The sequence below is a fragment of the Idiotropiscis lumnitzeri genome, chromosome 3 (assembly GCF_059441095.1).
Source record: "Idiotropiscis lumnitzeri isolate Australia: NSW breed Sydney's pygmy pipehorse chromosome 3, RoL_Ilum_1.0, whole genome shotgun sequence".
NCBI classification, from domain to species: Eukaryota; Metazoa; Chordata; class Actinopteri; order Syngnathiformes; family Syngnathidae; genus Idiotropiscis; species Idiotropiscis lumnitzeri.
Genome location: NC_142393.1, coordinates 31503438 through 31647616, shown reverse-complemented (window position 1 = coordinate 31647616; position 144179 = coordinate 31503438). Strand labels below are relative to the sequence as shown.

The 144179-nt window shown below is 43.6% G+C and overlaps 3 protein-coding genes across 10 annotated transcripts; 2 read left to right on the top strand and 1 right to left on the bottom strand.

The window, feature by feature from the left end:
• The first annotated feature begins 2502 nt into the window (after positions 1–2502).
• Positions 2503–25552, top strand: LOC148340919 (putative ribonuclease ZC3H12C). Its single transcript, XM_088291791.1, has 7 exons — positions 2503–2675; positions 2980–3066; positions 19083–19924; positions 20009–20148; positions 20216–20450; positions 22627–22733; positions 22810–25552. The coding sequence occupies exons 3-7, from the start codon at positions 19143–19145 to the stop codon at positions 24315–24317; spliced, it is 2772 nt and encodes a 923-aa protein (XP_088147917.1). The 5' UTR covers positions 2503–2675; positions 2980–3066; positions 19083–19142; the 3' UTR covers positions 24318–25552.
• Positions 25553–32460: 6908 nt separating this feature from the next.
• Positions 32461–56339, bottom strand: LOC148340918 (radixin). Of its 2 annotated transcripts, none has more exons than XM_088289268.1 (15): positions 56134–56339; positions 54869–54963; positions 40847–40930; positions 40679–40774; positions 40475–40597; positions 40183–40334; positions 36503–36595; positions 36273–36419; positions 36036–36132; positions 35784–35947; positions 35444–35574; positions 35065–35225; positions 34380–34472; positions 34047–34283; positions 32461–33963 (listed from the first exon to the last, which is right to left on the bottom strand). In XM_088289268.1, the coding sequence occupies exons 2-15, from the start codon at positions 54878–54880 to the stop codon at positions 33799–33801; spliced, it is 1755 nt and encodes a 584-aa protein (XP_088145394.1). In that variant the 5' UTR covers positions 54881–54963; positions 56134–56339; the 3' UTR covers positions 32461–33798. The 2 variants fall into 2 exon arrangements, with proteins under 2 accessions (XP_088145394.1, XP_088145395.1); XM_088289269.1 differs by having other exon boundaries at positions 36512–36595.
• A 3859-nt stretch (positions 56340–60198) lies between these two features.
• On the top strand, positions 60199–135164 carry sox1b (SRY-box transcription factor 1b). 7 transcript variants are annotated; one of them, XM_088289273.1, is made up of 7 exons: positions 60199–60289; positions 60394–60544; positions 60614–60734; positions 125784–125864; positions 127325–127469; positions 130944–131093; positions 132304–135164. In XM_088289273.1, the coding sequence occupies exon 7, from the start codon at positions 133125–133127 to the stop codon at positions 134163–134165; it is 1041 nt and encodes a 346-aa protein (XP_088145399.1). In that variant the 5' UTR covers positions 60199–60289; positions 60394–60544; positions 60614–60734; positions 125784–125864; positions 127325–127469; positions 130944–131093; positions 132304–133124; the 3' UTR covers positions 134166–135164. The 7 variants fall into 7 exon arrangements, with proteins under 7 accessions (XP_088145399.1, XP_088145397.1, XP_088145401.1 ...); XM_088289271.1 differs by lacking the exons at positions 60199–60289; positions 60394–60544; positions 60614–60734 and adding exons at positions 118571–118824; positions 126943–127046; XM_088289275.1 differs by lacking the exons at positions 60199–60289; positions 60394–60544; positions 60614–60734; positions 125784–125864 and adding exons at positions 118571–118824; positions 126943–127046.
• The last annotated feature ends 9015 nt before the right edge of the window (positions 135165–144179 follow it).

Genomic DNA, 144179 nt, shown 5'->3' with positions numbered 1-144179 from the left:
GGTCAAATAAAGACTCAACAACTGATTAGAGTTCCGATATTTAGTATCTAGATTTCTGGAGTTCCAGAAATAGTACAAAGACAGATATCTGGGCGGCTTTTTCTTAATCTCACGAGAAACTGTACTCGGGCAAGCACAATCGAAAAATGGTGCGCATCTTTCAGCCCAGTTTCAGATTATATAGGAGTTTTTTTATGTCAATGGTAATGTAGGTTGAATCGGTCGTCCTCGCTCCCTTCCATATGGCAACGGGTCCACGTCCAAGGGACGATCCTCTCCAGGTTAGTCATCGTCTGGAATGTTGATTCCCGTCTGGTTCCCAAGACTGGCACGCAGTCTCTCCGTCTCTCGTGCTGGCATTTCCCTGTAATCTTGTCAGTGTGCATGTGTGCACGTGTGCATGTGCATGTGTGTATGTGTGCATGTGTAAGTGCGCGTGTATGTGTGTGTGCTCCGATCTCAAATTGTTATGTCTTTCGGAATGTGTTTTTGCGATAGCATCTATGTGACACCTCCAGTGCCCAATTTGGTATGTTTGCATCTCTACAGCCAATGTGGAGAATGTGCTTTGTCATATTTATCTATGAAGTGCTGTGAACGTGAGTGCAGCTCATGGAAATTATATGTGTGCAAGTTTGTCTCACTACTGAAAATTTCAACAAAGTTCACACATTTAAACTAAGTAGAATAAATTTAGCGTATGAGAATAATATAATAAATCAGTAAACATCAGAACTACAATCCCAGTCATTATTGCGACCGGTGCTTCTAGTTTTATTTGATAAATGCTTCTTGTTTCATCAATGTTTAACATATTCAGTAAACATGAACCTGCTAAATTAAATAATCGACATTCTGTCCTGTAAGTGTTTAAAATAATGCCAGTAATCGTAATACAATCCTTCAACTGATATATATATATATATATATATATATATATATATATTTAATCCCAAAAAAATTAACTCAGTTAAATATTTAACTCAGTTTGATTTACTTAAAATATAATTTGCATACTTTGCAAATATTGTGCCATATTAGCTGTCTTTAGCACGCCTCAGAACAAAACACTGTGTTTAAGTTACCACTTGGCCTTGCAAACCAACACTACTGGAGTGTGGCGCTTGTGGGCAGTTTTGAGAATTGTCTCAAAAATAAATGTCTGCAAAGATGTCTCCATTTAGATCGTATTCAAGAATCCAAGAAAGCTATTAGAACAGTCTTTGAATTAAATATACTTCATATTTGGTGATTTTGCATCAATTCCAAGATATTATTCAAGTAAATATCTGTTATAAGCGTCGCAAAAAATAATAGTTGAAAAATGTGATTAATCACAATTAATCATGGATTTTTTTTAATGAATAATTAGTTAAAAAATTAATCACTTGGCAGCACTAATATATATATATATATATATATATATATATATATATATATATATATATATATATATTATATTATATATACCTTATGTATATATATGTATACTATTCCGGTTCGCACTAAGGAAAGTCACGATACACATTAAAGGTATGTGCAAAAAAGTATGCAAAACTCGCTCGTATATATTTTAATGTCTATTAAAGGTGCCAGTCCAATGCAACCTTAAATGCGCATTGCCATCCAGCAGGACAACATTAATATCTAGGCGGACTACTAACACTGAAGAACTTAATTAGATTGATATTTTCCATCAAGAAATATTTCCTTCATTCGATAATGTCATGTGTCATATCATTATCCACACCGCTTATCCTGTACAGGGTCGCGGGAGGGTCCTGGAGCCTATCCCAGCTGACTACGTGCGAAAGGCGCTCATCTGATAACAATGATGCAATTTGTTAAATGGCGCAATCACATTGATATTGCAGCATGCAAAACCCGTATTGCATGCTTTTACAATTCGTGCAGCTCTACTTTACTATTATTATTATTATTATTATTATTATTATTATTATTATTATTATAGTTAGATTGGCCTTGTTGTGTATCATTTGGTCACCCTAATCAGTATCACATACACGCAGACGTAGGACTTGGATACAATGCCATAGCACATTTGGAATTTCCACATTAATTGGATTAGCTAGTGATATGATTTTTTTTAACTTTTATTTTGAGTGTGATTCTGAATCCAGACCTTCGCGGTCATGATTTAAATTTCCCATAGAACTAATGCTTTTCTGTTCTCATCGCATTCCACGGTGTAAATATTAAAGATTTGGATATTTCACCCATTTAGATTAGAATGGGCTGTGAAGTTTACGTGTACGCTCTTTTTTTGGGCAAAGTGGCGCGGTGTACGTTTCAAACCGCTTATTGGGTTTCCAGGCGCTCAACCTCTCTAGTCAAGCGTCCTTTCCGGTTTCGGAAAAATAATAGTTCAAATTGTGTTAACATTTGAAAAAGGACACTGACCTACAGTGCTAATTGTGTTATGAAAACACGATTCACAATTATTTGAATATTGGGAGGAAGAATCAGGCTTTATTTTGAAAGAATCCTTCGATTTTAGTGGTGTCGTGTCGTTCCTGCTGTCAACTTGATTCACAAGGTTGGGTCACGCTCCAAAACCAGCCCTACGTTTTGTGCGTCGCCACAATGTGACAGCGACATTTGTTGCTTTTATATGGAGACCCTTGGCCAAGGACTCAACAGCGGTCACCTACCGTGTAAGTAGGCGTTTGTAGCTTTACTAGCATGCTAAAGCGTCGTCAATCCGTCTTGTGGGAAAGCTGCAGCGAGGTCGTGACGGTTTGATTTGGTGCTGTCGTGCACGGAAACTGCGCGTTGCCAACAAGCAGCACCTTTGCTCCTCAACAGGCAGATCTTGCATCGGTTTTGGAAAGCATTAAAATGTGTTTCAACTCTGTCTGTTTATTTTTCTTGTTTTGTGTGTTTGTTTCTTTGTTTGTTTCCCACTTTTTGTTTGTTGTTATTGGTGATCGTGAGCCTGCACTGTCTCATGCTTTGCAGCATCTGCGAGCCTGCCGGTGCCCCGGAAGATCTGATCAATTTGGGAGTATAGAGGGAGTGTCTGCAGCTGTCTCACCATCCCCCGTGGTGTGTATTCCAATCCCACCACTTCTTATAGAGATATCCACCAAAAACAATTGCAAAAATAATCCTCAAACATTTATCAACTGTGAGTTTGAAAAATAATCATAGGGGACATATAGCCTTATGGACAAACGGTGCAAAGTATAAAAATAATAACTGAGAAACACATGAGTTTGGTCACACATTCCATCCATCCTGCCATCCATCCAGTCGTCCATAAACTAAAAAGGCTCTGTTTTGTCAGTTGATTGGAATTGGTTCGGGTTTGCAGCGTCACACAATGAGCAAAAACAGTCCACTTCAATGTACGTTCAAAGGCTGTTGAAACCAAAACAAGTTGCACGATAATTTCTTTTATTACACGTTTTTTCCAAAGACTTGACGGTTGCTCAGGGCTCAGGTAAGGACCAATCACCGCTCAATCTTCAGAAAACGTGAGCCGTGATTTGTGGTTATCTTAGCCTTGAGCAACTTTGATGTCATTTTCAGATGTTATAATATTAATTAGAAGGCTGTGTTTAGACTAGTAGGCGCACATGTAACATATTATTGTGAAGAAACAAATTGGGTTGATTTCCCCTTTAAATAAAGATCAAATATAATGAAATGCAAAACAAGAAATAATAAATATGTTTTCTACGATTAGAAATTAGATCCCCAAAACATGCTCTGTGCTCTTTGGTCTACTCTTTTTTCATTGTGCACTGTTAGACTTGCACGTTGCATGAAAATAGGGCAATTCTTTTTAAAATACAGTGGAACCTCAAATTAACAAAATAATTGGTGAAAGGGTTCATCAGTTTGAGTCCATTGTCCATTCAATTGAAGTACATTGTTTTGTGGCCAACACCCAACAGAGTACAAAATTGTTTAATACATTTATCATGGCCCAATATAGTGCAAAATTATTTTAAAGAATGTAATGGAAAAAAAAAAACTTGAAAATGTTTGAAAAGTTTTAAAGTTTATTCAAACTTGCCTCGCTAGTGCTTGGTGGGGGTTGATGGCGTGCAACTGGTCGGTTGAGCCTCGATGTTAGTGTGCTTTCTTTTTTTTCTCCGCCGTGCCAATTGGATGCCATAGCTAAGGGCTTTACAAAAAAAAAACAACTGTATGTTGAACAAAAAACTGCATGTTCGAAAGACTTGTACAGTACACAGACTACATGATCAGGACTCACTTCAGTAAACGACAGCCAGAGATACAAATGGGTAAATACGACATGCTCTTTATAAGTTGCCTGTGGACGGCGATCTTAACAAATGTCAAAGTTTTCCATTAACTTTGATGGGAAATATGCCCCTGCCAGCATGGCCACCATGGAGGTCTGTCTGTTGATTCTGCCACAGTGCTGCTTACTGGCACTGTGGCCAATTCTGGAACTAATAGACTATTGCCACATTTACATTTGCCCCAAACAGCACCACACTCCACCACTCCTCTTGCCCTGCACAACACCACGCAGCCTTTCCTGCTTTTCCATTACAACAGGCGCTCGGCCGGCTGGAGGCGGAATCAAATGAACTGAACTGCAAGCCTGTCCTGCACGGTGCACACTCCGTGTAGGATTCTGCTATAACATTTCAATATTGAGCCATGTTTGCAGTTTCTTATGTACCACAGATGAAGAAGTCTGATAGTGATTATACGAGCGGCACATAAAACTCGCTGCCAGCGCTCAATTATACTGAATAGAGAGCTCGGTCTCGTTCAATGGGCCGCCTCTTCGATTGAACGGGTTGTGGTCTTCACTCTTTGGTGTCCACAGCCCACTGGCAGCCACCAAAAGCTGCCATCCCTGAGGCGGGGGACACGACTGTCAGTCATGGGGAACAGTGAGTCTCTGCTCTGCGGCTGGAGACCGCGCATTCAAGTGAATGTGGTGCATTCGTTTGCAAAAACGTTTACCACAAGCGTCAATATTTAATCCATTAGTACATATGAAATGGGAATTATGGTTCATTGTTGTTGTGAAACAACATTAGGTTTGTGTATCTTGCTCATGTCAAATCAGGACATGGGCATGTGCAGTGGAGTGTCTTGCTGCACCGCTGTCTGTCAATCATTTCCGCGATGGTTCAGAAAAGCTGTTTGATTGTAACCACTCGGGCCCGAATAGGTCTAATGTAAAAGTGGTCACTTGGGGTCAAGCAAAGCCGTCTCGATGTAAAACTGGGCTAATGGAAAAGCAAATGGGTGTTTTGTGTGGACTGGACACTAATTTCTGTCCGTTAAATCCGGAGTCTGTTGTTTGTGGGTCTGTTAAATCGAGGTTCCAATGTAGCTTCATGTGGAAGCCACTTGAATTGGCGATGTGTATACTTGGATATTGGTGGATGGATGTGTATTTGACTTTGAAAATGCTATTCTCCTACGACTAACCTGGTTCCCATGAACAACCCAACCAGCAGTGAACAATTTAAGCCTGCATGCTTTTCTTTACTGGTTTATGGGTTCTTTACTCATAATCTCCTGTGCCAAAAAAATAAAAAGCGGCCCAGTCTTTTCTGGTTTTGAAAAGTCATGTTCTTAAATATGAAGTGTTAACAGGACTTGCCAAAACTATCCTTCACAGACGTGCATTTTGTAGAACGTCTTCCGGAGTAGAATTCTAGAGAAAAGCTTTCACATGTATGCCTCGTAAATGATATGGAGGTGCAGAGTCATTATTCTTTCCAACATTGTCGTTATATGTTCACTGTAGTTCATCAATATGCTCATAAACAATCCATGTTATGGAGGTGAGGGATAACATATGCGTGTAGTAGTATATGTTGAACATTTCCAGTTGTATAAGCAGAAAATGATCTAAAATAGTGTAGGATGTGGATTTGAGTTCTTTTGAAATCTGTTTGGCTTTTTAATGTGTTTCAAATTAGGGCTGGGCTGAAAAGTATATCACAAAATAAGTATTTAATATTGGTTGATTTCAATATATATTGAATTATTTTTTTTTCCTGTTCTACCCATGGGGGGAAATTGTTGAAATTAGGTAATTTTTATTAACAATGTTTTCACTGTCCATTTTTTAAAATTGTTTTTATATTAATGAGGTTTCCAAAGTTACATGCATCACATTAACATGGAAAAAAAAGGCAAAATATGACATGTTTTTCACAGGGCACCAATGATATAAAACTTAATATTAAGACTTGAAGTTAACACAACTATGAAATTGTTGAACAACTGTTCAGTATAAATATTAATTAAAACTCCTTTTCAACATAATGTGCTTTGTAGGGCTTGGCAATATAGCTGAAAAACATTTCATTATTTACTTCTTTTTTTTATTTTTATTTTTTTTAACCTTTAACAATTTTGTGTACATTGTAGTGTAGTTTAGTGTAATGTGCAATGTCCACCGTTGCATAAATGTCCATTTGCATAAGCTGCTACTCCACAACAGTATTGTTAATACATTAGCCTTCATTCAATATGTCCATAGTGTGTAGTGAACGAATACTCTCCTACGCCGCATGCGTTAGCGTTGACCAACCACCTTTGGACTACTTTATCTTTTTAGCGGGCTCATTATTGCCATAATCCATTCGTATTTTACTACCTTGTTTTGATTTATGAGTGGAATGCCGAGTGTCAGACATGGCTAATACTCACTCTAGCACATTCGAGGCAGGGAACTCCTTTACTATCCGGAGGTGTTTAATTGGGTCAATGGGCATGATATCATCCATCGTATTGTACAGAGTCGACTGGTCATTTATTTGAACGGAGTTACGCAACTCTCGTTCTTTATATGACGCACGCCCGCGCCGTTAGTTTCACTGCGTTGTCTTCGTTGGTTGGAAAAGTTTTTTCTTCGTTTGTTTAGCTGCTTCTTCTTTGTTGGTTTAAATTACTCTTCTTCACGTTTGTTTGCCGACAACACACTCAATACCTCGTTGTGGAATGTGTTTTCATTTTTTTTTCTATCGACCATTTTACCGTAGGCATTTTCTATCATCGACTATCGCAATACATATTAATATTGAATTATCGTCCCAGCCCTATGTCAAATAAAGTACAACAGACGTGAATTGTACAGGTCACTGGTGGGCTGTCAAGGCCTTCAAGGCCTTTCTCTGCTGGCCTGACATAATGAAGAAATCATGATATTTTCCACATTGATGTCATATTATATCCTAGTGTTGTATTTTGAATTTTTAGCGAGAGTTTTTATCCAATCAGAATACAGCGAGCTCGTGTTGCCAGGCAGGTTTCACAATTGAAGTAGTACGCACTATTCGTCCGAGGCCTTCAGATACAATTGTGTGGGCATCTGTTCTGTCAAAATCAATGAGCTTTCAGAGTTGCAATAGCCAATCAGATCATGAATCGGTTACAGTGAACCTTCTCGCTGGCCTTAAGCTGAATGTGATGAACGCGTTTTGTGATTGGATACGCACTCGTGAGGGGGCTGCACTATGCGGAATCAACATACCCGTAAATCGTAACTGGCGACCGTTAAAAAATGTAAAATATATTCTTACATTTTTAAACCACAATGGCCGAAGGGAGGGGGGGGTTGTGGATTTAATTGCAGATACACTTGCGAGGACATGTGTAAAAGGGTCTTGCCCAGCTTTGTAAACCATTTGTAAACCACCAATTGGTCAACCGATTCTTATTGATGGTGGTGTTGCATCCCTTTGGATTTCCGCACAGATTTTGAATAGAAGATAAAGATTAGACTGTAAATCTCATCTTGTAACATCAATTGTGAGAAAGAGAAATACCATCATGGAGAAATTTAGGCACCTCACAGTCAAAGTGAATATGCGTATGTATGGTACAAACCGTGTATGTGTCGTGGTATAGAGTAGAAAGTGTGGACACAATTGTGAGAACAGGTACGCAGTTTGTGTAGTGAATCACCTACGCTGTGTGACCCACCCCCCCAAAAAAAAACAAAAACACTGACAGCACATCATCAATAGAACAAAACAAAGCTTTTTCACAACGGTCTAATCCCAACTCACGTTTTCTGAATCCTGCTTCAGATGACACAAACTATGATGTGCTGAGTCAGCGTCGCTCACAGTACATTTCACACTAAAGCAAAAAATGTCATCAGTCATTGTTCTACTTGACATGTTTCTTTTCACAGAAAGCTCGTGATGCGTCACTATTTCGTTAGAAACCAAGCTTGTCATTCTTTGTGAATCCAATGCATCTTGTCCTGCTGATTACTAAAGAACAGAAAAAGCTAGAACATACGTTTTTTTCTGATGAAAGAAGAGAATGTCTTTTATTTCAAGGTTTGGTGCCAATATTCTCCCAGAACCCAATATTATTTGGGTCTTGAAAGATCAGGCTGAGTCAGTGTCCTGGAATGTGAGTATGAGGCCTTGTGTGCCAACTGTCTTTATTGCAACTGTTGTAACAAGTGTACATGTTCACCTGACATACATTTTGCGTAAAATTGCAACACTGCTGTATGTAACATTGTGTGGCAGAAAGCCTTATGGCCATATGCTACATTCACCCACGAGCACGGGCAAAAATCTTAAAATAAAAATAATGCTTCAAAAAGGTAAGGTTGGTCCTGCTCAAACGTGTCTGGGTCGGCCTTTCTTCACCCTGGTTCCTTTGGCACAGCTGGTTCAGTTTATTTTTGTAGATGCCTTCCCGGTATTCCCGGATATGCAAAATCATAGGCGTTATCTAAGTGGTCCAGATCTGCTAGAGCCCCTCGACTCCAGGGTGACGGCAATGACACTCTCTTGAGGTGCCTGGCATGCCAACGTGATCCATCGGCCAGAAGAAAGGTGGCCAGTCCTAGTTGGGCAGTAGTCTATCCTGGAGCTGTTCAGAATGAGGTTAATTTGTGTGAGCAGCTGGGCCAGCGAATACGGACTCAATCTGACTCAGTAAGGGTGGGTTGCTTCACCTGGTGCTTCTCATCAAACCGCTGTTTTATACGCTGCTGCTTATCTGCCACCCTGCTGGCCAGGGAGGGTGCCTATGCTGGCACAAGGGGAAGCTGCAATCCACGTCCCAGCATGAGGAGAGCTGGCGAAGCTCCAGTTGTGGCATTGATCTGTCGTGCAACAAAGTCCTTCAGAAGAGAAGGGAAGGCCATCAGCCAGGTATGCTCTGTCCATTTTTGAGAGTTTGGTTAAACCTCTCCACTTTGTTGTTGCCCTACGGGTGATACAAGGTGGTTCTGTTTAGGGGTCCACGATATATGGAAACAAATATTGATATTGCGATAATGGCAATCATTTTCTTATGGAATTGTATGTATTTATCTGAATTGTACTCGTCAAATGTTAACTACTGGGCTCATTGCCATCCAAAAGTTGGACATTATCTTGAGGAATTACAATTAATTAGCTGTAGAACACATTGAGCTTGATTATTTTGCCACATAAAAATATACTTCTTTTATTAGATAATGACAATTTTATTTACATTTTCCTTAGGGGATGTTAAATATTGCAATATTGATATCACTATAGTCAACATCACATCTCACTTGTATTCCAAATATTGTGCAACCCTAGTTCTGATGTTTTATTACCTTCTCTTCCGTGAAAGCTGCAAAGTCTGCTGAGATGAACTGAGGCCTGTTATCTGTCATGATAACATCAGGCGCACCTCAACGTGCAAAAAGGGAGGGCAGGAAGTCCGTCCCGACTTTGGTTGTGACCGACACAGCAGGCAGCACTTCAGGCCACTTGGAGTGGAGGTTGTACGCCACCAGGAGGAATCGCTGGCGTTGAGTGGGGCGGTGTGGTTCTGGCAGTTTTGCCACTCGTGAGGCATGGTGTACAGTGTTTGACCATGGCTTCCACATCACTAGTAATACCTGGCCACCAGACCAGGCCCCTGCAACATTGCTTCACCCTCACAATGCACCCGTCAAGTGTCCCTCCTGAATCATAGTCAGGATGCAGGGCATCAAAGTGTATGGGACCACAGTACTAGCTATGCAAACATCATTTAAACATATAAGCTCACCATTAACCTGCTGAAAGGGTGTAAGTTCCTCCGACACCTTTGCGGGTCAGCTTTCATGAATGAAGGTGTGGAGCTCAGTAAGAGTAGTGTCTTTTGCGGACACTGCCTGAAGTTCTTGTAGTTGTAGTAGTAGTTTCGTGTGGTTTTCACACCTCCTGTCTTATCCCTGAAAGCCAATTCCATTTTTGAGGTGTGTAGTCGAGAGCAAGTTTTTTAACGCTTGGTTCGACCTCCAGGGTAAGATTCCTCTTAGTCAGGCCCCCAGAGTGCTGGCTGCACTCCAGGGAGCCGCTCAAGCCTCCACACGACGGCAACGTGGGAATCTCGGTCGTGGAGGGAAGTTCTTGTAGTGAGCTGACAGCTTGCAGGGGTCTGAGCAGCATGAGCATCAGACCCTGTTCCAAGGTGTCATGATTGGTGTCCGATGCAGAACTGGGGTTGACATGGGAGTGCAAGTCCGTCACCACATTGTCCCTCCCTTCTGTGAACTGAGTATTGAAATTATATGCTTGTAGTCTATCAGTCCACATATACAACGGTCCTGGGCCCCGTCCCAGTCAACGCTAACAAGGCTGTGAGAGCATATATGTATACGTGCTTGCTGGCGTTCAGCACCAAGGGGTGTCCTGCTTCACCAGGGCATGTAGTAGTATCGAAGTAGTTTGGGAGAGAGCGCAAGTAGAAGGCTGTCATCCCCAGGAAGAAGGACAGCTGCGCAGGACATGAGCGCCCTGGTAGACACAATACATCGTCAACAATTGAGTGGAGTGGACTCGCAGTCAGGCGAGATTCCACAAACTCAAAATCAGGCATCGCAAAGATACACTTTGTTCCATTGTGAGGTTGTGACTGGCCAGCACATCAAGCAACCTGAAGAGACAGTCATCGAATAGGTCGCCCGTTGCCCAGTGCAAAAAAAAAAATGTAAAAAATCGCAGGGGCATAGCCAGAATTTTTTGTGGGGTGGCCACAGTGACACACCTCAGTGAGGCCTGGGTTGGCCGTGCTTGCATTCATTCATCCTTCATCATGCCATCCACAGACTTTCTCACAATATATTGTTTTTCTATTCTAAGAACCTTCTCGTTTCATCATCCCATCATACTCAATCAAGCAGGAATAAAGCGAAGTAAAAAACATCTTATTGCTGATCTTAATTTACTAGCTAATGCCATTTTCTTCGCAATAGCTTTGCTTTTTTTGTCTACTACTCTCATAGTCTTTGATCTCATGCACGGATTCACCGGCGAACAGTCAATCTGTGATCACATTGTTTACAGATGGCTGACACCATTTTGCATACTATGAATGTTTGATTCATTCAAATCATATGTAAAAAAGTCTCTTAATTCTTCACAATGCAGAAAGTTGCTTTTCATTTGCAGCTTGTGTTTTAATGAGTGTGTGTGCAAGATTGGTATATGTGTGCATTTTAGTTCATGAAATCCTAACTGTGGTTAGTAAGCAAATTTCTTCTCAACAATAATGTTTGCTTCCTATGCCATTAAAGCAATGATTTTGATTAATGATTGATTTGATTCATGATTGCATTCATTCATGCAATAACGGAAAGTTCATTACTTATGTTTGCATTCAGATCAATTCTAGATTTCTTCTTTAAATATGGGGGCAATGGTAAACCGTTAAGGGATACTAATACTTAATCCATGTGAAAAAAGGTAATCCACCGTATTATAATACTCTATGGAGCAGTGAAGTGGCCGGCCAACAATACGACACAGTCTCATCACTCGGCAGATATGTGGTAAAAAAAAAAAAATCATAGCAGTGGGACTACGGCACTGGCGGCTCACCGGGAAGTGCGAGAAACGAGGGGAGGGGAGCAAAACGAAGGTACATCTTCGTCGCCAAAGTGTTGTCCTGGAATGAGATGAACTTAGAATTTACGACACTGTGTAGCAGTACATTTTTTGTCCTCTCAGTGACGTGGGACTTGCTTGAGAGGTGAAGTTTACAACTTGATACTTACTTATGACTTGCACATACAGGAATGCAACTTATTCACACCTCTCGTGTACTCCTCCCCATAAAGCGATATGGCGATTAGTGTGGTCAATGACATTCCTCAACACAAATACCTCTGGCACCACCTGGACAACTTAGGCCAACATTTGAGGATGTGCCAATGCTGGTAACTAATTTTGGCGTCTGCTCATCTGCAGTGCTGCTTACTGTTTGGTTTTGACATGATAATACACTTGTTCGACAATGGCAGATTTCAAAGTCTAGTAACTGTGGGGGCAGGTCATTTTTAAATTAGTAATTGTGGCCTCTTCTTCCTTGTCATCTGCCTGAAGTGTGCCGACACAATAAGGAGAAGGCTGGCGCCTCACATAAAACTTTGTGAAGTCCGCAACCCATGCAGCCCCCCCCCCCCTTCCACACTTGCTCACACACGCTCGCCTTTTATCCCTTTGAGCTGGGCCACACTTCGTTTTACTCTTGCGTTCTCTTAAAGGCCACGTCTCCTCTGTTTCTACTTGATCCGCACCACACACCCCCACCCTTGTTCCAGGCTGAAACAAAGAGGACAGAGACGGTGGCGGTCTTTAGCCAGGTGTTCACCACTGCTGCCCCGGGCCGTAATAGCACCATCCCTCACCCTACAGCTGCCCTCGCCGGCCTCCCATTGTGTGCTTCTATTGTGCAGTCGCCTGCCCACCCTTCGTTGATTCATTGGCCACACAGGGGACACTCATTCAGATGTTTGTGTGTGCGGGTGTGCGCGTGTGCGTGTGTGTGTGTGTTTGTGCATGCATTGACTACGCGTGCCATAGGGAAACCGGGTGTCGCAGTTCTCCGACTCCTCCCGCCGTTGTCTCCGCGCCTCATTGTGACAGCCTCTCTGTGATTGGTGGAAATGCAGGCGCTTGCAACAAGGGAATGGCCGACATTGTTCCTCCATCTGTCCTGCTTCTCACTGTCCAACGTGCATTTGTAGGGGGAACACAGATCTGCAACAGTTTCATTCTGAGTTTTTCTTCACTTTCACCTGCAGATTTCTATTTAAGAATCCAAACATGTGGAAACTCGATGAGCGTTTTTTTCCAACATTGTTTGTTGATGCACTGATGACCATGTGAGTATGAGCAAATATTACGGCAATACATGTAGGTCTACAAGGTGATTTTAATGCACAGACATGCTTCCTTTCTGTGTGAGGGTTTGTGTTTCAGAGAGTGATAGTGGCACTGATGTGATGTTCTTCATGCTACTTGGAGATGTAAAGTAATGAATCTTGGACTAGATAAAGCAAAGTTGACCAAAGTAAAACACTCATACCTATGTCAGATTATTATCGTTATTATTTTTTACATTGTTCTCATATACATTTCAAGTGATCCACAGAATATCAGATTACTTTCTTTGCTTTCACAGTAAACATGCAACACTTTGCTTGTGCGAAAGCCCAAATTGTATGTAAATAACTCCGCTAACAATAAAACTCTAATTAAACGTTACATAGCGTTTAGTTGGCCTCAGTTGACTCTTCCAGCATTGTTTCAAATGAAGATGACTACAGAGTAGTACACATCTTCACTCACATGCCACTAATGTTAAAACTATAAAGTTGTGCTTTCTCTTTATTTGTGTTGTTTAGTCAGACGCAGGTGTGATATAAATGTCGCGAATCTGTGCATTGCGATGATGTTGAGATAGCATTGTTGGGGTATTTCCGATCTGTACGTTTATACTACACTCAGATGTCAGACATGCGTCTGATTTCTGTCCACAATTAGAAGAGGCCTGATACGATTCCATGTCTGTTTTTTCTCTGTTGTCATGACACAAATTCCAATTGTTTCTCTGAAGAGCAGAAAATACGAATTAAATGCAGTGCAAATATAGCCTGTATGAAAAAGGCTTTGTTTGTGTGCGTGTGTGTGTGTGCACATTGCGTGTCTGTATGTGTGTCTGTGCGCGCACTCATTCATTTGGCTGTGGAGAGTTCGTGTCAGTTGGCAAAGCCTAGTGTCCTGTAGTAGCGCCATAGCTGGGCTACCTCACTGTGATGGACTGTGCCAGATGTCCCTGTCTGTCCCGATGACACCCCTAGAGCACCACCAGCCCCTCCCCAACCCTCACAGTCTCAACCGCCAACCCCAGAGCTCCTAAGCACCAATGGTATGTTGCTTACTGTATTAATTGTGCTGGAAGGGAGGGGGCCGGCTCAAGTTTGAAAGATGCAACAGCGCTGCATTGCACAATGCTAGTCAGTTCTGTTGACACAAGTTGATGTTGGCGGTTATTGGAGTGGAACTTCAGCAGCTCAGACAGCAGGATTACATTTATTTAGGATTTACTTGAATTTACATGAAAAAATATTTAATTGTGCTATGCTTAATCCTCCTCTTGGATTTGTTTCTTTACTGCTCCAAAAGTGTACATGGGTCAATTTAACTGCAAAAACGAAAACAACAAAAGCTTTTTTATTTATTTATTTATTTATTTATTTTTTATGTCTAGTGTTTTGTACGTCAAACCTTTAAATAATAATAGCATGAGAAAATTATCCCCCCTTCTTTGTGTTGGGTACCTATCAGGTCAGTATTTGGAATACTGTACTGTACATGAGGTACACATGCACAGTGAGTTTGATGTAGAGAGGATTCAGAATAAAGTTGCTCATCATCATAAGACAAGTTTACAATATTTGGAGTTTTTCGTGAGAACGCAAAATGGAAAGTGTTGAGAGCAATATTGATGGTGATTCTCAGGCCATCCACTGTGATATTGTATAACTCTCAGAGTTTAATTTAAAACTGCGCATTGTTATTTTTTGGCTCTCATGAGCTTGTGCTGGTGTAATTAATGAACTGTTGTTGTCTTCTGTGTAGTGATGGTGGTTGACTATAAGATGCCCTGCAAGCCCCTCCCTTCACCCCCTACACACAGTCTGAACACATGCCCCTGTCTGGGCGGTTTGAGCGGGCTTTGTGTAAATGGGGGAGGGGGCGGGGGCTTCTCAACAGCTGTAACTTAGCAACAGTGGCTTGGTCATGTTGCAAGTAGCCCCATTTAAAAAAATTTTTTTTTTTATGAAATGCACGCTGTCGCCCTTCCCCTAATCCCCTCTCAGCTTGTTCCTCTGTTTTATCCTCATGGCCTTTTCAGGGACATGCTTTCTCTTTTTTTGTCTCTTATTTGTCTCCGGTGAATGAATATTTTTTTTTTTAATATTTAATATTTTTTTGCCTGTAACTTTCTGTTTTATGAACGTTTAAGTTTCAGCAGTGTAGCAGCCAGTGGGCCCACATTCACGCAGACCATGCTAGTGAAAATAGGCAATCAGGACATCAAAGGGACACTTGATCCAGTTAAACATTGGCACTTATATAGAATCAGAACCCGAAAGCCCTTTATTGCATTGTATTGTATTGTAATTCATACTGAAATGCCCCCCCCTCAAAAAAAAACTCTAGTGATTTAAGGGCTTTTTTTTTCAATGAGATTTACTACAAATTGGCACGCCCCTCTTGAAACTTGGCATGTTGTTTTTCTGTCTCAGCTGGATATGTCACAGCATGCAGCATTGGAATATTGCTTGGTTTGTCAGTTCTGTTGTCTAAAATGGTGACCAAACACCACCAAAATTCAAATATACATTACTACTCTTGTCCACTTCAACCTGTGAAAGTATAATAGTGTATAATATATATATAATATTATCAATTTACTGACATCAAACATGAGCTCTTGTGATCACCGCCACTTAATCAAAAATACTGTGCCGATCACTTCTCCACTCACACAGGATGGAGCGCACACGAAACCCGACTGGCTGTAATTTGGACATTCAACTACGCTAAAGTTTTGTTAAGTCTCTGGAGGCGGCCGGCAGCTGCCTGAAAGCATGCAATCATGGAAACTTTCCCCCATGGCTAACAAAAAGTAAAAGCACGCGAAAGGTAACAATGAACTTCCGGTTGCTAGACAGATGAGGTTAGCAGAACAGCTTCTTACCATCCACACATGAGGCTCTGCGCTGTCGTGTATGTTTCCAACCACCACCGCTTGGAGCCGTCTGCATCACTGTGCGAGTGGGCGTCGATTTCAGATAAACACCACATCGACTAATGAACTATTAGAACGTTCCGCGTCAGAGTGGCATGTGCATTTAGCCTGAGCTGCTTTGGCAGCATCAATGTCGGATAGTGAGCTTCACGACTACACTGATTGTCATGCCTTGATGAAAAGTAGGACTTTTTAAACAGCATGACCATGCACGACACTGCTGTGGATATGCAGAAAATTTAATTATGGATGAACAGATTGAACAATCCACAACACCAAAGTAGCGAGGAGGCCGACTCCACAGTCGAGCGTGGCCCCATTGGACTCGTCATTTTTGATTGAGTGGTGTTGGTGTATATTTGCGTTCCCTCGCAAAGTTTCCGTCCCCTCGCAAAGATTTGCGAGGAAACGCAAAGTTGTTTTTTTTCGAGTCAATGTTTATTTATTGGTTTATTTTTTAATGCGCGTTCTTGTACTACCGGGTCATCTTCCGTGTAAACAAACGCAGCAAAGATGGATCGTGTTCACCCGTGGGCGAGTTTAATTAAATTTGACTTTGAAATTGGCTTAAAATACAGAGACATACAAGCGGTTCTTTATATTAAGCATGGTTTTCAAATAAGTGAAAGACATCTGAAGCGAGTGCTAAACAAAAAGGACTATTTCTTCGTAAAATGTTCTCTGAAATGGCAGTCCTGGTTGACTTTACTAGCGGTCAATTGCAGCACTCCGGACAGATACCGATGGGTGCACAGTAAATGCAGAAAACATGAGTCAGGAAAGAGGATGTTCGCCTGGTGCTGAAAAAGTTGGACGCGAGAGGAGTGTCCTGAAGGCAGACGACGAAGTTACTTCTCTCAAGGGTGAACTTTATTTGGCACCTGGACTCATATGATAAACTGAGGCCCTTTTTGTATCAATGGTGCTATTGATGTTTTTTGTAGGAAAATAATCTGACTCAATGCTTACACACCAAGTAGTGACCCGTAGTTGATTGGCGGTTACTACATGGAAGTTGTGCAGCGTTTAGGGGGTTGTCCTCGAATCCTGGATGTGAAATATGATTTCTGCAGACAGCTGTTGTGAAATGCGCTGTATAAATAAATAAAGTTGTATTGTATCGTACAGCTACTCGATCACCGTAGGAAGTGATATATTTGCCCAATTGCTCGTCAGTCAAAAGGGAAATGACTGCCATGTCAACCTGCAAATATAAAATATGAGAATAAATACTTGCAATGTTTACTTACTTAATAACTTATTTTGTATACATTCACATGAGTAATGGCACACAGCAGTCACAATTACATGTATTCAATATTAAACATCTGGAAGTGGCAGCACATTTACTATTTTTGTAACGTAGTTTTTTATTTGTGTTAAATATCTTCTCTACTATAAGAGCATTAACAGTGCAGCTAGATAGAAATGCCAGCTTCACCCCTCCCCCAGTTCATTTCTCGCTGCATTTTTACCTCTGTTACTCTTACCAGTAGCAGTAATACTACAAAATAATAATTAAGCACATTTATGAAATGCTTTTCTTGCCACTCAAAAGGTAAACAGTTTGCACGCTAGTATTACGCAAAACAGAAAATTAACAGTAGGGACCAATACTGGTATTATTAAGTTAGAGTGAATTGTATGTACCTTGTCGCTTTTCATGCCTATAATGTCACCGTGAGGGACATGTCTTGACCGCAAGAAACGTTCCAAGCCATCCTCCATGATTATTGCCGCCTTCAACGTACAGTCGTCTCTCGAACACCCACGCATCTGAGGCAAGGGTAGCCAACCTGACCCGGAAGTACATAAACGGGCATTAAAAATAAATAAATAAATAAACATTCCCTTGAAATAAAAACTTTGCGAGGGAACGAAGTTTTTTTTTTCTTCCATACCCCCTAAGGGGCTGCGTACTCGTGGGCCTTGGTGAAAAAAAAAGTATAACAGGCTAATGCTTCTGAGTGAAATTGTAATATATATAACAATGAAGAATTAACCTTAAATATGGCTCTCAGAACTCATTGTGTTTATGTATCCTGGTGGCTTACGTTTACATTTTGGGGCCGGTCGGTCCCCGTTATTTTTTACTTTATTAGCGATGTACTTACAATGACATTGAATGAACAAATTGTGAGTGATTCCTCATGTGACTCCCAACAAGAAATGGAGGGAGAAGAGGAAGCATGGCCATATCCCTTATTTTTAGGGAGCTGTTTTCAATGATTTATTTCTTAATGAATTATTTATTCACTTGTTTCTCCAAAATAATGAGATCAAATAGAAAATGCAAGCTAATACAATTTTCCTGATAAAAGAATACATAAACTGAGCTTGTTCCTGGCTGAATGTTCCCTTTTATTATCAAGGGCTGAATTTGCGAGTGGGAGGCGAGTTCTTCTCTTATCTTATCGATTATCAAGCCAAATTTCGGATTTGGCTATTATGTGGAATTTATATGTTTATTTTACTGAAAATTCTTTAATTTCAGTGATCAAATGTTTTGTGTTCAACATTTGGAAATTTGGTTAACTTTATTTCATTATTGTGCAGTTTTGCCATCTTTTATATGCAAACATTTCACAACTTTACTAAATTTTGCGGGAAAATGTGTGGCACTCTGAGTACTCCCCATATGCAGTTTTTGGCCGTCGATTTGGCTTGCAGACAGTCTTGCTGCAGCTCTAGTTCACCCGCACTGTAATGAGGACATTCGCTGTAGTGTTTTTGACGGCTTTTAGCTCTACTTCTACTACAGTATTATGATTTCATCATTTCATCAGAACATCACTGATAACTCATAAACACCCCAGCCCAAACACCTTACTCTGTTTTGATGGTGTACAAACATAAAGTGGTAAGATGACATGAATCACGTTATTGCCAGGTATCAAGTGAAGTTCTGTTTGTGTCAAGCACATTCTTTTTTTCCTGAACAAATGAAACCGTAGCTTCAAAGTTAATTATACTCTGAAAGTGTAGTTCTTAGCCTGTCAACATCACCAGTTCTTCTTCTTCAGGCATAGATGACTCCAGGATTGTGAGGTGATTGCAATCGACCGGATGTCTGAGAAAGCTCCATGGGCCAGAAGAATCATGCGGAGGCAGGAGCTAGCCGCATCTTTGAGCTGGAGCTTGAGTATCTCCACGTAGCAGGGGCCGAGCGGCAGGCTGGCAGCACCGACGGACCTCCTGCCATGGAGGAGCAGGGGGAGAGTGACCCCAGTACCAATGCTACCCCCCTTGCAGCCGTGGCAGAAGAAGGTACCTGTTCCGACAAAGAGGGCGAGTCACAGGCATCTCTCACTCCTGCGCTTACTGGTGACCTCAACCCAAGTAGAGGAGAAGGCGGCTCAACTCACTGCAAAAGCAGCCATCAGCCGCTCTGTCGGACCCAGTGTGTGGACTTGGGGACCGAAGGACCACCAGAGCCGCCAGCCCAACTTTCATCAGAGGGCCGACGAGACATCCCTGCCCTGCTCCAGCACCCACCCGTGTCTCAGGAACCCCCCCTCAAATCTGAGCAGGCATCGACTTTTGTCGACGAGCAGTATCAGGCCAAACTGGATTTTGCGCTCAAATTGGGCTACTCCGAGGAGACGGTGCGGCTGGTACTCTCCAAGCTGGGGCCATGCACTTTGATCAACGACATACTGGGAGAGCTGGTCAAACGGGGCACTTCAGATGGCGAGCAACCAGTCGGGTCGTCTGCTTCCACTTCGTCGTCATCCTCTTGTTCCTCTTACAGTTCCTCCGATTTTCCGGCAGCTCCGGCATTGGACTCACCATGCCCGCCAGACTACGTGTGTGACCAGGAAAACCTGCGGCCTGTCGTGGTGGACGGCAGTAATGTAGCTATGAGGTGAGAAGGCTTTGTGGCCTAAGTGATTAGTCTGGACTTTTTGGGGCAGACTCTTCAAATTCATATGATGCCTCTGTCCTGTAGCCACGGCAACAAGGAGGTGTTCTCTTGCCAGGGCATCCAGCTAGCTGTTGACTGGTTTTTAGAACGCGGCCACCATGATGTCACAGTTTTTGTTCCAGCATGGCGGAAGGAGCAGTCTCGGCCAGACGCCCCAATAACAGGTCTGTTTTCAAGTCTGGACAGAAGATTCAATGGAGCTGATGTCTCACTGTCTCTCTTTCTCTGTAGACCAAGAGATCCTGCGGCGTCTGGAGAAGGAGAAGATCCTTGTGTTCACTCCTTCACGCCGTGTCCAAGGTCGGCGTGTGGTCTGCTACGATGACCGCTTTATTGTCAAGCTAGCTTACGAGTCGGACGGCATCATCGTGTCAAATGACAACTACAGAGACCTCGCTAATGAGAAACCTGAATGGAAAAAGTTCATCGACGAGCGACTACTCATGTACTCCTTTGTCAATGACAAGTAGGTGTGCGGGCTCAGGGGTTGGAATCATACACAATTAAATCCAACAATTTTGTGGACAAGGAATATTCTATGCAATCTTATGTACTTTTCAATTTGAAATTGCAAACAGTAACAATCAAAGTGAATATTCACACATGCAAGATCCCACAAATCAACTTTTTCTGGGGGGGGGCTGATAAACTGTATTACCGGGTGTCTAGTAATACTGTTCTGATCATTATTTTGACATTTTAGTGCATGTTTGTTGAAATCCTGAATTTGGGGCGAAAACCTTTTCTGTGAAGCCATCTTTTGGATAAACACTGCACTGTATGTGAATTTGACTTTTTGTCTTCTGATTGCACAATCAGAGAACGTGTCTTGTACAATCCTCTGTAGTAAGTTAGATTTTGATTACGGGAGGTCCTCGAGTTATGCTATTTCAATTTAATGGTTGAGTTTCATCCATGATTTTAGGAGATTGAATCGACAATGTTGTTTTGCATAACAGTACTGACTTTAATTTAATCCCACTTGAAACATGAAGCATAAAGTGGACATTTATGGTGAAAGTGACATTCAACCACGTAGATCGGTTCACTTTTTTTATGGACAGCAATGACGGCATCTTTAGTGATGTTGCCATAAAATGAGATTGAAAATCCTAGCCTCATCATTAGCACTCCCTAAATATTGAATTTCTACCTCCTACCAAATCGATGTAGAAATGCCCCAGCACGGGAGACCACATTTACTTCCGTACTACGTCGCAAGTGACATTGTCTCTTCATCTGCGCATCCGGGTCACTTTGGGGATGCATATGTTCACACACAAGACAGCCCGAGGTCACATTTACAATGTAATGTGAACGCTTACACAAAAAGCTTTTTCACATCATCGCTCCACCTCTCAGCAGTACTGGTAAAGCCTGTATCTTATTTTTTATTTGAATTGATCTTTTTCTTACACATGAGGAATTTGGACCCAGATGCAGACAGCGGACGAAAGTGGCGATGTAAAAGTCTTTCTATACAAAAATTACAAGGATAAACAAGCAGGGCTGGACTAAAGACATGAAAGAAAGATGACATTCTCATTCGAAGAAAGCTTGACGTACTGACAATATGTCACTGAGTAGGTCGGTATTAGATACTCTAAAGCATCAAGCCTTTATGACATAATAAAAGAACGGCGCAGAAAAGGACCGCAGCAACTGCGTAGAAACTGATACGTTGAGATACGTCACTACAATACTCCCCAAGGGGCACCACCTGGTGCCCAGAGACTAAAGGGAAAAAAAAAGGCAAAGCACGTCAAAATCTAAAAACACTAAATGAACAAGTCCAATACAAGAAGAATTAAAGTAGCTCAACAAACTCTAGGAAACCATCTTGACTTTCATCACTCAATCACTAAAGCGGCAAAATACGACAGTTAGATTTGACAATGAGCCGAAAAAAACTAAGAAAACAAACTAAATACAAATGGACTAGACAACAAGGAACAGGTGAACAAGACACAAACTAATACGGGGGACAGTGTGTTAAATGCAAGGACAGAGGCGCTAAAAGGACGAAGACAGATGGCGACACAGGGCGATTATTTTTAAGAATAATTATGAAAGTGTAAGGAAAGAAGGGTGCCCAGGTCGCGGACGGAGGACGGACCAGCATATTTGGGTAAAGTGCCCATCTATGTTTAGCAGTGCAGCATTGACATAATTTGTGAGGTTATCAATCAAACCACTATAAAGGAAGCAGCTGCCAGAGGCAGTAGCTCAGAGAGCGCTGTAGTGGTTGAAGAACTAACATTCTGCCTGCTATAGCTTTGATTGTGGTCAGAAAGATGGCCAAGATACAAAACTCCAAATTTAATAAAGTAATAGGCAGACCATTTACATCTGTGACATCTCGGATTCTAATTTCATAATGCAGCAAATGTAGTTGCCGATGGTCAGCCATTCATGAAAAATAATTGCCGAACCCAGCACACTGTGTGACAGTTCAATCATATTTGGCCGTGTTGCTCTGTGTGCTGCTGGAACTTAGAGTGAGTGAACATGTGTTGTCTTGTGGCCGCTATTTGGCATGTTAGTAAATTAGGCACTTTGTGCTTCACAACACAGCCTTGCCCACAACCAACTCAGAAATAGTATGCTATTGTTTCTTCTAATCTTCCCTGTCCGTCTGTCAGATTCATGCCACCAGACGATCCACTCGGCCGACACGGTCCCAGCTTGGACAACTTCTTAAGGAAAAGACCTGTAATGCCCGAGCAGAAAAAACAACCTTGTCCGTATGGTGAGAACACAGAGGGATAATGTCCACATCATTTAAGAACCCGATTTATTGACCTCACGTATGCCTCCATATTTAGGAAAGAAGTGCACTTATGGCCACAAGTGTAAGTACTACCACCCAGAGAGAGGCGCTCAGCCGCAACGCGCTGTGGCCGATGAGCTGCGGGCCAGTGCCAAGACTTGTGTTGCCAGCAAGAACCAGGGTGACGCCGGGCTGGTGAAGAGCCACAGCGTTCCGGCGGGCTGCATCGAGGCAAAGAAAGGTGTGACAAAACGCCAGTCCGACCCTGGTGTCCGAGCTCTTTCATACAGCGATGCAGAGGAGAAACTGGCAGCAAAAGAGAGGCCAGAAAGCCAGAGGACCACCGTATCTGGCACCCTTGGTAATTGCAGCGGGAGTGCCAGCATGTCCGCAGCTCCTGCGGGCCAGCCCCCCACCACTCACCTGGACCAACGATCGCGATCAGGCACCCCTCATTGTGTCCCTCCAGCCCCCTGTCACGACCTCTACCCACACTGTGAGTCCCCAGACTTGAGCTACTACTCAGTGGCGCACGCCTACAGCAACCTGCGCATCTCATCGAGACAGAGTTCAGACAGTCGCTTTCTCCATGACGGCGACCTAAGGCTCGGTTCCATGGGATCTGCCGGCTCTGAATGTGGCAGTGAAAGCAGTGCGAGTTGTGGTAGTAGCTGCGACTCGTACAGCGAGCGGCCATGTCACGTTTGCCAGGAAAGCTTCGTTGACGACGCCAGCCATTACGCCACCCCCCACAGTCGGCCACATTTCCGGCAAGCTGCCGGAAGCCACGAACTGTGCAGCCTTCATATGGCCGAATATGGGAATGTCCCACACAGTAAAATGACGAACTCAGGAGCACACGGCTATGGTACAAGCACAGCATCGGGCCAAAGCTGGGATCACAGTCAGCTTCCTGAAAGTGGCCCAAAGCGGCCTCTCTACGCACTACCCCTTCATTTCCAGCACCAGCCACTCGCTACACGCTCTAGCTGCCCAGCCGACTACCACACACTGGCCGCGTCTAATACCCCTGGCTCTCCTGTTGGCCGCCACGTGGCTCCTACCAGAGCAGAGAGCGCATCAGAATCTCATCTTTATGAGCATCTTTGTATATCCCAACATCACCACCGAATGAAAGCGTTGCCTCCTTGGGATACGTACTACAGGGAGCCGCCTCGGTACGGGCCCAGTGCCTATCAGAGCCTGTCAGACACATGCCAAGCATCATGGCACTCGCCTCAGTGGGCACAAGATGGCTACACGGCACGCCACTTGTCTCATCTCTCGCACCACTCTGCTCCATCACACTATTTAAGTCACCCACTACCTTCTGCCCAATCTCCTCTCCCACCCCACCTTGCCTCAACCTCTTATAACTCGCAGCTTCCAGAGTCCCCTGGGCATAGCCAGTATGGGGACGCGAGGGAGAAAGCATACGTCAACCTGTGCAACATCTTCCCCTCTGAGTTGGTGAGTAGGGTGATGGCCAGGAGCCCCCATGTCACCGACCCCCAGCAGCTCGCAGCCGCCATACTGGCGGAGAAAGCTCAGATGGGCTACTGATGCAAGTGAATCAGCACTTAGGTATTTTCCACAATGCGTGACCAACAGCAAAATAATGCGGATAACCTACTTTGAAGACTAAATCAGTGAACATTGCTGATTTTGTGCCATAAATTACATCAACTTTGCACACCATAATTCATCTGTACGTGTTGTTGGGGCTTTTTTGTGTGCTGATGACAGTTCGTCATCTTATTGGAGATGACACTCGTGTTTTGGGCCACATGGAGATGGGCGATCCTGTGGTGTGTACCTTAGTTTTAGTAAGGGACATCTTTTTCTCATATCGCGCTCTCTCTTTGTATATCCACGCGTATATATGTATACAACTAAATATAGAAAACACCACACAAACACACTTATTTATATACTGTAGATCTGTGTGGCCCTTTCTGTTGGGTTGACTGGAACCTGCTACAGACAGACTCTCGCATGTAGAAATGTGTTATGTAAATATATTTAATTAGTCATCTGTAGCAGATTCCAGCGCAATCCCCAATGAGCCATGTTTGATACAAATTGTATCAGGAACTGAGTCACCGATGTAATTCAGTATTTTAACTTAGCTCACTTTTAATGTAGTAAATATGTTCCAGCTCATGTACTACTGTGGAAATATCCTGTGGACAAAGGCAGTTTGGGGCCTACTTTGTGTAGGTGTGTTAGCTGCTTTTGGGGTTTTTGGTTCAAGACTGCTTTTTTTCTCCAGCATCTCTGTTGAAAGAAATGTGGAAGTTCAGCTTTGTGGAGTGGGCACACACAGTGTTTCTTGACCAGTGGGTAGTGTTGAGAACAAAAGCTGCTTTCTTTGCAGCCTGTGTACATGACCCGGGATGCTGTTAAAAAGAAGCACATCCCAAAATGTGTGTAACAAAGAAGCGCCTTCACTCGGGCCTACTGGCACCGTGTGTCAGTGTGGCACCCGGGCGTGGGCCCAAAGTAATGCCTCTTCATGGCATCGTGCTTACGACACATCCGATACTCTGAACTATGTTCAGCTAACTGTTGTGCATGTTTCCGCGCCTTTTGATTTATGCATGTGTATTTGAGACGACTCAGCAGAATTGAAAGTTCACTCCAACAACTCTGTAATGATTTTACTGTTGTAACTGTAGCTGTGATTGTTCATTAAATGGTACAACTATGAAATAAAATTATTTTTTAAAATTCTTAGTTTTAAATCTGTATATCTTTGTAGTGTAAATTTCAGTAAAATATCATTGTCCAGGCTTTCATCACAGTGTCTTTAAGTTTGTTTTAGTGTTGCTCCCTTCAGTAAACAGGTAAAATGCATGCTCTGTGGAGTTCAAGTTTGGGGATTGCAATTTTACATACAAGACCGAAGCAGTCACATTTTTAGCTAAATGCATATTTCAGTTTGTTACAGTATGATGTGTGAAATGGTTTCCGTCGTGCGTGAGAGAGCATTTCAGTAGTTTGCCGAATAGGCTTTCAGGAGTGATGGGTAGATGAGTCCTCATGAAGCATTGTAGCACATTGGGAAAACTGTATTGATAGTCTGTTGGTACTGTGTCATTCTGTAGCTCAATAAGACACCTGCTGGATATTACAAAATTGCACTGCAGGCAACCGATTTGCAATTTTGTTTAGTTATGTTTGTATTGCATGTTATTTTGCATTAGCCTATTTATATTTCAATCTAAGTTTAAAATATGCAGTCAATAATTATGAACATGCGTCAATGTTGAAATTAGAGTGGAAGTGTCGTGATTGTGAACTGATGTTGCGTATTTAGTACGTCTACTTTGAGGCAGAGAGTTCTTAAGATTATTTTTCTATGTACATTTTTATTAAAATGATTTCCTCAGTGTTTTGGTGATACAATGATTCTTTTTTTCAGCAATTAAGCTTTGGAAAACATTCTCACTTGGTAGTGATGTGGCTGGTGTGCCTAAAAACAGTGGAGATAGTCAAAAGAGATTAATCGATAGATTGATACTAAAGTAATTGCAGTGGTGGGGGTCAAGGCCTTATCTGCTGGCCTAACATAATCAAGAAAAACACGATCATATTCTTCACATTGATGTCATATATCCTAATGTTGTATTTTTAGGTGAGAGTTTTTACCCAATCAGAATTCAGCTAGCTTGTGTTGCCAGGCAGATTTCACAATACCAGTAGCATGCACTATTCGTCCGAGGCCTTCAGATACAATCGTGCAGGCATCTGTTCTGTCAAATTCAAAGAGCTTTCAGAGTTGATAGACAGTTGCGATAGCCAATCAGATCACGAGTTGGTTACAGTGAGCCTTTTCGCTGGCCTTACACTGAAGGTGATGAATGCGTTTTATTATTGCATCCTCACTCGTGAGGGGGCAGCACTCTGCGGAATCAACACACCCGGAAGTCATAACTGGCGAACATTCGAAAATGTAAAATATATTTTAGCTTTTTTTTTTTTTTTTAAACCATAGTGACCAAAGGAGGGAAAAGTGTGGATTTAATTGTAGATACACTTGCGAGGCCATTTTCACGACGGACCTTTCAAGAGAAGCTAGGTTGTCCAACACTCACTCAGTACTGTATATGTGTGTTTCTGTATATTATTTGTCTAGCCGTGGTGTCATAAATTATGGTAATATGAGGGGGGGTTATTTCAAGTTGGCCTAAGTAGGACTTCACTGAAGGTATGAAATGCACGGCCCGCCAGTGAATGATTGAATATCTCAAATATTTTCTATACAGATTTTTCTGTTAGGCGAGATTTGATGGCTCATAATGTGTTTCAGAAATATTTGTGGAAGTTTCAAATTTGATTTTAAAAATGAAAAAAAAACAACAATGCAAACCGCAAAACTAATTGTTAAGATCAGGTTCAGTGGTGACTTAATTCCGTTGAATTCGTCTCTGCGTGGTGGGGAATAAGTGGGACAAAGTTCTCTCCTATGCAGCTTCCAAACTGGCTTGTTTATTTTTGCATTTTCATCAACTCACTCGACAAATAAACTTGCGCTCCCCGCTCTGCTTGCATCTCGCAACAGAGCGTCAACTTGACAGTACTACAGTACTGTAACAAGGGCGCACCCATAGATCAATGCTTAACACTATTTAACACCGTAATTAATACTCATTTACTTTCATACACCTCATCTGCGATTGAATTTGTTGTTTTTCATTGAAATTGTGCAGCCGTTGACCATTGAGCTAAACGTCCCGCACCTGAAGTCAAGCCGCTTGCACCCTACGGAAAGTGATACTAACATCTTCAATAACTAGCTCAATTTATGTTGTTTTTTTCAGGAAAATTATATTAGCTTGTATTTTCTATTTTATCAATTTGTTTTGGAGAAATTAATACAAAACTAAGGTGTTTAAAAACACCTCTTGGGAATGAGTCATGGTGGTAGTCTTAGGAGGGACCGATCAAAATTTGTCCATTCACGGTCATTGTAAATATGTTGCTGATAACGGCAAAATAATGGGACCAGCCAGCCCTAAATGTATGTGGACATCTCTACTTAGGCCCACTTCAACGTCTGAAAGCATCAAATAACGATCACTACAGAGTCTTTTGGGGGCGGATTTTGGTACGGATGTGATTTTTACATGCAAACCTATTATTTAAGTGCCAATGTTAAGGTCAATCAAATGTCCCTTTAAAGAAAACAAATATCTTATTTGTTGAGATCAAATTTGTCCAACAAGGTACACTCCTTTATTCTTCTTTTGGGATCCCTATCACACTGACTTGAAGGGAGAAACCGAGCTTCAAAAGATGAGTAATTCATCAGGCAGAGACGCAACACTTTGACAGATGCTGTAAGGAGAAAAGGTTATCGAGTCGGGAGTTGTATTGTAACTGACTTCATTTTATCAGCTGTCATTCCGAGTGGACGTTTGATGACGCCCGGCCCTGCTACAACAAGTACTGCCCTGTTAAAGTGTCATCGGTTGATAAAAATCGTGAAAATTAATTTTTAATTTTTTTTTGTTGTTGTTGGCGTAATGGTGCACAGGTATATACGGACAGTGCTGATGTCGCAGAGTAACCTTGGGCGCCGAATTGCACATCTTCCTTGTGGAGGCCAGGGATAGGGGTATGGTATGCAGGCATGACTGCGTTGTTTGCCTGGGCATCTACAGCAGCGCGGTAGTCAATTACTAAGTGGATGCCGTTGATTTCGTAGCGCGAGAGTGCGTCAGCGACTGGATTTTTCTCGAAAGGTAGGTCTTCAACCTCACAACCAGATTCCACTGTGGGCGACAGTTGTCGCTGTTGTCGTGAGACCAGGCATCAGAAGCCTTGTAAAATGTGTGGATGAGTGGACGATTGCGCGAATTGTGAAGGGTGCATCGTCGAGAAGGTGGCAAAAGTGTCGAACTGCAAGGTGAACAGCTAGTAACTCTCGGTCAAAAGTACTGTGTTTCTTCTTCGTTGGGCATAACTTGCGGCTGAATAAACCAAGAGGCTTTTTTCTACGACTACTACGACAACTCTGACAGGGACGTGACAGGCATCCCTTGAAAGCGTGAGAGTGGTGCCGGGTCGGGAAACAACAACATGGTGGCGTTGGCCAGCGCCAGCTTTGCGGCATCAAAAGCACATTGTTGTGTGTCGCCCCACTGCAGTGTCCTTGGCTTGCCAGTCTGGACCTTAAACAGCAGAGCCATTACTGTCGCAATGTCGGGCAGGAAACCGTGGAAGTAATTCACCATGCCGATGAATTCCTGTGGGCCCTTCACAGCTGTCGGTGTCGGGAGCTCACTGACGGCGGCTACTTTGTTATGGAGGGTTGCGTACACCGGACGCCAAGATCTCGTGGCCCAGGTATTCCACCTTGGACATAATGTGCACTTATCTGGGTGCAGAACCAGACCGTTGTCTTACAGGAGCTGCAGGACAGTGATACGTGGCCTTGGTGTTCCTCTTCGCTTTTGGAGTAGATCAAAATGTCATCAATGTAGATGGCGCAGAAGGGAAGGGTGCCAAATATTTGATACATCAACAGTTGGAAAGTGGCACCTCTGTTCCTCAAGTCGAAGGTCGAGTAGTTGAATATGAACATGCCGAATGGAGTGTCGATGGTAGTCTTGGCGATGTCTTCTGGCTGTACGGGCTCCTGGAAGTACCCCTTCACCAGGTCCACTTTAGAGAACACTGGCATCATCCAACTGAGAGTTCAGGTCAGCCATCTTGGGCAATGGGTACTGGTCAGGCACAGTTTGGAGATTTAGATGGCGATAATCTTCATGTCCTCCAGGACCCATCAGGATGTAGAGCCCGCGGACTGGACGCCTTCTGCTACAGGCCCATCTGCCCAATCTCTAGGAAGGCCTGTTTACTGGCTTTTAGCTTTTCGGTAGACCAGCGTCGGAATTTGAACCGCTGGTCCGGAAGTCTGAATGTGGTGGTAAAAGCCTTTGCTGCTTGGCTGGGATTTTGACAAAGTTCCGGTTTGAACACTGCTGGAAAGTTTTTGTAGATGTGGTCGTAGTGGCCACCCGTCGTGGCGATGCAACTGCAAACCAAGCCTGTACTGTCATGACAGGCTTTGAGTGGCGTGGTTCGGTATGTGTCAACATTAAGTAGTTGGCGGTTGGTGAGAAAATCCGCACACAGAAGTAGCGTCTGCACGTCGGCGATGGTGAATTGCCGGTGTATTGTGTCCAGCCAATTTGAGTGGGATTGTGTGTGAACTGTACGTGGCAATGTCAGTCCCATTGGCAGCGAGGAGTTTCATCCGATTTAGGCCTATGGCATTGTGTTGGTCATCCGGTTCAACGGGGTAGATAGATTAGTTCACGCCTGTGTCGACCAAAAACTTTCATCGGGATAGGGCGTCAGTAAGGAAGAACAACCCATCGTGTCCTGGAACAGCATTCAATTGCGTCGTCCTGACACCGGCCGTCGGCGTGCTCACTGGCGACTGGCTCACTAGTTTTTTGCCCACTTGCAGCCAGGCAAACAGTTGTGAGCGGAGGTGCCACATTTATCATGGTAAAAGCATGTACCACACGGCAGAAACTGTCCACTTGATCAGTGACTACGCAGAACCGGGTTGGTCTCTGTCAGGCCTTAGATCTCATGGGTGTCAGCAACAGGTAGCGTTTGGATCCAGAGCTCGCGCATCAGGTCGACTTGTCTGTGCTTATTAGTTGATAGGTCAGTGATCGAGAGGCGAGAAAGTGCTTGCATTTCATTCCATACGTAGTGGGCAGTCCTGTCACCTAGCAGCTGAGGTGGGAAACGGAGCAGGTGCTGAGCTTGAGTACTCGGCAAAAGGGTGAATTCTCCGAGTAAGTATGCTTTTAAGTCACCATATTTGATCTCGTCTGGTTGGTCATCGAACGACGGCTTCCTTTTGTTCCTCTTCTAGTCGTAGCCATGTCGAAACCAGAGGGAATACTGACTCGGAATTCCAGCACGTATTCGGCTTTTGTCCATTTGTCTGTCACCTTACGTCGAAGAAATTGTACCTCCGCGCGGCGGAACCGGGCTCTTGTGTAGATAATGGCGAAATTTTCACTGCGATAGTATGAATGGTTGACGCCAAAGGCTGATAGGCTATGAAGTAGTAAGAAGTAAGTGTCTTCCAGATAAATATTCTAGCAGTGATACATTTGAGTGCCCTGCAACTGGCTGGCAACCAGTTCAGGGTGTAGTACGCCTTTCGCCCATAGTCAGCTGGGATAGGTTCCAGCACCCCCGCAATCCTGTACAGTGTACAGGATAAGCGGGGTGGATGATGACATGATACATCTGGAGTTGTTAGAGGACAGATTCCGACATCTTTTCATACTTTAGTCATTGTTATGTTTTAAACTAACTTTAATCTAATGCTAGTATTAGCCAACATTGTAGTTTGGGGACGGCAAATCTTAAGTCATTGTGGGGTTAGTTGTCACATCTGCGAATAATGGGTCAATGAAAAATGCACTCCTGGCAAATCTATTTACGTACACCAGGATTGCTATTTGGATGAGTCTCACAAATGAGGAAGCTTGTTTGTCAGATTTTGTTCGAATATTTATGAATGGATCTTCCATTTGTTGTTGGAATTACTACGTATGTACCGGTATGTCCACAGTTTCAGAAATGGTTTAAGTTTCATGATGAACCAATACTTACTGTTTTGTGATTCAATTTAATCTAGAACTTTTGTTCAAGCAAGGTAAATCTGGCATTTGAGGTATTTTCTATTAAAGTTAGGTCAATAGCTATGTTCAACGATCAAGTTGATTTATAAACATTTTCAAGCTGCATTTAAATTTTTTTCGATATTAAAATTGAAATCAAATGTCATTTTTCTATTTTTAAACATTAAATATGTTTTCAAACGTAATGATTAAAAAAGATGGACCGTTCTCTTTGGGCAAATTAAATATTCACTTTCAAAAAATAAAAAGAGGGCAGCAATTATTGTCCTTTTTATTAGTTGCAAAATCCAGCGTGACATCTTACTGATACATTGAGAAAATTTACCCGCTTTTGGGGCAACATGTCACGTTTCTACTCTCTATTTGATTGCTCTTCATTCCGTACTGAAAAATAATGTGAAAATGAATACAAATGATCATTAATACAAATTATGAATCTGAGACTTTCATTTGTTTCACATTTTGTTTTTATATGATTATTTATCCAAAGCAATATCTCAAAGTGTAAAAAGTGTGACATTGAGTCTCGGATTGATTTCCTTTTTTTTTTCTAATGTATTGAGCAATTTTGATTACTTAAATTTAGAAACATAACAGCACAGCAAGTCATCTTATTGGCTAGAAACATTTTTGGTGGACCAATTCCAATACAAATATGAATTTGGGTTTAAACCTTAGCATTTCTTGGATTTAAAAACAAGGCATTCAATTAAAAAAGGCTTTAACAACCTTTATTTAATGCCATTTCAGTAGTGAGCATTTCAACCTGTAACATAATACAGTAGGCTCAGGGTTGTGTATTTATTAGCTTAGAGAAACCAACTAGGAGTTAGAAGAATATTTTTATATTACTAGAAGTTTTGGGAAGAAAGTAAAAAGAATTAAGACACCTTCAGGGAACAAACGCTATTTCCTTGGCAAAAACCTTTCTCTGTTTAGGTACAGGACCCATTTTACTCTTAAGCCCTCTCTGGCCACTTTGCCACTTCTATTGCTCAAAACAGAATAATTGCAAGTAAAGGGCACACATTTAAAATATTTTATTGGTGATCTGACGCAAAGTTTTGCAAACCATTCATCAATCAATCCTAACTTACTGACTCAGAAACGAGTAACAAAAATAACGGCACACTGTGACAGCTGGTGCCCGAACATCATATACAAGCTGGCTTCACTGGGCAGGCCAAGAACAAGTAACTCAAGTCAACTTAAAAAGTGCCCCTTTTCCCATGGAAACAACTGGCAGGTTTAGGCTTTGTGAATGCAACTTAAAATGGTCTGGAAGCACATGCTATTATTTTTTTCCTGCTATGGCAAACACTTTAAACACAAAGGGCAGGGCAAGTGCTTTCAATATACCTCAATTATTGAAAAAACAAAACAAAACTCAACTTGCACCAGCTGTCAAGTATAGCATAAACTGTGTGTTTGCAAAATACAGTACCACAACGTTGTACTGTTAAAACAAAACAGTTTTAACATCATGTTGATTTCAAACATGTCCACAGTATGTTGTCTCTGCACATAGGATGTTTACCTTGAATGAACTCACACAAAGTATGTTTAACACTTCTTATTGTAACAGGTACCCACTAAGCTTACGCATGGTACAAATACAAATATCAACCCCCGCTGTAAATGTTGCAAATTACAGTACTTGGGGCTTCTTTCAAGCTGAGTTGGAGGTCCCCCTCCATGTTTTTGGGAGAAGACTGATTTCTTTCAGGTCTCACGTTCTTCATTTTCACTTGCTGAGACCACCGCTTGGGACACCTTTGGGAGCTGCACACGAAACACTGAGATGCAACGACCGACTAGCTTTGAAGCTTGCTGTGTAAGTTTCCCTTTGACACCTTTGCTACATTCATCCATCAACACCTGAAATGGACAGGCCTGGTGTCTGTTTTCCCAACAAAATCTGAAAATAACCGACTCTACTCTAGAAATCCAGTTAGAAATGTTAACAAATAAAATACTTCACAACAATTTTAAATTCAACATGATACAATCTTGTGGTGTTTGCCCTTTGAAGTGTGGACAGTGTGCTAAAAACAAGACGTTAGCGATAAAACGAAACAAAAGCAGAGCGAACAACAGAAATAACATATTGAATTGAAGACATCCGATCAAAGATGCGTAACATTATAAGGATTGGTCTGAAAAGAACCCAGTGTGTTCCTCAGTGGTGCGACGGTGTCCTTTCCCACACATGGTAGGCATCACACAAGGAGCACAACTTTGGCAGACTGACAAGATCAAAGGTCCACATTTGTTGAGGGGGATGAGAGGGGATGTAAAGGGTTGCTGCATCAGTTGTCCATGAGAAAGCCCGCGGCCATTTTGGAGAACGTCGGGTCTTCCTTTCACATGGACTCAAACTCATCGATGCGCTGCTTGGTGTTGCCCTGCCGGATCTGACGCAGCGTTTTGTACTTGTCTCGGCCCGCCTTCACGTTTTCAGCATGCAGGACGTCATTCTGAGTCTTCTTGGTTTCGTCTCTGGCTTCGGCCAACTCGGAACTTAAAGTCTGATGACCCATGAGAGGATCGGACACATAAGTTCAAATTCTTCAACTCATTTTGGATTAAGAGAAAGGTGAGCAAAACACACCTGGAGCTGTTTCTTGACCCGCTCGTTCTTCTGGGCTTCCGTGATACGAGCTTCCTCACTACGCAGATCCAGCTGGCAGACACCCTCGTTGGAGAGCTCGGCGCTGGCCTCGGCGTGGTTCTCGTCCTGCTCATCGTGCTCGCTCTCCGCATGGCCGCTCATGGGTGTTGGCAATGTGGTTATGGCCGTCTTGAGCTCCTCTTTGGTCTTCTCTAGGTCCTCCTGAGCTGAGAGCGCCTGAAGAAGGAGAAGCAGAGCGAGCGAGTAAGGTCACAGAGTGTGCAGTCAACAGCAACATTCGTGCGTACTGAGGTGATGTGAGGTGAGCAGCACCTTATGTTGCCATTCGGTGGCTTCATCCTCTTTCTTCTTCTTGGCGTCTTCCAGCAGGGCAATCTTGGCTGTGAACTCGGCCAACTCTGCTGCCTGAAATCAAACAACAGAAAACGCTTTCATGGTGACTATCAAGTTAGAATAGTTTTCGATTTTTCATCATCGTGCCTTTTTTTTAAATTTTTTTTTTTAATTCAGTTATTTGTAACAATTTAAGCATCCCTAAAAATTACAAGGTTTCTCGTCGTTTCTTGTCACTTTCAGGGCTCAATAATCAGATTTGTTTGTTTTATTTTTCAGAAAAGGTTTATTTTAGTCTAGTTTTTATCAGCTTCATTATTCGTTTTAGTTTCGTTTGACATAAAGTATGGAGAATTTGTCGAGATAGAGATAAAAAAAAAATAGTTTATACAAATATACAGCAATACCAAAATAAATATATCTAAATGAACACCAAAAGCTCTTGAGTGATATTAATTGACAAAGATGAAAACGGAGGACATTTTTGCAATAATTAGTAAGATAAAGTATTGGTTCTTTTTTTTAAGCAATTATTATTTATTTTGGGTTTTGTTAACCATTTTTTAAAATGTATTATTTATTTTTTACTTTTCCCCCCCGTTAACGACAATAATCTTGGCGTCTATTTGCCAGCCAAAACATTTCAAATTAATAAAACACACACCAGTTGCTCCTGGTTCTTCTGCTGGTCTGCAGCCTGTTTGGCCAGCTCGCCTTTGGCCTCCTCCGCTGCTCGTCTCTCCTTGTCCAACCTTTCAGCTTCCTCTCGCGCCTTTTTGCGCTCTAGCTCCAGCTCCATGGCCCGGCGCGTCTGCTCCTCAAGCTCTGACAACACACACAAAGATAGGATTTCACTTTGCAAAACCTCCCAATTTCATAACGTACCCAAACATCAGTTTGACACAGACAACCAAGTTCAAAACAGTTGTAAAATGTCACTTCCAATATTTCATAGCTTCTGCGATTAAACTTTCAGTACATTGCACACAGAGTGCCAGTTTTGGGAAATTTGGTCTTGCTCAGGAAATTCCATGCTGTAATACCTTTTTGGGCTTTTGTGGTTTGCTCTTCAATCTGTCTTAGTCTCTCCATGAGTTCGTCTTTCTCTCGCTCAATCCTTTCCTTCTCCTTCTCTGCAGCCTCTCGTTTCTTCTTCTCGTTCTCCAGCTGGGCCCTAACACATTTCAATTTGGAGTGCATGAATGCATCGACACATATTAAGCACCAGGTGTTCTTTTATTGTAATTACAATCGAGTCTAGCGACTAATGTCAGTAGGACGAAGGTACGTCCCCCAAACGGTGAACAGCGTGTTAACATCAGCTACTCAACTTGAGAGTATTTGCTCTGCACACGAGCCTTTTTGAGGGAAACTGTGAAGTACCTCTCCATCTGCTTGTGATGCTTCTCCTCCCGAGCCTGAGCCTTCATCTGCTGCACCTCGATGGTGTCAGGCTTCCTCCTCCTCATGTACAGCTCATGGTTACCCATACACAATGCCAAGATGCGCTTATTGATACGCAGTCGCGGAGCGTAAAACACAAAATCCTGCAGACGACAGTGAAGAGTAGCACATTGACAAGACCTGCTTCTGTGTGCTTGAAGCTGAAATTGTGTTCACCGCGTTGACACTCACAGGTGCTTTCTTGTCAATGGGTTTGATAACAAACTTCTTGTCGTTAAAGGAGATGTTTCGAATCTCACTCCAGGGGAAGCCTATCTTTGGTGTCAACCTGGAAGGGCAACACATTAAGGACAGGAAGATGTAATATTGTTGACAATGCGACTTCTTGATTCACCAATGGTCACATTGGCTTAGATACATTTTCTCCCCACAATCATAAAGTTAACACAACAAGGATTGATCACATACTTGTCTTCATGCTCATAAATGTTAAGGCCGAGTGCATCTACGCCCAGCCAGAGCTGTGTGCCCTTCTTGTTTTTGATTTCAAAGTAGTTTACTCCGTACATCTCCAGGTCCTGGGCTATTTTTAAATACTCCATCATAGAATCCTCTCTGGTGAGAAAAAACACCATCATAAACTCCACACTCTGAATGTAGATTCTTATTTTACATGACACAACTTGTCCAAAGCACACCTCACAGACCTGAGAATTCCTCTGTGTTCCTCATGCCAAGTCTGGATCCGATCCTCCCACTGCTCCTTGGTCAGCTTGTGTTGCTCCAGCACTCTGCATGTATACACATAATTAAAAATAAAAAATAAACACAATAGTTGTTTTTGGGAGTTGGGAGACATACTCAGAAATTATATAGAGATGCCAATCCGTATCGTCACCTCACAGGAACATTCAGAATATTTTGTCATTCGCGTCCCAGCCAAAACAAACAGATGCCATCAAAAAAACTTTGAACAACACTCATTTTCTTTGACCATTTATTATATTAGCCTTTTTTAATGGTTTTGAGTGACAAAATATACACAGATTTTAATTTTTATTTCAGTTTTGATTTATTCAGTATGATATCATGGCACTATATTTCTAGTCTGACATATAATATTGTAGTTCTTAACGCAAAGCTAAATTGATAAAAAAAAAAAAAAGACCATATATTTTTGGAAAACATTCATTGGGCATAATATACTTTACATGAATACAATTTTAACCTCCTCTTGGCTGACGTACGTGATAACGGATTAATTCTGCAGAGTTCGACATCAATGGTGGCCCAGTACCGTTGTGTCAGGCCGCCACATACCTACAGACGGTGGCCCACCGGGACCAGTTCACTTTTCTTAGTGAGTAAGAAAAAGACCCAAAACGGCATTTTCAAGTGCAGACTGAGAAACTTTCATTATGGAAACAACCCAGTCGAAACAAGATGTGATGACGAAAAAGCGTGATCAGTGCACACTTAAAGAAAGGGGTTCGCCTCATGCGGAGAGCTTTGGATCAGTGTCGTTTTCGTCAATGACGACGATGTTAAAAATATTTCGTTAACGCCGCTTTTTTTTCACCATGATAACGAGACGATGATGAGCTAAACATGACTCTTTGATGAAGAAAACGTGACGTGCATGAAATTTCACTTCACTGACGAGACATCACGAAATTGTTAGCGTGTGGTTCGTCAGACGATCCAAATTTATGATATCCCTCCCTATTGTACATGTCATCTGTCCTTAAAAAAATGACAATGCTGGTGCAACCTTTCTAACCTAACCTATATTTGGGGACGCCCACCACCACAGACAGAATGTTGGGCACACACCGTCGCACACACCAGCACAACAAAACATGAACATGTCTGTGGCCTTTCGTCTCTGCTCACACACACTGACACGCTTTCCTTAGACGGACCATGGTGACAGTGACACTTGGTAGGCTACTTGGTTCTGATAACCGCAAGCTGTTACAAGTAAATAAGACACACGTTAGATGGAGTTTGTACTTGTGCTACTGTATTTGAACAAGTCAACTACAAGTCTATGTTGTTAAAGTGTTTTTATTTTGTTTATTTATGTTGCTTTAAGTGAAATAATGCCAAATAAAATGTTTTGGTTCTCGCCTTATTTTGGCGCAATGAGCATGGATTCCACTGTTACCACTTTATCTATTTGTAATGTATAATCTTTAGCTGTCGATCAGAAAGTCCATGCTATTAGGTGAAAACCTTGTATGCCTATTTTTAACTAAAACAGACTTAAACCTTTTTGAGTTTTCATCAACTAAAAGTCAAAAGTTAAGGTTACAAAGTAGGAATGTCTGTATGCATTATAATGCCACAATTTTCTTTGCGGACAGTTTCGCGTGTGATTGGTTACAGTATTAACAGGGCTGGGCGATATGACTGAAAAGTATATTTAAGCATTTCAAATGGGAGGATATCTGCAAATATTTTTTTCTTTTTCTTTTTTTTTTTTTAAACATAATATTTAAGCTTTAATAGGAGGTGAACGCAACTATGAAAAAAGTAAATATAGTAACTATTAAGATTAGTGATAGTGATTAGTGATCGCATGGGATGATTATCGGGGCCGATATTTGTTTTTTTGCAGATTATCGGCATCTGCCTTTATTTTAAATTTCAAGGCCGATAAATTAAAAGCTGGTTTATTTTGGCTCACTGCAGCGCACTTCTCTCTCTCCCTTTGCTGTGCTCGTGGCCCTGTCTGCAGAGGCAGACTGCCCACCCAGAGATTGGTCACTTGTGCAGCCAATCAGCAGTAAAATGCCTGTTTGCTTTTTACCTCAAGTCACAGGGACTACGTGGGAGGTCCCGTGAGCAGAGGAAGGTATAGCGACAGGCTTCGCCTACATTTTAATGTCTGTGTGTCTACTACAACAAATTTATCTAGATCTAAAAAAACAAGATGATCAACTAAATAATTAGTTGTTTACTGCATGTACAGAACAAATTTGTACTGTGAATGCACATAAAGGTACATAAACAGATTCTTAAAACAGTGGCTTTTAACACGGCAACAACTTTGGTAATTAAAACAGAACAGACCCAAAAGAGAGGAGGAAGAGAAAAAAATAAAATAATTTTTTTTTTTTTAAAAAATCGAGATTTAGTGAGCATATTTTTGGAACCATAGAGCTCCAGTAACGGCGAAAGAAAAATAAACAGAAAAGACGCACCGTTTTATTAGCAGCACGGTTCAAAAGCTAGGAAAAAAGTAATAGCATATAGTCCGGAAAATACGGTAAATTTGTACTAATCTCATTCTCTACCAGCCTTGGTAAAAGGAATGTACTTTTTGGCTTCCATATCCGCCAATGGCAGTGAATGAGTTAAAGGCATTTAAACTATGTTGAGTTTTGGAGTTTTTATTATTCAAAATGTTGACACCATTTTAGCCCTTTTTCTCCCTAGAAATGAATATCGGCTTCAAATATCGGTTATCGTCCTCCATGACTACTAATAATCGTGATCGCCCCCCCCCCCAAAAAAAAAAATAAAAAAATAAAAATAAAATTAAAATAATTGGTCTATCGCTAATTAAGATTTAAAAAAAAAACACACCCCTATTTTTTTAAGCCATGTGCTTAGTCGGGCTGGGCAATATGGATGAAAAATGTTTCTCAAAGTAGTTCATATCAGTCAATATTGATAATTATTTACTTTTTTTTTTAAAAAAGAACTGCAAAGTAGCAGTGCAGTATAAATGCTTATTTGCCCAAAGCGGTACCGTTGATAGACCGATACATTAAGTTTCATGCAATATTCAGACAATGCAAGTGTAACTAATACTGTCTAGGAGTGGATGCATTACCATTGACCAGCCGTCTTAGGAACACTTTATCTTTGCCAAACGGTTGTCAGATGTTCGCCAGTACTTTCTTGACGCAAGGGAATTTTAAACATGTTCAAAATTTCCTCGAAACAAGAAAAATCATTAAAGTTGTTGCCGTAATTCGGGTGAACGTTGAATTACGTGCACATTTTGTCACAAATGTTTGCTGCTCAGTGGGATAGGGGCTTCAGTGACTTTTATAGAATCAGCTGTGCCCAGTGTTTATCCCTGCAAGCTAGCCAGCCGCAGTTTTCTTTTCTTTTTTTTTTTTTTTTTTTTTTAAACACAGGGTAAGGGGCGGTAACATCATTAAAAACATTATTGTGACTAGTTGGCAGAAACCAAATCTTGTCAGCCAATCACAAACCAGAGTACTTAAATGTCAAGTGTGGCTACCTACTTGCACACTCCTCTCTGGAACATTTTTAACGTATCCGTAAAAGCGGAACAAATGGAAACTGCTTGTAAGAAAATACACACAAATCAGAACACTTTGCATCTGTGAGTATAGTGAACCTCTGAGGCAGAAGTCGGTCGTGTGTGAGGTATCCAGGCTTGTGGACATCCTTGCTGTAGTCTCCATATTTGGCCTGTACAGCGTACGAGGCGAGTAACACTGCCGTTTCAGGGGGACAGTAGTTCTCATCGTTCAGGATGGCCTCCTTCACCTGGCATAGACAACAAATACAACTTACCACATCTTTTATGACAGTTTTTCAACTCAGATGAGTCAGACTCTGTCACCCTCATTGTAATATTGAGTGGACCAAGCGAAGTAAAGGCACAGTGTGTAGAAGCTGAGGCTTACCTGAAGGAAGAAGAGCCTTTGAGTGATCTCCTGGATGAGCTCCTCCGAAACGTCCTCGGGGAAAAACTTTGCTCGGAACTTAAATTGCAGTGGGTTCTCTTTCTTTACATCTTGCTGAGTCACCTGAACAACAACGATGTAAAGAATGTGGGTTGGAAACGAAAAAAAAAAGAAATAGAATATTGACACCAGGGAGGGACTGACCTTTTTATTAAGTTTGAGCCAAGTGATGTAACCTTTACTGTCCACATACTGGAGGCCAAAAAACCAGACCTCCCGTAACCCCACTGTCTTCACCACCTTCACAACAGAAAGAATAATATCAAACCAACTCTTGCAATCACGTGTGAGAAAACAGAAGATTCTTCAGACCTGATCAAAAAGCTGTTTTCCAGTGGTGTTTGGCTGAATGGCAAACTCCAGCTCTGCATCCATAGTGGTCACACGAACGTTAATCTGAAAAGACGCATTTCACAGAGATTTTAAATTGTCTTTTTGAGTGGTAAAAAGGAAAAAAAGCTGCTGCTTTTGCTTTCATTTGACTGCAGTCTAAAATTACAATTAGGATCGTAAAACAAATCGTTCAGCCCTATTGCACAAAGAGTTAATGGTGTATTGCTCCCCCTCCTCCTGAGATGCAGGATGGTGAACCAGAGTTTTGTCAAAGCCATCGTAAAGTTGTTCTCTATGGCCTCACTCAACTCTTTTCACATCCGAGTTTTGTCTCGGTGACCAAAGCCACGCATTCTTCTTGGCCTGCCGGTACCCATCAGCTGACCAATAGGACTCGTACTTCAGCTTGATGACATCCCTCTTGCAGTTACAAGGAATAGCACAGACCACCTTATGGCCACAGTTTCAGTTGGCTGCCTCAACAATGTAGGCATGGAAAATGTCACCCGCCTCCTCCAGATGCGAGAGTTGAAACTGCATCTGACAGAGGACCCTGACAATGCATTTACGGTCTACTACATCAGGCTGGCACCTTCCCCTAATATTTGAGGCAACACAGATCTGTCCATCTCTTTACCATAGTGTCCAAAACCTGTGGCCTCAAGACCGATAGCACAACGGCAAATACACTTATGGACCCATTGATGTTCCCCAGCAGAACGATGGAGTCCTCAGCGGGACCACTCTCCCGCAGCCTATATAATTTCTTGTTGTACTGCTGTTGCTAAAAGTTTAACAAATATTAACAAAAACAGATGTGGAAAGGGTGGTGCTTGGCTGCATACTTGTCAGGTCCCTTGGTGCAGTAAAAACCTTGGTGAGCTCATCGCATTTGTAATAAATCATGCGTTCGGTGAGGTGTATATTCTTTCATCAAGAATATTAACAATTTAGCTGACTCTCAATTCAAAGAAACTGGAACCAACGGACGCCCGATGCACTGAAAAATCTAAAGTCTATGTATAATACCGTACCAGGCCGAATCCCATTACTTCTCCTTAAACCTTTATCTTCCCCCTCCCTCTTTACCTTGTTTGGGAAGGGGCAAGATAAAGGCTCAAATAAATATATTTGGGTGCGAAAATACGGTATATATATATATATATATATATATGAGAACAATGCTAGAAACCAGGGAGTACAATACCATTGCTTGTGAATGCCGTGACAAATTGATTTCCATACCAATAACACTTGAGAATTGATTAGATAGTTGTAGGTACAGTCAACCAGCCCTACTGCAATGCTAAGTGAACGTTCGTGTTGAGCAATCTGCAGTAGGCTGTTAGAGCCAAAACAAAGTTACACGACAGAGTGAAGCTGGGTGGAATCCCGTGTGGACCAGACGGTCAGTTAATCCTCTTCTGCCCTGTACATTGGGCTGGGGGAGGACAATAACATGGCACAGCTAATCAAACAGTCTTCAAGGAATCTTTCCGACATCTCACTGTCTGCTATCCCCACAAACATTTGACATCTATCATGGCTGCACTAAAATTGGTGCATCACAGATCTGTGGTTTCACGCAGTTTCACGCTAAAACAAGCAATTAGACGTGCAATAGCTTCTTGTGTGATGCATACTTATAATACTATGAATATCATATAATACTCTTCAAACACCAACAATTGCTTTCAACACAGGGCAAGAGTGGGGACTGGAATAGGCCAAAAAAGGCAGACGAATGTACCCCATGTGGTGTACTAGCCAATACCAGGCGAAGCAGCACCCTCAGAATTGGAGTGAAACTGCAACCCATTTTCAACACAATGTGAGAGTATAAAGGCTAACTGCATGCCACATTGCCACAGTGACGTTCAAGAAGCCTTTAGACACAGACACACTTCAATCAGTAGAGCTACTAAACTAATCTGCTGGGTTTACAGCAGCTGTCTTCCTACCTGATTAACCCCACGGCTGTGTGAGGCGGGCCACAGAGCAAGGAAGAGGGAGTTGTACATGTATGATGGAAGAGAATATGAATGTCGTAAGTACGTCTACATGCAGTCAATATTAAATAAATGAAGGGGGGCGGAGAGAAGTTAAAAAATACTTGTAATATGAACCCCTTATCAACACAAAATGAAGGAATGACAATTACATTCAAGACACACAGACAAACTATAATACATAATCGATTCACTCCCCTGATTTCAAAATTATTAGTGATGAATTGTACTGCTGAATAGCAGTATCAAATATATTTTTTTCAGCAATTGCACTGCAATATATATTCTGATTTTTAGTTGCAGGAATGTAGATGTTGAGATAACATTCTACAAGGAATGGAGATCGAAAGGCATTATATTAAATGACTAAATTTCAAGGTGTCATGATTATTGAATATTTAACATGGAAAACTCAGATAGAACACGTTTAAATCAAAGCTACCCGAAACCACGAGGTTAAACAATCACTTAAGAATGCTTTGCTTTTGTTGTATAAATCATTGATTGTTCCATATTTGACCTACTGCATGGAAGTGCGTGTGTGCGCTTGTAAAACCCACACCGAACTACTCTTTCATTTATAGTAACGTGCTGTTCGTGTTGTTAAGAGTGGTGGATATAGGAACTACTACTAATCCAATATTTAACTCATTCACTGCCAATATATTATCTGGGCAATGGCGATATAAATCACCAACAACGATAGATATTTTATCATGTCACATTTTCTACAATCACGTTATTGTCATTTGTCACCTATAGAAAACTACATGTAATTAATACTTCAAATTAGGGCTGGGGGATATGACCTCAAATCAATACCACGATAAATTGAGAAATGTTACCTCGCCAACAATAAACGCACGATCAATTCCCCCCGTGGACTAAAATCAAAATAAATGCAGGAAATGCATATTAACTGCTTTTTTTATTGACCAACTGGTACACATTACTTTCAATCAAAAAGTACAAAAGTACAAAAATCATTTGTATAAACATTCCAAATAGCTTGATTTGCATGACTTGAACAATGTCACAAAGAACAGGAGAAAAAGGGTACCTCTCGCAAAATCGTTTTCTGCAAATAGAGTGCGCCAAGATGCTGAAAGGATATGTGCAGAGCCCTAGATTTGTGTGAAGGTCTCTTGTAAACAAGATAAATAATGCCAAATAAAAAAATGCTAAATAAAATGAAAAAAAAAATGTCAATGCAAGTCAAATAAACAAGTGTGCATCATCGGGAAAATGTGCCGTCTCGAGTACTCTGGTGCGCAGTTGCCACTTGTTGTCAGGCTCAAACGGGGATCCATGTTGTGACTCGACCACAAGTCGGATGTAGATGCAAAATGCTCGACATGTTTAAGCTCGCGACCCAATGTCTATATTGGGAAGTACGGTTTGCGACAAATATTTTCGTACCTCTTGTCGGCTACTTTCATGAGGCGTTTAAATCCTGTGCGCTCCACTGTAACTAGAGGAGCTAAATCTTTCGCTATGTGCTAGGCTATCGCGTCCACCTCTGAGACGTTCTCTCGTATGGTGTTGCCTCCGTTAATGGGCTGTTGTCATTTGTCGAACCTTGCTTCTCACTTTGAACTTTCAGCACAGCATGGTTGTTGTACAAAAGACTCATATTTCCTTATTTTTTATGCAGGCAGTGTTCGGGCAGCTAGGCGGGGTCCTTCATCGCTTTGGCGCCGCGGTCGAGCGAGAGAGAGAGAGAGAGAGAGAGGGAGAGAGAGAGAGAGAGAAAAGTGCGACCCGTCCGAGCAGTTACGACGAAGTTAAAGTGTGCCGCCGATAGACGTTCGTGAATTGACCCGTGTGTTTTCCTCTGAGCTGTATATGTGCCAATCTCGAGTGTGCGTCCATGAGAGGTGAGTCGCGTTGCCTTTCAGTGTTTATCTTTCCTCTGATTGCGAAGCTTAAGTCTTCCTCCTGCTACCAACGAGTGGACGCGGTTAGCATTAGCTGGCGCTACGTTGTATGCTCGCGTATGTTTTTTCGGCTTGTTCACCTGCTTGATGTCAAATGGATAAGCATATATAACTTTCTAAGTGTAGTTGCTGATTTTGGTTTATTTCTCCCTGTTTTAGAGACCACACATACACATCTCCAGGCCATAGATATTCCTTATTGCCAGCCCTGTTTTGACATATATCCATAACCACGGACACCCAAACACACAGGACTCATCCAACCACTCGACGTTTCACCTAGTGGCCTCCACGGCAGGAAACCAAACCAAAGGGACACATTGTAATGGACTTTAATTGACACTGTTGTGAATTTGGATGTTAATTGCCAAACTGTTGGATAAATTGCTTAAAGCAGCCACCTGCCTCCTCCTTATTCCGCCATCCTGCACCATTTGCCCTTCCAAACATCCTGGCCACGAAGTGGCGCTCTGGCCGGCGCCCCCAGCTCCGGTAAGATAAAAAATCTGAATCACCCGATTAACAGTCAAGACTGACACACACTGCTATCGACATAGCCTCCACAACATTGATGGTCCTTTGAGCCGGATAGTATATCAAACTCGAGCCTGATAGGATGGATGTTCCACAGTATGAAGCATATGGTGCACGACCCCGCCGCCACAGGCACCCCCCCCTCCGCTACGAAGACTATGAGACCAATCTAGATGGCCTTGGATCTCAACGGTATGGACAGACGACCCCCAAGGGAGTGGCCAAGATGACACCCCTTTTCTCCCAGTGTTCCACCCCCTTCCGTACGCAGCCGAGGCGGGATGCCGTTCTCCAGCATAACAGTGCATCCTACACGCCTGAGGAACAGCTAGCCCAACCGATGCGTACATACAGGGAACCTGGGGGGGTTTGTGATCCCTTTAACTCTATCCATACCTCGAGCCCTGCTACCCACGAAGTCTTGGTCTCCGGAATGGAGTTACAGAAAATCCAACGGGAATGACACCTGCTCCAACAGTTCCAAGCAGCGCATGATGGCAGACCTCCATGAGTTAAAGGCAGTCAGTGCAAATATCCAGCAATTGGTTCAGGCCACATGTGTCCCCCAACCATCCAGCAGAGTCCCTAGACATCATCTTAATCCACCAGAAGAGGCGGATGAGGATTGGCCAATACCGCCACCACCGTGTGTCTGGGAGGACATGAATCAACCTACAGGTGAATGCCTCAGCCGATTAATGGGAGAACTTCAAGTGCCGAAGCACGAGACTTCGTCGGCTCCTACCCATAATCAACCCAGAGTAGATCACTCAACTCATGCCCAGCAGGCTAACCTGAGTCAGCCTCCTGCATGGCCCGGTGGGGCTACATCAACACCGAGGTTGACCTCCACACCTCATGAAGTGCCTCTTCACCTTCCACCAAGCCACTCTATGCAAACTCCTTGCCCACCACCGTTGCAATCTTCTGTCTATATGCCCAAGCAGTCCTCAACTTATGCCTCGCCCTCGAATCAGAGCACAAGCATTCCTGATCTCAATTACAGAGACCCTGGTGAGTTTGCTCACCTTAAGATTGCCTTGGAGAACTTGTTACCAGCCGACAGTTCTGAACTGTTAAGGTATCAAGTGCTGATAAACCACCTCAAGTTGGAGGAAGCTAAACTAATCGCTGATGCTTACCTCCACTCCCAGACTCCCTTTACAGACACCATGGCGGCTCTAAATGAAAAGTTGGGCCAGCCCCACCAGTTAGCCTTGAAGAAGATTGCCTCAGTGATGGACTCACCCGATGTCCGAAGAGGAGACTACGCTGCCTTTGAAAGATTCTCCCTCCAAATCCAGGCATTGGTAGGGATGCTGAAGACGCTTGGCCCAGATGGAGAAGTGGAGCTGCAGTGCGGATCTCACGTTGCCCGCTTAATTAGTAAGCTACCACCAGAGCAGCGAGCTGAGTTTCGGCGTGGCAATAGCTACACTCTTGACGACCTCGCCCAATGGCTCAAGTATGAGTCTTGGTGTCAAGACCTAGATGGCCAGCTAAACCCAACCAAGAACAAAGACAAGGAGAAAATCTGCAAGTATGACAAACGGCCACCCCAGCGCCCAGTAACACTGCTCCATGGCTCCGATAACACACCAAAGGAGGCGCTGCCACCAAGTACTTCCCCTGCCGAAGCCAAACCTTCACCACGTTGCGCATTCTGTGACAGCCTCGAACACCACCTCCGCCAGTGTGGAGCCGTCAGCCAACTCAACAAATACCAGCTCACTGAGTGGATTAAGTTCAACAAGCGGTGTTGGCGCTGTGCTCGTTCCCATCGAGCCGCGCAATGCAACCTAAAGAAGTCTTGTCCGCTGTGCCAAGGTCGTCACCTACGTATCTTGCATGACATCAACACAGGGGAAAGAAAAGGAGCAACTCCAGCCGTTTCATCACAAGATGGTGGTGAGAGTCCTACCAGAGTGTTATACCTTGGCAGGCCCACAGAGGGCGGAAGGACCCTGCTTAAAGTTGTTCCTGTGTCCCTACACCATGCTAATCGCACCCTCGAGACCTACGCTGTGCTAGATGATGGGTTAGAAAGAACCATGTTACTGCCGATTGCCGCCCAGAAGTTAGGCCTGCAAGGCCCCCCTGAAAGCCTGCCACTACGTACGATCAGACCGGATATTCAAAACGTTCAGGGCAGTCGCGCGTCCTTCATGATTTCACCCAGGGCTAGGCCAAGGACTCAATATCGTGTCAGCAACGCCTTCACTGCAGGTCCGATCGATTTAGCAGACCAGACTTATCCCATAGAATTGCTCCAGAGAAAATACCGTCACCTGTCAGGCGTCCCCCTTCAGGCTTTCCAGGATGTCAAACCGCTGCTGCTCATCGGCAGCGACCATCCACACCTTGTCACTCCCACTGCGCCGGTGCGCATGGGACCTCCTGGCAGTCCTGCTGCTGTCCACACCCGGCTGGGCTGGACCCTCCAAGGCCCCTCAAGTGTCATCTGCCTGTCGACCGACCCTCAACAGTGCCTATTTGGCTCTGTGTCACCTCAAGTGAGCGACTTGATAAAGCATGTAGAGCGACTGCGGCGGACAGACATCATACCCCTTCAAAGAGACAAAGCAGGATAACATGGCCATCAGCCAGTAGGAGGATAAAACCACATGTGTGGAAGTCGATGGTGTACTACGCTATGCTACCCCATTACTGCGTTGCAGAGATATGCCACGACTTCACGCAACTATCAATGCCGTCATGCCCACCTTGAGAGGAGTAGAAAGGAGACTCCACAAGGACCCAGAGAAGACTAAGGTGTACCGGGCAGAGATGGAGAAGTTGATCCAAACTGGATCGGTTGTCAAGATCAACCAGCCAGATGTGAACCAAGGAGGCGAGTCATGGTACATTCCCCACCAACTCGTTAGCCACAATGGAAAACATCGACTTGTGTTCAACTGCTCATTCCAGCATAAAGGCCAGAACTTGAATGATTACCTCCTACCTGGGCCCACCTTAGGGGCATCGCTGTTAGGGGTCCTCCTCAGATTCCGTGAGCACCCTGTGGCTGTTAGTGGAGACATCAAGTCTATGTTCCACCAAGTTCGTCTCCTGCTGGAGGACCGCCCCCTCCTGCGCTTTGTGTGGCGTGACCTGCGGCCAGAGGACCCGGTGTCGGTATACGAGTTGCAAGTACTCCCGTTTGGCAGCACATGCAGCCGCTGCTGTGCTGCATTTGCCCTGCAACGCCACGCAAGGGATCACAGCCAGCCTGGTGATGAGGTAAGGACCTCCATAGAACGATGCTTTTACGTTGACAACTGCCTCCAAAGCCTTGCCTCCACCACAGCAGCAAGAGACCTGGTGGACAAGCTCAGATCCCTGCTGTCGTCTGCGGGATTTGTTCTGCGTCAGTGGGCCAGTAACGAACCGAGAGTCATTAACCACCTTCCAGAAGATGCTAGGTCTCACAGCACAGAGCTCTGGCTCACACATGACAAAACCGACAGTCCTGAGTCAATTCTTGGCCTCAGTTGGCACTTTTCCAGTGACTTGATGGGCTACAAACACCGGCCAGTGCAATATGGTGAGCTCACCATGCGCAACATCTACAAGGTACTCGCCAGCCAGTACGATCCTTTAGGCTTCATCCTGCCATTCACCACCCGAGCCAAGATGCTGGTGAGGAACCTATGGGACAAGCCCAGAGAATGGGATGACCCTCGGCTTCCTCCCGACCTCCTTCAACAGTGGAAGGATTGGGAAGAAGAGCTGCGTTTCCTGCCAGAAGTGCACTTCCCCCGTCCATACCTACCAAAGAGAGTTCATGCGCCAGTAAAGAAAAGAGAGCTAGACATCTTCTGCGATGCATCTGAGCAAGCTTATGGGGCAGTGGCTTACCTCAGGACAGTGCTAGATGATGGCTCAGCCCACTTAGCCTTTGTGATGGCTCGATCCAGGGTTTCCCCAAGACGCTTGCACTCAATGCCAAGACTGGAGCTGTGCGGCGCACTAACAGGAGCTCAAATTGCCAAGCTCCTGGATGAAGAACTCACTCTGGAGATCAGTGAGACTGTCATGTGGACTGACTCGACCACTGTGCTGACTTGGTTGCAATCAGAATCATGCCGCTTCAAAGTCTTCGTCGGCACTCGTGTGGCCGAGATCCACGAACTTACCTCTCAGCACCGATGGCGCTATGTTGAGTCCCCGCAGAACCCTGCGGATGACATCACCCGTGGCAAGGCACTGCAGGACCTGGTGCGTCCCAATCGTTGGTGCCAAGGTCCCCCCTTCCTCCTCATGAGCCCAGATCAGTGGCCAACAGATCCAATCGGTCTCTCGGCCGATCCACCAGATCCCACTGAGCTCCGCAAGCAGACGTTCTGTGGCATGACAAGTTTAGCCTCCGATCCAGTCTACACAGACTTGCTCCAATATAACACGTGGAAGGATCTAGTCCAAGCCACCGCCCAGACGCTTCATGGGGCGGCCACAGAAAATGTGTGCATCAGCGCTGAGGTCTACGGCCAAGCTGAAAGACTCCTTCTAAGGAGGGCCCAACAAGACAGTTTCCCTGAAGAACTCCGCCGTCTCAAGGCAGGTAAGCCTGTCGCCCACAGTAGTCGTCTTCTTAACCTGTCTCCAGAGTTCGATCACACTATAGAGCTCATCCGAGTTGGTGGTCGCCTACGACGATCGGAGGATCTGGCCTACGATAACCTACACCCATTTGTGCTTGACACATCACATCCCGTGACCCGCCTTCTCATCCAGGACTTTGACTGTCGCTTGAAACATGCGGGCCCAGAACGTGTCCTTGCTGAGATTCGCCGCACGTACTGGATCCTGCGAGGCAGAGAAGCCATCCGTCGCTTTCAGAGAACCTGTGTAGAATGCCGACTTTGGAGAGCCAAACCGACTGTGCCCAAAATGGCTGACCTACCAGCAGCCCGGCTTTGTCTCCACAAACCGGCGTTCTACTCCACCGGAGTCGACTGCTTTGGTCCATTCAGTGTCAAAGTGGGGCGGCGCTTAGAGAAGAGATGGGGCATCCTGTTTAAATGCCTCACAGTCCGAGCAGTTCACCTAGACCTCCTGTCAGCAATTGACACCGACTCCTTCCTAATGGCCCTCCGTCGCTTCATAGCTCGGAGAGGAACCCCAGCCGAACTATACTCAGACCAAGGGACTAACTTTAAAGGCGGAGAAAGAGAACTGTATGAGGCATTTGCAGCAATGTCACCAGCCCTCCAGACACTTCTAAGCCCCCTTAAGATCCATTTCCACTTCAATCCACCTGGTTCTCCCCACTTTGGAGGTGCGTGGGAGCGAGAGATTCGCTCTGTTAAGACGGCCCTATACACCACCGTTGGAGCGCAACCCTTACAAGAAGAGGTCCTCCGCACCGTCCTCATCGAGGTCGAAGGAATTCTCAACTCTAAACCCCTTGGCTACGTTCCCTCGGACGTCAGTGACCCTGATCCTGTGACGCCCAACTGTCTGCTGATGGGGCAGCCTGACGGTTCCCTACCTCAAGTCGTCTACCCCAAGGAGGAACTACTCAGCCGCCGCCGGTGGAAGCACGCCCAGCTTCTTGCTGATCATTTCTGGACCCGCTTCATCCGGCTTTACCTACCTGGACTCCAGTCCCGACAGAAGTGGCAGTCAACTCCAGCCGACGTCGCCGAGGGCTCTGCGGTCATGGTGGTAGACCCCCAGCTTCCTCTGGCCCTTTGGCCTACTGGGCGCATCATTAAAGTTCACCCCAGTCCTGATGGTCACGTGAGGTCCGCAGATGTGAAGATCAAGAACAGCATCTACACCCGGCCAGTTGCTCGACTGGTCATCCTGCCTGCCCTTCTGGCTGTAGATGGGCAGCCTCCTTGAACTGGTTTGGACAGTATCGCCTTTTGTTGGTTTCAAATGTACGTTATACATTTGGGGGCGCCTGTACAAAAGACTCATATTTCCTTATTTTTATGCAGGCAGTGTTCGCGCAGCTAGGCGGGGTCCTTCATCGCTTTGGCGCCTCGGTCAAGCGAGAGAGAGAGAGAGAGAGGGAGAGAGAGAGAGAAAAGTGCGACCCGTCCGAGCAGTTACGACGAAGTTAAAGTGTGCCGATAGATGTTCGTGAATTGACGCGTGTGTTTTCCTCTGAGCTGTATATGTGCCAATCTCGAGTGTGCGTCCATGAGAGGTGAGTCGCGTTGCCTTTCAGTGTTTATCTTTCCTCTGATGGCGAAGCTTACGTCTTCCTCCTGCTACCAACGAGTGGACGCGGTTAGCTGCTTGCAACTCAAGTTTTTTTGTTTTTTTTTAACACACCTGTCTGTAGTAATTTAATGCACAAACCTACACACTGTACACATCAGTGATACATGACATTTTGGATATTAACAGTTGCTAAAGGTTCAAGGAATATACTTAAACATGAACACAATGTCAGTACTCATTGATAAAGGCAAAATCTTCAGTCAACTTTGATGTTGCTGTATGGATGTCCGAACATATATTCATTGCTTTCAGCATCGAGAGCGAGCGTGCATGTCCCACATGATCAAAACAAGGACTCCTGCAAAGGAGCTAGTGAAGATGGTCTGGCAGTCACCATATTTAGTTAAAGAAAATATTGATGTTTGTAGTTTAAAAAAAATAATAAAAGAAATATAATGAATAAAAAAAAAAAAATCACACGCACTGCTGTCATTCACTTGAAATAAGATTTGTAGCACAGGTTTGCCTCTGTGGTCAGCCAGCACGACGACCGTGGGTCTGCCTTCAGGCTGGCTGCCCGAGGGGTTGGCTGAAGGAGCGTGAGGACGTGCCATCTCCCTTTTAACTGTATTTACACCTTCGCTACCGGATATTAAAATAGTGTGGACTTAATCGATATTGGATTACAGTACAAGTTGACGAGCACTTTTACCATCCCGGAGGAGATTGCGCGACCGGCAGGATATGCATGCACAGAGAACGCACAGTGCAGTGGACACCATCGTCCACGCGACGCACCATTCCTCAGTGGGGACACTTTGCGACATCGTCGAGTGCGCACGACATGTGGGCATGACGTGTACACGAGGAGGGCGGAAGGGGGCAAGGAAATATATCTACCGGCGTTATGAATTCAGGATACAAAAAAAAAAAACTTGTATCCATTACTGTTGCAGATTACAGGTATATTAGTAAAAATGTGGATTATTTTTTCTGAATTACAGTTTTAATGTCAGGGAGAGAGAGAGAGATTGCATAGTCAGTTATGAAGTGACATTTTTTCTTTTCTCCCTTTGACTAATTAACAACCTGGTCATGTGAAAAGGTTTGAAAACCTTTATGAAGCTCCTAACTCTACTTTTCCTCACTAGATGAAGTTATCTGTCTGTCTGTCGCTGCTGCATGGTGCATAAGTGGTCATCAGTATGTCTCCTTCACATTTCTTGTGCTTTGGATTTGAATTGTGAGTGCTCAGGCTTCCTTCAGCATTCCAAAACCACGCATATTAAACAGCCATAAGACGGGGAAAAAATGATAACTATATAAAAATAGACATGATATTGATTTGTTTTTTATTGTTTTAATTCATTTCAACATATCTGGTATGGGAGCAATCCAAAAATAATTAAATGTATTCAAGTAATATGAATATTACGGTACTTTTATTACATTACTAACTGCATTTTTTAACAGGTACTTTAATAGTCAGATGCACCCCATGTTTGGAATAAAAGGGTCATGTATTCTCATTACATTCTCACCTCTATTGTTTAATAGTATAATTTGATCAAGTCTTTCCTAACAATTCATACTATAAAAATATATCGAAGCATGCATCATTCCTTCCCACATTGTATCGGACGATATTGGAATCAGACATTACTCTAGGCCATAATATTGGTATCGGATCGGAAGTAGAAAATGTATCGGGACACCGCAAATAAGTGCCATTGTTAAGCACAGGCAAGTGTCTCTTTAATTAGACCTGTGAATGATTCAAAGGTTACACTTGGCTGTAAACGCCCCCAAAACCCACGTAAAACTCCATGTCACCACCACAGCAGAAAATTCAGTTGCGTGTCAGCCGGAAGTAACACTCAGACGCACATATGATTCTTCCAATCACAATTCTAACAGCGGCAGCCTTAACATAATCAAAGTGGCAAAAAGGACAACTTTCCCTGGATCACTTTTTTGTCTCAAAACCAATTACAAAAGAAAAGATCTGTTTTTGGAAGGAGGTGGAAGGGGACTTTTTTTTTTTTTTGGACCACAGACCAGTCCTTCTTTTCTCTTGCCCACGAAGGGCATCTCTGGTGCTGTTTACTATTGAGGACAGGTTTTACAACAGTAATTAGACATTTCAAGTCCATGTCCAGCATCCGCTTGTGTGTGGTTTCCCTTGAAGCAACAACTCCAGCATGCGTTCGCTCCTTTATGTCGTTCCCCCACACTTTTGAATGGCCCTTTCCTGACCACTTTCTCCAGCATGTAGTCGTCTCTCTGGTTTGTACGCCATTTTAGTCCATGCTTCTTAATTCCACTTGACTGTCCATTATTGTGCTTTGAGAATAGGACTCCGAAAAGGTCCAGTTTCTTTTGCCTTCTCTTTTTATTTTTTCCCACTTTGTGGATGGAGCCAATGAGTATTTTCTGCACAACTGTCCGAACAGCAGTCTTTCCAAGGTCTAAACTCTTCCGGGCCAAACTGAGGCAGACTTTTTTAAAGGCTTATGAGCCTTTTGCAGAGATTTTGGATTACTTGCTTGATTAGAATTTGACTATTTGAACCTACAAAACTGAAGCTTCTCACAGTATTCTAATTTTCAGAGTTTGTGAATTTGAATTTGTTTTAAGATGCAAGACCTGATTAAAAACTTTATATATATTATTTTGAATATTATTTGTTTATATATTGTCAAATTCACCTTTTAACTGGAATTGCAGAAATAAAACAAATACATACACACACACACACACACACACATATATATATATATATACATATATATATATATATATATAAATAAAACTAATTAATCACAATTAAACATGTTTTTTAATTAAAATTTTTTTACGAAGCTTGGAATCAATATTTTACTTGAGTAAAATCTATAATTAATGACTGTTCTAATAGCCTTCTTTGATCTTCGAATAGGATTCTTTTCCTGTAATATACAGGAAAAACAGTTGAAGACGTACAACGAACATGGTTTTTGAATTTGGCTTTGCAAAGTGTGCAAATTATTTTGGATTTCCCCAATGAGGCGTCAAGCATTTTTTTTAAAAAAACTATCTAAAAGTCCATCTTTGCGACAGTAACTCTCCTCTAAGTTTGAGGATCGTGAGTCAGCCGCATCTTATCCCAAGTGACTTTGGGCAAGAAACCGGGTACACCCGGGATGATCACCATCCAATCACAGGACACTGGTTACATGCAGACAAATGTAATATAAAAAAAAAAAGGAAGTAAAAAAGGACAAAAACCTGTCTCACATAACTGGGGTAAAAGAAAATGACAGGAAAGGTGTTCAATTTTACTTGCTCACATTCTTTCATCATCTTACCGGTTTCGGCATTGTTGCTTCCTCTCCTCAAACAAACCAGATGAGAAGATAACGTTTGTTGTCAGAGGACGACAAGAAGACCTCTATCACGGAACCTGAGACAGGATTAAACAAACTGTGTTGAAGCAGAGTATTCAAACAACTGGAATGTGTTCACAAAATGCTATTCACGTTAAAATTTATGATAACATTGGCTGTGCACTCCCGGAGCAACACTTATTATTCATTTGAAATGGCTAAGCTATGATTTTACCAGTATAAGTATGCTCCACCTTTTTTCTATAAAAATATTAAAGGTGAGGTCATGAACACTTAATACAATGAACGCTGCAATGTCTCCAAAAGACCAATTATGCAATGCTAGGCCAGCCAGCGGCATTTTTGTACAGTTTTGGGGGTTTCCTACGATTTTCTGTGACGTACTAGATCAGCCTTGTCGTCAAATAAAATTCTGAGTATTCACGCACACAATTTTTAAGGTCATGCAATTTGTACTTCCCAATGATAACCAGACATGCAGTCATATGTTCACCTACATGAGTCAAACCTGTGTTACTACCGTTTCCTACTTCAAGGGCCACCGTCATAAAGCACATGTGTAAGCGAGTCCACATAGCATTAAATGACTCATGTCATTTTCTGTAGCAGTTAACTGAGCATGAGCATGTTTCAGCGTGGCGGATCAACGTGACTTCTGTGTTAACTACCACAGAAGAGCACACCTGTTGCTCGTCAGCAATTAGGATATCTGTCTTCCTCTCAGAGTTGTGTTCCACAGTAACGCAGCCATTATTTAATCCAACAGAAGAAAACATCATTAAACGCTTGATGCAAACAAAATCCAATAGCTCAAAACTACAACGCTACAAAATCATTAAAGAAGCACGAGGGACACTTTTAACATCGCATTTGTAGACGACAAGTTAATAGAAGGTTGCTGTGAGGATCTTAAAATTCACATATTGTACAATTAATCACAGGTTGACCGTGAAAAGCCCAAATATTTGCGAGCTAGTGAGTGTAGTCTAAATAACGGGACAAGTCAAATGGTAGCAAAGGCTGCCCGCGCGTGCACGTGAAGTTTAGAGCAAGAGGAGAACATGTCAGTCACCCAAACGGCGTTTTGTAACCGGACAAACAAACAAACACGTACCCGTTGTTATAATTCCTCTAACTAACGTGCTGTTTAAAAAAAAAAACGTCGACCACAATGATTTCCGCGATTACATCAAACTTGAGTGGCTCGTCGTTGAGTAGCAACTCACCGGGGTGGGGGGAGAGTAGTATGTCTTCTAAATGAGAGAAAAGCCTGGTGTCTTTTTGCGTGGAAAATTACGATCGGTGAAAAGAATCCGAAACGCTTCCTTCCTCGTGTGTGTATGTTGCGTTTACACAAGCAAATTCCCACAGACATAGAAAAGCGTTCATGTATAAACAACCATAAGGCGATTTGAGAGTCTCGAGGCTTCCGGAATACACGTCAACAGCTTCCGGTAGTAGCTTTGAAAAAAATAAACTAATAAATGACGGTCCGTCAGATTAACGACTATCCGGCTAACATTCAATAGCCGTCATACTCAGACAAAAAGAGTAACATTTAACACCAAATTCTCTACGGAAGTTTAAATATGAGGTTGTTGTTAATTGTTCCATTATGGCTACGGTACAAATCATCTTGCCAAGGAGCAATCTCTAACTCTTTTGCTCAGACCTCTCGATACAAGCGTTTAAATTACACAATTTTCGAATCCATAAGACAGTGTTCTCAAAATTTCAGTCAAACCAACCACTTGTTGATTCCAGGCTGCACATTCACCTATAACCGCTGGATGTCACTATTTCCCTTCAGTAAGTAGCTGACAGCTTCGATCCATCAGTCAATCATGCCGTTGCCTTCAGGGACAAACTGAAATGCCATCTATCTATCTATCTATCTATCTATCTATCTATCTATCTATCTATCTATCTATCTATCTATCTATCTATCTATCTATCTATCTATCTATCTATCTATCTATCTATCTATCTATCTATCTATCTATCTATCTATCTATCTATCTATCTATCTATCTATCTATCTATCTATCTATCTATCTATCTATCTATCTATCTATCTATCTATCTATCTATCTATCTATCTATCTATCTATCTATCTATCTATCTATCTATCTATCTATCTATCTATCTATCTATCTATCTATCTATCTATCTATCTATCTATCTATCTATCTATCTATCTATCTATCTATCTATCTATCTATCTATCTATCTATCTATCTATCTATCTATCTATCTATCTATCTATCTATCTATCTATCTATCTATCTATCTATCTATCTATCTATCTATCTATCTATCTATCTATCTATCTATCTATCTATCTATCTATCTATCTATCTATCTATCTATCTATCTATCTATCTATCTATCTATCTATCTATCTATCTATCTATCTATCTATCTATCTATCTATCTATCTATCTATCTATCTATCTATCTATCTATCTATCTATCTATCTATCTATCTATCTATCTATCTATCTATCTATCTATCTATCTATCTATCTATCTATCTATCTATCTATCTATCTATCTATCTATCTATCTATCTATCTATCTATCTATCTATCTATCTATCTATCTATCTATCTATCTATCTATCTATCTATCTATCTATCTATCTATCTATCTATCTATCTATCTATCTATCTATCTATCTATCTATCTATCTATCTATCTATCTATCTATCTATCTATCTATCTATCTATCTATCTATCTATCTATCTATCTATCTATCTATCTATCTATCTATCTATCTATCTATCTATCTATCTATCTATCTATCTATCTATCTATCTATCTATCTATCTATCTATCTGTCTGTCTGTCTGTCTGTCTGTCTGTCTGTCTGTCTGTCTGTCTGTCTGTCTGTCTGTCTGTCTGTCTGTCTGTCTGTCTGTCTGTCTGTCTGTCTGTCTGTCTGTCTGTCTGTCTGTCTGTCTGTCTGTCTGTCTGTCTGTCTGTCTGTCTGTCTGTCTGTCTGTCTGTCTGTCTGTCTGTCTGTCTGTCTGTCTGTCTGTCTGTCTGTCTGTCTGTCTGTCTGTCTGTCTGTCTGTCTGTCTGTCTGTCTGTCTGTCTGTCTGTCTGTCTGTCTGTCTGTCTGTCTGTCTGTCTGTCTGTCTGTCTGTCTGTCTGTCTGTCTGTCTGTCTGTCTGTCTGTCTGTCTGTCTGTCTGTCTGTCTGTCTGTCTGTCTGTCTGTCTGTCTGTCTGTCTGTCTGTCTGTCTGTCTGTCTGTCTGTCTGTCTGTCTGTCTGTCTGTCTGTCTGTCTGTCTGTCTGTCTGTCTGTCTGTCTGTCTGTCTGTCTGTCTGTCTGTCTGTCTGTCTGTCTGTCTGTCTGTCTGTCTCTCCGTCCGTCCACCCGCCCGCCTGTCCGTCCGTCCGTCCGAACGCGAAAGCATGAAATGATGAAACCTGCTTGGATGAGAGGCGTAAAGTCTTCGGAAACAGTCAGAACAGTCCTGTTGCGATTGATTTAATGACCTTCCATCTCGCATGCATTCTTTTGGAATGTATCCACACAGAAAGGTCCAAACACTGATTCAAAGCCAATACTTATACATTTAACTTAGTTATATATTTTAACTCAGTTGACTCAATTTGATTTACTTAAAAAATAATTTGCTTACTTTGCAAATATTGAACCATATTAGCAGTACATCTTTAGCACATCCTCTCAGAACAAAACTCCCTGTTAGCACCGGGCCTTGCAAACCAACACTGCTGGAATGTTGGTGCTTATGGGCGTTTTTGTGAAAAATCATGTCTCCATTTTGATCGTATTCAAGAATCAAAGTAAACTATTAGAACAGTCTTTGAATTGAATATACTTCATATTTAGTGATTTTGCATTGATTCCAAGATATTCTGCAAGTAAATATCTGGAGCCAAACACGACACTGTCAGTAACTTTCCAACTCATTTTATCTATTAGTTTATTTTAAATAGACCAGGAATTGTTTGGCTATACTGTTCAGTGTTGCCAGTCACTGTGAAGACAATGGATGTCTTGGATCAACAACAGTTTGATGGTTTTCATGGTAGATTGGTAGACTGTTATCAATACGATCAATAATGTCACACAACCGCAGCCGACATTAGCTTTTGGCAATGCGCCAATGAAGAGCATTGTTTCCATAAGAACATGCACAGAGAGGAGAAAGGCGTCTTTGTTGAGTTATCCTGACTAAATTGACAAGGCCTTTTACAGCCTTTAAAACAGAGCCTTGCACAATGCATGGCATATAAATTCGCAGATGTCGCCTGCAAAGCTCAAATGTCAAAGCTTTTCACAACAGCAAGCGGAGCGATTGATTGGCTCACCTTTTGTCTCTTGACAAAATAGTCATCCCACATGACAAAACAAAAAACATTGATTAGCTTGCTTTTTGTCACCTGCCAAAATATACGGAAGAGTCAATATGTTCCACTTGATCTCATCTAGGTAACATTATTTGAACACACACGTGCCAAAAAGCATCACTTGGCCTGTGACATGGTCTTCTCGCCATGTTCAATAGATGTTGATAATTTCTGTTGGCCTGCTACACGTTGTGTCCGTCCGTCTCTTCACCCTCAGTCATCCCCTTTAAAAACATGCCATTCATTTCCAGCCATGGTAATTTTCTCCAGCAGGACCTGAAAAGAGACATGACAAAGCCAACATTGGACTCTCCTCTTTCCCCAGATACTGTAGAAAATAGCCCAGCAATATATATTTTTTGTGATATTGGTGAACTCCTAAAAGCCCAATTGACGTCAGTTCAGCAAAAAAAGCCATAAAGGAATCCTTTCAGTGGCTTTGAATGCACAGGAAATAGGAATGAATCCCTCTGCGGTGCTGTGACTGAGTGGGCCTTTTTATTTTCTTTTGCTCTGCTAATCAAATGGAGCTGGAATGAAAATGGAGTTCTCTATGAAAATCTGTCCTTTTGTTGGGCTTGCAAGGCTGGTAATTCCTAAACAATAAGCCATCTTCTTTTGTTTGGAATATAATATATTCGTGTTGTTCTGAAAGAGGTCTTTGCGCACGTGCATGCACACAGACACACGCGCACAATTACTCACACCCGCACACCCACACACACACGCACACACACACCCCCACACACACACGCGCACACCCCCGCACCCCCCCCCCCACACACACACGCACACACACACCCACACACACGTACACACACGTGCACTCAGATTGAAGCAAGGCGAGGTGGCCGGGGAAGAGAGAAGAGTATAAAAGGAGGCAGTGTGGAAGGCTTTCCATTCATCTTTCTCACTGAGAGACGACAGGACGACATTTTCCTTCACCCTCATGAACCTTACACTCTCTCCTTCGCTCAAGAAAAGTTCAAGTTCCTCAGGTTTTTTTTTTTTTAGGCTCCCAGCAGGTCCACGTTTTTGGAACGACTGTGATGTGCACATTTACTCCCCAACGCATTATCAACTCAGGATATGTTTCATTCAGGCCTTGTTCCTCCTGGAAGACAGAGGAAGCAAACAAGAAGGACATCCACACACTCAGGATGACAAATGAAGACAACAGGAGCAGACAAGCATGAGGTGTTAACATGTGATCAGTTGGTGACAGCAAACCTGATGGGGAGACAACAAAAGCTGTGAGTATTGTGGAAGACCTTTTCTTGTTAAAGTGACATTCTGGATGTTTCATTCATAATTTCACATAGAGGAACCTAAGCGAGGATGAGGATGCTGTCATCTTCTGTCATCCACTGGGGACATTTCAGACTTTCAAGTTAGAAGGAGTGTTGTTTACATTTGATACGGACATCAAGAGACGTGGATTTGGTAAGTACGGCTTTTTGGAGATAGTTTGTGTCCAGCTGAAAAACCTTTCATATGCCTGGCCATATTTTTTATAAGACATGCATGTCACATGTTGCGCCGTGTTCTTCATACTGAAATACAAGCAAGTCAAGCCTGTTTTACTTATGCACGAAGCAAGTCTAAAACTATGCTCTTCACATGTTGAAGAAAGATCTCCAAAAAAACAACAGTAGCCCAACTCTTGACATTTTTGTCATTTTAGTCAAGAGGTTTTAGGTTTGAATCTCAGCTCAGGCCAGCTTGTGTGGAGCTTGCATGGCCCTCCCACATTCCCAAAAATATTGCTATTGGTGTAAAAGTGAGCGTGAGTGGTTGTTTATTAGCATGTACCTTGAGATTGTACAGTGGGAGCAGCCCAGGGTCGCTGCGACTCAAACGAGGTCAAGCGCTACAGAATCTTGACTGATATGCAGCAGCGGTGTAGGTCTTAAATTATCCGATAGATGGCAGTACCACCTAACCAACAACTCACTAGGAGCACGGATTTATGGAGGACTGAAAGTGCCAAAACTAAATAAATAAATACACTATGAAATGTTGAATTAAAATTGTCATTTAATGTTTAATGAAATGTTTCATTTATTAATTCAATATAAATACAAGTGCCATTAATTAATTAAATTACCATTGAATATATTAAAAAATACTATATAATTATTTATGTATTGAATTAATTCTTTAAGTATTTGATTAATTATTTATGTATTTAAGTAAATGTTTAATTTTCCCGCGTTTCATGAATTCATTTTATCTGTCAAACTCGCCCATCAAAGTTTTGTGGTTTTGGTCTGGCTGCTCATCAAGTCAAGGCAAATCAATTCCAGAATAATGGATTGGTGCCTAGTGCTAATACTCCAATACACTGAGTGACGCTATTCACCTCTAAACTGGTTTGAACTCAAGCAAAACATCTAAATACAAGCCTCGACCGCTCATTCAAGAGAGGTCATGAAAGTCCTCCATCGTCGAAGCCGCCATGTTTACAAACGCTTCAGGCAAAAGCAACGGCTTAGGCAAGATTTGAGTTCGTCAGGGTTTAGCCCCGCCCACTAAGTTTGACGCGCGAGTTTGACAGAGAAAATTAATTCATGAAATACTGCAACGCAAGACCATGAAATAATTAAATACAGGAATTGTTAATTAAATACATAAATACATGATTAAACACCGAAATAATTAATTAAATGCCTAAATAATTAAATACCTATACAATCATATGTATATATATATATATATATATATATATATATATATATATTTTACTTATACCCATCCATCCATTATCTGTACCGCTTCTCCTCACTAGGGTCACGGGGGATGCTGTTGCCTATCCCAGCTATCTTCAGGTAGGAGGCACGGTACACGCTGAAGTGGTCAGCAGCCAATCGCAGCGCACGAAGAACCATCCATACACACACTCATACCTAGGGGAAATTTAGAGTGTCCAATCAACCTGCCATGCATGTTTTTGGAATGTGGGAGTAAATACACGCAGGCACGGGGAGAACATGCAAACTTGACACAGGAAGGCCGGAGCCGGAATCGAACCCACGACCTCCGTATTGTGAGGCCATTGTGCGAACCAATCGGGCCACTGTGTCACCTTTCTTTTACATATAATCAGTGATAATTTAATTAATGACAAATTTATTTATTCCACGAAACAATGCCAATTTTAATTAAACATTTCATTATGTATTTATTTATTTAATTTCAATAAAACATGAAACCAATATGTCATTAAATTAAAATCTAGGAGTGCAGCTAAAACACTGTAAGCGCAACGAAATACAACTCTTTTCTGCCTGGGTGTGAGTATTGTCGAGGTTGAGGCCCATCTCAAATCTATTCGAAGACTGCTTCAGATTCAGCAGCATACTAAAATGCAGCCTCACTGTGTTTAGTTAAAATGCCTATCCCAGCCTTCATGAGGCGAGAGGGAGTGCACCCCCTGATGGTAGTAATGGCGTAATCAGTTATAAATTATGAACTTATTTCTAACCCCTGACTCTACTTTGAAATCCTGACCCTACATTAAAACCCTATTTTCAAATTCTAACCCTCGCTCCTTTAAAACCGTAACTGGAAACCATACTTTAAAACCCTAACCCAACTTTGAAACCTCTAGTCACATATTTAAATGGATTGCAGGAATACGTTTTTTTGGGGTGTCACGGAAAATAGATTTAGATCAATTCTGACGACGGAATTCTATCGTATTAACTGTAGCCTGCTGTCATAAATTGTCATCTTACTTTGAAATCCTAACCCTACTTTGAAACTTAATTTTAAACCTAATTTGATACCCTAACCCAAGGTTTAAGCCTGAATGTAAAACCCTAAAACTGGTTTAAAACCCTGACCCTATTTTGAATTGTCAGTTGTCCTTGGTATGCATTTTTATAGACCAGATGCCCATTTGGCCTACAAACCATCATGTGGAAACAGATCGTGATGGATACAAACACAATCAAAAACACTAATTTATAGTTTACCTAGAGTTTGAGTTTAGTGGACAAAGAGAAATATATTTAACGTGTCACCATTATTATTATTATTATTATTATTAGTATTCACAATATTACAGTTGTGGTGCTTTTGAAAATGTTCTGTCTTTTATTAAGCGTAAGAAAGTGTTCGAGACATAAATGGAAGATACATTTTATTTTATTGCTGCATATGTATCAAATACCACAAGATAGCGCTTGAGCTCCACTTGCAGCCCAGACACTTGTGGCATTTTGGAGCAGGTCGCGTTTGAGTGTTTTGTCCAGTTTGCCCGCTCCTTGCTCAGGATCACGTTTATGCTTGCTTGTTGTTTCATTTGATGAAGCATAAAAAAAAACTAAATTAGGTACTTAGTCTGACTTTTAATGAATTTAAAATCAGGATTATTGGGAGCAAAATTATTATAGTGAGCTGTAATCTGGGGCGGGAATGAAGAGAAGGATTCTAGGGTGCCATGATCGACAGAAGCTCAGAAGGCCCCTAATAAAATGACAATCCCGACAAAATAATATGACACTCAGTAATAAACGTAAGATTAAACATTGGTGGGAACAGTAAGTGTATTTGTTTTAGAGACTTTTTCAATGCCTCCCCCTCTCCATTTAAGTCAAATGGTTCAGTCCACCCACTCCAGTCTGCAGAGACCTACAGTTTTTCTCGTTATCAGACAGTGAGTGGAAGCATAAGCGGCAAGATCTAATTGAAGTCCGGTAGCAAAAACTGAAAGCGAAGTCGACAACATGTCACCCAGTTCTTTCATAGGCGAGATGGATTAGTGGTTCATGTGATGGAACGTTCTGGAGCCACAGCTTGTTGATTCTTATAATGTTCAAATTAAATTAAATCATAAAATTAATTGAAGAGGTTATTTGGTATTTAAAGTTGGAATGTTCTGGTAAATAATATGAAAGATTTTACGATCAGTTATTTGAAGAAAGAGATTGTTTTGGGATATAGGATCAGTCTCGCAGAAAATAATTGACTCTACATGAATTTCATTGAGAAAATGTGAACAGAAAAAACAGATGCATCCAGAAAAAGCATTGCATCAAATTTTCCATGTACTCGACCCCCACTCGCACACACAGAGATGCCTTACATCACATCTATTTGTGGTTTTGCAAAGAAGTTCTTTTCATTAAAAAGCTGCCTGTGTCTGAACCGTATTTTAAATTAATTAGATTAATCTAAAAGAGAACAAGAACAAGAACAAGAATAAATGTGTTTGTAAAAAGTCAGAACTATAAATTGACTTTTACACTCAAATCTAAACCCAAACCCTTAAACAGTTCACAATGCAGTAAAAAAACACAAACAAAACAAAAACAACAAACAAACAAACAGACAGACAGACAGACAAACAAAAAATAAAAAAACCAATATCAAGTAAACTAGCACAAACATGTCAGGCCTATTTCAGTACAAATTTTATTTTGAGGCCCATGCCTCAAAAAAGAAATGCTTTTGAGGTAGAGTGACACAGATATCTCGAGCCTAGCCTTTAAGTAACACTGAACTTGAAAATTATGCCTAGCTTTCAAATAAAAATCAGAACACGTACGTTGAGATTACAAGTAAAGAAAGAAAATGATTTTGTTTGCCTTTCACTTTGCCTTTAAATCAATGCTATTTGTAGGGAACATTCATTTGCTCTTCAGTTGTGTAATTCGGCCGTATTTGACCCTCAGTTCAGTATTGTTGTGAGTTCTGGGCACCAGGTTCAATTGTTATTTTTGGTCGAAGCAAAAGTATTTTTTGCATGGAAGTGATGCTTTATGTAATCAAAGTTCCCGTCTTGCAACACATGACACACAGCGAGCTGGCCTCTGGAAGAATAGAAACGTACCGGTCCATCCATTCTTTTTCATTTTAGAATTTTGAAGCAAGGCATGCCACAAATCTTGAACCCCACAAATTTCTTGTGGAACAATGGTTTAATTGTCTCATTATGGTCGTGTGTTAAAAAACAAGCGCGATGGTTGTACTGGAGCTAAGTTGTGAGTGCACAGTTTGTGTCAGTGCCGCATGAGATAAAAAAAAAAATCCATGTCATTGTGATGTGCAGTCCACCATTAGAAGATGCCCACTGATATAGGAATAAAAAATAAATAAAGATTAACCTATTGACCTATTAAAAAAAATGCTCGAACAAGTCGGCTTGGAATTTCCGGCCATTCAGGAGGTATGCTGAATTTCCCAATTGCCAACATGCCCCTGGTCGCGTTACATTATAGAGAACGAGGCTCAAGAGCCTTTTACCATCAGAGAAGCTCCATTGATTATTATGGTAAATTCAATTTGAAATGGGGCAATACTAATTGTTTTATCAGGATTTTTTTTAGATAAATTGTTTCGTCCTAAATTGATTCACTTGTGCAGCTTCCGGTGGTTACGTTGGATAATTTAAAGTTGAACAAATGGTGTCGTCACAGTCAATTTTCAAATGCAATGCGTGATAGAAGAGGAAAAGGCCAAGGGCAACATAGCCAGAACAAACAGCCTTACTGAAGAAGTACGAAAGACAACAACATCTGCCACCCACACTACAGCACTGAAATAGTTTCTATAAATAAAGCTGAAGACATAAGTGGCGTGCAGCATTTCAAAAACCAGGGCCGGTGGGTTATGAGAGCCTTCCTGCAGACTAAGCTGCTTCAAAGTGCCAGGCTGCTATCAAAGTGTGTTAATGTGATGGATAGGATTCCTGCATTTAAACGCTGTGTGCTAAACACTGGCCTGCAGCACTGAGCTCACGCTCGCGCTCTTCAATAGGAATGACAAATACAGCCAGAATTATTTTGCTAATTTGCTTCAACCGCATTTTGGAATAAAGCTACAGAAGTTGCTTGTTCTCCCCGCCTATAAAGATGATCTACTTGTAGGCCACTTAAGGTCATTCATTGTCTAGTCTAAGAAGCCACTTAAAATATGACCCGCAAGTGTGTGTATTTTTCTGTCCCATTCCCAACTTGCTTTTTTCGACAAATATTGAAAAATAAAATCCAGCTCTTGTACGAGTTGTGTCACTGAAGGTAAAATGTTGTTTTTATTATAAACTTGTTGAATTTCTACAACAAGGTGCGAGATCAGGATTGCGCTGTGCTCAGAAAGTCAAATAACACCTCTCTCTCAATTTCCACAATCTTCGCTGTTAAATGAGTCCTCATTTTGCTCTTGTATTATATTACAAATGCCAGTTGGGATATAGTTTAATAATACTTTTACTATTCTCATTTCTGTGCTCCTCCCACCAACTTCTCCATATGGTCATGTAGTATCATAATGTGTTTGATTGACGGATTGACCTACTATCTCTTGAGCGCTAAGTGTACCCACAAAAAGCAGGTCGTTGCGCACAGGACTGAGGCAGCTGAAAATGTCCCAAGTAAAGAATGTTTTCCACGATATTCATATTTAGTGAAATACGTACAGTGAAACATACACATGGAACATGGTCCTAAATATGCATAACTGGAAAGAAGCCCCTTTCTAATTTGTCCTATACGTATTCAATTATTTGGCTCTAGCCTGTTTGCGTCTAGTACACAGGAGTGCACGCATTTTGATTGTTTCTGATTGAAGTCACTCAATGAATTCTACACCAAGTAGCTGTGTGTGAATCTGGTCGTGCGGCTGGCAGGAGCCACAACAGCCACGTATCATCGTTGTCTCACAACAAGGCTTGCTTGGAAATAATTTCTTAATCCATTAATTGGCGTGGAGCAGCCAGCGGGGCAGGGCTTATTGTGCAGTATGTTTTTCAGAGATGCATACTAATCATATAAAGTGATCCTTTGTACTAAGGTTGACAGCAGTGACGAGGGCTTTTAGACATATGCACTCATGCACACACACACGCACACACGCACATGCGTACAAGCACACGCGCGTGCATCGTCTACGAGCGCAGACAGCCGAATGAGTGTATTATTTTCCTTGAAGAGTGTTATTTTCCTGTCAGTGCCTGATGTCAACGTGCCACCACATTTGACAGTGAGCGTTCATTCCTTCATCATATGTGTGTGTGGTGGTGGTGGTGGTGGAGGGGTGACTGAGCGAGTCAGACAGTCACTAGCTGCATCTCAATGGTGGCATTTTCATGCGACCATATAATATTCTTTAGCATTGTAACAGATAATTCAAAAATAATTTAAAATAACTTCATAATACCTCCTGTCCATCTCTACGTTTTCTCTGGTCTTTGTGTCTAAGGGCCATGACGGCAATATTTTACACCAAAGTGCTGTCCAACAATACAGTGTATGGGCCAAATTCCACTCTGAAGGACACGGCGGCTCTTGATTTAGATTTTTGCTGCTTTCATTGCTCATCTGCAATCTTGGTATTTTATTGGCCTCACCAGACAATGCTGATGAAACAAAGGCCCTGGGAATAAATAGTATTTAATTCTCAGACTGATAAAACAATGAAGCAGGCAAAAATAAAGCAGATAAATCAAAAAGAGAGAAAGGAGAAGTTGTCATTAGCGTTTTTGTTTCTGTGGCACCACAATACCTTATGACCATCCTCGTCATGTGAGTGAGAGAGTGAGACAGAAAGAGCCCTCCCTTCATGCACCCCTGCCCGCCATGTGAGGAGAAAGCGGTTTAATTTAGATAATTATCTCACAAATTAACCACAAACTCTTTTTATTTTAATTACCTGTCTTGGGGGAGTATTGCAACAAAACAAAAAGAAGCGCCAGGGAGGTCTTTGTTCACATGGTCTTGGGGGGAGGCGTATCTTGGCTGTGGCCATACTGAAAGGCCAGATAACCCATTGAGAGAACAAGCACTAAAGCATTTGATAGGCTAATGGGGAATGCTGTTAGCACACTTGCTTGTAATTGGGTGTCATAAATCTGGAACAGGTGATGGGGAAACAAAAGGGAGCTTTGGTCTACGTATGGAGGCCACTGGAGTGACTTGTAAATCCTTCCCCCCTACTCAATGGTACTATGGGACGCTGCATGTACAGCGGCGACTGGAGACGCATGAATGTTCGAGATCCCTCATCAATCCTATGTCAGTGCCTGGGTACACAATTATATACTTATCCTGCGTGTGAGTGTGTGTGTTGCCAGTTTGTGCGTGTGTGTGCATGCATGCGTGTGTGGGGGGTGTGTGTGTGCGTGTGTGAGTGTGTGTGTAAAAGGCCTTGTAGCTTGGATGTTATCGTGGCTGAAGGTGATTCTGCCAGCAGGTATTTAACCTTGCTGTTATAATGACAGCTTGTCTGATTAGTGTCCACACTTAAGGCGCTGACATTTTCAATTTCACTCAAGTCTTCCTCAGGTCTCCTCCGTCTATCACAGACTAATAATTGTTATTACTAGCGTTTTGCTCTCTTTGCATTGTTTGCCCGGCTTTGTGGTCAAGTAAGGAGAAGCAAAGAAACTCACCTTATTGTCAATGTGAGTGGAGGATGCAAAAAAGATCAAATACACAAATGTGAATAATTTTAAAGTGGAGAGGTAAATGAGAACGCAATACGCGGTTAAGGGGCGGCAGTAGTTAATCTGTATGGACAATGGCTTTAAAACTGTAGTGAGACAACTGAGTCCCTCTGCAGGCAAAAAAAGTGGTGAATAGAAATGGAAGGGATGCTTGTCTGCTTTTTCTATCACTGTCGAGGTGCCCGAGAGCAAGGTTCAAGCCTTGCAATGTTCCCTCCAATCTTTGCTCAAAAAGTGCAGCACTGTTTGCGTCCCCTTTCACTTGTACAATACCTGCATATGTGTGAGCTGGTTGTGTGCGTGGTATACAACCCATTGAGCTGGACTCTTCAAGACTTTCTCATTATATTTTGTTTTTCTATACTAAGGAACTTCAGTGCGTGGAGTACAACCCAATACTATATACAGAAGAGTGTATGTTGAATTTTTCCTTCTAGTATGATTAAAGGTCTTTTCAAATTACAGAGGAGACATCAATCTATTTTCTCGCAAGCATGGAGAGAGCATCCAAACTCCGTACAAGCAGGCTGGGGTGTAGAGGTACAAATCACAAACCCAAATGTTCTTAGAAACGGTGAGGCAGACATTCTAATGTTGAAATGCTGTCAGGTGTTAGCTAAAGAGTTTATTTTAATATGTTTGACTATAGCTTCTCTGATGTCTCTAAAACGAAATGATGGCACAAAAGTCTTGGGAAAATGTATTTCAATTGATTCATTCAGTCATTTTATTAGTCATTCAGGAGTTGGATTATGATCCAAGAGGCAACTGAGGGTTCAGTTTAATTTTTTCAGTTTCTCCCTGAATCTAAATTATTCATCATTTTTGGACCATTTCAATCAATTCAACTTCATGAGACCAGTTTGGGGAGGGCCTTTGTTCCATCTTGACTGTGCTCCAGTGCACAAAGCGAGGCCCATACAGACATGTTTAGCTTTGTTTGATGTAGAAGACCTTGCACAGACCGGACCTCAAAAGTGTTTTTCTTTCTGAATGGAGAAAACTATACTCAGACACACTTGGAAAGGTTCCCAATATAGCGGAAAATAATATGACATTTGAGACACCGAATAAAATAAACATTATTGAAGCTAAATGAATGGATAATGTGACAGTCTGTAATAAACATGTAATTACACATTTTATCTGCCAGGCAGTGGCGGTAACATTTTGGGCATGGAGTTTGGCCCAGGTGGAAACTAGCAATTGCACCGTTGTGGGCGAGGAAACAGCCGACTTGAATCGCCGCCAAATGAAGCGGCTTCCTCATTCTCTTTAAAATCAGCACACAAGAGGCTCACATTCTATAGCATGAAGGTAGGAGAAAAAAACAACAACAAATGTGTCATTATATTGAACAACCAACCATCCATCCATTATCTGTACCGCTTCTCCTCACAAGGGTCGTTGGGGGGCGCTGGAGCCTATCCCAGCTATCTTCGGGCAGTAGGCGGGGTACACCCTGAACTGGTTGCCAGCCAATTGCAGGGCACACGAAGACAAACAACCATCTGCACTCACATGCATACCTAGGGGCAATTTAGAGCGTCCAATCAACCTGCCATGCATGTTTTTGGAATGTGGGAGGAAACCGGAGTACCCGGAGGAAACCCACGCAAGCACTGGGAGAACATGCAAACTCCACACAGGATGGCCGGAGCCAGATTTGAACCCTGCATTTCCGCATTGTGAGGCCATCTGCTAACCGGTCGTCCACCGTGCCGCCCCGAAACAACCAACCAATTAATGTCTTTTAAATAAAATAGCAATGCAGGCAAACGTTTAACAAGCTGCTCCGCTCATATTTAATCAGTCCAAAAATGCTGCATGTTCCAAACAGACATATGATGAGAAGCAGCTGCAGCTGTCTGTCTGTCTGTCAGTCCACCCCTGGCCCACCTCAACAAGCCCAAGTACTCGCTGAGGAAGGAAAACAGCAGATTGTTATATGGAGAAAAAATATGATAGAACCAAAATAGATTTCTGAAATCAACAGCCTGCAATTTATTTTGATTTCTAAACGATTTTGATAAAGCATTATTAGCTGTGTCTGAAATATCATGTTTTGTCAGTAATTTGACTCTCAGCTCATTTTGCAGTAGGAACAGAGATTATTTCAAAATGAATCAAGCATTATTCTTTTCCCAACTATGAGAATTGTCAAAAATATTATTAGAAGGCACAGTTTGTTTAGTAAAACAGCATCAAAACTTTCTGCAGGATTAAGAGCACATGCGCTCACACACCCTGTCGGGGTTCGCCGGTAGGCGGGAAGGGGGTGGACCCAAAAGGCGAGGAAGCAGGGAATGGTGTAACGTAAAGGGAATTTATTGAGTGGCTCAAATAAGGACAAAACAACGTGGCTGGGTGCAAAATAACAAAAGAAAACTAAACGTGACTAAACTGGTCAAAACAACGATGAAAAAAGAACTGTGACAGAAACTAAGGAACAATGGCGAGGGGGAGAACAGGAGCATGAACGGGATCAGGGAGCGATAGTGACAGTCCGAAGGGCGTAGCGGGAGCAGCGATGTCGGGAATGAAGGGCATGGCGGGAGAAGTGCACCGGCAATGGGTTATCGGAGTGAGGTGTTTAAATAGTCCAGTCATTAGGGGAGCAGATGGGAATCAGGTGTGTGAGGCTAACGGGCAACAGGTGCGTGGCTGGTGGGGAACGAGTGCTGATGGGAACGCCCCACTCAGCTGACCAAATAAACAAAGGAGCACATGGCAGGAAGGTGAAGAAAATAACAAAAACACTGACATGACCGGCACGGATCATGACACACCCAAACCTGACGCACTCTGCGAGGGGAGTGTGGCCTCGGACCAAATGTTTGCGTATTGAGGGTGTCACGTATTCTTGCGGGTGCTCGTCGTTGCTCTCCACGAGCGGCGGAGTGGCAGCAGGTGTGAACAACTCTCACCCAGACAGCGGCTCACTCCAACACTACCCCATCAACTAGTGAGAGTACAGTGAGGAGACACGAAGGCCTAGTGTCAGGGGAGGCGAAGGCAGGGGAAGATCAATAATAGTGGAGTTTGGATAATTACAGTTGTTAGCCAGCTGAGGAGTGCAGCTACAGTCTCCTCTCCAATGAGAGTCTCTTATCATTCTCTGTCCTCTCATTAGAGCTGTAAAGCCCGCTGTTTCCCTCCTTTACTCTGCGTCTTTTTGATCAATCCCCTCCTTGTCATCTACTGTTACACCCTCCTCGTCCAGTCATTGCATGATCTGACAACTTGTTGCAAATTAGAACATGCAGCAATGGCTTGTTTGTGTAATCTTCCTCCTTACAGCTGCAATTCATCTCCAGCCTCACCAGCTCTTCACAACCATCTCCTTTTCTATCTCACCTCCTCTTCTTCACCACTCTCATTGTCTCCTCTTAACCACTAATCTCTTTTCATATCCTCACTTGTCTGCTCGCCAAGCCTCCTAGTCTTTCTTCCTCAGCTCACGCATAGTGGAGGTGCAGAATTTGTCTGGACAGTTTTGGAGTGTCCAGCCAGATGTTGTTAAAATAGATCTCCAAGAAGCGTTGAATACTCTACTTTTGTCTCAACAAGCACACATGTGCAGCGATGTTGATCTTGTCGACAAAAACGGCATGAGTGAATGATGGAGTGCGAGATTAGGTGGCGCAGAACAAAAGAAGTGAGTTCCCCGGAGGCTGCTTGTTGGGATCCAGATGGAGCTGGGATTAGCTGCGGATGAGGAGATCACTGTACAGTGCCGCTATTATACTATCACATGGAGGCTCGAGGCAAAGCTGTCAGCTATTTGACCGACTTTCTTGCGCTACACTTTGTCAGAAATTTGTCACATTTTTCTTCAGTTTATGTGTCTAAATTCTTGGTTAAACTACACCCTCATTAACATGAAACAGTAGTTATTTTTTTTAGACTTTGCCAAAACTATTCATCTGCGCCATACTGCATTTTGGCAAGCAGTTCTAAATCTACAAATCCATAAACTCGACTGTACTGCTTGGTGGAAATGTGGCTGTAAATCGTCAACAGTCCCTATTCAAGCTGTCCAGTATCTAAATAAAAAAATCATCAACCAGACAGGAAGCAGGCAAGGGGGAGGGGGTGGGATGCTGTCTCAAATAGCCTGCTTATCTTTGTTTGTGCTCTGCATGTGCCAATCACGACTCCCTCCAATTAAATAACATCTTATTTATCACATTAATTAGTGAGTGCTGAGACAACAAACACTCGTACACCTGCAAAGCAGAGGCGTGTGAATGATTTGTTGTCTTGCTCAAGTGACACCTTGGATAAAGGTTAGGTCACAAATATGAGTGCAGCATGTGTGAAGGTTTGGAAGAATTTCAATGACCAATAAAACAAGACATGTTTGAGAATTATCTTATATTATATTATATTATATTATATTATATTATATTATATTATATTATATTATATTATATTATATTATATCATATCATATCATATCATATCATATCATATCATATTATATTATATTATATTATATTATATTATATTACTATTTTCCAGTTTAAATATCACTGTGTCCAACCAGCAAAAATAAAATAATTTTATACTGAACCCCAAATGCCTGAGGTAATTTATTCTCTCGTAAATCCAAAATATTTGTTAATAACCATACAATAAAAAAGCACAGAAGTCCAGCAAGGTGCAGCAATCCTCAACATGATCACCTGAATTGATTTAAAGACTTGTGGGGCTCTATTTTCCTGCCCGGAGCAAGTCTAAAACGTGGTCCAAATCGGCACAGAGGCAGGTTAGGTTACGTTTAATTATTTTCACAGACACACACAGCTTGGCGCAGTTAGAATTTTGCTCTGGTGTGGTTGTGAACATTGCCTACTTGATTTGCTGTAATTTTAAACAGCTCTTGTCATTCTCATTCTTAAATCGGCACGAGTGGTGCACAGTCCTCGACATAGCGGAAGAAGAAACTGAATTGCTGGAGTCCATGAAGGAAGTTGAGTCGCGTAAAGTACATTATTAAAGAACCGCACGTTGGATAGGGGAAATCACAGATCTGTGAGGGGTGCCCCCTTCACAGAGAGCACTTGTTTCCAAAATGATGTTGAAAATACTATGGCAATGGTGTGACAGTCGCTGCCCATGGTCCTGAAGCTTCATCACCACAAATAACTGAACCATGAGACTTATGTTTCTGTTTCGGAAAATATCCTACGATACAAACACAGGCACACACACTTTAACTTACATTTTGGAAAACAAATAAACCATCACTTTAGGCTTTTATTTTTCATTAAATCCCATTGCGCCTTGTGTTTGTGTAACATGTCGTGTGTGTTTGAGGAAGACTGTGTTTTGCTATCTGGTTACCAGGGCATTGGTTAATCTGTCATGTTTCAATGTTTGCTGACCCATCTCACTTTCGAAGAAAACTTATGTAGCTGTAGTGCATGTTTCTGAGAGAGAATGTGTGTCGTGTATTATGTATTTAGTCACTCAAGTGCACCCAAGGGTGGTTAGCATGATGGCCTCACAGTGCAGAGGCCGTGAGTTCAATCCCGGCTCCGGCCATCCTGTGTGGAGTTTGCATGTTCTCCCAGTGCTTGCGTGGGTTTCCTCCGGGTACTCCGGTTTCCTCCCACATTCCAAAAACATGCATGGCAGGTTGATTGGACACTCTAAATTGCCCCTAGGTATGAGTGTGAGCGTGGATGGTTGTTTGTCTCTGTGTGCCCTGCAATTGGCTGGCAACCAGCTCTGCGTGTACCTTGCCTACTGCCCAAAGATAGCTGGGATAGGCTCCAGCACCACCCTTGACCCTTGTGAGGAGAAACGGTACAGATAATGGATGGATGGAAGTGCATCCAAGTAGCCTTATTGTGTTTTATTTAACCCAATGCAAGTCTACTGCAAAATGCAGTCTAACATTGTGTGTCCATGGGTCGAGTTTTCTTTCCTTTAGCATTTTTGTAGACGGGCGCAGTTAGAAATGGGAGAGTGCATTGCTGTAATACTTGACACAGCTGACTTGATGCCCGGCTGATTGAAGAGACTCACTAGCGTCCGTTCAGATCACAGCATGCAACATATGTTGATAAAGAACTGAAAGATGGTCTCCACTCATGCAAACCACCCCTTGCAGACAATACATGAAGCTGTCAGCGTTGTGGCGCGAGTTGGTGTCGATTTCGGATTAACTCCTCATCTATGAACCCTGGAGGTGGTCTTTTTGAACGGTACGCATCGCGGGGCTGCTTTGGGAGTGTCAATGTTCAGCAAACAAAAAATTCCAGCAAGGAGGCCGACTCCACAACTCAGTATGACCACATTGGAAGTCTACATTGAGTGGTGTATCAAAATCAGAGTCAGAATTAGAATGCCCTTTATTGTCATTGTACTCAGTGTGCAGCGAGATTAGAGAGCTCCCCGCTCCAGTGCAGTACAACAATAATTTAATTAAATATATAAAATAGATCAATTAAAGATTAAAAAATTAAGTAGAAAATAAATACGAAATTGGATAAATAAAAACACGTCATATTCCTCATTAGAAGTAGGTGTTTTTCAAGTCCTCACTTATTTCCTGATTTGTCCAAAATGAATGGATGAAAAAGAAAATAACACATTTCAGTATCCTGATCAAACTTTAATGATAAAAGGATATACATTTTCACAATGATTCAGAGGGTTTGATGCATGTTGTCATATCTATGAGTAAAATACGACGACGTCCACCACACATATCAGAGCGCAGTTTTATAAATGTGTAATAGAAAATGCCCTTGGTCCACCAGAATGCCCAGCAGTGAGGTCTGCCAATTCTCAGACATGGTAAACTAGACTTGACCCGACACAAAAATGAAAATGCACCTGTCTGTGAAAATAGCGATAGATAGTCATTCGTCCCTGTACTCCCTTTTTCCCATCCCTCTGATCTCCTGCTGCCATTTGAGCATCAAAGGTGTTGAAGAGGTTGGCCATCTTGGGATCCTTCCTCACAATGCTCTTCATCTTCTTCAAAAGGACGACGGTGCAAAGGCCAACTGTGTACATTTCAAATATCTTGACTGAGAAGCTCCTTGCACATCGCAATGCTTGAAACCTTTTGAGCCTTTCGTACACACATTGCAGTGAAGGTCAATGAAGACAGACTGGAAAACTGTCTCGGGTGACGATTTCTCAGTCTGTCTCTTGTACCTGTACAATCCCTGGCCAAAATTATAAAATCACCTCTCCTCAAGGATGACATTTACAGTTTTTATCAGTTGCTTTGGTACATTTCTCAGATCAAAATTTAAACTCTCAAAACTACTTGACCTCTACAACAGTAGTCTGCAACCTCAGTCTGGTACCGGTCTGCGGGCCACTCTACCCATGCTGCACAGATACTTTTTTAAAAAAATAATAGAATAGCTCAACTCAACTCAATTGTATTTATAAATCACTTTAAGACAACCACCGCTGTATGCAAATTGATATATGTGGAACAAAGTAAGTCATAGAACAACAGGCAATAAAACAGATTAATAAGGATGACAGTAAAAAGCACAAAATCTGTTAAACAAAAAAAATAACATGCTGAGTCAAAAGCCAAAGAATAAAGAAGAGTTTTAAAAGTGGACAGAGAAGGGGCTTGCCTAACATTTAGCGAGCGGTCATTTCAAAGAGAGGGAGCGGCAATGGAAAAGGCTTGACCCCTCTGAGACCTTCGCTTAGTCCTCAGTACCTCAAATAGCATCTGCTATACGCACACCTGAAGCAGGTGCGTAAGGCTCTCGGTTATTATAGTTGGGGAATTTTAATTATAGTTAGTTGTTATTTTGTTTTGAGTTTTGTTTTTTAAATTGAGTTACCGAGAATTGAGTTTCAATCAGTTTTCAGAGCAGCTTTATGTCTTTTTTTTAATTCATTTGAGTTTTTATCAAAAACACTTAGTTTTAGTTAAGGTTTGGTAAGTTTCATTATTAGTTTTTATTGAAATTGGTGTTTTACTTGTGTGGAAGATTAGAAAAACAGCATGGTTAGGATTTAAAAAATGTACAACTTTTACAACATTTTGATAATACAAGGTACTTTTTAAAAGTCCACAGAGTTTGAATTACAAGAAGTGCATGACACCGCTTCTACCGCTATATATGTATATCTATCGACCTCTCTCTCTCTCTCTATCTATCTATCTATCTATCTATCTAGACAGATGGACAGATGGACAGAGGGACAGACAGACAGACAGACAGAAAGACAGATAGATAGATAGATAGATAGATTTTTCAGCTCTTTTGTGTTTTTCCAAGATAAACTAATTAATTACTGCCTATCAAGCCACACATGTCAAATTAATGAAGCCTTCCTTTAAATGTATCATTGTTCAACATCTTTAAACATTTCCACTGTCTTTCGTTTTCTTATTTACATACGTCATATTAGATATATATCAATTTTATATAGCATTCTGTAGAATTCAGCTTCAAGCCATCTTGTCCTCAATCCATTGTTATGTTATCAAAGAAAACACAGGAAGACCTCAAACCTGTTTTAAAAGTTTGTTCAACTGACATTCCGCATATAGTGGATTTACAGTAACACATTTCTCAAATACTATCCTGTTTGCACCTGGGTAGTGCTGTTTCAGTTTCCACATATTTTTGCATGAGCACTCAAGTGTGTTTTGGCATGCGCAAACCTTAAATAAATCATGGCCTTTTGAGTTTGCAATTCACTTAACAAATACCGTATGCTTTGTGACTGCATACAGTAAGATCTGAGCTGCGATTCAAACCCAAAGCCTTCTTGCTGTGAGGCAGCACTGCTTACCTCTGTTCCACAAACTCAGAAGCCTACTCAACATTCAGTGCCATGTGATGAATGTGAGATTCTCTGGTTAAAAATGTGAGCGTGAATTTGCATGTACAGTATGTCACTAATGTGCAGCAAAACTCCTACAGTTCTGTGTTTTTCGATAAGGTGAGTGCTTAAGTTTATCTGTGCACTCGCAGCCTCGTGAACATTACCATGAGAATGGCCTAAGCCCTTAGCTAATCCTCCAAGTCTGTTGTAATAAACGTCTTCATTCACACATCCGAGGGACAACGGCGGTGCATCACCAAGTTGTAGCAGTTGCCCATGACCAAGCTCATGTCATCTGTGTTGTTCTTGCTCAAGATGGTCTTGTTCATTTTCTATGGCAAAAAGGCATGTATGAAATGATCAGTAGCACAGGCACAACAGTTTGAGCAGTGCAGGTCCACTTGAGTTTTATGCGTCCCAAGCTCCCATCTTTTTCTTGCCTCCCATCCCCAAGTCTCTCTTGGGAATAGCCCCATCCTTCATAGTCCCACCCCACCCCAGGGGAACCACACAAAGCAGTCTATTAAAAAGCCTTTAGCGTGTGTTATTCACTCAGCGAGCTTCCGCAGAGATGAGGAATAGGTTTCGGGTAAAAGTTAGAATGTGAATGTGAGTTTGCATGTGTGTGTATGAGCGCACATGCGTGTGTGTGTATGTGTGGGTGTGGGTGTGTGTAGGGGTGTGTGGGGGTGTGTGGGGGGGGGTGTGTACGTGTTTGCGCACGTCTGGCCTTCCTTGCTTAGGAAAACCAGCATTTAAAGGGCTTCATAAGGCAAATGAAGCATAAGACAATGTAATCCTACCTATACTTATTCAAAGAAAACTACACTTATTATGCTAATGCCTATCATACAGCATCTTTTGAAATGTGTCATGTTATTTGTTGTTTTTCCTTTCGTAAACATCTGACCTCCCGCAGTGGCAGCGTGTGAAAAGCAAATATATTACTCTTGCTTTCTTCTTCGGTGCCAGCATGATCATAAAATATAAAAGTATGATCTCAGTGCATTCTGAAGCTTACCCTAGTGCAGTTTCATTTTGGTAAGAAAATGATCTGACCTTGATCTGATGTAACTGACAAATTGATGCACACAGTGTAAGCTTAAAGGCATAATGGTGACATAACGACATGAACGACGTTGTCATCATACACGCTTCATCTGCTACTTCGTGGTGTGATAACAGTTTTTTGCAAGTTGGATGATTTATAGATGTTTACATATACAGAAGACCCCCGCTACTTGCAGGGAATACATGGACGAGGCCGACCTACAAGTAGGTGACGAACCGCAATGATGCTCGGATCAATTGTACATCATTATTTTCTGTTGTACAATAGTCTTCTTTCAGATGTTCCATTTCATTATTAATGATTTAGCGCCCTTAGACTGCAACCCACACCCAAATCATATAAATAAAAGCAGGTAAACTCCACCCATACATCCATCATCTATCTGTAGTGCTTACTGGCCTGGATTGGTAATCGTGTGTTGAATCGTGCTCAGGAAGTCACTCCTGCCGATGATGATGGACTTCTCATCCCACAGTGTATTTATGACACTTTATTTACACAGCCCACCTTGTGTTTGGAATTAATTTAAATTATTATTTTTTTTTAATCAAGTCATGTTCAATAACATACAAGATTAATGAAATTGGGTTCAATTCTTAATATAAATATTTTCATGTTATTACAGAGAATCCCAGTTAGAGTAAACAATACCACTCTTTTGTAGCATTGGTTCTCCTGAGAATGTATTCCATATGAAAATAAAATTGCTCCTACATGAAATAGAAAAGAATAGAATCAATCTTTAATGTCCAACGGGGTGGAAATTTGTCTTTGGCTCACCAAGCACAGTAACAATTGTTAGGATCGCCTTGCGACGAGGAGGGAGGAGGACCCAAAAAGCGAGGAAGCAGGGGAAGGTGTAACTTAAAGGGGATTTATTGAATGGCTCAACAGGGACAAACAACGTGGCAGGGTAAAAAATAACAAAGGCCAACTAAACGTGACTAAACTGGCAGAAGGACAAGGAACAAAACGAGACGGGAACGAACTAAGCAGACAGGGACAGAGACCAGGGACAGAGACCAGGGACAGAGACCAGGGACAGAGACCAGGGACAGAGACCAGGGACAGAGACCAGGGACAGAGACCAGGGACAGAGACCAGGGACAGAGACCAGGGACAGAGACCAGGGACAGAGACCAGGGACAGAGACCAGGGACAGAGACCAGGGACAGAGACCAGGGCTGAGAGCATGAACATGGCAGGAAACAAACGCGGTCGTGGAAGTCCGTGAAGTGCGGCAATGACCCGACACTGAGTTGTCGGTCTGGGAGGCTTAAATAGTCAGAGTGATCAGGGGAGCAGATGGGAATCAGGTGCGTGATGATTGACGGGAAGCAGGTGTGTTGCTGGCGAGGGCGGGTGCTGAGGAAAACGCCCCCACTCAGCTGACAAAATAAACAGAAAAAGCACATGGCAGGAAGGAGGGAAGAAAATAACAACAAAAACACTGACATGCCCGACACGGGTCATGACAAACAATATTGATAAAATACATTAAAATAAGAAGAAAGAAAATACAATATAATACTTATAGATAAAATTGAATACCACCAAAAATACTGAGCATTACTTAAGAGCAGTTCATGTCATGGCTGTGGACCCCGTCCCATCAAGTCACTTTGCAGAGTTAAGAATATTAATGGCAATGGGGACAAAAGATTTACTAAATATATTCTTTGTTGCTAGCGGGACTCTGGAACATCTCCAAGAGTTTAAAGCTCAAACTGGTTGAACGGGGGACAGGAGCAGTCTGACAAGATGCTCTTCGTCTTTTTCATCATACTCTCCATAAAAAATTGAGTCAGTGGCTTATGAGGTTTGCTACTTAACTTACTTATTACTGACTCAGTCCTAAATAATTTGTTATTCAGTCTGCAATTTAGGTGACCACACCAAGTAGGAAGCAAGTGAAAGGTTAAAATACTTTCCACCATAGTTTTATTGACATGCTCCAAAATCTCCCAGGTCACCAAGTATCCTGAGGAGATAAAGACACCATGAGCCTGTCTTGAGAGAATCTCTGTGCTTCTAGAGAAGCTCAATTGTCCACAGTTTCAAGATGTTGACCATCAAGATAACCTGATTCTGTCTTCAAATCTTGTTTTAAACAGATGACTGGCACCTTAATTTTGGCCATGTTGATTTCCAAGTAGTGAGCATGAAACTGTGTTTGAAGTGTCTGAGTAGAAGCGTAAGGAAACACACTTGTGGGAAGCCAGTGCTTACAATGACAACATCTCACGTGTTGCCCTGAACACAAACCCTCTCTCTGTGAGCAGCATCAGATAAAGTCCCTGATCCAAAGCTTGGGATGAGTTAATATTAAGATCAGTGAGCCTCTTCAGAAGGATAAGTCTCTTCATTCATATCCTTTATGATGCATAAGGGTTTTGTCACCGTGTTCGGCAGAGTCATCACACCATCATATGGACCCTGGTCCCTCGTACATGCCAACTGCAAAGGGTCCAACAGCCGCCGAAGTAGGAGTCAAATGACCGCGCCATCGTATTACACAGAGTGGAGGTAAATAGGGTCAATAGAGTGAAAATAATTTGGTGTGTTTGCCTCTGGCTTTTTAGGAATGCGGCTGATTACTGAGAATTTTCACAATTTCTGTACTGTGTGTTTATCTATTAAGGCCTGAAACAGCTTTATGAGAACTCATCAGTTGTGGAGCAAAATCGTGGTGGGCTTTAAACCAATTTGACCACTGGTCGTATTGGACCTAAACTTGGAAGGACTTGAGGAGACGTCATCCCTACTAATAACTAGCGACGTATCCACAGCGTGATTTTTGCAGATCTCGTCACATTCATCTCTCTCATCCACAGTGACAAATCTACAGTAGATGTCATTCAATTCATTGATAAAAGTTTACACATACAGGAGAATCATGCCTTTTGTTTGACCTTCCCATTAATGTAGTTAATCCATCCCACGCCTGTCTTATGTTATCAGTTAGACATTTTCTCTCAACCTTATTTTTAAAATCAATTCTTGCCATATAGATTTCCCACTTCAATTGGCTCCTTTTTTCTCACAGTAGCCCCGTATTACCAGTGCGGAAAGCAATCTTCCTTTCATTTATTCACCAACATTAGTATATATTTTTTAAAGACTGCTTTACAGGAAGTAGTTTACTGCACATTTGTTTTGTTAAGCAGTCGTAGCAGGACAGTTGAGTCTATTTGAGAGAACTGTGTGTTTTGTATGTTAATTTTGGAGCCTTGTGGTGCTGGTTGACTGTGGTGTTATGTAACTGGTGACAGCCAGGTTTTGTCTGGCTCAGCAGGTAACATAAATCATCCTCCCTTTTAAACAGATTCTATACAAACAGAATATTATATTCATTGTGAAGGTGTTTATTCTCTTCGGGTGTGTCATGATCCGTCTGTTTGTTGTTACAGCTGAGTGGGCGTTCCCTCCTGCGCTCGTTCCCGTCGCATGTCACCTGGCCGGGAGAGACGCGCCCACGAGCCACACATCTGAATCGCATTTCGTCCTTGATTACGGGCTACTTAAACCACCGTCGCGGGCCAATCCGCGTCGGATTATTATCCAGCGTTGCTCACGCTCATGGTCTGTGTTCTAGTTCTCTGCCCTGTTTACGCCCTGTGTCGTCTATTGCGTTTTTTGTGTTTATTTAGTCCAGCTACTCCTCGGCTTGCTTTTCGTTCTCGTTTCGTTGTTTGGGTTCTTCCTTATCCTTTTGTGGTAAGCCATTTTCCGTTATTTGTGTTCCTTGCATTTGCAACCGCTTTCTGTTTATTCGTTATTCCTTTCCTGGTGTGAGTGTCTCCGCCAGCGTTTTTCGTTCTCGTCACCTGCGACGATTGTAATTATAGATAACCTATTGCCATTTATACTCCCTAATTATTCATATCAATATATTCTTGTTGATTGATTCATAACCTGACGGTCATAATAAATATCTTTGTAAACCTCTTTTCTTCGTGTCAGCGTTTGAAGAGTCCACCCTCCGTTTTCCAGCTGTGACAGGGTGTGCTTAAGGCAGCTTTTCAGCTGCTTAGAGACTTATGGTTTATTATGTGGGAAAATGTAAACAAATGTAGTTTCAGACACGTCTTCACAAAATTTACAGAGCTGGGCAGCCCGGAATGGTCCGGCCCTGCGGCACAGCCAGATGCCCCTTTTTTAGGGCAGGGGGTGACAAATTTAAAAAAAATTCATGAGGTGCAAAATTGTTTAATTGGACCCGTTCCTCGTAAGACCTGCTCAAAATAGACTAAAACCATAAAACACTGGTGAGCACCGACAATCCTTCCCTGAATCAAAAAGTGAAGTGAATTGTGAATACATTTGAATCGGGTCCTTGCAAATCAAATCTAGTTGATTTTGGCAATCTGAATCCATACTACTAGAGAATGGGTATGGTGTCCATACCCATCGAATCATACCTGCTATTCTTTTAACAATGCTCAAAATCTTTTCATGGCCTCCTGCAAATCGTCTCCGGAGGTTTCACGTAAAGCAATCACAAATGTGAATGTTGATCCCTATTTTCCCCCTGGTTGTAAATTCAAATGCCAACAAAGCTCCCAAGCTGCGCAACACATTTTGAAATGCTACGGGGGTTGAAGATGGTATAAAAAGAGGAGCAAAACACGCACATTTCAGGCTGGCAATGAGATATCTATAAATGCACTCTGAGTGGTTGCCATGTTGAACAGGGAATCCCGCGATGGTTAAAGCTCATGCTGTTGATCCAGCAAATTTGTGGTCAGATTGTCGGATTGTCCGCTTCAGGTCTACGTAGCAGAAATATCCCAGCGAGGCAAGTCAGCGTCCTATACAGCTGCCAACTATGTAATTTAATTGCCGATTACTAGGCCAACGATTATATATAAAAAAAGAATTGCAATGATTTACATAAATAATCTCAGATTTTTTTTAATGAGTGGTAATGGGTTTTTGTTTTTACCATATTTTTTACGCCTATTCAACAATGCAATTTTGGAGCTTATGAATATGCAAATACAAGGTTGTCAAATTCATTTTAGTACTGGGGCCACATTCACCCCAATCTGATCTGACCTGGGCCTGTCCGTAGATTGAAAAAGATTTATTTATTTTATTTTATTTATTTATTATGAGCAAATCCTGGTCAAACCAGATGTGAAATCTGAAATTCCTGAACAAAAATTTGTGGAGTTTCAAAAACATTATTAATCAATGTTTTAATTCATGCATGTGCAACTTACAGAACACAGTGGATCTATATAAGACTTGCACCATTTTATGAATTTACTTTTTAGGATTGGTAAATAGATTAATAATAAATATTGATTCATAAAGTATGACCCTCCTTGTCTTTCGGGGTCAGGGGAAGGGTCCTGACTTTTGTTTGTGCTTTTGCCTATAAACCAAACAGCTGTTGAGTCTCAGGTGATGTCGGTCTGTCGCGGTGAAGAAGAAAATAAGACAAAAGGTGAAGACCTTGATACATTGGTTTCATCTACGATTGTACCCTCACCAATGGTCACTAGCTGTGGGTGGTGACCAAAACAAGTGGCTGAAATGACTTTCTTCCACAGGGCATCAGGGTCTTCATTAGCGATAGGATGAGATGCTCAGTCTTCCGGGGTGGACTCAGAGTCACTGCTGCTCCAAAAGTTGCATGTTTGATTTGTTCCATGTGATCAGGGGATTGCTTGTCAGCTCTTGCACAATAATGAATGCATCTCAAGGTCTCAAGGTACATGTAATATGAGCTGCTTTTCCTCCAAACTGGGTCGGTTCAAGAGGACGACGAAGGCGTTCAGGTCAAAGCTTGGGTAGAGGGTATAGCTTTGACCTGATAGCCGATCTCACTTAACTGCTTTTGTGTTGGGAATACGATGCCCCCATCAACTGCCAGCCTTTACCGCAGGGGTAGACGTGTACCGGTTGGATATATGGTTGTCTCCCCTGCCACCTCCGATTAAGGCCGCTGTGGGACAGCTGATGGGAGACAATGCCACCGCTTCCTCAGTGAGATTGATTTTCTCCATTAAAATGGCATCTTTGTCTAACAACCTTTGTTATGCTAAAGAGAAGATGGAAGATTTCCAATCCAATTTGGGCTGAGTCGCAGGCCGGTCAGCAATATGGGTCTCCATTGTCCTGGCTGAGCCCACTGGGATGGTGGCGTGCGTTTTCTGAACGCCAATTAAGGTGGACAGAGAGACAGACAAGGATAATTGACAGGCAACAGAACGGTATCCATAGTCCGCTCAGTGTCATCACTGAAAAAAATCAAAGTGCAAGGGAAGTGAAGGAGGATGAAGACGAGAGTCGAAATAACCTGTAGCTCATCGCATTGGGCCATTGGGACATGATGAAGAACGTTTTTATTTTTTTTATTTTTTGGGGGGACAGAAAAGGCTTCGTCTTCGTCTATCAACTCAATGGAAAAAAAAAATACTGTTCTGTCTGTCAACACTACTACTCCTCCAATGAGCCACGCTGCCCCCTAAAGTCACACAATTGATCACAGAATGTAGGAATACGGTGGATTTTATTCAGAATCTCCAGAAGCTCTTGTATAAAACTTAAAAAAAAAAAAAGAAAGGCTTTGCTAAAATTTTACTAGTTGTAATTTTCAATGTACAAAATGAGAAGGGGCATTGCGTTACTTCATGAGTTAATTAATTTACTCTTAATTTGGAAAAAAATTAATGTTACTGTCATCAATGTCCATTAGGAAATGCTAATGCCATCTGGTGGCAGGAAGATACTCAGCGCATTTACCTCAATACAATTCAATGGGCCTTTTGGCCTTTTTAAAATTATATTTTAAGTCTTGAGCGTGAAACTCAAGCGTCTTCGCTGAGCCTGTCAATTATGCCTTGTTGCATGAACTGTTGCTGCTGTAAGGATTGTGGGTAAAATCCTTTTGTAAAGGTTGACCAGGAGAAACCTTTGCTGAAGGCGACTAACAGGTTGCATCGTGAGTTACTTTAAATTTACTGTATCAATGAATTAAAAGATACAGCAATATTTGTTTGAGGTAAGAGCATTTGTCCACTTTCTTGTGAATTAATAAGAATTTGAAAATCTTTTTTGTTGCATTTATATGTATTTATTTATAGCATATAGACTGTTGCAAATCTGTGTGACAGCATTTGTCAGCAGCATTCGTGTTGTGTCATGTCCAAGTAGTGAACAACAATCTAACAAAAGACTGGCAACATGATCCTGTGCTTTACTTATTTATTCATTTATTTAACCTTTATTTATCTCGTTGCTGTTGCAGACTGGTAAAATTCACTTTTATTTCTTCCAATTTTTTTGTATCACTGCCTGTTTCTGGCATGTGCCAGTGAATGTGCCATGTAGTGACAATTTCCAATCAGTCCACGTGATTCGTTTTTTTTCCATAAATCATCATCATGCTATATATTGAGCTTTTTGTAAACATGCTCAAACAGCAATATACTTCAGTTTTATACTGCAACCTGTTACTTTGACAAACCTTTGACGAGGACCTCACCGCTGAAAGAAGGTCTTCCAACACCTTTGACACGTCTGAACGTCACATTTCTTTTTCTTCATAGCGCTGCTTTCTACAAATTTACAATCCCCACCTCCTCCCTCCTCCTGCTCCCTCTTGGCTTGGCTGGTGACAGACGGCTTAATAGGATTTAATAAGGCCCATTTGCATGTCAGCCTTTTAGAGGTTCTGCAAGAAAGAATGGCAATGGGAGGGATGCTGTCTGAGGAAGTAGATGATGTGAAAGGATAGAAAGTGTAGAAAAGAAGGAAACAGGAAGGAACAATGGTGTAAAGATCAACACATTGATTTCAGGACCCACTTCTCTTTTCATTAATATTTAGGCTGCTCAAACAGATGTGCAGCTACACTATAAACTTTATTGTGCAAAATGTCATTTCTCAAGAGTTTTTAACACGTATTTTCGTTGTTATTTAGGACAAATGTGAATGACAGCTTCTGCAAAAATGAATAATACAGTAAGGGAAAACCTTATTTCAGTCGTTTCCTTCAAGACTGGTTCATTTTTGTGTGTGTGCAATTTGGGATTTCTGATGGCTGCTGATGTTTTAAAAATGTGTTGTTGTGCTTTAGTGTATTTATTATCTAACTTCCCCGTATCTTTGTGTAGTGGTGGTGGTAGTAGGGAGGAAGGGGGTTGCTTTTATAAAATGTTGCAGCAAAAGGTCTGGATCGCTACAGGCTATGGTTTAGGTTAGCAGCTGGCAACAGTTAGTCGCTCAATGTAAGGTACAGTAGGTTCCAATGTGAAGATGCTAATATAAAGAAAATCTTGAGTTTTAAAAAAAATGCCCAAAAAATAGTCTCTGAGTCATAAACGTAATTAAACGACAAATGGGAAAGTGTAATTATTACTATTTGTACGGCTGGTAACATACACAATACTTTTGTTCATTTTTTTTTTTTTACACTAAAGAATCTATAAACTGTTATTTTAAAGGACGTGACATGGTGTTTTGAAATCAAAGACTGTGGTATATATAAGAATTAATCTTAACACCGCGGCATGGTAGTCGACTGGTTAGCACCATGACCTCACAATGCGGCGGTCCTGGGTTTAATACCGGCTCTGGCCTTCCTGTGTGAAGTGTGCATGTTCTCCCCGTGCCAGTGTGGGTTTCCTCCGGGTACTCCGGCTTCCTCCCATATTCCAAAAATATGCATGGCAGGTTGATTGGACACACATGCACAAACAAAAGGAACATGGTCAGCCTATCATTTAGTGATACATGCATTTAAAGAATAGTTTCATTATAGTGATTGCATTTTTGTTTGCATGGAAACATACTGACTACGTTCCGATGATGTGGGACTAATCCTTTTAGTGTTCCGAGAAGTCTCCGCCTCTTGTTGTTTTTCGTGACTGATACCCCCTCTTTAAATCCGTCTCACCGTCTTTGACTCGACTGCATTCCACCATTCTCCAATTCTGTCATATTCACACAATGTCATGTGCAGCGTGCTGGAGACAGCAATCTAAATATATACCCAGCAAGTGTATTTTGTGTTGACAGTAGATCTGCCTGGTTTGCAGCGAGATTAGTACTGGTAAATCCCCCTTTTTTTTTAACACCGCTCATACCCACAAATACAGATGTTCCCCTACAGTTTGAGCTAATGAGTAGTACATATATGCTTGTGTCTGAAATGGACACAAACGATTATGGGTTGGACCCAATCACCTGCTTGTCTCAAGGCCATGTTTAGTTCACTGTCATGTGCAAAGCTGAAGGAGCGACAGTATTAACTCTTTTATTGTGGACATGGAACATACAGTACAGTCGCCTTCTCTTGGAACCTGTTACTCATGCTACATGATGGAAAGCTGCAGGAGCAAGAATCTCTGAACTGCTTACTGGTGCAACACGCTCAGGCAGACAACAATGTTAAAGACTAATTGACAAGCACTTTAAACAAGGCCTAATTAGTGCATGGCTGGTAATAATTGGGCAGGCAGTCTGAGCACTAATTAGCATTACAAGAAAAAGAAAATAGCCTGCAGTGTGCCTTAGTGTGTGTATAGATGATCCCCATGGGGGGGCACTGATGAAGGCTCTACTTTCGAGAAACACACTGGGGTCGGGGGAGAGTTGAGGCGAGCAAAAGGGGGATCTTTTATCATGGCGCATGGTCTGCGGGTGGCCCTCTGCAGGGGTGGGAGGGTTCGACGGCAGGTGTATGTGTGTGTGTGTGTGTGTGTGAACTGAACTTATGCTTTACAGAACTAATTGATTCTGCAGCCTCTTTTTATGCTTTAGCACCCCCGCCCCCAAACCACTATTCATTCCACTCACCAATTGTTTTTTACTAGAAACATTATTAATGGATTTCCCACCTGCTGCAGGGACACTCAAGTAACAAAAGTTGTCAACTCATATAGTGTACATTTTAGAACTGACTACAAACTTATTGTAGCTGTTTAAAACTCCACTATATATGCAGAGGGTACTTTCTCACTTTGGATTCTCTAATTGTTGGTTAATTTAATTTACCATCCAGTGGATTTGCTAAATTATGAGAAATTGTCCCCTAATGAGTTTTAACGAGGTCTTGATTAGCGTCTTCACCCACATGCAGTGGCTACAATGATCCTTCAATTAGTGCTGAAGAAAGAGCCCCTCGGTGGATGAGGGAACCACAGTTTCTTGTAAGGAGGGAAAAGGTTCAGAGAAAAAAGGAAACACAGCTCTTAATTAATCAGTGGTGGGACTTAGACAACCTAGTTATCTTGAAAAATCTTAATTGTTCTACTCTTTCAGACTGTTTGAAATTTCCCTCCCTTTTCTGTTCTAGCATGCCAAGGTACAGAGAAGCAAAGTGTTGAGTGCCAAAAAAATGTGATACCAACCTCATGAAATACCTCTGAAATGATGAAGTGCCATGTTTTCTGTCTCATACATTAAACAATCCAGGATAGTAGTTCAGCAATTCACAAGGTAAATGTGAAAAGGCACTGTGTGGGAATCGAGCTTGCACCACCTGCATAGAATTCAGCTATGCGAACCACTATAAGACAATTGGGTCTGGAAGTGTTCATCCATCCATGCATTTCCAGTTCTAGGAAGATTTCCTCAGCCCTTGCAACCTTGTCAGATATAAAACTCCTATCGTGAACACACACATGCGCACACACACAGGTTGAACAAAGATAGTAAGGCGGCTGACTTTTATGCAATGTCAACCATGGACAATTCTTCTTCCAGAGTGCAAAGCGAGCAGAAGATAAGACCTTTTGTCTGACCTGACAATGACCATGTGATGCTGCCATGGGGGACCAGTCGGTGCGTCCAATAACATTCACGTATATGCGTATGTATGAGTTGGGCCTATCCAGGATGTAGTCTTCTTCTCGCTACATGCGTCTTCATCGTGACTCGACATTTTCAGAGCTGGGCACTTGATCCTTTATTGCCGGTCAGACCCCCGCCCTACGGCGTTCAGGGACCTTTGTAGAGTACCTGAGTAAACAATATGAGTAAAGGCCTTACTCATAAAAATTGTCACCCCCACAAAAAAAAAAGAAAAAAAAAGCTCTGTGCATGATGCCGCCACAAGAGAGATGCTAACGGCAAAGGTTTATTTAAACATCATTAGCGGGTTAATTTAAGATCAAAATCCGCTTACCTTATTATGGTTATTTGTCTTCCTTGTATTTCTCCTTCTTCTTCTTTCTTCTTCATGAACGTGACCAACGCAAGCCAGTACGCACTGTTGATGTTATAAGGATTGTTGTATTGCCCCCAGTCCTTGGAATGATACGCCCCACTAACAGGTGGAAGGTGCGGGTTACGTGATGTCAGAATAAGGCAATACAGGCACGCTTGAACGCACACGCTGTCTCACGTCTCTTCATACACAAACAGGTAGTGCCGCTTTTGATGCATTTGGAGATGATTTTTGACGTTTGCTCATTATATGAGTAGGTTCATCACACTCACGAGAGCCGATTGTCACCCCCCGTCCCCAAAAACGGTTTTCCGGCCGGGCTGGAGGGAAGGACCGTTCCACCCCCAGGACGGACTGCCGAGCTCTGAACATTTGATTGCAACCAATGTTGAGAGTTGACATTTTAGCAGCCCTTCACATGGAGAGCAGGCAGGCAATGCAACCTTATGGGATGACGTCGCTTGGAGAAAAAGCAGCCTGGCAGCCAGCTTCAGCAAGAATCGCCAATTCCGTCAAATGACAGTTGCACTTTGAGGCCTTCAAACGAGGAACTTGTGCAAGGAGCATAATATGCGAGGCCATCTTCATAATAGCGGCAGTGCCACTTAAGCTAGTGCTAGAGTAATTGGTGCACCAAAAATCTTAATAGCATCATATATGGGGAATTGAGCTTTTAAGAGGATATCTTGCCTTCTCTCACATGCATGCACATGTGCATGCACGCACGCACACGGACACATCCTTAGACAGACGCACACACTAACACGCACGCACGCACGGCAAATGGGTTCTACGGCTTCAAGACTTCTTAAAAATTCCCAAGCGTATTGGGACACCACAATGATCATCTGTAAGTGGTGGAGTTGGACTGCTAACTTTGTAATGGTGCAGATAGGGACTAATGCACTCAAAGGTAATGCGGTTCGAGGTGAGGAAGACTGGGGGCAGATTACAGATACATCTATTACATGCTAACACGACAAGAGATGTGGAGGTGAATGTGACGGCAAAGATGAAGATGTACAGGATCAAGGTGACAGTGCAGAACCTTTGGCACATAGCAACTTTTACATCTACTGTTACCATGGTGACACCTCCAACCAGGCATTTTGACCTAGATATGCATGCGTGCATGACTGTGCGCTCGTGTACCGACGTGTGCTTGTATCCCTATCTGTAACTGAGAAGTCATTGTTTATCATGCCATGCACAATCGGAGTTTCATGAAATAAAATGCACACATATCCAGAACCTGGCTAAACCCACCCATAATAAAACCAGGTCATTTAAAGTTCATGTCTCCATTGTTGAGGCAGCCGATTGGAGCTGTGGTGGTCGGTGCTTGTCGTGGCGTCTATCCCAGATGCCTCTGGTAGACACCGGCGGGCAGGGATGCTGTCAAGCTGCGAAAGGCCCAAAAGGACTCCACAGGAAGTTGACAGGTACCGTTTGACCAAGCAGAATGCAGCTTTGGTGGTTGCTGAAGCTAAAACTCGGCGGTGGGGGAGTTTGGTAAGGCCATTGAAAACAAAATTCTGGTCCACCATCTGACATCTCAAGAGAGGGAAGCAGTAGACCATTTACAACATTGTTTATAGTGGAGACGGGGAGCTGCTGACCTCGACTAGGGACATTGTGTGTAAGTGGGGAGAATACTTCAAATCCACCAACACGCCTTCCATTGAGGAAGCAGAGCCTGAAGACTGTGAGGTGGACTCACGTATCTCCTGGGTTGAAGTAATCGAGGTGGTTAACAAGCACAGTATTTCATCTCTTCTTTTTGCAGATGATGTGGTACTGTTGGCTTCTACAAAGCGTGATCTCCAACTCTCACTGGAAAGGTTCGCAGCTGATTGTGAAGCAGTTGGGTTGAAGATATGAACCTCCATATCTGAGACCATGGTCCTCAGTCGGAAAAGGGTCGAGTGCCCTCTCCGGGGCAGGGACGAGATCCTTGCCCAAGTGGAGGAGTTCATGTATATTGTTCATGGGGGGGGATGGCGCTTGAGATCGACAGGCGGATCGGTGCAGCATCTGCAAACATAACTCCTGGCAAACCTTGACTAGAATGTAGGTCGGCCAGTGATGTTGATTGGCTCAGTTTGCTGACTTTTTTGGAAATAGATTAATGGGCTGCACTCGCTAAATTGTACGCGGATCTAATTACATGGCAGCGCATCGCCCCAAATGATGTCGGGCACCACCAGGCATCTGCCCTGTAAGCAAGATGGTCAGTCCAGCACTGTAAAAGGGCCATTATTGGAGTTTTGTTTCATGTATTGAAAGTGTTTTGTGAGAAGTGTTGTAATGTGCACTAATTTCTGCCAACCTGAATTGGCCTGTGTAATGGGTTGACATTAATAAATTGTTTACATCACAAAGTGGCAATATTTGTTGTTGTACCCTTATTGTGTTCGCATAGACAAGCACAAGCCTTTTTATGCAAACTTCATTTCTGCTTAGTTGCTTGCTATTATGCAGAACAAGGCTCCATTTGATGTCAGCACGCGTTTTATCTTCAAATGAGCCATTTAAATGTCATTAGTGTGCGTACATGTGTGTATGTGTGTCTTCATCTTCCCTACAAGGGAAATTACCAACATTCTTACTCGGATGCTGTAACACTTTTTCTTAGTATTTTAGTATACAGTAGAAAAAACACAACAGCTCACAATTGAAAAAATCTGTCTCGCTGTTTGTGTCGCGTGAGAAATAATCTTTTATTTATATAAATTGTTTCTATATTTATCCATCATTGTAAAAATGTATCTAATGAAAAAAAAATGGTTTATATGAATTTTACTCACCACTTTTAATGCTTTGTTCGACAGTAAGCTTTGGTGAGGCGCTGAAGACCTATGTTGTTTAAACACATACGCCTTAGACCAGGCATCACCAAATGGCGGACCACGGTCCGGATCCGGACCAACAGATGGTTCGGACCGGACCCATGACCAATCTATGATAAATTTTTTTCAGGGCGCATTCGCAAACGTTGACGCTGCAATTCTCGTGAATACGGAAAAGGCGTCACTGATTTGAGCCAATCAAATCTTTTGTTTACGATCCACTGCCAATTGCGCAGCAGACCGGAAGATAGTGGTGCTGACAGTTTGCCGTGCTAAAAAGTTAGCAAGATCGATGCGTGTTGTTTTAAATGAATGGACGGAGAAATTTAGTTGCGTTCTGGCTGCTGCCGATTCAAAACCAGTGTGCATCATATGCTCCGAAACCGTGGCAACATTGCGAAGCGCCACTACGAAACAAAGCACCGCCCTTTTGTGCAAAGTTATCCGCTGAAGTTTGGGGTGAACGCATGCAAAATCATCAAACTTTGAGTGCAGTGGAACAGATTTTTACATTTTCGTTTACAGCCCAGCGGCATGCAAACGAATGTTCACTAAAAGTAAACTAAAACATTCAGTGATGGGGAAGTTGTAAAGGAGTGCTTAAATGCTGTTGCACAAACATTATTTAAAGGAAATAACAAAGCCCAGATGTGTGAAATAATCTACCAAATCCCAATGGCCCTGACTCCGTTCCAACCCAGACTTAAATCACTGGCAGGGCAGTCACAAACTCATTTTTCTCATTAAGAGAAGTTAAAAAATATTCAAAAGAAAAGGTGGTGTCAAAGCTCATTTTGAATTTGTTTTTCATGAGGACAGACATTTTTATTGATTGTGTACTGAACATGTTGACCTGTTTTACTGGGATAATTAGGCTTTGCGTTTTTTTTAGGCTGATAACTCTTTGATTTAAGAAAAAAAAGGTAAAAGATATTAACTCAATGATTAGCACTTGATATATTTCTGCAGGAGATATTTTACTGTTTTTTTCTGGAAGTGGCACCCTTAAGTTCCTGGAGCCACATTTTCTTAAATGTGAAATAAAGGCCTTATATTTGTTTGACTGGCAAAGGTGTTTAATGGGAACATTGCTAAATATTTAGTATATAAGTACGCTCTGTTGAAAATGACTAAAAATATTGAAACTGTATAAAAACGTGAACATAGGCTAAACATTAAGGGAAGTTGGACTTTGGTTCGGACCTTCTCATTGAAAAAAACTTTAGTCGTGGACCTCTGTGACCTTTAATTGAATACCTCTGCCTTAGACTATGTAGTTAATAAAGGGAACTGTTTGTCATAATAAAGCTGTACAACTTGTGGCTGCTTCACATGCATGACAATGCCACCTGCTTACAATGCCTTGAGCATCCGACAGTTCCTGGCTGAGGAAATCAATTCAGTGCAGGAGGAATCTACTCACCTGATCAGGATCTCTGTGATATTTTCCTCTTTCTCAAAGCCAAGGTGGTCGTCAAGGGACGACATTGAGGTGGGCTCCTATAAAGATGTGGGACGGAAGGCTGTGAAAGTGTGTTAGAATCCATGAGGATTACGGAAATACTTGTAGCTTGGGTTTTAAATACAGTATATCATTTGTGACACTAGTACAGGAATGTTTCTGACACATGCACGCGCAAACAGAGATATGATGCTTTTCTTTTTTTTAAATCTTCAAACGGGTCAACAACAGCATCTCTCAATACTGACCTTAAAATTTCAATTAAGAACGTGGGCAGGGTGGTGTCAGGATTGACGGTTCATGCAAACATCCCCATGCTCTCACCCCAAGGCCTGCTTTCTAAAGATATTGGTTTCAAGTGCAGTGGTGTGATCTTGGCACATAGAAAGCCATTGCAGTCTCTTTACCGGAGAGGCAGCATGCTGCGGGGTGGCCTGCAATGCACGCTACTGTAATTCAAGAAATCCTTCTCTGCCGTGCCGGATGACAAGGCCACTCTCCTTTTACCGACGCAGTGTAATTTGCTTGTTTTGCAACCCGCCATGGAGCTGACAAACTGCCGGTCTGCTTCTCTCTCTCTCTCTCTCTTATTGTACTGACTCTTTCTTGCTCGCTCGTTTGCTCCCTCCTATTGTAGTTGAAGTGTGTGTGGCCTGTTGGCGCTGTATAACATCAGCATTCATCTAATAACACATGACAAACATTTTCTTGAAATTGTCAGTAGTTTTAACGAAACATGACATAGCAATGACAGCATTCCGGTTGAGTGCTTAGGCCGTCTGTCTCACAGTTCTGAGGTTTAGGGGCAGAATTCAAACTCAGATAAGGATAAGCAGTATAGAAAATGGATGGATGGGAAAACTGTTGAATTGAAAATGGTGGGGGACGAATTCAGTAAGAAGCCATGTATTCAATATTCATATTAGTAAATCTCACAATATACATCAGGTGAAATTCCTTCTTGCTGTGGCATATCTTTGTGTGCAAAATGTACATGAATACAGACACACTTGTGTATGTGCTGTATTGGTGTGTGAAAAGAATTTTGACAATCCCCTGTTCGCCATGGTGACGCCAAACCTCTGTTTTCTCCCGTCTCTACGGCAACTGGGGCCCTGAGTTCCCTCTTGCTGGCTGAGCCATTGAACTCCCCCAGTGAGAGACAATAGACAAGGACCTGGCGCTGGTAATTTCTTATCACCAAATCCCATTAGGCTCCGGCTTTTTTCATTAACGCACACAAAAGTAAAGTGGAAATCACCGCTGCTCATGAGCTCAGTCCTTACTGAGTGCCTGGCTGAGCCCAAGCCGTAGCATCATTGAACTCCTTACATGAATGCTTTCTCAAACACTACATTTCATTAGCAAATAATACAAAAAAACTTGCTCTAAGTACTGCATTGACATAATGACATTGTACGACCTTAACGAGCCATATTATCAATAGATTGAACTTAATATAAGGTTTCTGACATTTTGACATCAATATATATATATATACAAATGATAATGATTTACATCATGCTTAACATCCACTTGTCAAACATCCCACTTTCACTTTGGAAAAGATTTTGATGGCACATCTCGGTCAGCCCTTCTCAAAATGTTCACCCAGAGTCAATTTAATCCACATTGTATTAAAAGCAGTGCTGGGCAATGCATTTCACACGTAGGCCTTCAGTGAAGTCTTACTTAGTCCGACTTGAATAAATCCCCCTCATATTGCCATAATTTATGACACTGCAGCTGGACAAATAATATACAGAAAAACACTTACACAGTACTGGGTGAGTCTTGGACGACCAAGCTTCTCATGAAAGGTCCGTCTTGAAAATTGCCTCGCAAATCTATTTGCAATTAAATCCACACTTTTCCCTCCTTCGGCCATTGTGGTTTAAAAAAGCAAGAATATATTTTACATTTTTGAACGGTCGCCAGTTACGACTTACGGGTATGTTTATTTCGCATAGCGCAGCCCCCTCTTAAGTGCGTATCCAGTCACAAAACGCATTAATCACTTTCAGCGTAAGGCCAGCGAGAAGGCTCACTGCAACCAACTCGTGATCTGATTGGCTATCGCAACTGTCTATCAACTCTGACAGCGCATAGTCTTTGACAGAACAGATGCCTACCTGATTGCTGATGGTATCTGAAGGCCTTGGACGAATAGTGCATGCTACTGGTATTGTGAAACCTGCCTGGCAACACGAGCTTACTGAATTCTGATTTGATAAAAACCCTCACTAAAAATACAACACTTGACTATAATATGACATCAAAGTGAAGAATGTGATCACGATTTCTTGATTATGTTAGGCCAGCACAGAAGGTCTTGAAGGCCTTGACGGCTCACCATTGATTAAAAGTGCACAAATTTTATGGTTCATGCTAAATAATTTGAATCAAGCATCATATTTTTGCACATTATTTTTGTGTTGTTGTCTGTTGTTTGGATATTATTAGAGTATTTCTCGTAAAAAATGTAGTAAAAAAGGGAGTTATTTGTGTTTTTTCAGTTTGACATATTTGTCATGACATTTGATGAGATTCAACAAGGTTAGTCAGCTGCAAATTAGCGAGTTAGCAAATGGCTATTTCATAAGCGGATATTTCTCTGCCCTCTTCATCACATTTCTTTTGTCTTTAGCAGTTGGGGATAGGTAGGCAAACACTGAGCAATCCAATCTTTGAACTGAGCCAGAAACACTGCAAATGTCTCAACCCATCCAATCGACACTGATCCCCTGTAATGTCTTCACACGCAACATCCTCTGCATGGAGCAGGAACCACTCAATAAAATTGAGGAAGGGAGAGTGAGAGTATAGTAGTTGTAGCTGTATTCCATGAACATTTATCAATAACATTCCAAATAATTCATATATGATTTTCGTCAAGACTAATTTTGACAATGAACCCACTACTATGCATATGATGACTTGCACAATGAAATCATGCTGACATGTTTTGAAGAGAACAACCAATAGACTGATAATCAGCTAATATGTCAGGATCAGCACAATCTATTTGTAAAATGTGTTAAAGGCTAACTGTAGGCTTTTTGTACATAAGCATTTGGAAAAATGAGACACTGAGACATGTACAAGACATTTGCAAACTCATGAAATCAATGAGAAATAACATTCTGTTGTGAATGATTGCAAGGTATATTGGGGATTTGTTTTTCATGATTTTTTTTAGAGAGGAGAATGTACTTTGTATTTTCTGTTTCAAGAAATTTGCCAAACCAAAGGGGAAAACCTTTAAAAGGATCATTATTAGCGTTGTCTGACAGTAGGTGGTTTGGATGTGTACTTGCCAGTACATTTTTGCGTAAACCGCTAAGTGTGTGTGCATATTTGCACTTGCTTCTTGATTGACAGACAAAGGCCGAATCACTCCTCTGCTGAGGCAGCCAAACAGCTCAAATGGAAGTACTGACCCAAAAGCTCTGTAATACCCCTCAAGCTAATGCGGCAATTTCATGTAATACCCGCAATAACACACATTCATCAGTCGAAGGAGCACCGAGCATCTGATTTTAAAAGGCGTGCTCTCTGAATGAAATGGACCTGAAATAAACCTGTAATAACACTGTGCACATACACCTTTCTTGCTAACACTTAACCCTCCAATTTGAATGGTTTCATTTTAAGAATCCCAAAATTGACTTCATTCCGCCACTCTGAGGCTTTACATTTTGGCAAACAGCTTGCATGCCAACGTCTTGTTTTCAAGAGAAGTGGTGCGCATGAAGAAGCAAGAGCTATTCCTTGTTTGCGTTGAGCTTCACATAGAAGCCACGGTAAAGAAACAGCATTTGGAAAGTGTCACATCAAAACACACATTAGATAGTTGCTGTGAATGTCTCCCTCCCTGAACTCATTACTTCCTGCAGTTTGACATTAGAAAGACAGTGTTGTGTTGTTTGCGTATTCAATGGTGAGACTTGATTGAATGTTCAACTTTTAATACTCCAGATTTCACATTCAGAAACAACTGCATAGAGCCACAGTGCATCCTTACACTAGTATAGTACACTAGTATATTCTAGGTTGCATAAAGTTCATTACATATCATAGCATACAGTATATTCATATTGTTACTGCAGAGTTGGTCGTTATTAGTCTAAATTGTGTGTATGTGCATGAGCGTGCGGCCGTGAGTGTGTGTGCGTGCGTGTGAGACAGCTCTCATCAATCTCCATATCTGAATATTAGCACTGGACCATTCCTTTAATTTCCTATTGTGACTGATGATAAGCATTGATTCCGCTTGCTCCCTTTGTCATCCTGTCATGATCCGCGTCGGGCATGACAGCCTTTTGTTATTGTTTTCGTATGCATGCGGTTTTTGTTATTGTTTTTGTTGTTATTTTCTCCCCTCCTTCCTGCCATGTGCCTTGTCCTGTTGGTTTTGATCAGCTGAGCAGGGGCGTTTCCCCTCAGCACCTCGCCCTCACCAGCCACGCACCTGCTCCTCATCAACGATCACACACCTGCTCCCCATCTGCTCCCCTGATTACCGGACTACTTATGCCTTCCATGCTCTCAACCCAGTGTCGGGTCAGTACCGCAAATTACGTACTGCCACGACCACGTTTTGTGCACGTTCATGTTCTCGTTCATGTTCTCGTTCATGTTCTCGTTCATGTTCTCGTTCATGTTCTCGTTCATGTTCTCGTTCATGTTCTCGTTCATGTTCTCGTTCCTGTTCTCGTTCCTGCTCTGATTCTCGTTCCTGCTCTGATTCTCGTTCCGCTCTCGCTCACGCCCCCGCTCTCGTTCATGCCCTTTATCCTTGTCCCAGTTAGTCGTGTTCACTTTGCCCTGGTTGTTTTGTATCCTGCCCCGTTGTTTGTCCATGTTCGATCCCTTCAATAAATTCCCTTCACGCTACTCACCTCTCTGCCTCCTCGCCTTTTGGGTCCACCTCCTCCTCGCCGACCGGCGAGTCCTGACAGAATGACCCGACCAAAGAAGGACCCAGCGAGAGGCCCACGACGCCGCCGGACGGACAACCCCCCTCAGCCTGCCGACCAACCCCGTGTCCTTCAAGTAGGTTCCATTTTCCGCTCGACGTCTGTTTCTCCCCTTTCGCCCCCCGATTACAGCACTGATTACCAGCCTGTCATACCCCCTCACCTGATCATAGATTCGGATTACGAGTTTGATTTTGAGCACCAAGCTCTTTCACCCCCTCACGATTCGAGTAAGTCCGGTCACGAGTTTGATTTTGAGCACCTTGCACCTCACATTTTTTCCGATCCAGATCACGACTATGATTTTGAATATATTGCCACTCTCTTAGTTGCTCAGCGCAACGCGCAGTTATTTTTGAGCCGTCACCTTCCTCCCCCCGAGCCATTTGAGTTTTTCGCGACCACCTCCCACTCTCCCTCGCGCGCTTCACGTTCCAAATCCCGGAAGTCTCGGTCACGTCGCGCACATCGTTCACCATCAGTTTCAGCACCGGATCACGCTCCCCTGGCGTCTCCTAGCTCGCGTTCAACAGCCCCCGCAGTCACGGTCCCTCAGGTCTCCCGTTTTCCTGATTCCCTATGGCGGCAGGCTGACAGGGATCAGGGCCCCCGGTTCGGCTGTGCCCGGATCGACTGCTGCGCCCGGCCCGCTGTCGCCTCCACGCCTGCAGCAGTGACCAATGCAGCTCCCGCTGCACGGACCCCGCCGCCTCCATGCGAGCCGCAGCCTCCAGAGTCCCGTGCCGACTCCTCGAAGGCGGCCGAGCCCCGTTCCGGCTCCCCGCCAGCTGCTGAGCCCAGTCCCGGCTCCCCGCCAGCTGCTGAGCCCAGTCCCGGCTCCCCGCCCGCTGCTGAGCCCAGTCCCGGCTACCCGCCAGCTGCTGAGCCCAGTCCCGGCTCCCCGCCAGCTGCTGAGCCCAGTCCCGGCTCCCCGCCAGCTGCTGAGCCCAGTCCCGGCTCCCCGCCAGCTGCTGAGCCCAGTCCCGGCTCCCCGCCAGCTGCTGAGCCCAGTCCCGGCTCCCCGCCAGCTGCTGAGCCCTGTCCCGGCTTCCCGTCAGCTGCTGAGCCCTGTCCCGGCTCCCCGCCAGCTGCTGAGCCCAGTCCCGGCTCCCCGCCAGATGCTGAGCCGTGTCCTGGCTCCCCGTCAGCGGCCGAGCCCCGTCCCGGGGCCCCAATGGCGATCCCAGCTCCCGATCCAGCGGAGCACGCTGTGCGTCCGCCCCAAGTTCTCGAGCCAGCGGAGCACATCCTGCCCCCGACCCAAGTTCACGTTCACGCGGAGCCCGTCCGGCGTCCGTCCCTAGTTCACGTTCAGGCGGAGCACGTTGTGCGTCCGTCCCAAGCTCACGTTCAGGCGGAGCACGCTGTGCGTCCGTCCCAAGCTCACGTTCAGGCGGAGCACGTTGTGCGTCCGTCCCAAGTCCACGTTCATGGGGAGCACACCCTGCTTCCGACCCAGGTTCACGTTCAAGCGGAGCACGCTGTGCGTCCGTCCCAAGCTCACGTTCAGGCGGAGCACGCTGTGCGTCCGTCCCAAGCTCACGTTCAGGCGGAGCACGTTGTGCGTCCGTCCCAAGTCCACGTTCATGGGGAGCACACCCTGCTTCCGACCCAGGTTCACGTTCAGGCGGAGCACGCTGCGCGTCCGTCCCAAGCTCACGTTCCGGCGGAGCACGTTGTGCGTCCGTCCCAAGCCCAGGTTCCGGTGGGGCACGCCTTGCCTCCGCCCCAAGCTCACGTTCCGGTGGGGCACGCCTTGCCTCCGCCCCAAGCTCACGTTTTGGCAGAACACGGCCCGCAGCCGTCACTCCCGGTCCCTGCACCCGTGGTGGACGACGAGCAGTCGCCTGCCGTATCGGTCCCAGCGACCCACCATCGCACCCCGCTCTGGCCTCGGCAGCATCCGACGACCCGTCGCCACTGCTCGCCTTGGCTCCGGCAGCGCTCGACGACCCACGGCCGCTCCTGGTTTCTGCCTCGGCGGTGGACGGCGACCCACCGCCGCTCCACATTCTTGTCTCGGCAGGGGTCGACGACCAGCCGCCGCTCCCGGTTCCGGTGCCCGCGATGGACGACGGTCCGCCGCCGCGTCACGCCTCAGTCTCGGCGGCGCACGAGGACCCACCACCGCGCCCCGCTCTGGCCGCGGCAGCATCCGACGACCCGTCGCCACTGCTCGCCTTGGCCCCGACGGCGCTCGACGGCCCGCGGCCGCTCCTGGTTCCTGCCTCGGCGGTGGACGACGACCCACCGCCGCTCCATGTTCTTGTCTCGGCAGGGATCGACGACCAGCCGTCGCTCCGCGTTCCTGTGTCGGCGGGGTTCAACGATGGGCCGCCGCCCCACGTTCCGGTCTCGGCGGGGCTCGACGACCAGCCGCCGCTCCACGTTCCTGTCTCGGCGGGGCTCGACGACCAGCCGCCGCTCCACGTTCCTGTCTCGGCGGGGCTCGACGACCCACCGCCGCTCCACGTTCCTGTCTCGGCGGCGCTCGACGACCCACGGTCGCTCCTGGTCCCTGTCTCGGCGACGCTCGACGAACAGCCGCCGCTCCACGTTCCTGTCTCGGCGACGTTCGACAACCAGCCGCCGCGCCACGTTCCTGTCTCAGCGGGGCTCGACGACCAGCCGCCGCCCCACGTTCCGGTCTCGGCGGGGCTCGACGACCAGCCGCCGCTTCACGTTCCGGTCTCGGCGGTGTTCGACGACCAGCCGCCGCTCCACGTTCCTGACTCGGCGGGGTTCGACGACCAGCCGCCGCTCCACGTTCCGGTCTCGGCGACGCTCGACGACCAGCCGCCGCTCCACGTTCCCGTCTCGGCGGGGCTCGTCGACCAGCCGCCGCTCCACGTTCCTGACTCGGCGGCGCTCGACGACCAGCCGCCGCTCCACGTTCCTGACTCGGCGGGGTTCGACGACCAGCCGCCGCCCCACGTTCCGGCCTCGGCGACACTCGACGACTCGCCGCCGCTCCGCGTTCCGGTCCCGGCTGCATCTGGTTCGTCACCCCTCCAAGCTCCTGCCTCTGCTGCTCCCGGGGTCCCCCCGCCGCTTCTCGTCTCAGCCCCGTCAGCCAACGCCATGCGGCGTTCGGGTCCCCCCGGACGCCCGCCTGAAGGGCCACGACTGGACTTATTGGTCTGGCCACCTGCACGCCCGCCGGAATGGCCACTGCGGTTCTTGCAGGGCTGGCCACCCGGACGGCCGCCCGAAGGACCACGAAAGGACTCGCTGGTCTGGCCTCCCGGACATCCGCCAGACCGGCTCCGTATCGGGGTGGTGGTCCCACCTCCCGACCCCTTCCGCCCACCCGCGTTTTTGGACATGGGGTTCCTTTTGTTTATTTGTTTTTGGGACGTCTGGAATCCGTCCCTTGAGGGGGGGGTACTGTCATGATCCGCGTCGGGCATGACAGCCTTTTGTTATTGTTTTCGTATGCATGCGGTTTTTGTTATTGTTTTTGTTGTTATTTTCTCCCCTCCTTCCTGCCATGTGCCTTGTCCTGTTGGTTTTGATCAGCTGAGCAGGGGCGTTTCCCCTCAGCACCTCGCCCTCACCAGCCACGCACCTGCTCCTCATCAACGATCACACACCTGCTCCCCATCTGCTCCCCTGATTACCGGACTACTTATGCCTTCCATGCTCTCAACCCAGTGTCGGGTCAGTAACGCAAATTACGTACTGCCACGACCACGTTTTGTGCACGTTCATGTTCTCGTTCCTGCTCTGATTCTCGTTCCTGCTCTGATTCACGTTCCGCTCTCGCTCACGCCCCCGCTCTCGTTCATGCCCTTTATCCTTGTCCCAGTTAGTCGTGTTCACTTTGCCCTGGTTGTTTTGTATCCTGCCCCGTTGTTTGTCCATGTTCGATCCCTTCAATAAATTCCCTTCACGCTACTCACCTCTCTGCCTCCTCGCCTTTTGGGTCCACCTCCTCCTCGCCGACCGGCGAGTCCTGACACATCCTATGTGTGTGTGCGCATGTGCGTGCGTGTATGTGCATGTGCGTGAGTCTCAGCCTGGCAAATAACAAATGTGTGTGACATTCGAACGATTGACAGCAAAAAGCTTGAAGACCGGTGTGAACCAATGTCTTCAATGGCCAGTATATTGATCACTTATGAGTGTGATTTTAACCACTTCCGCTTTGTGCAATGGGGAGACTTGGGCATGAAAATAGGGCTAAGCTGTCTAATGTTCAAACTGGACATTATTGTTTTTTCTTTTGTTTTTTTTTGCAAATATTCATTGAATTTGATGTCTGCAGCACTTTCCCAAAAATCTTGAATTTGCCCCACTGTTCTGTCACCAAGGAACAGAAGTGCAGACTGACTCATTCACAAACACATTTTTAGAAATAAACACGACTGAAGATTAGTGTGTTGTTTCATTTCAAATCATTTGCATACAAACATATAATATTTTTTACTTTTTACTATCATAATAAACCTCTTTCAGTTAAATGGAGTGGGCTCCAGATTAGATGTACTACTCGGTGTCCAGTAATCTCATATAGTACTTACAGGATGAGCCATAGTGTTTTACTGCATTAGGTATTTTGATATTCAAATAAAAAAAATCTGTTTTGGTTTGAATATGTTAGATATCATTCTGGAGACGATCCACTGCAGGGACTGAGCTTCTTTTTAAACTGGCCAAATAGAGACATACTGTATGAATAGCAAATATGAAAGCACAGAATGTGATTCAGACGGGTGACCTTAATTAATTTTTGAGGTCTCAGTAAATGGCCTCGTTGCAGCCGCTATGTTTGTAGGCCATTGCTAATGTGTTGTATGCCATTATTCCTGGGGACCTTGGGCGAGAGGAGAAGGTGAAGGTAGCGATGACAGAGCAAGATGCTTGTGGAGAGGTGTTGAATGACGCTTTTGTGTGTACGGTTGTATGTCAGCTGTAGACAAGTTGTGGGACAATCAGGGCTGAAATACTGGAGTTTGGACTCAGACTCAAGTCTGGACTCCTTGGCGTGTGACTCTGACCCGCCTTGGACATAGCCACTGGGCTCTCAAAGTATTTTTATTAGTGGTGTCACGCAATTAAATTTTTTTAATGAATTAAAAACAAAAACAAAAAAATCATAATTAATTGCGATTAATCTCATTTTTCAACTACTATTTTTTGTGACGCTTGTAACAGGTTTTTACCTGAATAATATATTGGAATTAATGTAAAATCACCAAATACAAAGTGTATTTTACATCAAAGTTTTTTTCTAATAGCTTTCTTTGATCCATGATATTGATCTAAACAGAATCGAGCATTTTTCTGTGAAGCAATTCTCCAAACTTCCAGAGTACATTTAGTTCTCCCGACAAGCACCACACTCCAGCAGTGTTGGTTTGCGAGGCCCAGTGGTAATTTGAGAGGATGTACAGCTAATATTTGAATTTGGCTTTCCAAAGTAGGCAACTTATTTTTGAAGTAAATAAAACTGAGTTAACGGAGTTAAAATATTTAATTGTGTGCATTTTTTAAAATATTAATCTCGAGTTAACGCTTTAATTTTGACAGCCCTAATTTTTATCGATTCGATTTACTAGTCCAACTGTTTTTATTCCTGAAAAATAAGATCCTCCTTCCAAAGAAATTTTAAATAGTTTGTCAGATTATCAAAACAGCCATCTGATTGGTTAATCTGACCACGAGCCCCAAAGCATGCATTGTTTTTCTTTCAGTTATGTCACCCAACAGCAGGGTTATAAAATGCAGTGAACAAGAATGTAGCGATGACTGTGGACTTTAGCAAACATCCCAAGCCAAAGCTGCCCCGCGCGGTGTACAATGTCGAGACCTTCAAGTACCAAAGAATTACAGTCTCTCAGATCTGAAGGGGGAGGCTTACACATGCACACACACCCACGCCCACCCCCACACACACACGCACGCACGCACACACCCACCCACGCACACGCCCACACACCCACACACCAATGCACACTCACATACGGGTTTTTATGTGCAGCCCCTGAGCTGTTTTTTAGTAGTTTTCCTCATGGGGACCAGGTTTTTTGTCCCCATACCGCAACTGGTCCCCATGACGTGACTGTGTAAACAAATTTTTGTCCCCACAACCACAGAAAACCAGTGCACACACACGCACACACACACGGCAGCTGTGGCTGCTGAAGAAGAAACCTTACAATAATTAATAAGATAAATACAGTACAGTACCAGAAAAAATCCTCCTAAATTCGACCCACACAGGACATGACCTGTTCCATCGCATCCCTTCCTGTTGGTGCCACAATTCACACTGAAACGACGCAGCTTCTTTCCTCTTACCATGAACCTTTTTAAGAATTGACTCATATTTCATAGTCACACATTAACAATTTGCTTATCTCCGTCGTATGGTATAGATTACACTGCGTCATTTGCACAATTGTTGTTCATCATTATGTGATTTTTTGAATTGGTGTTTATTTCCTAAATATATATTTATTTTTTTTGTAGAGGCTTTTTTGCTGTTGTACTAGAGCAGAGGTATTCAATTAAAAGTCACAGAGGTCCACGACTAAAATTTTTTCCAATTAAAATGTCCGAACCAAAGTCCAACTTCCCTTAATGTCTAGCCTATGTTCACATTTTTATATAGATCAATATTTAGTCATTTTCAACAGAGCGCACTTATATACTAAATATTTAGTAATGTTCCCATTAAACACCTTTGCCAGTCAAACAAATATAAGGCGTTTGTTTCACATTCAAGAAAATGTGGCTCCAGGAACTTAAGTTTGCCACTTCCAGAAAATAACTGTAAAATATCTCCTGCAGAAATATATCAAGTGCTAAGCATTGAGTTAACATCTTTTACCTTTTTTTTTAAATCAAAGAGTTATCAGCCTAAAACGCAAAGCCTAATTATTCAAGTAAAACAGGTCAACATGTTTAGTACACAATCAATAAAAATGGCTGTCCTCATGAAAAACTAATTCAAAATGAGCTTTGACACCACCTTTTCTTTTGAATATTTTTTTAACTTCTCTTAATGAGAAAAATGAGTTTGTGACTGCCCTGCCAGTGACTTAAATCTGGGTTGGAACGGAGTCAGGGCCATTGGGATTTGGTAGATTATTTCACACATCTGGGCTTTGTGTTTTCCTTTAAATAATGTTTTTGCAACCGCATTTAAGCACTCCTTCACAACTTCCCCATCATTGAATGTTTTTTTATGTTTCCTGAAAATGCATGATACTTTTAGTGAACATTTGTTTGCATGCCTCTGTGCTTAAACGCTGTAAAAATCAGTTATACTGCACTCGAAGATCGATGTTTATGTGTGCACTCACCTCAAACTTCAGCGGATAACTTTGCAAAAAAGGGCGGTGCTTTGTTTCGTAGTGGCGCTTCGCAATGTTGCGACGGTTTCGGAGCATATGATGCACACTGGTTTTAAATTGGCTGCAGCCAGAACGAAACTAAATTTCTCCGTCCATTCAATTAAAACAAGACGCATCGACCTCGCTAACTTTTTAGCAAGGCATACTGTCAGCAGCACTCTCTTCCGGTCTGCTGCGCAATTGGCAGTGGATCGTAAACAAAAGTTCTGATTGGCTCAAATCAGTGACGCCTTTTCCGTATTAACTAGAATAGCAGCGCCAACGTTTGCGAATGCGCCCTGAAAAAAATTCATCATAGATTGGTCATGAGTCCGGTCCGAACCATCGCGCGGTCCGGACCCGTCATTCGGTGATGCCTGCACTAGAGATTAATTCATTGTCTTTTTAACATAATTGGCCAATAAAACTGATTCCAATTCTAAAACTTGTTTATTTCCATGTTGTGACTGCTCAGTGTCGACACTTTGTCAAGTCATTAGCGTGCAATATCAGTCTCTGGGGGCTGATTTATCTTTTCCATCATCGTAAATACAGGCAAATGGCGTACTATAAATACCATATATATATACATTACACAATTCGTTCTGGGATAGTTGTAGTCTTCTGATTTGGTTGAATTTCCCAACAAGTATTTCTGCATGAAAAACAATGTGTGGGGGTTTGGGTTTGGGGGGGTCTGGCGAGTTTTCCTTTTCCTCTAGATTCCGGCAGTCTCCCGCCAGGCACGCCTCCGACCGGAGAGGGCGTCGGCTCCTGCGCACCTGCAGCTCATCATCAGCAATCACCGCGGGGTCTAAAGCTCAGCGCTGCCAGGAGCCAGACGCCGGATTATCCCGTGACCTACCTTGGTACCCGGCCCACGTCGACGTTCGCCTCGTGCACGTCTGCTCCTTGTGTTATGCAACCCGAGTTAACCTCTGTCTCTCCTCGCTCTCCCTCCAGCCGCCCAGCGCCTGCCCGAGCCCGATCCTCCGCCGCCAGCCGCCGAGCCCCGGAGCGCCGATCGCGCCTTGTTCGCCCGTACGCCGCCTGCCTGCCCTTCTCCGCTTCCGTCGGCTCGCCGCCGCCCTCACCTCCACGCCGCTCTCCTCGCCCGCGCTCCTCCCGCCACAGCGCCGGTCCACACCCAGCCCGTCGCCTCCGCTGCACCTCCGCTGGCGGGCACCTCTCCACCGCTGCGAGCGCTCCTGCACTGGCTCGCCGCTCTTCCACCTGCCCTCCTTCCCGGGTCTCCGAACCCGCTCCCCTTCCCCCGTTCCTTTCAATAAATCCTCCTCAACCATCCACGCTTGCTCTTGGGTCCAGTCTTCCTTCCACGCGGTTCTCAGAACCGCCACAGAATAATCCGGCCAGCACAATGGACCCAGCGAGCCCGGATTCCCTCCAGGAGGCCCTCTCCCACCAAGGCAGACAGCTGGGACGGCACGAGAGGATGATGCAGGAATTCATGGACTCCGTCCAGGCTCTCCACCACCAACTCGCGCTCCTCTCCAAACAGGTCAGCTCTCTCCCCTCTGCTTCCGGCCTTCCGGAGGGCACCTCCCCGGTCCCTTCTCCCCCTCCTCCGCCCGCCGTGTTTCCACTGAGCGGCAGGGAACCCCATGTTCCCACGCCGGAGCCATTTTCCGGTGATCTGGGCTCTTGTAGCCAGTTCATTTTGAGTACCTCGTTGGTGTTCGATCTCCAACCCCAAAGTTACCCGACCGATCGAGCTCGAATCGCCTACATGGTGAACCTGCTCCGCGGCCGCGCCGCGAAATGGGCTACTGCCTTGTGGGAGGCATCGGCGCCGGCGATGGCCTCCTACCCCGATTTCTGCCACGAGCTGCGGCGGGTGTTCGACCATCCCGTCAAGGCACGCGAGGCCACCCGCCGTTTGCTCGCACTCCGGCAGGGCTCCCGGTCCGCCGCCGACTTCTCGGTGGAGTTCTGCATCCTCGCCCACGAGTGCGGGTGGAATGAGCCCGCGCTCCGGGGAGTGTTCCTCAATGGTCTGACGGACCAGCTCAAGGACGAGCTGGCCGTCCGTGACGAGACCTCCTCCCTCGAAGACCTCATCGCCCTGGCCGTAAAGGTGGACAACCGTCTGCGGGAGCGGCAGTCTGATCGGACGCGAAGGTCGCCCCGACCAGCGGCACGCGCCGCCACGCCTCCCGCCGACTCCTGTCCTCGGCTTCCGGTCTCGCCTCCCGTCGGTCAGGAGGAGCCCATGCAGCTGGGGAGGACCCGTCTGGATCCCCAGGAACGCCAGAGGCGCCTCTCGAGCCAGCTATGCCTCTATTGTGGCAACCCCGGTCACTACATCGCCGATTGCCACGTGAAGCCAAAAGAGGGGGGCTCGCCACTGACCAGGAGCCCCGCGGCGAGCCATAACGTGTCAGCTACGGGCTCCTCTTCACGCATGTCCATCCCAGCCCGCCTCCTATGGCAAACCCAGTCCCTTTCGGTCACCGTCCTGGTGGACTCCGGAGCGGACGGTAACTTCCTAGACCTGGCTCTGGCTCGCCGGCTGGGTGTTCCCCTGGAGCCTCTCCCTTCCCCACGGCGCGTGGTGGCCCTTGATGGGCGCCTCATCTCCCAGGTCTGCCAGCAGACAGGACCCCTAACCCTTATTGTCTCCGGAAACCACCGGGAGACTATCCAGCTCCTCCTCATTCACTCGCCACAAGTTCCCCTGGTCCTGGGTTTCCCGTGGCTCCAGTTACACAACCCCACGATAGACTGGAGGAGATGCTCCATCACCGGGTGGAGCGAGCTTTGCCACTCACAGTGCCTGCTTTCCGCCGACCCGGTTCCCCGATCGGCCCCTCGCGCTCCGGCTCCACCTGACCTGGCGTCCGTGCCCCCAGACTACCATGACCTGGCCCAGGTCTTTTGTAAGGACCTCGCCCGCACCCTTCCTCCCCATCGGCCCTATGACTGCGCCATAGACCTCCTTCCCGGGGCCCCGCTACCCAGCTCCCGGCTGTACAACATTTCCCGTCCGGAGAAGGAGGCCCTCGAAACCTACATCCGCGACTCCCTGGCGGCCGGTCTTATTCGGCCCTCCTCCTCGCCCCTGGGAGCGGGGTTCTTCTTTGTCAAGAAGAAGGACTCCTCCCTTCGCCCTTGCATTGACTTCAAGGCCCTCAACGGCATCACCGTCAAGAATAAGACCTCACTGCCCCTCATAGACCCCTCGTTCGAGCCCCTCTGCGAAGCCCAGGTCTTCTCCAAGCTCGATCTCCGGAACGCTTACCATTTGGTCCGCATCCGCGAGGGCGACGAATGGAAGACGGCCTTCAACACCCCCCTCGGACATTTTGAATATCTCGTCATGCCTTTCGGCCTCACCAACGCCCCCGCCGTTTTCCAAGCCCTAATGACTGACATTCTCCGGGACATGTTAAACCGCTTCGTCTTCATTTACCTGGACGACATCCTCATCTTCTCCCGATCCCTCGAAGACCATCGCCGCCACGTCCGTTCCGTACTCCAGCGCCTTCTGGAGAACCGCCTATTTGTTAAACCTGAGAAATGTGAGTTCCACGTACCTGCGATCCATTTCTTGGGCTACATCATCGCCCGGGGTCAGCTCCAGCCGGACCCCGCCAAGATCCAGGCGGTGGTGAATTGGCCCACTCCCACCACCCGTAAGGAGCTCCAACGCTTCCTGGGGTTCGCCAACTTCTACCGACGCTTCATCCGTAATTACAGCAAGGTCGCCAGCCCCCTCACGGCACTCACCTCCACCCTTACCCCCTTTCAGTGGACTCCAGCAGCGGCCCAAGCTTTTGGGCACCTCAAGGAAGCCTTCACCAGCGCCCCGGTCCTCAGACACCCCGATCCCGCACTCCAGTTCATTGTGGAGGTGGATGCCTCCGACACGGGGGCAGGAGCCGTCCTCTCCCAGCGGGATCCCGACACCCACAAAACTCATCCGTGCGCCTTCTTCTCCCGACGCCTGTCCCCCGCGGAGAAGAATTACGACGTCGGCAATCGAGAACTGCTGGCAGTCGTCTGGGTCCTCCAGGAGTGGCGGCACTGGCTGGAGGGTACCGCTGTCCCCTTTCTCGTTTGGCCTACTTGCAGTCCGCCAAGCGGATGAACCCCCACCAAGCCCGTTGGCACCTCTTCTTGAGCCGATTCAACTTTACCCTTTCCTTCCGCCCCGGGTCGAACAACGGCAAGGCGGACGCCCTATCCCGGATGTTCGCTCCACCTGCCAGTCCAGAGACCACACAGACCATTCTCCCTTCCTCCTGTCTCCTGGGGGCGGCCTCCTGGGAGATCGAGCGTACGGTTCGCGAAGCGCAGAAGACCCAACCTGATCCCCGACCTGACCCCTCGGATCTCCTCTTCGTCCCCGATGCCGTACGCTCCCAGGTGCTCCAGTGGGGGCACTCTTCCTCGCTCACCTGCCACCCAGGCGTCACGCGTACCCTTCGCTTTCTCCAAGAGCACTTCTGGTGGCCCAGCATGGCTAAGGACACACGAGAATTCGTGCTGGCCTGCTCGGTGTGCGCCCGAGGTAAGGCCTCACACTCGGCCCCGGCAGGTCTTCTCCACCCCCTGCCTATCCCGAGCCGCCCCTGGTCCCACATCGCTGTGGACTTCGTCACGGGCCTTCCTCCATCCAACGGATATACAGTCATCCTCACTATCATCGACCGCTTCTCCAAAAGCGTTCACTTCGTTCCCCTTCCCAAGCTACCCACCGCCTTGGAGACGGCCACGCTCCTGACCCAGCACGTCTTCCGGCTCCACGGCCTTCCGCAAGACATCGTTTCCGACCGGGGTCCCCAGTTTTCATCCCAGGTATGGAAGGAATTCTGTAAGGCAGTGGGCGCCACAGCCAGCCTCTCGTCAGGTTACCACCCTCAGACCAACGGGCAGACCGAGCGGGCCAATCAGGATCTGGAGGCAGCGCTGCGGTGCGTGGTGGCCCGGAACCCCGAGACGTGGAGCGAGGTCCTCCCGTGGATCGAGTACGCCCACAATTCCCTCTCCTGCGCCTCGACAGGTATGTCCCCATTCATGGCATGTCTTGGCTACCAGCCCCCCCTCTTTGCAGAGCAGGAGCGCGCGGTGGCGGTTCCCTCTGTTGAGGAACACATCCATCGGGCCAAGGGAGTCTGGGCGGAGGTGAAAGCTTCCCTCACCCGCTCGGCGCAACGTAACAAGCGGCTGGCGGACCGTCGTCGAACCCCGGCCCCAGACTACCAGCCCGGTCAACAAGTCTGGCTCTCGACCCGCGACCTTCCCCTCCAAAACGATTCACGGAAGCTGTCCCCGCGATACATTGGTCCCTTCCCCGTCACCAAGATCATTAACCCCTGTTCCGTCAGGCTCAAGCTCCCCGATTCCCTCAAGATCCACCCCACCTTTCACGTTTCTCTCCTCAAGCCTGTGTCTTCCAGCGTCCTAAGCCCTCCGACCATCTCCCCTCCACCCCCCCTGATGATCGACGACCACCCAGCCTTCACTGTCTCCAAGGTGTTGGACGTTAGACGTCGGGGGAGGGGTTTTCAGTTCCTCGTAGACTGGGAGGGTTACGGTCCGGAGGAACGTTCATGGATCTCCCGCAAGCTCTTCATAGACGACTCCCCGATCCGGGAGTTTTACGCCTTACACCCAGACAAGCCGGGAAGGACGCCAGGAGGCGTCCGTTGGGGGGGGGGGGGGGGGTACTGTGGGGGTTCGGGTTTGGGGGGGCCTGGCGAGTTTTCCTTTTCCTCTAGATTCCGGCAGTCTCCCGCCAGGCACGCCTCCGACCGGAGAGGGCGTCGGCTCCTGCGCACCTGCAGCTCATCATCAGCAATCACCGCGGGGTCTAAAGCTCAGCGCTGCCAGGAGCCAGACGCCGGATTATCCCGTGACCTACCTTGGTACCCGGCCCACGTCGATGTTCGCCTCGTGCACGTCTGCTCCTTGTGTTATGCAACCCGAGTTAACCTCTGTCTCTCCTCGCTCTCCCTCCAGCCGCCCAGCGCCTGCCCGAGCCCGATCCTCCGCCGCCAGCCGCCGAGCCCCGGAGCGCCGATCGCGCCTTGTTCGCACGTACGCCGCCTGCCTGCCCTTCTCCGCTTCCGTCGGCTCGCCGCCGCCCTCACCTCCACGCCGCTCTCCTCGCCCGCGCTCCTCCCGCCACAGCGCCGGTCCACACCCAGCCCGTCGCCTCCGCTGCACCTCCGCTGGCGGGCACCTCTCCACCGCTGCGAGCGCTCCTGCACTGGCTCGCCGCTCTTCCACCTGCCCTCCTTCCCGGGTCTCCGAACCCGCTCCCCTTCCCCCGTTCCTTTCAATAAATCCTCCTCAACCATCCACGCTTGCTCTTGGGTCCAGTCTTCCTTCCACGCGGTTCTCAGAACCGCCACACAATGGCTATGCAATACAAATGATCTGCTTCAGGCTCAATCTGTCTCCCTCATAATCTTTTTGTTAAACATGTGATTAAATCAAATTATTTGTTTTAAGTAATTTTTTATTATTGAGCCACTGACTGACACCGACTCAACTTTCTGGAGTTCCATGCAACAGTAATTAAGTCACAAAGCAGTAATTAATATGAACACATCTGAATCTGACATGCATGACAAACATATCCTATGTAAGGTTGAGACTCTTTACTGCAGTGGTCTTTGCTCACTTCTTGAATCAAGTTGAATTTGGAGCCATCAGTGCATTCTTCCCACTCTCTCCTATGCACTGTTTCCATGCCGCATTTGTGATCACGCCATTGTCGCCGTGTCACCACTTTTATCTCGTCACCCGGAGCAACCTCTCCATCTTATTGTCCTGCCACCGCTCTTTGTCTCTTTGTTGCTCTGATGAGGGTCACAAGGTCAGCCGGGGAGGGGGCTTGTCATTAGCTGGGTGTGTGTATAGATGTGTGCAGGTGAAGTGCGTACATGTGTAGGCCTATACAAGATAACAACAGTCTCTAATGATCAGTGTGAGGAGATGGGCGAAAATGAGAAGAATGGTTCAATAAATCAGCGATTTGGTTCATATTTCACAATCTCACTTTTGTGGTCATCGTTTTCGGTTCGGTACACTCAGACTTTTGGGAAAATTAATTGTCTTGTATAGTTTGGTAAAAACTGAAGAAATGAAAACAGTAAATATTCTCACACAATTTTTTATAAATGATTAATATTATTGTTGCTATTGTGTTATTATTTTGATATTTTTATTAATCAGAAACATGTCAAGACATGCCAGTGGTATATACTGATAGGCAGAAAAATTAAATCCATTGGACGGCAAAAGGTACAATAAACCCACCAGACAGGCGGTGGGTGGGTGTAGTTGTCCTTCTCAAATCTGCAGTAAAACATGTACAGATCGTCAGGCAGTCTCTTATTGGATGGTCGCTTGCAGTTAGTAATAGATTCAGGCCATTCCACACGGACACAGAGTCATTAGCAGAAAACTCTTTTCTCAGCCTTTCTGCATAGTTTCTCTTCGCGATGTTAATTTCCTTTGTCAACTGGTGTCGGGGCCGTTTGTACAGTGCCCTGTCTGCTCTCCTAATATTTGCATCTATTGCTTTTCGAAGTTGGCTGAGTTTGGCAGTGGATTGTTCTTGCCAAACGAGTGGAAGGTCACACAAGTCCTTGCTGAAACTGATATATGATGTTACAGTGTCGGTAAGTGCAATCTCAACATTCCTGTAAAGCAGGGGTGTCAAACCCGCGGCCCGCGGGCTTGCGGCCCCCGCCTTATTATGAAAGTTTAATGTTCGTGCGGCCCGCGAATTTGATATGTAGTTATAAAGCTTTAACTACAGTGTAATTAAAGCTTTATAACTACAGAAGTAGGCCTACTCATCCCAGAACTATGGTTTATGCTTAGGATCTCTGCTATTTTGATTTGATTGACAGGAGACCCATGCGCGAACAGGATGTGCAGTCTGACGGAGCTTTGCATCAGCACTAGCACAGACGGGACTAATTATAAAATGTAGGATTACCTGGTCACAGTGGATAAAATTGAACCGCGGATTATTGTTGGGCACATCTTCAGCTTTAAAACGAGGGTAGGATTGTAATTTTTTTTCGATGTTTTAGTAGGGGTTTGATTGATGAATGTTCCACTCATGTTCAGGACAATTCATGATCAGAAGAAGATTAAAGAACTGTTAATACAGACATTTGACTCATTATTATTATTATTATTATTTATTACTGATTAATTTTCTTATTAATTCCTTATTTATTTTCTTATTAATTCCTTATTTATTTTTAAATCTTATTTTGTGTTAAAAAATAAAAATAAAGACATTTGAGAAGATTAGATTTTTTAAAATTTTTTTCTTGGGGAAAACCTCATGCGGCCCAGCCTCACCCAGAGTCTGCCTCTAGTGGCCCCCAGGTAAATTTAGTTTGAGACCCCTGCTGTAAAGCCAGCTTTGCCTCGTAGGTGCATCTATTTTCACTTTTAACAGCCGGTTTTGTACATTTCAGTCTTTGCCTGTCTTTCTGTGTTGTGTAGCAATGGTCCAGAGTTTTGCCTTCCCCGGTGAAATAATCAAAGTACTGCTCGTATCTTGGTAGTTAATGGTTTAGTTGTGCTCTATTAAAATCACCTAGGATGATCAAAGGTGATTCTGGGTGCTTTAGCTTGAGTTTGTTTACTTGGTCAGCCAGCGTTTGTTGCCTCAAGTTAGCATTAGCTTGTGGTGGGATGTAAACGCCGGTGAATACAAAGGATGAGAGCTCACGTGGTGAGTAGAAAGACTTACAGTTTAGAAATAGCGACTCCAAGTACAGGCTGCAGCCCCGTGAAAAGTGAGTGAAAATCTCTCGTTGAAAAACATCCCGCTACCTTTTGACTTCCATGTTTGTGCCGTGACATGGTCCGCTTGGTGAAGATGGAAACTGGATAGGTGATCGTTGAGCCATGTTTTGGCGAAGCACAGCACGATAGTGCGTTAGTTTGGTCCATGTGAATAGAAGTTCAACCATCATGTTTGGCAGAGAACATAGGCCGGCGAGATTAATCGCCGGGAGCGGTGTTCAAAATCCCCGCTATCTGAGTTTGGCTCACACGCCGGCTCGCCTCCTCCTCCTCTTCCTGCGGCGTCTCCACGCTCCATTGTCTCATGCAAGCAAGCGGCATAGAGTTGTCAGAAACATTTCAGTCCCACAGCCCTCGATGACATGTGGCTCATATTCTTTGTTTTTCACTGATCACCACACAACACGTGTGTCTGTTGTTTCTATATATTTGTATTTTTTTATACACACACACACATATATATACATATATATATATATATATATATATATATATATATATATATATATATATATATATATATATATATATATATATATATATATATATATATATACAGCATGATGATAGTAACACATGCAAAGACATTTCCAGTGTGTTTTTTGCAGACATTCTGTCCTGCCTTCTTTTGCTTTCCATGCTGACTGGCGCTTCTCTCGTGGGTGCTGTGTCTACCAACAGCAGCAGCAAAAACGCTGACACTGGTCCAGTCATAAACAAACACCATCCAGTAGCGTCCCACCTGCCTGCCAGTTTTTCTACACTTCTGCTGTTCACTCACACAAGGTCACAAAAATAATCCATCCATCCATTTTCTCAAACACTTGACTGCATTTGGGCTGCAGATGAGTTTGTGCTTATCACGAGTGACTTCAATGAGAGTTGGGGTACACTCTGCATAAAAAAATGATGCAGTACAATATCAAAATGTTCTCATTAGTTTGAACTGAGATAAAAGAACCAGACTCCATGTTTTGAGACTGTCGTCAATATTGTGTGTACAACTTTGCATGCATTTATTTAATGTCCAGGCTGGTTCAAGAGGCTATTACCGCCACCAGGCTAGTTGCCCTGAGTGTGTGTATTTACATCCATGTGTAGGCGTCGTGTGCGTGTGTCGATGCCACTATTTGTACAGCTTCGCCTGCTCTCTTAAGGTTGCCTCATCTCAGTACATTTGTGTGGATGTGTTTGCAAGAGGGACCAGAATCCCTAGCAAACAAGTCTTCTCCTAGCTGGAGTGGGATGGATGAATGGCTTGACAGTCAGGACGTTTACATGCACTCAGGGAAATCCAACAACTTCATTAAAACAAGTGAAAGTAGACTGTCAATCCGAGTAAGTGCCAGATCTTTAATTTTTTGAGGTCACAGATGTTAGTTCACATCTCTGTTCTGATTCTTCGCAAATGATTCAAAGGGTTGAGGACTCTTGGGTTCTTCCACAACAAACTAAAACCAAGCGTGCCTTTTTGGCCCTTGCCAGGGCCTAGCCAGCCTATAACCTCCTTAAGCAACTGTTTAGGGCCCCCCAGCCAGACCCACCTTTACCATTGGGCTTACCTGTGCTGAAGCCCGTGGGAGAACAGTTGTCGAAGGCCTATCAGAATTGAAAATAAAACAACAATATGTTGATTTTCCTGTCGATCACATTCCATTCTTGACATGAGTTGAGAGACGCACGGGTGAGTGCGTGCAACGCCCTGGCCGTAATTATAGTGTCTCAAAAGTCATAATGGTTTTTTATTATTCTGCCACTTGTTGAACTTTCTGTCAGTCACTTAACGGCTGCAGCAGTTCATGATGAAGCCCGCTCCAGGCGACCAAGCTTAATGCCAAAGCGCCTATCGAAAGGCATTAAAGCCCACATTATTCTGCCATTTGTTTATTCAACAGTCAATCATATCATCGGAGAATCAGTGGACCTTAGCCTGTGTGCATTTCTTTTTGCAGCCACGCTGACAGAACCGTACGGACAGCAGGCAAAGGACTGGAGAGTTGTGATAAAATTAGCATTCATCAATCAAATTTCTGTCCAAATGAATTCACATCTCACTTTGGTCACATAGTTTGTTATATCAGTGTAATATCGGTAAATGAGCTTTCACTTGTCTAGCGCATACACTTGGTACTCATAGTACCTAACACCGATTCCTCATTCAGCTTGGTTGTCGGTCGAACCCCCAACCACTTGTTTTAGAGACGATCAATCACTCCACCACTGATCTATGACGCCACTATATATATATATATATATTTACTGTATGATTATTGTGCATCTATCCATCCATGTGTGGGCGGAGTGTGTGACACCATAGTGGCAGAGTTGAGGGCTCCCAGCTTTTCTCAACTTTACAAATGTACAACAAAACATAACAGAACAAATGTAACTTTAGTGTTTTAATTATATATCCCACTTGAAAAATGTGCCTACTTTGCTAAGTTGGAGATCCAACCTCAGTATGAGGGGTGATTAAAATTCTGATCCAGGTATAAAAATCTTGTGTAACTTCAATACATCAGTTGTCGTAGCACAACTCTTATGTAGCCTGAATATCCTCAGTTATACCAGAAATTGTTGTCACATATGTGGCGAAAAGTCGAGGGCACAAAAATTATCATCATAAATCTGAGGGAGACGTGTCCCAACACCCCCAAGCCTACACTGTCCCCAATGCCGTCTGAGCCCATGTCTTCTCCAAATCATTGCCACATAAAAGTAAGCACTGAAATGTTAGAAGAAGAATTAATCTTCATAGTAAAGTGAGCACTATTCTGCACAAACCGTTGACAGATGCACAAACTACCCACCACACAGACAAGACAGAGCCGTGGTGCCATAAACTGTTGTGATAACGTCGCACTTGTTCCATTCCTCGTTGCGTCTGAATAGGGAAGGCATAAAAGGCCTTTTCTCCACCCCGCCATGCCAGGCAACTCCCAGCGGCCTCTTTGTTGACACAGCCGCCACAATGGTAGCTAAAGGCCTCCCATTATGAGGCTAAACCCAGGCCCGGTCGCTGCCCTGGAGGGTTATCCAGTGCACAGCGGACAACACTGCCCAAAAGCCCCTTCAATATCAGCTTGCATGTATAAGACTAAACCCCCGACCCCCAGCCGCATTGTTCAGCATTATTCTGCCCCAACAATAGGAAATCACACTTTGAAAGTCATTTTCAAAAAGGGAGAAGCCAATCAAAATTTATTGTTTCTCTTTGGCTGAGCGGCCTGCCCCTCCCAAATGCCTGGGTTTCATTCACGGCCATTATACAGACAAATTAAATAAAAGCGAGTTGGGGGTCCGAGGAGGGCTGAGAGTTTCGCTGACATTCGCCAGTGGCATTCAGGCTCAGGAAGATCTCTTTCGAGCAACAGGAGAGGGAAGCATGGAAAGATGCTGACGCAAATAACACTGCTTAGCCTCTCTTATTGCAGCTGCCCACAACTTAAATTACAGCTGTGAAGATACAGATGGAAACTTGGTGGAATTAGCGCTTTGCCCTTTTCTATAATTTTTTTTCTGCCATGCTCCAGCAGGTGATAACTGCAGGATGGAGGCCTGCTGAGAAGAAGGGAGGTATGCTGCTACTCCTGACATACAGAGGCCATGTGTGTGTGTTTATCAGGCATGCTTGAAATTTCTTTAATGATTCGATCTCGTATTTAAATTTTGGTGCATTGTTTGCGCTGCGTCTGCTTTTGCAAAGAACAGTCAAACACAAGGACCAAAAGAACATTTGGACATTAGCTGGAAAATCAAATGTTCAACTGCTGTTAGGACATTTAATGTTTCAGAGTAGCTTGTGCTTTTTGAAATTAGTCAATCCCATAATAGGAGTTTGCATCTTTTGTACAATTGAATGATTGTTTCATCACTAATTTGCCTAAACACTACATGTGCCTGGATTTGATTTTCCTCCTTGTGTGTGTTCAGCGTTGATCAAGCCAGTGATCGCATCTGTTGTCAAATAAGCAGTCCAGTGACATGTTCGATTGGTGTGGCAAAGTACACGTGAGACGGAGTGAGGGAGTGAGGGTGCAAAATATGATGAGATGGAAAAAAGGGCAGTTGGAGGGCTGCTGCTCTTTGAAAGCAAGAGAGCTTGACCCCATTTAGGATGAGCGAGAGAACTCTGTAGCGACTCAGGGAAGTGGGGGCTGGGGGCTCCTCGGTACTGCACTTAAAGGCCCTCTGCAGGAAGTCCTCATTCTTCCTCCTCTTCAACAGCAGCAGCAGCAGCAGCAAAATGCCTAATTTAGCATGTGGGAGAAAGGGAAGGAGCGAGTGAGGTGGGGGGAGTGAGAGAATGACCCCCATCCTCTTTTAAGCAGGGGGGGGTGTAACATGAAAACTCAGAGGTAAATGTCAGTAATAATGCAAAAATTGGTGTATTTTCTCATTTATTTATGTGTGCAAACCTTGTAATCCACTCACTGAGTGACATTTGACAGGAGAAGCTTTGTGACTGATTTTTGTCTCACAATATGATGGATGTAACAAACGCCAATCCTCACAGTATTTCTAAAACCTGAAATGATTATTGACGTTTTGAACGAATTAAAGAAGAAACGATATATATATTCCAGGGACTGTTGATACAAAGCTACAGCAGTCCACATACAAATAAAAAGAACAATGAAAGCCATACTGGTAGCATTCGTCATAAAGGTCACCATATGCCTCCTTATAGTGCAGGAGAACTACTTGAATTTTGAAAGGGTAATAATGAATGTGTTTGTACTAAATTACAGAAGAAGGATAAAGCTATTTTAATGATAATGATTAACCTCTACGAAACAACGCCTCTCATCCGTTTTAAATTTGCTGCTACGCCAACCATGTCACTTTTTTGTAAACCAAAACAATTCAACAATTCTTCAAAAAACATATGTGTTTCGTATTTATTTAATTATTTATTTATTCATTGTTATCAATTTGCTGTAACACTTGAATTTCAGGATCAATCAAAAGCTATCTTGTAATTATAAAAATGCATTGAGGACGTTGTTTAAATGTTTTCCAAAACATTTTCATGTTTTAATGTAATGCAATTAGAAGGGCCAGTCCAATTGATGGGTGATATATGCCCGTGGCTCTCAAGATTAACGTGAATTTCTGTTTTCCCCCCAAACACTAAATCTGATTATACATATATTGAATTACTCGAAATGTGTGTTGGGCAATCTCAGGCAATTTTTGAAATGTCATTGTTTTTATTGAACTGAACCTCTTCATTTGCCTAAAAATACTGAAAGAGTGAATTCACAAATTAAATATAGCCACAGGGAATTGATGTTAACGGAACGTTGAGACTATACACAAATAAATTCAACAAAAAATATATATTCAACGTAACAGTAACAAAAACAGGAAACGTTAGTAAATAAGATTATTGTAGGATTTCACAGAAATCTTGGTTGACAGTTCCACAGCTGTCGACATGTCAATATACTTGCCAGATGCGCAGACTTTTTTGCTCGGCCACGGCTGCCATTGGAAGCTGGCTCTCTTGTATACTTCTCAGGGCTCACAGATCACAATGATATTGTCAGCCCTATCCAAACTACGGCCTGGGGGCCATTTGCGGCCTGCCATCTATTTTTCATCAACCCACGGCACATACTAAAAATCACATTTGACACGGTACACAAACCTTGTCAAGAAAACAAAATAGGAGATGGTTCGAGTGAAATGAGAGGGTGTTCGAAAATTGGTGACACTACTAAACACTGGTGAATGAAGATCATTCAAATTTTGAAGCAAAAATAGTTTCTTCCACTTTATGCTTTGTCGCACTGTCCAATTTTCTTCACATTATTGATACTCAAGTAGGTGTTTTAAAAATGCTCATCTTACTATAGTTTGCTCTTGTTTTGGTTTTGAATGTGCTGATGGGATTCAGTTGCTATTCGTGCAGGCTGGGGTCCTAGTCCAGTATTAAAAGCCATGGGTCTCCAAGTTATGACATGGGGTATTTGCAAAGGAAGAGGTCACACAGAAGGGTTTAAAAAAAAAACACTTTTTTTTAACTTCAACACCAGTAGACACTTTATTCCTCCTCAAATAATGCCAAACAGCAATTTACACAGTAGCGACCAAGAACGTCTCAGTCTCTTATCACATGAGGCAAATTTGCCGACGAGCTTCACCACGCAGCAGTGCAGCCTTTGGAAAACAATTTCTTACGTGTTCGAGAGATGCAGGGGATACACGGTCTTATTATTTATAAGTCATGAGGGGATGTCATTCCATGGCTGTATTTATGGCGTTTGTCCCTATCAGGCGAAGAAGCTTCAAACGTCATCCACAGTGTCCGGCACCCATTTAACCCAGACCTCGTGCACTGCATTCACTATACAGTATATGGAAACGCACAGCCAGAAATGCTCAACTTGCATTCGGTTTGACCGCAGACTATATTAATAAAATACAATATATAATATACACTTCTAAAATATTTAAGGTATTATATTTCATGGTAGAACTCCGATTTTCTGAAGCGTGGACAGGCAACAAATGCTTTTTTTTCGTGAATTATTAATGTATTTCAAATTGTGCTGTTAAATATGCACATTAATGTGCCTGACACTTTGCTTGGTAAAAAATTTATTGCCCAGTGCGTGTTGTGTGTGTGTGCGTGGGGGTGTGTGTTTGCGTGTTCATGCAATAGCAGCAACTTTCTCAGGTCTCTCAATGGGACTATCATCCTCGGTAATCCATTTCTTGCTCGACTAATCTGTTTTCGCTGGGGTTACTAAACACCCACCCATCAACCCGACAAAGAGGGGGCACCACCCCGAAACACCATCCCCCTAGGCAGCCCTCCTCCTTCGCTGCTTACTTCATTCCATCAAAGTTACATCTTCATTCCGTCTCTTCTCGTCTTTCAATAATCTTATCAGTGGCTACTTGTTTAAATCCTGGCGATTAGAGAATCTGAACAAATAAATACCTTAAAGGTTTACAATTGTTGCAAGTCTTCCACTGTTCCAACACTACGAAACAATAGGTGTTTGATTGTTTGTTTGTTTGTTTTTTGCTTTAAGATGACTGTATGACAGCTAAGTGTTTACTTACTGAGGCCACTCGCTCCTCCTCATCCTTGGACCATACACTAATTGAATTAATTGTGGGTGTGTGTGCATGAGTGTGTGCGGGGGTGTGCGTGCGTGTGTCCTGTGTGAGTTTATGTGTGTGCACGTGTGAGCACAGGTGCGAGAGAGAGGGATAAAGACTTATATATTTATATATATATATATATATATATATATATATATATATATATATATATATATATATATATATATATATATATATATATATATATATATAGAGAGAGAGAGAGAGAGAGAGAGAGAGAGAGAGAGAGAGAGAAAGAACAAGAAAGTGATAGAGGCAATGAAACTATGCAATGTGAACACATTTAAACATGCACACAAGAGCCCCATGTCAGACCAAATTTAGCAATTCTCTCACACACTACATGGACGAGAAAATCTCCAAGTATTTCCGAATCAACGCCCTCCAGCATACAGACAAAAAGCCATTAGTGCAACTGCAAAGTGAGAGCTGACGATTCATTAGACATCAATTAGAGGACAAGGTATGATGATAAAATAATGAGTGCACATGCTTAAAAGGGTTGAGTGCATGTGGCTACTTTAACACAAGATAACATAATATAGGATGCAAAATACTGATTCATTCAAATAGTCAAAGACTAAAAAAAAATCCAATCAGAATTCTTTGCTTCTAAGCATTGTTGATTTCATTAGTTGACTTGGAAAGTAGTATCAGTATTTTGGGGAATACATTTTTTCATGTATGCATTGTTGTCCTCATCAAAATGGTTTAATTTGTTGCAAGTAAAAATTACTTTTTTCATGAAAAACAAAACCATGAAAAATGTTTGCTCAAATGTTATGAATGGTAAATATGCCTGGTGCCATTTTGATATTGTATGGCAGTTTAGCGACTGGTTCAGACAGTTTAGAGGTTCTGGGTTTGAATCCGGGTTCAAATTCTTCCTGTGTAGAGTTTATATGTTCTCTTGGTGCCGATATGTTTTTTTTCAAGTACTCTGGTTTTCTCCCAAATGGTAAAAACATGCATGGTTAACCGGAAACGTAAAATTATCCACAGGTTGGATGTGAGTGTGAGTGATTGTTTGTCTACATGAGTCTTGCAACTGGCTGGGGACCAATGTTTCCTTGTAATTTTCCAGGTGTTTGAGCATTCACACAAACTCCCTGCTTATTCCTTGGACAATGTAGACTGTGGTCCATGCGATAAATACAGCATGACCACCATGGCATGGAGGAGGAAAAAATAAAAAAATCTGAATCTTTTAATTAACATATTTTTTTTCACGAGCACAAACGTTGCACATTGGCGAGTACCATTCTTCTCCACACTGCCCCTAAATGGTGACATTTTTTCCCTAAAATTTCAGACAGCTCTATGCAACTAAATTGTTCATCTCACGCTTGGGTGAGCAGTAAATTTCCTTATTTTTAATTATTATTAATATTATTTTTATTCTTGAATATTTTCTATGGTCCGTCACACTGCATACATGTTCAATTATCATTTCATTATTATTAAAAAAAGAAAAAAAATATGGATATCATGGCATAAGGGACACATACGGTATTATAAAAATTTAGTTTAAACAGAAATTAACATTGTGCAATACATATTCTTCCTCGCGCGATAACATTTCGTCCATTTATGAGTCCGCTCTATTGCAGGTTTTCAGGGTTTTTAAATGTTATTTTTTATAGTGCTCCGCGATGGTCAAGAATATAGCACTTTTCACATAACGGCATCTCAAGGAAGTTCATTTCTAAAACAAAATATAATATTGTAAAATAACGCGCACATTTCCAGGGCGTGAAAAGGTTTGACGCCCGCCCCGTTATTGGGTCATCAGTGGGGTACCAGGTGGCAGCACAGTATTCACAATATTTATGGTTGCTCGAGTGGACCACCTCATCGGTGACACTCACCGGTGCCATCCTCAGCTGCCACCCGGCCTCGACAGCACCAGTTTGGACGACGGGGTCAGGAATCTCTCCGGGAGTCTATGGGACCCCTGGCACTCATTCCCATCCCTCTGTGCCCCCCAACCACTGTCATAGCATCGTTAGACGCACTCTAAATGCAGCTTCACCATGTTTGCTTGGAACTCTGGGTTCCACTAACTGATCCAAGTTTGCAGATCTCAGAGCTCTGCTGGGTTTGCTTTCAATCAGCATTTCTTGAATCAGGTCAAGGGCTTTAACCATTCAGTGATTCATAGACCAGTAGCAGAATTTTAAAATCTATTCTCCAGCGAACTGGGAGCCAATGTAAAGCCTTTAGGGCAGGAGTAAAATATTCTGATCTCTTTGTTCTGGTCAGAACCCGAGCTACAGCATTCTGAATGTGCTGCAGCTCTTTGATGCTCTTTTGAGGGCGCCCAGTAAAAAGAGTGTGACAATAATCTAGTCTACTGAAGATAAAAGCTTGGATACATTTCTTCAGGTCTTCTTGGAGCATGCAACCCTTAAGTCTGGACTTATTTTTCAGCTGGTAAAGGCTGTTTGAGTGATTGTTTTTTTTTTTATGAGGGCTGAAAGTCAGGTCTGAGTCAATCAGCAGACTTGGACTTGGTCTTTGGTTTCCAAAGACAGTAAATCCAGGTGTTTTCTAACAGCAATCCTCTTTTCTTTGTTGCCGAAAACAATTTGGTTTTAGCTGAAGGAAATTTTGGTTCCTCCAGTATTAATTTGCTCTAGCCAGTGACACAGTATGCTGAGCAAACTGCTATAATTTTGGGCATTTATACAGTTGATATAATGTGTGCCATCTGCATAACAGTAATAGCTAACATTGGCATTTTGAAGCATTTGACCCAAAGATAATATATACAGACTGAACTTTATCATAAATGACCTGATTTTACAAAAAGGATGCTCCAGTTACTATCACTGAGGCTTCGCCATCAATTTTTAACTTTGTGATTTTCTACCAGTGATGGTAAAAGAGGAGGAGATCATTTTAACAGGTATTTAACTTGGAACACCATGCCTTTGTTTTTAGCAGTCCTCCTATTTTCTTCTTTCCACTATCTGCAGACCCCATCACGCTACTTCTTTTATGAGCGAGTCATTATCGATTTTACATTCCACTTATAACAGAATTTTAATAACTGGCAATTTCAATATGCACATTGACAAGATCTCTGACCCACCATCGAAAGAATATTTGAACTTTTCAAGAAATTGCATGTCTCACAGCCGACCTTCAACAGAGGACACACCCTGGACCTGCTCGTTGATGGGTCCTCTGTTGCTGACCTGGCTGTGTCAGACCACTACTGGGTGTATTTTAACATCACGAGTTTTAGTCATCAGGTTGAGCCGCTGAGAACAGTGAGGACATGCTACCTAACTTCTGAGGTGGTTGCGAATTTTATTAAGATTCTAAAGAGCTCTCCTTATGACATTTTACATGCATCTTGTGATTTTATTGTTGATCGTTTTTATTCCTAGGGTTAGAACCAGAACACACGGTGTGGCTGTATTCAACCATTCTGGTCCTTGGCTATGGAACAGCCTGCCCGAGGACATCAGGTGGGCAAATACTATTTCTTTTTAGCGCGGACTCTAGACACCAGGGTTATTTTAGTAAAAGAAAAATTACCTTTGGCACAATTGTATTCGAATGTCGCTGATGGTGTAGTGGTACATCCGCCTGAGTTGTATGCGGGCAGCGTGGGATCGATTCCCCCTCTGTGACGGTGTCTATGTCTTCCCTGTGACTGGCTGGCGACCTGTACAGGGTGTGGTGTGCCTTTCACCCGTTGTCAGCTGGGATCGACTCCAGCATTCCCCCCCGCGACCCTGTTCAGGATAAGCGGTGTGGATGATGACATGCCTTTTTTCTACCCAATGCTGCCCATTGTCCATCCATCCATCATCTATACCGCTTCTCCTCACTAGGGTCGCGGGGGGTGCTGGACCCTGTCTCAGCTATCTTCGGGCAGTAGGCGGGGGACACACTGAATTGGTTGCCAGCCAATTGCAGGGCACACAAAGACGAACAATCATCCGCGCTCACACTCATACCTAGGAGCAATTTAGAGTGTTCAATCGGCCTACAATGCATGTTTTTGGAATGTGGGAGGAAACCCACGCAGGCACGGGGAGAACATGCAAACTCCACACAGGATGGCCGGAGCCGGGATTGAACCCACACCCGATGCTGTCTCTCACTGTGAGGACATCGTGCTAACCAGTCGGCCACCGTGCCGCCGCTGCCCATTGTGTTTTTCTAATGTTGCACACAAAACACCAATTTACTTAAAAACAAAAACTAATACTAAAACTTACCAAAACTAAGTGTTTTGGAAATAACTGAAACTAATAAAACAAACAAATCCACCCTGAAAAGTAATTCAAACTAACTAAATATATATTAAAAAAAAAACGTAAATGAAATAAAAAACAACTATAATAAAAATTCCAAGATGATAACAACGCTGCAAGACACATCCTTTTAGTTAGATTTTAAATCATTTCTTTTACTGTTTTAATTTAGGACTATTTTTTATCCAACCGTGCTTTCTTTTAGTTCTTACCTTCTTTTATTGTTTAGTGTTGATGTTTTTTTTTTTTTTTTTTAAATTACTCTGTTGTTTTTGTTTTTTAGATTTTCGCTCCAGTGCTTCCTCATGGGAGGCCAGAGGCTGACCATCTCACGGGGGTGTCCTCCTGGAGGCTCCTTAAACCAGGATCCACTGCACCATGTGCAGGGTACATCCCGGTCAATGTGGGCCTATCAACATGGATAAGCTCCCCTTGAGTACCCCTTCCTCAAAGGATTTCTCTGTGGCTTGCCATGTATTTTTTAACATATTTCATCAAGTTGTGTGCTTTCGTGTACGTTTGAAGAGTCATTTTGTGTTGCATTTTAATGTATTAAAATAGCTATGTACAATTAAAATCTGATTGATTGATTGATTGATTGATTGATTGATTGATTGATTGATTGATTGATTGATTGATTGATTGATTGATTGTTGAGTCCACAGGCACTGTGGACACAGACCAATGGCGAGCAACATCTGAAATTCAGCCAACAAATGACTAGCTACAGCCCTGGACCAAGCCAGCCAAAGTGTGCTCATTTACGGCTCGTGCAGTGAGGACAAAAGCAGTTCAGAGCTGCAAGAATACGTAAGTCGCAGTAATATGCTTCAGTTGTGCAGAAATAGTCTCACACAGCATCGGGCCAATTTTCTACAATTGCTTATGAGGCAAATTGGTGAGATGATGAGTGGATAGCAATATACATCGCCAGTCAATCAGGTGGCTGGGGGTTTCATCATCATTCATCTTTGCTTAATACTATTGCTATATACGTTCAACAATCGTTTACAAGTCCACACACGCTGACTTACAAGCTTCCCATTGTGCTCTTGCTGCCTGCTCATTTTGGGCTCATATTGGAAGCTAGCTGTGTCGTACAAGTCCTGGTGCCTACAGACCAACATGATTATTTTGTCCTAAATTGTTTGTCCACGTTTTACGTGCCCTTTATGTGACATATTAAGCCCTTTCTCGAAGCTGTTTGGCTCCGGTGTAACTTTTCATATTCGGCCCTGTCCATGAAAACTGTATTGACTTTATATGTAATCGCTTGCATTTAACTCACGTTCGGTATGATCGTTGTATTTCTCATATCCTTGTTTAGCAAAAGTTCAGAGCATCTCTCAATAAGGGAGTTATTTAATTGTTGGTCCAAATAATACGCCTGCCTCATGGTTTCAGTTGTGATTTGCTGAATATTCATGGGCAGGAGGTTTACCTAACTTGTGCTGAGTAATGAAAGCTATCTTGAATTACAGAGATGTTTAAATTAAATAAATAACTCACATACTGTACATATTTTTTCTGTGTGTGTTTTTGTGACGTTTTACCAGTCAAAAAAAGAAAAAAAACAAACGCTATCACTTTGTGATTGGATGGTCGAGGGCACTGAGGTGGAACTTCCGCCCGTCAGCACAAACTGAAAAGCTTTGTGATCACAAAACACACGCCAAGACTAAAAATAGATTTCGAGCTCACATATACACTACAGCGGTACAGAACGTGAAGTGAGGTTGTGCTTGCTAATGTATTATTTCACGGATCAGATGAATGATGTCATACATGGATTGTGCAAGTAATGTCATCAGCAATTTTGCATGAAATGCTAAACATCAATGATTTCAATCCATTGGATCAGATCGGTCTAATGTGTACGATTTACCATTTCTTTTTGCTCTTCTTCAACGTGTCTGAAAGCCAGCCCTGTGCAAGCGTAGTGTTATGTTAGTAAAGTCCATAAATATCACTGCAAAGAAGTCATGTACTCAAGACCAGTTAAAATAAACGTAGGTTTGGTTTCAGCGGAGAGCAATGTTAGTGTGACAATGATTACACAACGTGGCCTCTTGCCTTGCATTTCAGTTATTTTTTTTGTCCTCCCCAGTCAACCGCTTGCCAGATACATTTTTCAATTTCTTAATATGAGGACAATAGGAACATATGAAATGCAAATACAGCACAGGTTGAAATGTTTGCACTGTATTTACTGTGTTCACTGAGAAGGTGAAAGCAGTGCGCAATTGCTCACATCGCAGCTTAGATGGAACATTGTTCAACAAATTCAGGTTGTCACCAACCTCTCATCCCAGGTCAATTGGGATTGGTTCCAGCACAAATAAGCAGTTCACAGAATGGATGGATGAATCGGCTGAGGAAGCAACCTGAAGCCTTTGCTGTTGCTGGAAGCCAATAGAAGAGCAGCTGATTGATATGTGGGGTCGGTCACATTTTCATAAACAGTCTGTGTGCGCACAGTTAAAAAGGCCTTGTCAGGTATGCGTCCATCCAATACAGAAAAAGACTAGCAATTACAGATTAGTTATGCAATGAACCCAAAATGGCCTAAGTGGGTTAAGAGAATGGATGGCGCCTTTCTTTAAGGGTACAAACTGAAAAAAATGTATTTATTTCTCAAACAATACAATACAATACAATTTTATTTATATAGCGCATAGACATGTTTAGTTGGCAATCTACCGGAAATATGCACAAGGGTATGCAGTTTCAAAAACAAAACAAAACAAAGAGATTGCTAAAAGTTGGTATGTGCAAGATGTGTAGTAAAAGTAAAGAATTACTTGCTACTTCAAAATTAAATAAGCTTTTGTGCTGTGAGGTATTGAATTTTATATTATTGTAGGCTATAATTGTTTTCATCTTGTTTTTATTTATTGTGTAAACATTAGGCGACATAAAATGTGTTTGTATGCATTTTATTAAGTTTAAATGTAAAATAGGGGGTTTACTCCAAATTTGGTCTCTGAGTTTTTCAATTTTAGTGAGCGTCTTTCTTTATGTGCGCTATGGTACTTTAAATGATGAATCTGCAAATCGGACTCCACCGATTTATCCACTGAATAATCATTTATCAAAAGAAATGATCGCAGCTGCTCAAGTGTGTGCTGTACCGATGCACACAGCCATCACCAGAAGATGATTTCATGAAATTCAAATACCACAACACCAATTTTGAGGACATTATATGAATTGACATGAGAGCACCATACATGCTGCTGCGACTTAAATGACAAATGAGATGGTACGGTAAAGAAATGCAGCTTACTGCTATTTGGAATTATCAAACACAAATACTGGGTCTTTATTGTAAGTTGTCGTATTTGATCTCCCATGACCCTTATCCGCCAATACCCTCCTTTTTTATTTTATATATTATTAACCACTCAGATGTTTGAAGGGCCTATTATATTGTACAGCCTAGAGCATCTCCCATGTTAAAATTAGTGTATGAAGGACATTCAGGTCAGAGTTTGAACCTCTGATTGTGTGTGCGCGTGCGTGTGTGTGTGTGTGTGTTGGGGTGGGGGTGTGCGTGTGTGTGTGTGCGTGCGCCATGGTGTGAATGTGTGTGTGTGTATGCGTGTGCGCACATGCGTGCATATGCTCTGTCAGTGCAGCTGAGCTCCAGAAGTTGACAGTTTGCTATGACAGAGTGTCAAAAAAACAACTGCCTGTGCCGTCTAATGCACAGCAGATATTCCTTTGAAGTGTGGGTTTGTGGGATTATTATTAACATCTGATTGATCAATTACCCCTTCAAGGCCAACTATGTCATACAGACCGTTTCTAGCACCATAAAAAACAAATATACATTGTTTATTGGGAAGCATTACACTTTTGTTGTTTTGGGTACCTGCGAGTGGCCGGACACCAGACCAGGGTGTACCCCGCTTCTCGCCCAAAGTCAGCTGTGTTACGCTCCATTAAGTACACTCGCAACCCTAGTGAAAATAAGCAGACCAGAGAATGCATGAATAGCTGGACAGTTTTGGCTACTTGAGGTGAAAAACAGGCAAATATGTGATACACAATTTGCATTGCTTCAGGAAACCACTAAAGCATAACTGTTGTATGCAAGGTCGTTAAGTAACACTGACACGCAATTTACTTAAAACTTGGCATCATGTCATTATTTTGCAAACAACAGCAGTAGAAAACAACATTGAATGATAGAAACCAGAAAAGCAGACATCACATTTTGAAAAACCATGGAGTACCATTTTATGTTTGCTGCCCTTAATTCACTTTTTGTTGTTGTTACAGCTGCCGCCCTTGCAACTCAGCCCTCAAGACTTTTGAGATGTCCCAATGTAGATGGCCAAGCAAAAAGCACAAGACAAGAAGCACACCACCTTGCAGTCTTCTGTCTCCCCGCACTTGGCCTTCAGTTGGCTAAAGCAGTGTGTCAAACAGGTGCTCCAGAAGGGACAAGAGGAGTGATAACGATTTTAAGAGCTCTAGAAAATACCAAATCCAAGTGGGACCACTGCCAAATGTCGACATGCACTCTCAGGCCAACAGTCTGCCACACATGACTTCTGATCTATTTTCGTACAAAAACGTTGACAGAATTAATAATAAAAATAACTCAATGTATGTAGAAGCTTTACATTCCCAAAAGCTTCATGTCTGATTTGAAAGCCTGCGGGTAGCTTTTAATGATGGTCCAACAAATCAGGACCATATTTCAGGAAGCTATAGAATCCAAGAGCTTGTGTAGTGAATTGACCTCCGTCTATTTTATTTGTCACAATGCCAAAAACAAAAATAAACAAAAAGGGGAAAAATATGCAAAAAACTGACATGCACTGCATCTCTGATCCAGCCACTCGGCAACCAACAGGTGTGAGGGAGTGGAGGAATAGGGAGCCCCCGCAGGCGGCAGCTGGCTTCTTAGAACAGTGTTTTCCAATCTTTAACTAGTCAAGGCACATTTTTGGGATCAGAAAAAATATGACAGCAGATTCTTTATCAAAACGATTTCCCCCCAAGTGTTTTATTCAAGTTATGTACTCTGTCATCTAATGTGTTGTGATGCTTCTGAATGGCATGGACACGGTTTTTTTTTTTTTTACTTTGATAGAAAATAATTTTGGGTCAAAATAATTGATAGCGTCACACCTGATAATCTCTCACGACACACTAATGTGCCACAGCAGACATGGTTGCGAATCAAAATAGAGGACACCCACATGATCAAAAGTGAAATAAAAAAAATATATACATTCAATGTTTGAACAGTAGTCCCTTGCATAAAAAAGAGTGTCAAATCTGTCAATGTCACAAGGTGTTCCGGAGGCCTGCAGGATTTTGCATTTATTTTCATTCTTTTAACCTTCTTGATTGTTGGTCACATTGACGCATTTGGAAATCTAGATGTGTTTCCATTTTGTCAAATAATAATAATAATAATAATAATAATAATAATAATAAATTGCATTAAATTAGCATTGTGTTATAGTTTATGGATGATTAAAACATCGTCACATTGACCCATGAACATTGTTGTAAGACGTGCGTGCGCGTGTTTGTGCGTGCGTGTGTGCGTACGCGCGTATGTGCGTGTGTTCGTGCTTGTGTGCTTGTGTTTGTGTTAAATATCTTTCTCTCATGTTCACCACAGAACTGGAGGGAAACAAAAGGGTGCTTTGAACCGCACGTGCTCTGCGCCGTCAGTCAACCGTCTCCTAGCAACAGACTGGAGAAAAATGCACCTGTGGCTCGGAATGGGAGAGCAGAGCAGAGCCTGTTGTTTGTCAAAAGGGCACAGAAATTTCAAACATTCATTATGCGGCAGTTAATTATTGATTTAAAACAGATGTCATTTAATTCATATTCGATTTGTAGCATCCAATTCGTCGAACTTCGTTTTAAATGGTCTTTTGTAATGTTTGTAAAAACCGTGAAATTTATTAAACGTCATCGAATGGTGATTTTGTGGAGATTAATTCATACTCTCTGATCTCTTGTATCATCATCTATTTACACCCAAGTCAGAATTACAGGAAAATTAAATCATGAAGAACCGTTTTTTTGTTCACAATAATCGATGCAATTCGTTAATATAAAGTCTCGATATACTACCACGTACACGCACGCGCGCACACACCGCTGCTGTGACGTGGACAAAAGCCCGGGCCCGCGCATGCAAATGACGTCCCCGCTCAAGCTTCTCCATTGGCCGCCCGCGCTCATTTAGCGGCTGTCTGTGCGCGGCCCGGGCACCCTCCGCTAACTTTTGCCAACACAGCTCGGAACAAAGTGGCGTACGCACGCTGGGCTCCCAGGCTGCCTTCTTCCAGGCGGATGACAGCAAAAAGGGCAAGGCCGGGAAGTGAGGAACAAGTTTCCTACTGAGACCCGGACTGCTCTTTATCCCCGGCAGCATCCTCGGGGGGCGTGAATGTTTCTGCGAGTCTGAGTGATTCGGCCAAGACAAGGTGAATGTACAGCCTCATGATGGAGACGGACTTGCACTCCCCCGCGGTGCAACAGACCAACCCGTCCAACCCAGGAGGCCACGGTGGCGGGGGCAAAGTCCCCCAGGAGCGAATCAAGAGACCCATGAACGCCTTCATGGTGTGGTCGCGTGGCCAGCGACGCAAGATGGCCCAGGAGAACCCCAAAATGCACAACTCGGAGATCAGCAAGCGGCTGGGGGCGGAGTGGAAGGTGATGACCGAGGCGGAGAAGCGGCCCTTCATTGACGAGGCCAAGCGACTGCGCGCCATGCACATGAAGGAGCACCCGGACTACAAGTACCGGCCGCGGAGGAAGACCAAGACATTGCTCAAGAAGGACAAGTACTCGCTGGCCGCTGGACTTCTCGGCAACGCGGCGACGGGGATGGGCGGCTGCCAGCGGCTGGAGAGCCCGGCTGGGGGGGGGCTGGGGTCCAGCGCGGGCGTGTACACTGCGCACGTCAACGGTTGGCCGAACGGCGCTTACTCCGGACAGGTGGCCGCCGCGGCTGCGGCCGCTCACGCCATGATGCAGGAGGCGCAGCTAGCTTACACGCAGCACCCGGGCGCCGGCGCTCACCCGCACCACCACCCGCACCAGCACTCGCACCCGCACCAGCACCCGCACAACCCGCAGCCCATGCACAGGTACGACATGAGCGCCTTATCTTACAGCCCCATCTCGAACTCCCAGAACTACTTGAGCGCGTCTCCGCCGGTCTACGGGGGCATCACGGGCTACACGCACCAGCACCACAGCACCGGCGTGTCACCCGTGTCGGGGGCGCTCGGGGGAACTCTGGGGCCCCTGGTGAAGTCGGAGCCGAGCGCGAGTCCTCCGGTGTCCACGGCGCGCCAGCCGTGTCCCTCGGGGGACCTGCGGGACATGATCAGCATGTACTTGCCCACAGGGGAAGCGCCGGGTGACTCGTCCGTGCAAGGGCGTCTGCATGTGCTCCACACGCAGCACTACCAGGGGAGCAGCGCCCACGTGAACGGGACGGTTCCCCTGACGCACATTTAATTGTATTCGTTGTTTTACAAGCATTAAACCGCTACCAAATATTCCAAGCAGTGGGAGAGGATCGGGGGAGAGATTCTGGGGGCACTGCCGCTCGTGTGTAAATAAATTGCATCACCTTGAACAAAGTTTTTTTCTCACGCCAAATTATTTTCTTCTTTTGTCCTGGAACGCTCACGCTGATTTATTTGAGCTTTCGGGCACAGCGGTTGCCAAGTTTTCACACTATTTAAATTATAATCCTCCATATCTGGTGCATTATGAGGTTTAGTTTAGTTTGTGTGGAATTTAAGGCGCTGGCTGTTTAGTGAATGAATGCCGTGCAGATGTATTTTGAAAAAGTTTCCAGGCAACAATATAAATTGATTTCAATTTTTAATCTTTGTAAATGAGTCGGTCGGTGTATTTTGTTTTGTTGTTTCTATGTGTTGTTAATGGTGAATAAATATGCCTATTGAAAACGCTTTATGCAACTGTATTGTCAAAAGGTGGAGAAATTCGTTTTCACCATCTGTATTAATTTCCAAAATATTTTCACATCAGTGGGATTATTATTTTTAGTTTATTTTATTTTTGCATGAAGTGGACTGCCGCCTTACGAAAGTGAATATATTCCACGACTACACAAGTGTTTGCTTTGCAGTAAATTTCCCCCCTTTATGTCCTGCTATTTATGCTCCAAATGATTATTTCTCAAGCGATTTTCTGTCAGTTTCGTTTCTTTTGATGAAAGTAATTGGACTCATTCATTTAGTATTGGGATATGATTTATTGTTGTACGTGATACCGCTTTATCAGAACAGCTTTTTTTTTAAATAAATGAACGACAATTTTCAGTTTTACATTTGGACCGAGATTTCATGTCATCTTTATTCATTTTAATCGCATTTGCAGGTACGTAAAATGTCACAGATATGATGACTTTCATTTTTCTTAATTCAATTAATTTCCAACATTTCCAATCCATGAAACATTGCAGAATAAAAGACACGTGCAAGCATACACGGCATTCCCATAAAGCTTTTGTGTATCGCTTTCTGTTTCCTTCAACCGAACTGTTCAAATGCATTATTGGGTTTTATAATTTATATATTTAAATGCTAAATGTTACTTTTCAAAGTATAGTGCGAATTATTTCAGGCCAGCTCATTCATCTTAAATTTGTTTACTTTTTTACTTTTCTTCTTTTCTTTCTTTTTTCGTTATAAAGCCTTCGCTACATTAAGGTGATCACCTAAGTCATCCGAATTCAGCAATAAATACTGCGCGTGTATCTGCTGAACTTCACTCGAAACGGCGTCTTTTTTCGTAAGCCATATGTTAAACTTGGAGGCAGCGTGGCCTGCACGCGTGTTGCTTGCGTGGAGAAAGAGGCGAGCAGGATGAGGTCAAGTTGACAAATGTTTTGTTTGGATGCTAAAGACTATTCGTTTTGGTGAGAGCTTCGGGAATTGTGAGGGTCGTAGGTGGGGGGCTTTTTGGGGTTGGGGAGGAATTTGGCATGACACTTCTTTATCCACTCCCACATTCCCAAGATTTGCTAACAACATCCTTGGTGTGACCTACATTTCCTCTCTTAAAAATAATAGATTTTTGGTTCATTTTTTGATTGACTTTGTACTTTTTCTTTCGCTTTTTACTAAATTAAATCAAATTGAAATGGAAAATTCATACCAATCAAATGAAGGCGTTTGAGAAAAAAACATGAAAGTATGCAAATGAATATATTATTAAAAAAAATCAGATTCAAAAATATCTAAATCTATAAATTGATTGGTTTATTATTTATCTGTTGTGGTTGCTGGCATATATCAGAACTGAATACATTTCTATTGCATTTTAATGCTGCGAGTTGATCTCTATTAATAAATAATTATTTTCTCATTATTTCAGGGAAACCTTATAGAGTTTGTTCTGTACTGACTGACTGGTTATTACTTTTGATATTCAAAGATTAATACCAAAAAGCCATGATTTATTATTAGGACTTCATCAATTGAAAACAGGAACTACAGAATCTACTTTGAATACTTGTAAAGATAAATAAATAAAGCTCAGTAAATAGCGCAAGGCTGTGACTAAAATACTTAGGGATGTATAATGATTTTAAAATTATTGGCTGAATGTGTGAGTATTTTATTATAGTATTTTAAGAGTGGCAGTGTTCCACAGTCATCCAAAAATCTCCTCGTGAGGAAGAAACTGGCACAACTTGTGTGGAAGTTTTACTGTGTGTTAAGAAGGCAGCTTCTGCAATCAGCAATACATGTGGCACAAAACTAGCAGAATTTCAACACAACAAATCCTGTTGTCCCCAGACAACAACAGCAATGTTACGACAAAATAAGAAGCAATGGTGCAAAATGTTGGCCCAGGAACGGTAATAGCCTGCTTTACAGCTTACTCAGGAAGGTTTCTAAAATTACAGAAGGTTTATCAAAAAACTGGCAAAATGGAAAAGCTATTAATGACCAAAATTATCATATGGACAGCTTTTTCAGGGGTTAAAAACAAATAAAATAATCAATAAAGGCTTAAACAGCACTTGTGGCCACAACTCATTTCATGAGAAACATGAGTCAGTATGATGATCAAATTGTAAATCAAAGCTGGGCTATAAATTTCCCCTACAAACAACCAACGAGTGAGGAATCACAAGCATCCTTGTAAGGGGACCAGAAAGTTTTCAGTTATGTCATAAAATCATGACGTTATCTGATGATGTCATGCATCTCATCCCACTCAGTGAGTGGCTGACAAATGTGGACCGTGCTCCTCTGGCATGACCCCCCTCCCCTCCAATTTCTGCATGTTCTTGGTGTCCTAAACATGGATAATCGCCGTCAGTTTATCACACCCACACATTCCCCCCCCTTCTCCTATAAAAGCCTTCACCTCCGTCATTGGACGCCGTCCTGTCACGGAAGATTACGGGGGGCCGATTGCACAAGACTGAATGTGGCACGGGGAGATTAGCAGGGCCGCCATTGAAAATAGCAACGGGGCAGACAAATTCTTCACGAGGGGGCCTTATCATGCAATTACACGTTGACACGTTTTAACCATTTTCCAGCCTCCTAATCCGAGAGCCCCCCACCCGCTTCTAAGAGGAGAACTATTGGAGCTGTTTGCTGCCTGACTCCCTCCATTACCCTGATGCCTCACTTTCTTTTCTCACTCCCAGACCCCACAACCACAACCGCCTCCACCTCTGCTGCCCATAAAAACAGCCTCCGTTAAATTATGTACATTTACTTTCTTAGCTGTGTGACAGCAGCGACGATAAGTCAACTTGAATGCACCATCTGAGAGTCTTTCAGTAATCACTTTCATCTCAATCTATATCACAAACCCAATAAACCAAGTTTAGTTAGGAGCAACCGGGTTACCACCACCTTGACGGGGTTTAACCAAGTGACTAAACATCAAATGGAGTGTAGCCAGTGTTGTTCCACTATATCTTTCTATTCAATTAGAGCCTTTCATGACAATCAATTTGGGAGCACCCCCTGAATATCCCCAGGGTGCCAATAATCATCTTGCACCATCTGCTTACTTGGGCACTGGGGAGCCCCGCTCAGGAGCAACAAAGACTGTTGGGCCAACATCATGATGAATTGCAAAAGAATTATCAACACATTGAGTCTGGAAATAAATGACAAATTAATGGCTGGTTAAGTATGAACACAGTTATATTCCTAGTTATAACAGTGAGAGGGTTTGCACACTTGTGCATGTTATCTCAGGTGTTCATTGGCCTTCAAAATAAGAGTTAATTATTTGCAATTGATTTGAACAGGTTCTAGGCAGTAGCGCATAGGATTTTGGTCTGGTTCGCAAAGGAGCAGCAGAGGTGGCCCCAACTCAAATTGAGTGCTGAGAAATTTCTTTGATGGGAGGCTACAAGCTGGAGGAACTGAGGCAATTTTGGCACACCTAAGTGGTTCGTGAAAACCCCTGCAAAGTAGGTTTTGATGTCACATAAATATTAATTAAAGCCCCCTTCACTGTTTACATCCATCTTACATACTTCATTAGCTTTGCTAATATCAAATTTCTGCCGGCGATACCCAATCAGAGAAAGAACGTCTTGTCACTGGGTGATTTGTTGTCTCTCACAGGAGTGCTCTCAGTCACTGATAGTTAAGTTGGAGCATGGTTTGAATTTGAACAATTCCGGTTCCGATTTTGGTTCTTCATTTCAATTCTGGTTCCAAATAAATGAAAATTTGATTTTTTTTCACCCAAACACTCATCATCGGTAGGGCCACTGGCCACCACAAAAATACTGAAAAATCATAAACTTTTTTTCTTTTTGTTAGCCAGCTGATTTTTTTTTTCCTCCCAATCACGCCCTTCCCAGGTCTCACTGTCATTGCCCACGTGAGCATTGAAGTCCCCCAGCAGAACGAGGGAGTCTCCAGGGGAGCGCTCTCCAGCACAGGAAAGGTATGCTTAAACTAAGCAAGCATAGTATAAAAAATACATAGCGTCAATGCTAATGTTAGCTCATGATTAGATTTGAGTAGACCCACCACATTGTTTAAAGTTGCTTCAACTTTGGCGATGAGAGTATTTGAATGTTTTACTCACCCAAATACGACCTCACTAATGTAGAGCGCACAGTTGGATGAGGTTCAACGTTCGTCAAACACAGGGCACTACATTCAGTATTACCTCTTTTGTACAATACAGTAATATCTCATTTTTGCAGTTGAACTCCGCAAAAAGTGAAAAACCTTGAAGTAGAGGTTGACTTTTATTATTAATATTTTGAATTTTTATTTTAAATGTTTATTTTTGGGAGGGATTTGCACCTCTATTACACGAGAAGAGAAAGCAAAGTAAAAGTTCAGCCATGATTACTTCTTGTGAGGACCGCTCTCCAGCCAGGGCAATAACACATGGATCGTGACACTTCTGGCGACGATGCTTCTTCTTCCGGAAGTAATCAGGGCTTATTTCGGTAAGTTAATGGTTAGGAGGGTGATGAAACTGAACAGCAAATTCACTTATGGCATCAGATACTTAGAAGAAGTATGTCAAACACTCACAACTACTATTACACAAACAAGTAGTAAGATAAATGCTAAAACATGTAATTAGCTATAAACGAAGGCGTTACAAGGCCATAACTAGTTCTAAGGCTTGCTGGGAAAGTCCTTCTTTTTGTTGACAATTTCAAATTCTGTAGATAAAGAGGTTACATTACTGTGAATCTAATGGAAAGCAATTTCATAAATTTGAGCGAAATTAATTTTGGTAAACCCACTGCCTTCCATATTTGAAATAATCAAATGGATGAAAATACTTAAAACACACGTTGCCATGATTCATTTTTCACACACACACGGACACACACCTACACCCACACACACGCAACTGTATATATATATAAAAAGATTTCTAGTCAGGTTTCTCTGCCAAAGGTAATGTTTGTTGAAATCAGTCTTCCTCCTTCCCTCCGATCGCACGGGGCTATGTCCAAGGGCAGGTCGTCTCACGGTTGATTATCGTCTGGAAGGTGGATTCCCGCCTGGTTCCATGGCTTATCCTGAGGCTGGTTCCCCATCTGCAATCTTGTCTGTGTGCAATTGTGTGTCTGTGCTCGGATCTTAAATTGTCATGTCTTTACAATGTATTTTTGCAATGGCGTCCAAGCAGTGTTGAACCGTCAAGGCCTTCAAGGCCTTCTCTGCTGGCCTAACATAATCAAGAAATCCTGATCATATTTTTCACATTGGTTTCATATTATATCCTAGTGTTGAATTTTTCGGGATATAGTTTTTATCCAGTCAGAACTCAGCTAGCTCATGTTGCCAGCCAGATTTCACAATAACAGCAGCATGCACTATTCGTCCGAGGCCTTCAAATGCAATTGTGCGGGAATCTGTTCTGTTATGGCAAGGGGGCTTATACAGTTGCGATAGCCAATCAGATCACAAATTGGTTACAGTGAGCCTTCTTGCTGGCCTTACGCTGCAGGTGATGAACGCGTTTTGTGATTGAATATTCACTCGAGAGGGGGCAGCGCTATTTGGAATCAGTACACCTGGAAGTCAAATCTGGCGACCGTTCGAAAATCTAAAATATATTCTTGCTTTTTTAAACCACAATGGCCGAAGGAGGGAAAAGTGTGGATTTAATTGTACATGCAAGGCCATTTTCACGACGGACCTTTCAAGACAAGCTAAGTCAACCAACACTCACTCAGTACTGTGTAAGTGTGTTTGTGTATATTATTTGTCCAGCCGTGGTGTCATAAATGATGGTATTATGGATTTATTCAAGCCAGACTAAGTCGGTCTTCACTGAAGGCCTATGTGTGAAATGCACGGCCCGCCACTGCGTCCTAGGGACCCCTCTAGTGCCAAAATCGTCGTGTCTGTATTGCTACGGTCTATGTGGCCAATGTGCGTTATCGTATTTGTTGTGTCTATGAAGGGTTGTCGTCAGTTGTTATGTGCCTGCAGACTGAGTATGTGTGTGCGCTGTAAATGTGAGTTTAGGTCAGAGGTAGTCAATTAAAAGTCACAGAGGTCCACGACGAAAATTTCTTCCAATTAAAAGGTCCGAACCAAAGTCCAACTTCCCGAAATGTCTAGCCTATGTTCACCTTTTTATATAGTAGAAAATGTGGCTCCAGGAATTTAAGGGTACCACTTCCAGAAAAAACAGTAAAATATCTCCTGCAGAAATATATCAAGTGCTAAGCATTGATTTTACCTTTTTTTTCTTAAATCAAAGAGTTATCAGCCTAAAAAAAAACGTAAAGCCTAATTATCCGAGTAAAACAGGTCAACATGTTCAGTACACAATCAATAAAAATGGCTGTCCTCATGAAAAACTAATTCAAAATGAGCTTTGACACCACCTTTTCTTTTGAATATTTTTTTAACTTCTCTTAATGAGAAACATGAGTTTGTGACTGCCCTGCCAGTGACTTAAATCTGGGTTGGAACGGAGTCAGGGCCATTGGGATTTGGCCGAATATTTCACACATCTGTGCTTAGTGTTTTCCTTTAAATAATGTTTGTGCAACCACATTTAAGCACTCCTTCACAACTTCCCCATCACTTGAACGTTTTTTTTATGTTTCCCCAAAATCCATGATACTTTTACTGAACATTCGTTTGCATGCCGCTGTGCTGTAAACGAAAATGTAAAAATCTGTTGTACTGCACTCGAAGTTCGATGTTTTTGCGTGCGCTCACCTCACACTTCAGCGGATAACTGTGCACAAAAGGGCGGTGCTTTGTTTCGTAGTAGCCCTTCGCAATGTTGCGACGATTTCGGAGCATATGATGCACACTGGTTTGGAATCGGCTGCAGCCAGAACGAAACTGAATTTCTCCGTCCATTCATTTAAAACAACACGCATCGACCTCGCTAACTTTTTAGCAAGGCATACTGTCAGCAGCACTCTTTTCCGGTCTGCTGCGCAATTGGCAGTGGATCGTAAACAAAAGATTTGATTGGCTCAAATCAGTGACGCCTTTTCCGTATTAACTAGAATAGCAGCGCCAACGTTTGCGAATGCGCCCTGAAAGAAATTCATCAGAGATTGGCCATGGGTCCGGTCCGAACCATCCCGCGGTCCGCCATTTGGTGATGCCTGGTTTAGGTCATGAAAATACTATGTGTGTGAGTTGCAAGTGTGAAATGTACGAATGAAAATTCTACAGAGTTCAACACATTTAGACTAAGTAATATAAGATAGCATATGAGAATAATATAATAATCTCTAAACACAATCACTACAATCATTGTCATTCGTGTGCACAGTACTAGTTTCATTTGATCAATGCTTTTCGTTTAATAAATGCTTCACAACAGCAGCAAATATGAACCTACTAACAATAATGATTGACTTTCTGTCACGTAAATGCTAAAGCTAATACTATTAACATAATACTATCTTTAAGTGCCAACGAGCGTTCTACAGGAAAATGTAATATTGTCGAGCTCAAAGCCACTTCTAAGTGCTGGAGCAATTACCTGCAACATTTTCTTGATGGTTTAAGACAGCTCCAAGAGAAGCAGGAGGGTAAAAGAGCTCTAGAGTAAAGAGAAACAGGAAACACTTACATAATTATCACAGCAACTCGGGCTCAGGCTAATCACTGGAGTTAAAAGGTCTCCTGCCAGCCCGAAGGCCAGTGAACCACCACAGTGGTGGAGAACTGTGTCATTTACAGACTGCAGGTGACACCCGGTTCACGTCTCTGCGACCTCCCATCGCTGTGGCCATCATAAACACAGCTCAATTAGTGCCAATCACTGCTGAGTGTACGAGAATTACTTGGTGTTTGACATGCAATCGTGTGTGTGCAGGTGTGTGCGCGTGTGTGTGTTGGGGTGCGTGTGCGCGCGTGTGAGTGTGTGAGGAGGTGGGGGGCACCTGAACCAAGGTGATTTCACAATTCAGCATCCACAAATGTGACAAACAGCATGAAAAGAGGAAGCCATATTTTCTAACACATCATCTCACTGCCATCATAGACATGCGCACACAAACCCGCACCTACACGTGCACACGCACGCACACACACACACATACACACCCACCCCCACGCCCACCCGCACACACACACGCACACGCACACGCACGCACACACATACACACTCACACGCACACAAGCAAGCCTATAGTACATAAGTGGATCAGTGAGGTGGGTGTGTGTGGGAATCTTTAGCCAAGCTATCACTAACAAGCATGCCCGTCTCTCACTCCTTTTTATACTGCAAATCCCTCTACTCCATGCCAAAGATTAGCATATTGTCTTACGCAAAAACATACTCACTCACACGCATGTACACTCGTGTACACGCACACACATACGCACACAAACATCCATCCATCCATCCATCTTCTGTACCGCTTCTCCTCACTAGGGTCGCGGGGGGTGCTGGAGCCTATCCCACCTACCTTCGGGCAGTAGGCGGGGGACACCCTGAACTGGTTGCCAGCCAATTGCAGGGCACACAGAGACGAACAACCATCCACGCTCACACTCATACCTAGGGGCAATTTAGAGTGTTCAATCGGCCTGCCATGCATGTTTTTGGAATGTGGGAGGAAACCGGAGTACCCGGAGGAAACCCACGCAAGCACGGGGAGAACATGCAAACTCCACACAGGATGGCCGGAGCCGGGATTGAACCCACGCCCGATGCTGTCTCTCACTGTGAGGCCATCATGCTAACCAGTTGGCCACTGTGCCGCCCCCACACACAAACAAATGCAATTTATTTTAGCGAGATACTTTTGTCAGATTGTGTGACCTTACAGCATTGTCTGTATGGGCCATCCCAACCCCCAATACAAGCTCCCACCACAACCTGTCCTTGTAACATTCATTCACCTGGAATTTTCTCAAAGATCTCTGGGCCTGCCAGGAGATTTATCTCCAGCATGTTCTGGGTGCTCCACCTATGGGACACTTCTGGAAACGCTCACCAAGGAAGTGTCTTGGAGACATCCTGACCGTATCTGAAATATCGTGATGCGCGCCCTGTCTTGCCCATGTTTGTTCAAAGGTAATTCCAGTGGGATTTGCTTTTCGCGCCAAGCCACAATGGAAAAGTGAAAGGGCTAACTCTTCTCCGCTTCCATGTCCTCTGTATAAACAACCACAACCTTTCTTTGGGCTATTTCGTGGGATAGCTTGGTTCCCACATCAACAATTAAACCCACCAGATATGCTAACCTCCGCGTTTTTCTTACGCCAAGCCATCTCTTGTTGGGCTCGGTCCTGGTACACGTATCTGACCTTGTCATGAAGGTATCCACAAAACCACAAGAATTAACCTGGCCTCCATTGCTGCATATTTACGTGCACAATAGACCCTTTTCTTTGACACCAATTTACCCACAATGCTTAGTGCGTGCCATATTTGAGGGCGCATAAGCAGAAGATAAACACAACGCCTTAGCCATAGTAAGCCCTAACGGTCATCATTCTCCTTAGCTCTATTTTGGAGAAAAGGTCACTGTTAGGACACCCATCCATTACA

Coding starts and splice junctions, on each gene's coding strand:
- LOC148340919 (XM_088291791.1), top strand. CDS start 19,143: ATGGGCCAGAAGAATCATGCGGAGGCAGGAGCTAGCCGCATCTTTGAG. Junction 19,925..20,008: donor GGCAGTAATGTAGCTATGAG/GTGAGAAGGCTT, acceptor TCTGTCCTGTAG/CCACGGCAACAAGGAGGTGT. Junction 20,451..22,626: donor TACTCCTTTGTCAATGACAA/GTAGGTGTGCGG, acceptor TCCGTCTGTCAG/ATTCATGCCACCAGACGATC.
- LOC148340918 (XM_088289268.1), bottom strand. Junction 40,598..40,678: donor GGCTCAAACTTAATAAAAAG/GTCAGTCCCTCC, acceptor GTTGTTGTTCAG/GTGACTCAGCAAGATGTAAA. Junction 35,575..35,783: donor CATCACAAGCAGATGGAGAG/GTACTTCACAGT, acceptor GAAATGTGTTAG/GGCCCAGCTGGAGAACGAGA.
- sox1b (XM_088289273.1), top strand. CDS start 133,125: ATGTACAGCCTCATGATGGAGACGGACTTGCACTCCCCCGCGGTGCAA.